Source organism: Podarcis muralis, chromosome 13 (assembly GCF_964188315.1).
Source record: "Podarcis muralis chromosome 13, rPodMur119.hap1.1, whole genome shotgun sequence".
NCBI lineage: Eukaryota > Metazoa > Chordata > Lepidosauria > Squamata > Lacertidae > Podarcis > Podarcis muralis.
Window position 1 is genome coordinate 56,789,636 of NC_135667.1, and position 116,012 is coordinate 56,905,647.

The window sequence follows — 116,012 nt, forward strand, 5'->3', positions numbered from 1 at the left end:
TTGTACGGACTAGAGAGACTGCTGCACAAGTTCTGACCTGTCGGCTCCAATGCTTCCACCTGCATGCACTGTGGCCAGCCTCCTCCATGGAGGCTGAAGAAACAGGCTCTTGCAGGGCTGGCAGGCTAAATTCAGGCACAATTAGCTAAGCAGACATGGTAAAGGCAAAAATGCTCCACATTAGGCTACATTCATAAGAATATCTCTTTATTTAAGTCAATCAAAACATTCCACGGGACCCAAAGTAATGATTGCAGTATAAGATCAGTTTAACATTATTTGAGGGCACACACAGGAGTCCCACCGGGCAGCAGATGGGTGGCATATCGGGCAGGCCTGTTGATCCCCCAGCACTGCAGAAGCAATGCCAGCAGCCTCACAACTGGTGTGGGCTGAACAGCATGAAGCACCTCAGACATGCGTGGCTGCTGCAGCTGGGCATGAGGAAATGTTAACGAATACGAAGAGAGAAAGTACATTAAAAAAGAAATGCATTAATCGGTATGCGCTTGAAATGGTCATTTGGAATATACAGAAGGCATGCCCTTATGAAGTTTTGTTTCTTGACCATTCTTGAAGAAGACAGTCATTCCACAGCCTTGCTTGTTTCCCATTATCTCTTAAAGCTTGGAGTTGTGCCGTCAGAGACAGATACTCTTTCAAAGTTCAATTCTTTTTTTCTCCTTCTTATTGAAAGGATTTTGAGGTTCAGTGGGTACAAGGGTCCGTGACAAAGGCCCCAGATGCGGAAATTCAGATGGTTGCCCATGCTTAGCCAGGTAACTGCAATCACAAGAGGAGACAAGCATCTTTCTCACCTGAATGTGAATTTCAAGGTCACAATCACTACTGACACCAAGAGACAGTGGGTAGAACTTGCTGGTATTCCAAACAACTGTAGACTGTAAGGGGCTGTTGTTTTTCTTTGTTATTATGTTCTATAGTTACAGTGGTACCTTTGGTTGCAAACTTAATTCATTCCGGAACTCCGTTCTTAAGCTGAAACCGTTCTTATCCTGAGGCGCGCTTTCGCTAATGGGGCCTCCCGCTGCGCAAGCACCTCCGGTGCACGATTTGCTTTCATATCCTGGGGCAAAGTTCGCAACCAGGAGCAGCTACTTCTGGGTTAGCGGAGTTTGTAATCCGAAGCATTCGTAAGCAGAGGTACCACTGTATACAGTAAACCTCCCTGTGATCTTTGGACAAAGAATAGAAATTTAATGAGCAATAGCAGTAATTCCCTCTGACCCCTTCTCTCTCCCACTCCTGCAGAGGCATAAGAGCTGCTTCCTCCTGGCGTGATCTTGCACTGCTGTGTCATGCGTCCAAATAAACAGAGGCACCCCGTGTTTGGGGTCAATGGCGTGGCTCTTTCTGCCCCAGTTGTTGCCTGGCTTGAAGGGAAGGCAGTCAGGTGAAAAAGACACACACAACTGACCCAAGCCAGGCGGGTGCACACTAGGCTTGGGTGTTGCACCGATACATTGCCCAGGACTGGTGTGAGGGCCAGAGGGGGGTGGCTGCTTCACCAGTGGAATAGTGCAGGTGAAGCCGCCACTGCCACTCCCAAGTCCCTCTGTCACCACTCTGGGGTAAACTTCTGATGCCTAAAAGTTTAAGGATCACGATATGGAGGGAAGAGTTAACACCCATTCCAAGTTCCATGTTCACAAGCCTGATAGCAGTCATCGAGAAATTTACACTTTAAAACACACACAAATGGCATTAAACTTATGACACATAGGGTGCTTCCAGAGTATAAATTATTATTATTATTATTATTATTATTATTATTATTATTATTATTATTACCCCACCCATCTGGCTGGGTTTCCCCACTCACTCTGGGCAGCTCCAAACAGAATATTAAAAACACGATAAAACATGAAACATTAAAAGCTTCCCTGAACAGCCTTCAGATGTCTTCTAAAAGTCAGATAGTTGTTTATTTCCTTGACATCTGATGGGATGGCATTCCACAGGGCAGGCGCCACTCCCGAGAAGGCCCTTTGCCTGGTTCCCTGTAACCTCACTTCTCGCAGTGAGGGAACCGCCAGAAGGCTCTCGGAGCTGGACCTCAGTGTCTGGGCTGAACGATGGGGGTGGAGATGCTCTTTCAGGCAGACTGGCAGTCTATTGTGGGAGGACTTCATGTACATACCAGAATTTTAGTTTTTGGCAATTAAAGTGAATTAAAGGGCTTTGTTGCTTCAGCCCAACTAATCCATTTTAAAAACACGCAACTTATTGTGGTTAGGAAGTAATAGGAAAATGCATTGAAAAGTGTGGTATGAAGGAATAATTCCTAGGAAGACAGATAAACAGCCTGCAAGCAAATGAAGATGACTGCTCGTTGTTGTATAACCCCCACTGCTCACAAACACATCAGAATGAATGTTCAGCTGAGCTCTGTGAAAACTCTGAGCTAGCAAGGCAGGATGATGGCTCAATAAATAGATCATCTGGAGAAGCCCAGTTTTGCCCTCCATGCTTTAGAATTCTTTCCCCCTCTCTCTCTGTTTTCAAAGGAAAAGAATACAAATTTCAAAGGAAATACAAAGGAATCTGAAAACTACAGCAGATGTCAAATAAACTTGAAAGCTATTCTTATGGGTTTTGACTCCAAATTTTTCAAAACCAAAGAAATGTTGTGCTTTATATTTAATTGTTCTTTAATGAAATAACCATAATTAGAATTCTAATGTATCTGAGCAAATTAAGTAATGTGCCTCACACTTACCAATACATTCGTGAAATTATTGATGGTGATGTTGGTGGAAGATTAGAATTTGCTGGTTGGGTGGCTGACCAATGAACCTTGCCAGTGTATCCAAAGGTGTTTGGAGAGCTAAGGGTAAAAGTTAAAGGGAGAAAAGGAATTGATTAAATGGGCACAGGCTTGAAATAATGACTTCTTGATAGCTCTAATTAAGGCAAAAGCTTTTGTTGTTGCATCTGAGGTGGGTGGGGAGAGAAAAGATGATGCAGCAGGAAAATACCAGGCTACTTCCTAAATGAAAATTGTTATTCCACTCATCTTCATAAAACTCAATCACTTTAGATGAGGATCTTGTTGACATTTAATATACTTTTATACCACTTTTCAGTCTAACCTCACAAAGTAATTTACATTAAAATATAAAAACAATTAACTATCAGTTAAACAAAAACAGTCAAGGAAAGCTACAAGGGTGGGGAGTGAAGGGTTTTTTGAAAGCCAGATCTCTCCTCTATGCAGGGCAAAATGGTCAAGTAGCCGCTGGTGGCAGATGGAAGAGGGAACAGGCCACCTCAGCTGGGAGCTAGATGGCAGGCCCTATCCTGCACAGATACAGAATGATGCAAAATTCCACATATTTGTATTTTACACCCCAATATCAGATTTCTCACTTTTTTCCATGGGCAACATTTTGCACCAATGGAATACCATCTGATTCTAGAAGAACTGATATTAGATACTGCCACATACTCTTGGCAGCTGTATTTTCATGGATATGGAATTTTGCCCTAAAACCAAATTTCACACATAGAGCTCTAAAGCATAAAATGACAGCACAAGGCCCATTTGCAAAATAAAGAAGCAAAGAATCTTATGTACCAATGTACAAATTAGATTCAAGCAACAGAACTACATACAAGTAGAATGAATTTGTGCATACAAATTGTCTAGTCTGTGGGCAAAAAATAAATTTCAGGTTCAGTTTATTTGGCCATAAACATAAAATACAGTGGAGAATTATCAAAACAACAACAGGTGGGCAGAAAGATAATATATAAATACATAATGAGAAATAGATAAAAATACAGACAATTAATAATTGTTTCGATTGCATCTAAAGCATTGGAAACTGCCACTAAAATTGAAACATCAAATTAATCTCTGTCTCCCAAACTGACGGGCAAATACCTAGCAAATTGATAATCACTACTAGATTGTTGTTCAAGTTACAGTGGTGAGCAAGCCCCGTTTGCCGGAGCTAATGAATTTTGCAAATTAAGACCCAGAGCTCTGTCTAGTATAAACGGTTGCCTTTTCTAGCTCAAGTGGCAGAAGTTGGGAGGCAGAAGCCAACAGGGAACCTGCCAGCTGGGAGGCCCAACAACCAAAGACCACATTGGATCCAGGCTGGGGAGGCGTCACTCACCTGCAACGCTGCCACACCAGGAAGGCTAAGTGGACTTGTGTATCTCTCCCCCCTTTCCATATCTAGGATTTCTCAGTGTATGATGTGATAAATTCCTGATTGCTGTTGTGATACATTGCTCGATAATCAGCATCCAGTCACATGAGAGAGAGGCTGGGAAACTTGTTGTGTATCCCCAGCATGGAAATATAAAACAGGGAGCTGTTTTTGGTAGCAATCCTGTATTTCTAAGAACATTTACTTTCAGGTTCAGCTGGTCCTCAAGTGTACTGTGATGCAATGCATGCCCACCCATGAGGCGAGGTGAGGCAACTGCCTCCAGTGGCAGGATCCACTGGGGCAGCAGATCCCAATAGAGATATTTATTTTGTCCTTGTTCCTGATGTACATCTTCACTCACTCCTTCTGCCCTGACAGAGAGGGGGGCGCCATTTTGTGGTTTGCCTTGGGTGTCAAAATGTCTTGGGCCAGCCCTGCCACGGTGCAACATAGATAAATTTAATGATATGCATTCATGCACCAGGCCTAGAGAGCAAGGCACTTGAGATTTGCTAGCACTGAGCATTGTCACACAAAGCAATGATGTGTTAGCAGCACTAGTAATGAAAAGGAATTTGTAGTTGTTGATATGACATTTGGCTAAGAATTGCATGGCCCTCCATCTTCCTTCCCATGAATGTTCCACAGGAAAACCCCATCTTTAGTGGCATTTCTTCCCCATTGACTTAGAACACCTGCAGAACAAAGTTTCTTGAGTGCTGTAACCTCAGCGCAGCATTGTGGTGAGGGGGAGCAGAAAAAAGGATAAGATACAGCTAAATGAAGCTGAGAAATGTGCCAAATATCAAGTCTGTGCAATTATGTTTATGTGTGTGAATCATTTGTTGTTTGCCAATGAAAAATTAATAGTATGTTTTTTTCTGTTTAATGTATAAGGAACAGAGGGGTTCAGATTACCAGATACAACTTCCTGTACAATAGAGGTTTCTGCTTACTGTATGGCCTTGCAGATGTTTCTGAACTCCAATGCCCATCAGCCTCAGCCCAGCTTGATCACTGATCAGTGATGATGGGAACATAGTCCAGCAACTCCTCTACAAAATCCATTCATTGGGAGAGTATCTAGGGCAGGCATAGGCAAACTTGGCCCTCCATCTGTTTTGGGACTACAACTCCCATCATCCCTGACCACTGGTCCTGTTAGCTAGGGATGATAGAGTTGTTGTCCCAAAACATCTGGAGGGCCATGTTTGTCTATGCCTGATCTAGGGTATCTAGGTAGCAGCACACAGGTGCAGAAGACAACAGGGTTCCCATGCCTTAAATTGTTGTGTAAAAAGAGAATTTTGCAGATGCAGCTTCTCATCACGCTCATGACAAGTTGCACCAATCAAGCTAAAAAAGGAGACCCTGCTAGTTTGAAAACTAGGCATGAGATTGAGAGCAGCAGTTGTTTAAAGTTAGAAGAAAAGTTGGGTATTATGGTAGACCCAGTGAAAAGCACTGGATTTGAATAAATTAAGATCATTGGTTTCAGTAGCTTCAGGTATGCTTAGTACTGGAAGAATATAACTATATAACTAAGGAAAAATATAAATAGAAAATAAATTGGGGGGGAAACCAGAAACTCTACTAGGGTAAATGTAGACAGCAGCACCTATGTTTTGAACTTTTACTACAAGAAACCAATACTATTTTGAGATATACAGCATAAGCAGATATAAGCATTATATCCACATAAAATGTCAAACCGCACCATAGGTGGGAAGAAGGGTTTCTACCGCTATTTATATTTTGGGGTTTCTCTGACATTCATCATGAGGACTATTCTTAAAGGCAGCATCTCCCAACTGCTGTTACAAGCCATTAAGGGCACATGAAAAGCATTGTATCCCAGGCCCTGCCCATCCTGCACTTCCATAGCAAGGCCACAGCCTTGACAGGAGCACTGGCCATGTCAACAAGGAAATCTCCCTGAGCATTCAGGGATGCATCAGATTCCATTAATCCATAACAATCCATGCCGGGGGACACCGCCAGTCCGCCAAAATCTCACCGGGGAATGATCTGTCCATAACATTGGCCTCCCCAAGCCCTCCTAACACTGGATCTGTGCCAGCCAACTCTGCAGACCAAACACCTGCCCTGCCACATCTATGTATCAGTCAGGCCTGTGACATAGTGAGATAGCTCCATGGTTGTCATAGAGACCATGAAATCATGAGCTAGCCCATGACAAGGCCACCACAGCACAAATGTTAGGCATGAAATCGCCTCTAAGCTATGGAGCTGAGGGCGCTGCGGTGCATTTGGGTGGGCTACACACCAACATCATCTTGGGCCCAACAACCCCTTGAAATCAGTCAGAGCAAGCTGGCCTCCTGGTGAGAGCAATGGAAATGTTATGGATGACAGTGACTTGCACCCTGCCCCACTGGGCTGGGTTGGTGTTGCACCAAGTACCTGGGGGGACAGTGCTGAGTCAGCACAGCCCCCTCACGCCAAGTCAGCCCACTCACCCATGATCAGATCATGAATGACAGATCACTTGTTTTGGACCACCCTGGAAGTTAGTGGCATCACCAGAAGGGGATTGGTTGGCACGCTCTACCAAATCATGACAAGTGCAGAAGGAATGATTGATTAAAAGCTCTCTCACTCCTTTATCTGTACCCCACTGTCATACCAGCCCCATGCTTGTCACTACAAAAATGGAATCCCTCTGCCCCGGACCCCCGGACCTAGCCCAGGCGCACAGCGCCATCTCCTCTCAATCAAGCAACAGTCAACAAATGCAGTAATGAACAACCCTGTGTAAAACTGGCTAAATACCAAGCAGCAATGGAGTGCAGATATAGCAGAAATAAAAGTATCTAATAACAGAAAAGAAGGACCATGTTCCAAGTGCAAGAGACCTCACCTTTAGGGATAGGCAATATCTGTTTTTCAACATTGTGATATATCACCAGCTAACCATGGTGATAATGTGATCTATCACGATGCCGGAAATAATGCTGAAAAAGCAGCTGGGCTGGGGAGGGAGGGAGAAGCGACCGGGAGGAAGAGAAGGAGGCTGCTGCTGACTCAGGTGAAGGAGCTCCTGCCTGATCCCTCCCTCCGCAGCCCAGCCTCAGCCAAGGGAGCCTAAGAAGGTGCTCTCCCATCTGCTTGCCTGCCTGCCTGCCTGCACACTTGCCTTCGCCTGAGCAAGTGGGCTGCCTCTTTCCTCTCCGTTGGTCGCAGGAGTGACAGACCAAGACTGCCTTTGTCCAGTGACACGCACACCCCTCTCTAACTTCCAACGAAAGGAACAGGCACATCGAAGCCATGCAGAAACAACTGGTGCCAAGCAGGGCTAATGAGCTAATGGGCTAACCCTGGGGAGAATTTTGAGGGTCCGACAGAGAGGCCTGCAGGGCTGTATTTGGCTCCTGGGCCAGAGGTTCCCCACCCAACTTAAACTGTGATGCTGCAAAACAAAACAAAACAAAACCAGCCTGCAGCACCATCAGCTTTAATGGTCATTAAGGGATGGGCAACGATTTTCTGCAATAGGCGTCCAGTGCTCGGTATAGCAGTCCCCTCCTCCAGTGGCCTCCCGTCTCTCACCCTGGAAATATACCACCACACCAAAGCTAATCCTGTCCAGGCTCTCACCTCAGGAGTCACAGATATCTGGTGCCCAGAGACCCAGCCAACTCCAATCCCTGTGCCAAACCAACGTGTGTGTGTGTGTGTGTATGCCTCCCCTTATTGCAGGGGGTTGGACTAGGTTCCTCTTGGTGTCCCTTCCAACTCTACAATTCTGTGATCTCCCCTTTGGTGTTGCTTTGACTGACAGTGTTCTGTTATCTATGGCAAGACTTGCTCCTTTCAACAGCTGGGCCCTGGGATTGGCCCCGTGGTGTCCCTGGCACCTCCCACTGCTCTTGCAACCAGCAAGCCCTGCAAGCCCTGTCCTTGCCACCTTCCACTCTGCTGCAGATGGGAAGCTGTCATAGAGGGAAGCTTGCAAGCCATAACTGATCTCCTCATTCAGGAATCCCTAAGAGGCTTCCAAGGAGCAGCAGAATTCCCCACACGGTTTAAAAATGATTATTTGGCAGTAGCACAATATTCCTCTTCTGGTTTCTTGTTCCTTTTGGCATGCTCCACTACTAAGATTCTCTAGTTCATATAAGACTATCTTTCAGAAATGGCTTGCGGCAGAAGCACGATTAGCAGCTGTGTGAAAAGTTAAAGGAACCAACATTTTTACAGCAGTAAACCTTTAGCATCTTCAGGTGACCTCTAGTGGCCAAATGTCCTCTCCACACCTAAAGTACATGGAGGTACTTTGCTTGGGCAGAGAGTATATTTCAAATAACCCCATGTTTTCTTCTTGTGTTCTTAATGGTGAAGAATCATAGAACTGTTGGAAGGGACCCAAAGGGTATTCTGCCTAGCCCAGCCCCCGGAAATACAGGGTTGTGTTTCTCTGGAAAATTCTTAGTTTTGAAAGTGTACCTGACAATTTTATAATTGAAATGAATATATATTTAGTTACATTTCAGTACACACATATAACTTGCCTTTCAAATGAGACAGTAAATTGGGATTTCCCATTGTGCACCATGCATAGCAAACAATTAAAGTCTCCTGTGAGCCCAAAGTCATTGGGAGTGGAATTCCTCACACCAGCTTTGGGGTGGCTGTAAATTTCCACAGTCTGCCTGGGAGTGGCTGGGAAATGAAGGGGTGTAGGCTTGGCAAATGTGTGTATTCTGCCAGCATTGTTTTCCATCAGGATTCTTCCATGGGCACCTATGTCATGCTGGTGGCATCTTCCAAGACCCACAGATGTGGCTGAGCTCCCCACTCTGTCACCTTCCTAAAGCCATCAGATATCTGAGCATTACACCTTAAAAGTTTTTTTTAAAAAAGACTTTAAGCATGAAGGCTGTGTACACACTCTGGTTTACTCTGTATCCAGGGGATTCCCATGGATAGTTTGTGAAGCTGTGTGCTCATGATATTAGACTCAATGCTTATCCATCCTGTAGTTTGAGAAACACTGCATGTTCAAACCAGTTTTGAACTGATTTGAAAACAGAACCCTTTGGAAGACCTCCATGCCCCCTCTCCACCCACTGGTGTGGACAGGCAGTGTGCAACTGAAAACGCATCCATCCATACTGATGTGTACAATGACATGCAACATGCAATTAGAGGGTAAAGGGCCTCTGGATGGTTAAGTCCAGTCAAAATCGACTATGGGGTGTGGCACTCATCTCCACTTTCAGGCCAAGGGAGCTGGCATTTGTCTGCAGACAATTTTTCCGGGTCATGTGGCCAGCATAACTAAACCACTTCTGATGCAACGGGACACTGTGACAGAAGCCAAAGCACAAGGAAATGCTGTTTACCTTCCCGCTACAGTGGTACCTATTTATCTACTCATGCTAGGTTGGCAGGAGCTGGGACAGAGCAACGGGAGTTCACCCCATCACACAGATTCGAACTGCCGACCTTGCAATCAGCAAGCCCAAGAGGCTCAGTGGTTTAGACCATAGCGCCACCTGTATCCCATATATTCAATTAGAAGTGCGAGGTGTGGGGATGGGGAAACAATGACCTTGCTGAGTTTTAAGTAGGTAGTGAGTACACTGCTGAAGAGGGCCTCCATTTTCAATCTTTAAAAAAGCATGCCTCAGGGAGCTTGGGAAAGATCCATTGAAACAAATAAAGAGAAATTCCTCCATACTTATTATTAAATTTATACCCTGCCTTTTTTTCCCCCTGGCAGGGACTCAAGGCAGCTTACAGACAGAAATAACTGCTAAAAACATGGGGGGAATAATTAAACAATTAAACATAGATTGAATTAAAACCAGTGCAATTTTTCAAGAAAAAGAGGTGCCTGAACTCAGCATGAACATCTCCCTTGTTTTAATATAATGGCAATGGTCTGAGAGGTGCCAGAACTGAGTTTCGGCTTTAAAAACACCCTGATTATATGTGTGTATCTATCAATCTATTATCAATTAAAACAAACAAATAATTACAACAGAAACAGCATAGCACCAGCTGTCCTTAAAAGCAGTCAGTCTCCCAAAGTCTTCACCTGCTGGCAGGAAGACAAGGAGGGAGCCTGTCTAGCTTCTCCACGGAGGGAGTTCCAAAGGTGTCTGGGAGCAGCCACTGAGACAACCAAGATGGAATTGCTCCCTATTAGTGTGTCAGACTATATGAACTATTCATATACTGCGTTTAGTATCCAAAAGGCATTTGGATGTCCCTATTCTCTTTACCCTGAGGTCCAGCAGCGAGGGCCTTCTAGCGGTTCCCTCATTGCGAGAAGTGAGGTTACAGGGAACCAGGCAGAGGGCCTTCTTGGTAGTGGCACCCGCCCTGTGGAATGCCCTCCCTTCGGATGTGAAGGAAATAAGCAGCTATCTTATCTTTAAAAGGTATCTGAAGGCAGCCCTGTTTAGGGAAGTTTCTAATATTTAATGCTGTATTGTTTTTAACACTTGATTGGAAGCCACCCAGAGTAGCTGGGGAAACTCATCCAGATGGGCGGGGTATAAATAATAATAATAATAATAATAATAATAATAATAATAATAATAATAATAATAATAATATATTATTATTATTATTATTATTATTATTATTATTATTATTATTATTATTATTATTTACCCTTGCAGTAATTCTGAGATATGTCACTATCTGCTCCTTTTAAGAGCTGATGCTTAACGAGTAAGTTAAAATAGCTGCACCCAAAGGCTAGCTGCAGCTAAAAACTGAGCTATACAACCATATTGAGCACACAAATAATATCTTACATATTCTTGACAGACAATAGCATTACAGATTGCAGATGTGTGTCAAAGCCTTCCCTGTCTGACTGCTCTTACCTATGAAAATGCTTCCTGTACATAGAAAACTAGCATATGATTGCAGGTGATTTTATCCCAGGCCTCCTGATATGAGGCTGGTCTATATGCTTATGAGAGAGCATGCCAGCCAGTGATCCCTGCCAACAGTGTGAAGAGGTACTTCAGCAGTAACTGGACAAAGTTGACTCTCTTTGTGTAGCTTGGCTCTTAGTCCCACTGAAATCCATGGAATTAAAAAGCACAATACAACACCATCTTGGCTGTGAGTCCTGGAAGTCCTGCTCCCTGACTTGCAGGTCTTTTCCACCTGCCTTATATCATATGATTGATGTGGAAATAGTTCAATTTGGTTGTGTAGCTTTTGATGTCATATTTATTGTTTATGAGTCATAAGCATAATTACTTTTAGTTATGTTTGTAATATATTTTTTTTCATGTTGTAAGCCACGTTGAGCATGGTTTAACAATGGAAAGGTAGCATACAAATAAAATGATGTGTGGATGTATGTAATACATAAATTCCATTGGAATCACACAGTGCATGAACTGATTTGCCATAATATCCCAGAAGGGATGCGGGCGGCGCTGTGGTCTAAACCACTGAGCCTAGGGCTTGCCAATCAGAAGGTCGGCAGTTCAAATTCCCGCGACGGGGTGAGCTCCCATTGTTCGGTCCCTGCTCCTGCCAACCTAGCAGTTCGAAAGCACGTCAAAGTGCAAGTAGATAAACAGGCACCGCTACAGCGGGAAGGCCACTTCTGCCTTAAGGAGGGAGTGGTATTGCGAGCTCTCACAACCCCTCCACGTGTGCAGGGGGTGGGTGGCCAGGGGGTGGGGGGTTTCCCGGCTGTGTCACTGGCTGGGCCGGCCAATCCAGTCGGTCTGGGGGTGTGGCCTGCCCGTTAAGGGCAGGACGCAGCTGGGAGATCTCTCTCTTTTGGCTTCCAGTGCTCCAGTTTACCCACCCTCCCGCCCTTTAAGATTTTTGTCCCTTTTGACCTTGCTATGGACTTGCTATGGTTGGTTGCCATTGAGGGGCCTGGTAGGAATTTTTCCACTTGGCAAATTGGCAGCAGCCACTTGGTTTTTGCCTACCTCGTAGCAAATTGTCACAACTTTTGTGGTATGGCAGTTAGGCATTGGAATAATTCTGGAGAAGAGATGAGGGGAGGTATCTGCCATCACCTGCCCCACATATTGAAGGGTATTCCGTTAAAGGATTCTGGGGTGTGTGGCCCTGTCCGAAGCCTAGGGAGGTGAGGGCCCAAGGCACGACCCCCATTGATGACCCCCGGGGGACCTCCTAGTTGATGTGCATCAGCAGGACTCCCCCTACTGGTGGTTAACCCTTTCCCTTTTCTCCCAGCAGACGGGCTGGAGTCAGATATAGTTGGTTAGATCCAATGCCTAAGCTGATACCGCTCATCATCTGTAACCAATAAAGTTGTGGCCTTTTTTAGCCCATTAACCTTAATTATTTGAGTCTTGTGTCTTTATCCAACAAAGGGGGGGTGGGGTCGAGACCTAGCCACACAAGGTACACAGCGTTTCTGTGCGCTGCTCTGGTTCGCCAGAAGCGGCTAAGTCATGCTGGCCACATGACCCAGAAGCTGTCTGTGGACAAATGCCGGCTCCCTCGGCCTATAGAGCGAGATGAGCATGCAACCCCTGAGTCGTTCACGGCTGGACCTAATGGTCAGGGGTACCTTTACTATCCCAGAAGTCTGTAGTTGAGTCACTCGCATCCAGTCCCATATGCTCTGGTTCCAAATAAACTTAAATCCTGCTTGGCAGCATGATATGGAGTCTCTCAGGTTCTCAATCAGTAATTACTATACAAGAAAGGAAACTTGAGGTTTACATACTAAGAAGATTTCACATATTGTGGTTCTGCATTTCGAACTCTGCTGTGAACAATTACATCTACGTAGGGATTGTCCAGGTCATCAGGATTCTCTGCACCAACACAGCCTCTGTTTGGATGAAAAGGGGGAATGAATCAAAAGGCAAATATGTATTATTTATAACACAGCTGGCTGAGGCCACTGAAGCTCCAAGTTTTTCATTATTTATTTAAAAGGTGCACAAAAACATACACAGAGATTTGTGCAGTCACGTACCAAAATACACATAAAACTAGGCAGTGTGCTTGTAGGAAAAAATGGATGACAACGTTTTACCACGTAGGTGGAATAAGCTAATTTGGGGAAACTGTAAACAATGTGAGAAAGAAATGGAGTCATCATTGCTTCCACTGCCTTTTGTATTCAGCCCCAAGAAACTGGTATAGCTCATTTTTTTGGTAACAGTTTCATTAGTTTCTTCTATATTTCTATATCCAGTACACAAAAAACCAACCATAATAATAGTACTAGGAAATAGCAGAGCAATGTCTCAGAAGCCATGATTTCTGACCCACAATGCTGAATGTAGCCCATTACTCTCATGTTGTGATCTGCTACATGCTTGATAATCCCCCTCATGCTTTTGCCATTCCAAGCAAGTGGCAAAAAAGAGGAGGTTTCTCAAGCCCCTGGGCAAGGCAGTGGATGTGGCTGGCGGGCTGTGCTTGGCTTGCTGGATCACAGGTTGTGCAGGCCTGGGGCAAATAAATATGCAGGGGCCACAAATTTCAGTTGGCCTCAGTAACCAGACATGGATGGTGTTTCTTGTTGAGCCCTAATACACGCTTGCATCCTAACATGGACAGCGGGTGTAGAGGAGGAGCACAGTATCATCTCTGACCTTCTGCTGCATTTTGGAGACAAAATGCCTTGGTATATCCAGAATGGTCCACAAAAGGTGCTTATCACCATTTCTGTAGTGCCTTGTTCCTATCCCTTTTGACAAGCACCTCTTCTCTCATGTCTGATTCAACACTATGCTTTGGAGACACGATTTCTTAAACACAAGGACCCTGCCCAGGGATGTAGGAGCTAATAAGACCCTCTTAAATCCTCCAGTGGGGCTTCCTTATTGCACATTTCAAACCTATTCAGTGCTGGTATTTAGAACTGCCTGGCCTCACCTCCAAGTGAAACACCCCCCTCCCCAAAAAACACCTCCTGTTTTTTGCCTCTTGCTTAGAATGGCAAAACTCATGTGGCAAGTGCCAACAGGACTGGAGCCAAAAAGGGACACTGGGAAACAGGGGAGTGGATATACTAAAAACCACTGGTAGATGTGGGGACCTCTCCTGCATAGCCCAATGAGAACTGAGTGTGCTCAGTAGCCATAGCCGGTTGAGTGTTACTTGGAAAAGAACAATGAAAAGCAGAAAGGAGAGAAGGGTGGGGTGGTCTGCTGGAGCCCCCTATGCCTTCTACCTTATAATATGGTGCTTGGGGGGGAGGATTCACTGCAACATTTTGTCATAGGTCTGACTTGTCCCAGCTGGCTGTTCAACTGTCCACAAGGACCACAACTGCTAGAGCAACTTCTCAAGTCAGTTTCCAAGCTGTTCATAGATGATTTATGAAATCACACAGCCATAGGATAGGTTTTGCAGCAGGTAATAGCCTGAATTGCATGCCTATTCTATTTATCAGACCTCTTAATATGAAGTCAAGCATGAGAATGAGTTCATTTCAACTGACAATCTTCTAAAATCAATTCTATACATTGAGATAATCACAATGTAGGGAAAATATGTATATTAAAATGGTGGAGGGGTGGTACAAAGTTGCTTTTTCTGCCGTGAACTGCCATAAACTGAGAAGAAGCATATAAGAGTATAAGAAACTATAAATTTTGACCAAACTCTATTAATTTTGACCAAACATCCAGTGAGACTAGAAGTGACCAGTTAGATAGGAAGCTCATATGAAGTCAACATTGTTTATCTCCAGCATACATAAGCACACTGCCTTTGAAAGGGAAAGTTCTGTTTAGCTGTCATGGCTGATATTTAGTAAAAAAAAATTCTCTATAGTCTGTCCAGTCCTTTAAATATCAGGCTAATCTAGTGGCCACAACATACTGTATATTTTGTGGCAATGAATTTAATATGCTAATTATGTACTGTGTTTCCTCGTGGACTCTACTGGAAGATCAGCAACATTTGGCTTATCTCTTCCTTTAAATCTTTCCATTTCAGCTGGCCATTACATTCTGTAACTTAAGAAATGGTGCTAAAGGGCTCATCCAGACTTCCTTTTGTGCCGCATTCTAGGCACGGGTCCAGGCTTTAACTCTGTGTCTGAGTGGTTTCCTTTTCTCCCTGGCACTTTCCCCAGGAAAACCCACATTTTACTACTGAATCAGAGCAAATGCCAATGGGGCTTTCTGCAGATTGCTGCCTTGCTCTGATTCAATTGTAAAATGCAGGTTTTCCCAGGGAAAATGCCACAACAAAAACAAAACACAATAACTGCTCGGACATGGAGTTTTAAAGCATGGACCTGTGCCTCGGAAGTGCAGCGCAAAAGAAAGTTTTGATGAGTCCTGATTTTGCTTTTTCCTCCTCCTTCCCAATCCCTTTTCTTTCTGTCATGTATTTTGAGACAGGAAGCCTAAAGACAAGGATTTTCTTATCAATGACATTTGTAAGCTATTCTGAAAACATTTTATGGCTAGGGTGACTAGATGCAAAAGATGCACGCTTGTGTAGAAGAAATTTCAGTAGCTATACATGTAATAACAAGCTATGCCTGCTGAAATTTTCTCCCCTAAACCGCCATTAAAAGTGCAAGAGTCCTGCATTCTTTTGTGTCTGACCACCTTATTTCTGGTTGTAGAGTGGGTTAAAAATGCTTTAAATAAATACATGTATTTTTCTTCTGTCCTCCTGCCAATTAATTTATCTGGTGATTCTGAATTCTAGTATTATGAACTCACACAACATCCATTTTCTCATTATAGAAGACTGCAGTCCTACACGTACCTGGGAGTAGACCCATCAAGCTCAACTGGGCTTACTTCTGGGGCAGAGTCCTGCTATCTCCTCAGCTCAGATTCATGACATTACTCCTCATATTGTTGAATCTCCACCTCACTTTTGGAATCTCTTTCTGTGATCCGTTGCCTACTGCTCTTGGCTCAGTGGCTCAGGCTTAAGTGCTCCTTGGTCCTCTGGATGCCATTGTAAATCAGAAGACAGGAGTCAACGGCATCCATAGGACCAAGGGGCACTTATGCAAACAGACTGCGTCTCTTTTTGTCTCTTTTTGAATGAACAAATTCCCTGCTTAAGAGAAAAGATATATATTCACATAACAACTTTTACTTACGTGTATAAAGGGAGATGTTGAGTTCGAGAGCAAGGACTAACACTGTTAAAGATGAAAGGCACATTAAATTGGTTAACTTACTTCCTACTAATGTACAATCAATATTTGGTATGTTATCAGATGTGACAACTTTCCGACAATTTACAATGGCGTGTGTATTTTTAAGAGCACATAGTGGACGCAGGGTCCTAGTTCAGCCTTGGTAGGTAGTAAAAACTTTAATTCTGGGTTTCCAACACTTAGGATGTTACCATTGCCTGACTGGCTAGGCCTTGCAGATTCTAGCCTTGCCACCTGGTTCCTTTTGCACCACCAGCTTGCCCTGGATCACCAGACTTCATTTAAAGTGTGCATGCGCGTGCGCGCGCGCGCACACACACACACACACACACACACACACACAGCAAGTCTTTTTACTCCTTGAAGAGCTTCCATTGTGATGCTTGCTCCTTAGAATGCAGCTCTGCAAAGGGTCAGGCAATGAGGTAATGAGGAAAGAGGGAGAGTCAGTTAAGGAAGGGCAGTTGGTAAAGGAGAGAAGCAGACTGAAGAAACTGGAGATAGAGATCTGAGGAAGAAAGGAGAGAACAAGGAGGAAAGCAAACTCTGGTGGCCTGAAAGACCTGGGACAGAAGGACCAGGGACACAGACTGTCACATGACTATAGCAGCAGCCAACTGCCACTATTCATCTGCTCAACAAACTTGCTGTTGCCAAGTTCCATGTGGGCAGGGCCAGCTCACCCATGAGGCAGACTGAGGCAGCTCCTCAGGCGGCAGAATTGCACACTTTGGGAGAAGCAGTGGCAGTGGCTGGGGGTGAAATCTTGCAATGAATTACAGAACTCTTGTGAGATCTTGCCAGAAGCCTGGTAGGTGAAGCTTCGGGGGCAGTGAAGGAGGCAACAATTTGCCATTTCGCCTCAGATGGTGAAACAGGACAGGCTGCCCCTGCCTGCAGGGTTTGGGATTGGTTAGGGTGGGCATTGCGATTGCTAATCGCTCTTAAGTTTATGTGCTAAAGAAACATGGTTACACCTATTTGACTCCCATGTGTTTGTTTGTTTGTTTGTTTGTTTGTTTGTTTGTTTGTTTGTTTGTTTGTCAGTCTGTCCCTCCTCCTCATCACAGAACTCTGAGAAGAAATACCATTCTTCTTAGTCAATGAGAAGAGTCATAGCTGTGGCTGGCGTTTAAGGAACTCATGCCGCCCGGGGAGAACTTAAGCTGCCTAGAGTAGGGACAGAGGATTTAATTCAGCTTGCGCATAAAGGGAATCAACCTGATTTGCACCTTCCGAAACTAAAAACCAACTGTTACAGAAATGTAGAGAACTGAATTTAAGATTAGGAAAAAAGAGAAACAGAGAGAGGCAGAAATGGGCAAGATTCACCAACCTCCTGTACTAGGCAAGTTGACAGCTGGGGTGGAGTTAGTCCACACAATCCTGTGTGTGCGTGCATTCTTCAAATGTGCAAGTATTATCTGAACTGTCCTTTTGCAGAAGCAGTACTGGGAGAGAATTTTCTCCTTTCCCAGGTGGTGCTGGGGAGCAGATGGATTCTTGCGAGGAAGGGTAACGGGGATAGCAAAATCAGGCAGAGTGGAAAGTACCTCTGCTGCAACCAGCATTTCAGGCCCTTGTACTCGGCATTCCCCTTTAAAAAAACCCCAAACACAAACCCTAAAATAGTTTGGCCTTCAAGGTCGCTGGCAGCAAATGTTGCAGTATAAATTATTCCCACCTCAGCTGGCCACTCTCTGTCAGGGGCTAATAGAGAGTGACCCAGCCCCTGACAGAGCTCCCTGCCACCACCCTGCTCCACCTTACAAACACAGAAATGCACTTCTGGTCATAGCAAAGATCTGTCTAGCTCAACTGCACTCTCTCTCTCTCTCTCCCAGCCCAAATTCAGGGCCACCAAAACAACTGTACAGCAAAAATCTTGCTTCGTGTCACTTTAAAATTCCCATGATGTGAAACCATAAAAGAAAGTACAGATAATTTTTAAAAATCTACAAACATTTTCAAACTATAGAAATCAATGAAGCTCACAAATTAATTGGCTTGTCCGGTGATATGAAGGCTCTTCTTTGAAATCTGTCCCAGAGGCTTCCAACAACCTGGAACAATAAGAATGTTTTTGGGATCACCACCTGTGCGAATAACACCGTTACTGCTAATAATCACAGTAACAATAAGACTAATCACATTCTCCACAGGAATTTTCAGTACTGTACTGAAAAGTGTCTGGCACATTGTAGCTGGTTATTCTCTCTCAGGCAGACAAGAAGAACTGGAAGTTTATGTACATGGGATGCGGATGTTGGGACATGCCTGGGTCACAATTTCAGCACACATTTCTGCACAGGAAGAGTAGAAAGTATCACAAGAAGCTCGCTCAGTGTCACATAAAGACAACAGAGGCACGAGTTCTCATGATTATTATTTGTTCATTTAGATATTTGCTTATATACCAAGATGGCTTCTGGAGAGTGGTGAGGTTATGACACCTACCTTCACTTCACCCATGCCATAGCAGGTCTTTGCTGTAGCCAGTGAGCATGGTGGGAATAATATGGATGAGAAGAATGGAACAAAACTTGTTTTGGCACTGAGGTAGTTTGATCTGCCATGGGACAGGGTGCCTTTAATTGTGACATAAAGGCTACTTAAATGACTATAGCTCCTCTCATCCAAGTCCTACATGAAGGCTTCCCCCACGGAGCAGCTATTAAGAGCAGACAAACGTCAACTTCATGTGGATACCTGTCTGGGCAGCACATATGGATTTATGTTTTTTAATTAATGTAGATGGATGGGATGGTTATTGTATGTATAATGTGAACTTATGGGTTTTCTCTCACACACTTCCCCTTCTTTCTCTCTTTCTCTCTCTCTCTCTCTCTCTCTCTCTCTCTCTCTCTCTCTCTCTCTCACACACACACACACACACACACACACTTTCCCTTTTCCCTTCCTTTCTTAGTTCTCTGTTAAATTTGTTAAAAATAAAAGAGTAAACTAAAAATTCCACATGGAAAAATCCTGTCCCAGTCCCCAATTTCTTGCCTGGTTAACTCATTCCTCACTTTTCAGCACTAAAAATGAGCCCCAAGGCAACTTAGCTAAATACTTACAAAAAACATAATGAAAAGAGACAGCATTTAAACAGAGCCAGCAACCCACAATCAAGCAGGAGGGAAATGCAGAGCAGTTCAGCAACTATGGTTGGAACTATGGCTCTCCTACATTACACGTGAACTTACCTGATACTTAGTCAGAGCGTCCATCTAGCCTCATACTGTTCATTCCTGGCTAGCAGCAGCTCTGGGGGGTCTCCAGTAGAGTGCTTGCCCAGCTCTGCTACTTGAGATCCTTTTAACTGGAGAGCCAGGGGATTAAACATGGGGGGCACCTGTATGAAAAGTGTGTGTTCTACCACTGATCTAGGACTATGATTTAAACAACAAACAACAACAACAACCCATAAACAAGCTAAAATGAAGTTCACTGACTTGGCTTGTTTCTGCTTCTGGTTCATACTGCTTCATTGAAAAACGCTGCGAGACTCTATCAGCCCTTGGCTCTAATGTCGTATCTGGAGGCTTGACTTTGGGGGGCAACATTCTATCCCAGGGAATGTCTTCATTTGCTCTTCATTAAAAAGATGGGAAAGAGGTTTTACAGCAGTGGTTATGGCTAGACAGTGAAATAAATAACACAGATTTCCACCCCCCCCCCCAAAGGTGGACGGATTTTGTAATGCTGGTTCCATAAGAGCCATTGACTATGCATATAAGGGGGGGGACACAGAGGGGGTTTGGTTATGTTATACGTTCACAGAAAGTGTCTAAGATGGAAGAGCTTATTTCATGAAAAAGAAATCTGGCTGTATTATGAAGCACAGAATATAATATGCATACTCCATAATTATGATAAAATTATACATGGAGAGAGCCAGGACAGAAGCATGTGAGTTCTTGGCTTTTTACATCTAATATTCAAAACTATTAACTTTATTTCATAACAAAGGTTCCCATTCCATCACAGAACAAGCTAAGCCACACATAGATGAAATGCTCAGCGACTCCTCCGCTGCCTCTTCACAGCCAAAGTATAATTTAGGATGGGCTGCAGCTTGGAGGGTGTAAATGCATCTTTGCTGATTGAACACTAGGAGCTGAGTGCCCAGGCATCAAAAGCTGACCCAATAATGGGCACAGACTTAATGTTTATCAATATATCCCAATATATCAATATATCTAAACTGAACTGAAGAAGGCATATGAAACGAAGACCATACCCAGGGTGTTTCGTCAACTGGAGTCCCTCGTGTACACAGTCTTATCTAGATTTACGCCAGAGTTGAACTATTGAACTCAGTGATATTGCATAGCAATTTGCATGCCTGCATATGTATATTTTCAAGTTCTTTGTTACTGTACATACCTTGTGTGGATATTATTTTGAGTCATAATACCTATTGCATTGGGACATTCAGTGCATATTATACTTCCGGTGCATACAGAGTTGTGTTTTCATTGAACACAACTTTCATTTACATGGGTGTTTAAGTGTCTATTTGCCTTAATGTTAACACACAGAATGATGTGTTACAACTTGGTTGTAGGGGGCTTTGGGTCACCTTGCACAAGATAAAGCAACTAACAATTTTTTAATAATATTTTTAGTGATTTTCATTATAATAAACATCACATTAAAACAAACATTTTAAAAATTCACAATGCTGTTTATACATTCAATAAAACATCCAGATGTGGGATTTCTCAAATCCCTTGACTTCCCTCTTGTATACAATATCAACTTGTATACAATGCTCTGATATATATGCAATAAAGATTTCCCATTCATTTCAAAATGTTATTGTCTTGATTTCTAAGTTTCTCTGTTAATTTAGCCATTTCTGCATATTCCATTAACTTAATTTGCCAGTCTTTTTTTGTGGGGATCTTTTCCTCTTTCCAAGATTGGGCTATCAATATTCATGCCGCTGTAGTCACATACATAAAAAGATTTCCTGTACTGTAATTCCTAATAAAAAGGCTTCAGGCTTTTTAAGAAAGGTTATTTTAAACATTTTTTTCCAGTTCATTATACATCATTTCCCATTTTTTTAATAACTTTACATTGCCACCACATATGATAAAACATACCTTCTAGCTCTTTACATTTCCAACATTTGTATTCTCTTGATTTATACATTTTTGCTAATTTAACTGGTGTTAGATACCACCTGTCTGGGACGCGGGTGGCGCTGTGGGTAAAACCTCAGCGCCTAGGAATTGCCGATCGCATGGTCGGCGGTTCGAATCCCCACGGCGGGGTGCGCTCCCGTTGCTCGGTCCCAGCGCCTGCCAACCTAGCAGTTCGAAAGCACCCCCGGGTGCAAGTAGATAAATAGGGACCGCTTACTAGCGGGAAGGTAAACGGCATTTCCGTGTGCGGCTCTGGCTCGCCAGATGCAGCTTTGTCACGCTGGCCACGTGACCCGGAAGTGTCTGCGGACCGCGCTGGCTCCCGGCCTCTAAAGTGAGATGAGCGCACAACCCTAGAGTCTGTCAAGACTGGCCCGTACGGGCAGGGGTACCTTTACCTTTAGCTAGATACCACCTGTACATCATTTTCATATAATTTTATTTAATTAGTGTACAAGCTGTAAATTTCAAATCATTTTTCCAAAGTTTTTCTCATTCTGACATTTGAATGTTATGTCTAACAAATTTAATAAATGATAACCATCATCTTATACCTTCAGATCAATGACATGGCCATGTGTACCTGAATGGCTCTAAAACATCCCAACAGGTCGTTGTTTTAGGCCTAATATTCACTGAGGTGGTAAACCTGTGTCTGGCTTGCATCACTCCAGACCGCAGGTCTCGGCACTCAAAAGCAAAACCCAAATCCTTCCACATAGGAAACTAGCATGTCATGAAGAAATTTCGGCAAAAATTATTGTCCCTGACCTCCAACTTCTTATGTGCAGGCAGGGTCAGCCCAGCCATGAGGTGGAATGAGACAACTGCCTCAAGCAGTGGGCAAAGGGGAAGGGTGAACTGGCATGCCCCCCGGCCCCCCATCTCTCCCTGCTGCGGGCACAGTCACCTGTTCACCCCCCTACCTGTGGAAGGGATGGTTTCTGCTGCCCCGTTCTCTTCTTCTTCCTACGTTGCTTTGAGGAAGGGTGCGGGTGCTGGCAGAGTTTACTGCAGCAGAAAGGGCTATTTTATTCCACCCCTCTAAGTCCAAACAGCCTTCCTTTGCCCGCCCCATCCAGAATGGTTGGCTCCGAGGAAAGATCCCGCCCTGCGTTACTGAGGCACTGGAGAAACTACGAGTGCTGTTGTTGGCAATGTGGCAGTGGTGGCATGAAAAGTAATAAGGGGGGAGGAAAGTGGGGCACAACAGTGGGGGGAAAGGAAGGGAAACAGGATGCAGTCCCATGTGCTTACCCTGTGTGAAGGGTTTTTTATTTTAAAAAAATACATGGAAGAACATTGAGTCATATGTATCCCCACTTGTAATCTGAAATGCTACAGCTGGGAAATTCAGGGAAATGCTTCTTCAGCTCCCACTTCCAAGCTCTCCCCTCCCTGATGGCTAATCTTTGGAAAAGAAGTATGTCAACTTGTATTATTATTATTTACCCTCACTTGACTCTAATGTTCCAGGGCAGGTTATATCATTGAAATGTAATATTAAAAACAGTTTAAAACAACTTACAATCACGGAAACAAAGTGAGACCTAAAGGAGGGGTTCAACCGAAAGCTCCTACGTACCATCCTGTATTCCAGGGCCCTTTTTTGCAGGTAACAATGTGCACTGATATTTGTAAGCATTTGTAACAAGAGAAAAACCACATCTTGCATGAAGCAGACAGTCATATGCCATTGAGGTGAACACCAACTGTTTAAAGAATCCTTCCTTACCAGAAACAGAAGCTCACCTTTGAGCCACTGAGGTATACATATACTTCCGCGCTTTCTCATCTCTGAAGGCTTCAGAGGAAGGATCACTTGACTTCGTAAGAAACCATTATGAAGAGAAATCATAAAAGATATTGCAGGGATTAGTCCTTTAATTGAATAGTTTTCCAAGCTGTGTAATGTCTCAAGCACACAAGCATAAGATTGCATAGGCGCCGACTCCATGGGGCTTGAGGGGGCCCGAGCCCCCTCAAAAATTCGTTTGGGGGGGCTCCGCCCCCCCAATAATCTCCGGCGCCCCTCCAGCAGAGCGCCATCGCCGCCCCTCCCCCAGCCCAAAATGCACAGGGAGGGGCGGGCTGCATGCCTCCTGCCCTCCCTCCCGAGCAAAAGCTCCACCCAATTTCCTTTGGAGCTGATTAATAGGCGCAGCACGCTCTCCCCTATTCGCTCACGAGGAGGCGGCGCCACTTTATTTGCATATTCATGAGCTTATTTATTATTCATGAGCTTTCCCGGGCCCCCCCAATATTTTTTATAAGTCCGCGTCCCTGTAAGATTGCTACCCCTTTTCCTACTCCTGCACCTTCAGAGCAGCCTAAAATGTTCAGAGTGGCTTATTCAATAGAGCATGAGACTCTTAATATCAGGAGCATGGGTTTGAGCCCCACGCTGGGCTAAAGATTCCTGCATTGCAGAGGTGCCAGGTTGCCCCTATGATTGAGGGGGCCCATCGCGTGCCACATGTGAATGACGCCCCACACAGATAACCGCACATTGTCTGGAGGAGGCTGAGCACTCTGGAGGAGCCAGCTGCTGAAGCTGCAACACACCCTCTCAACACGGAGGAGGCCCAGCCCCTTTCTAACAAATAGAGAGGGGGCTGAAGACACCTCGGCCCCCTAGATTTAAGATGCCTGTTGGACTAGTATTAATTTGAAAATATGCTCCAGGTTTATACCAACAACAAAATCAATAGCAGGAAACAAAAATACCTTAATGTCTGGGTCCACATGAAATGCAAATGTATGAGGTGAAAAATTTTCTTTGACTTTAGGTGGAGCAGGTATAACTTTTACTGGACTTGTCCATCCTGAAAAAAATGTTGAATTTCTTGTGTTATGCAGCCTACTACAGTATTAAAGATTACAACTAAGTTAAATAACTCTTATATTGCTATGTTAACTAACTTAAATGATTTTATGATGACTTATGGTGGTTACTGTGGTGGAAACAATGAAGTCTATGGCAATAATTTGCCAAACTAATGTTATACCATGAAATGCTTGCAAACATACTTTCTAATGAGGGATGATATCAACAACTGAATGGTTGCCGCAGTCCACTTCAATAAGTCGAAGTGAATTTTGAGTTTGGCTGAGAAAATACCACAGAAAACCCTGAAGGAGCACTATAGGTCAAAAAGAGAGAGTGAAATCAATGGCTAGCAGACACAGTGAGAAAGTGGTCCCAAGATGCCGGGGAACCTAAGAGACAGGTAACAAGGAGGCAGAGCAATTGAAGGAAGGGGCAGAGCAGGTACTGAGAAGCCAGAACCTGAAGGAAGGGCAGATGGAGGAGAAACAAAGGGCTTGACAAAATGAGCACTTAATAATGTGCGTGAGCTGCGGAGACGCACAAGGGAAGATATGGTGGGCAGAGTTCAGGAAGAGCCATCAAGGAATAAAGATCCAAGGAAATGGGGCAGTGGGTGCAGGCTTGAAGAAAAAAGGGGTTAAGAAGGAAGTTTGTTTGGCATCTAGAGAGCTAGACAGTGCCTTAACTGGGGGGGGGGGGGGGTAAGCTGGGTTTTTTGCCCTGGGTGAAGCCTCCAGAGCAGCACCATTGAGGCTCCCAGCCTGGGTGGGTGGGTGTGTACACAAATGCGAGTGGGTGGGTGAGCCAAACTGGGTCTTTTTCCCGGTTAAAATAAAGCCTAGTTTCGTCCCTGGATCTAGAGACAAAAGAGACAGTGAGCTGCTGTCAGGAAGCAGACAGGAGGCTGGAGGTTGTGACCCAGAGAGCCAATTGCTTATATGTTTACCAGGCCCAATAGGGTGCCATTTTCTTTACTGCTGCTCCCCCTTTTAATATAATTTATATAACATTTTACATTTGATATTTTACAGTTTTTACTGTGTTTGTTCTTCAAACGCTCCCATGAAGTACATATTGTTCCTTTTTATTTCCCTCCCACAGATATAGGTTACATCCACACCACACATTTAAAGAACTCTTATACCCTCCCTTCAGCTTCCCACAAAGAATCCTGGGAACTGTAGTTTGTAACAAGTGCTAAGCCTTGTTAGGACCTTAAACTAGTTCCCATGATCCTTTGGGGGAAGCAATGACAGAGTCCTTTCAATGTGTGGTGTGGATGTGACTTGAGGCCGGGGTGCGGTGATTTACCCAAGGCCACATAGTGAATCCATGGCAGAGGTGGGACTTGAAATTAAATTTAGCCTCTTAGGTTAAAAATGAACCACCAGCTCTTTTCTGCTTTAGATTAGTGAGCCTTTGGAACACCACAACGTAAACTTTAGCAAACAGTTACATGAGCTGAGTTGTTTGGACAGGCAAGCTATATCTCATCTTATACAGTGGTGCCCCGCAAGACGAACGCCTCGCAAGACGGAAAACCCGCTAGACGAAAGGGTTTTCTGTCGCGGAGGCGCTTCGCAAAACGAATTTCCCTATGGGCTTGCTTCGCAAGACGAAAGCCCATAGGGAAATCTCCGGGACAGCGGGGAAGCGCTGTCCTCGGACCTCCTCCGAAGGCTGGCAGCGGGGCGGAGAGACCTCCTCCCGCCACCAGGCTTCGGAAGGCTGCTCCGAAGCCTGGCGGGGGGAGGAGGTCTCTCCGCCCCTCCGCCAGGCTTCAGAAGGATGCTCCGAAGCCAGGCGGCGGGAGGAGGTCTATCCGCCCCCCCGCCAGGCATCGGAAGGCTTCGCTGCCGCCCGCCAGCATTTTAAAATCGCCCCGGACAGCGGAGAAGTCCCCCGTTGTCCCGGGGTTTTTTAAAATGCTGGGGGTGGGAAGAAAAGCCCCCCCCCCAGCCTTCAGAAGAGGTCGGGGGACAGACTGTCCCTGGACCTGGTCTGAAGGTGGTTTCCATAGGAACGCATTGATTGATTTTCAATGCATTCCTATGGAAAACCGTGCTTCGCAAGACGAAAAAATCGCAAGATGACAAAACTTGCGGAACGAATTAATTTCGTCTTGCGAGGCACCACTGTATATTCTTATGTTATAGCTAACAAACCACCTATCAATATTTAAATTTATTTGTTTTAAAAACTTAGATTTCTACCTACTTTCTTTATAAAATAAGTCAAGGTAGCTTACAACCACAAAATATCAAACAATATAAAAACAAATCAGGAAATAAAAATTGCAGCAACAGAAGCAGGAGGGGGGAGGGGGAAATGTGCCTGTATGCGGGTGGCGCTGAGGGTAAAACCTCAGCGCCTAGGACTTGCCAATCGCATGGTCAGCGGTTCGAATCCCTGTGGCGGGTAGATAAATAGGGACCGCTTACTAGCGGGAAGGTAAACGGCGTTTCCGTGTGTGGCTCTGGCTCGCCAGAGTAGCTTCGTCACGCTGGCCACGTGACCCGGGAGTGTCTGCGGACAGCGCTGGCTCCCGGCCTCTAGAGTGAGATGGGCGCACAACCCTAGAGTCTGTCAAGACTGGCCCGTACGGGCAGGGGTACCTTTATTGCAGCGACAACTTGTTGTCTCTGTCAGTGGAGGATAGGTTATTCAGGATCAGGAGAGGGATGTGTGCATTTGCTCTCCATAGAACAGTGTCCTCAAATGCAGTACTTCACTTTTCCCCTTTGAAGTGCATGACAGCATTTACTCATACTGCATGGAAGAAACCAAAAGGGTGCACCCAGAACCGTGTCTGAGTGAGGGTTAACTCCGCCCTCTACATTTGATAAGCCCAGTACTGCAGGGAGGAAACAGATTTTGCCCCTGCAAACGCCCTGCCAACTGAACTTAAGTAGAACCATGGTCAGCAGGGAAAAGGTTAAACAACCCATTCCCCTCACCTGTTCTCCGTCAGCACTGCAACTTTTTCATTCACTAGGGGGAAAGTTAAATAAAACTCTGCATAGCATGCATTTTGGCACTTTAAGGGACATCATTTATGTACCAAAGCTGCACCTTGCGTCCTTTCATCAGACAATATAGTGAATACAATGAGAACAGTAAAAGATAGCACCATGTACCTCCAAGTTTGGACCTGAGAGAAATATCTGGCACTGCTCTTGAGTTCCACTGCTGGTCCTGCTTTATCTCTTCCAGTATCGAGAGTCTTCTGTTTGCAGGCTGGGCCGACGGTGGAGGCTGCACATCTTTACCATTCCCCAGGGGTTCCTTGTTTTTGCTATACATGATTTGGTTAGCTTCAGCTGCACCTCCTGGGCTCACAAATCCTGAACAAGGGTTAATTATTGGCAGATCATCCCGATGTGGAGCTAAAAGGTAGGATTTATCTTCAGGTCGAATGAATGGATTGGATTTGAGAAAAGCATTACTGCATTTGTTGTGGAAACTGGTAAAAAAGTGTCTGTCTTCAGGTCCTCTCACAAAAGGCATATACATTCTCTTTAAGAGACCTTCATGCTGCTTCTGGTGCATCTTGTGAGAATTGAAGTGGCTGAACTGCCTTGCAGTGGCTTCAGAAGCCATAATTATTTTTGTATTGTTTCCAGGTATTAGAGTCTTGATTGTTTTCTAATCCTGTCCAGGAACTCACACGGAAACTAACAGCACACAGACACAACCTAAAACTTTTCCAACTTATGGAAGAAAACACTACTTTAAAACCAAAGTAAAAGGAGATAGAAACCCGGAAGGGAACAGAGCTGTCAAATGAGAAGAGTCTCTTTGTTGCTTAGTGACAGTAGAACATGAGCACACAATGGAAGTTGTAGTGATGCATTTCATAGGAACCTGGATCCAGGAGAAAATGCAGTGATCTTTCTGATCTATGAATGAAACAATCGTTTTCTCTGCTTCACACACAAATTATATGCTTTTTTCTTCCCTACTGCAATGCTTTAAAATGTATTAAAGATTTAGATTGTCAAACATCAAAGTTCAAAATAATCACCTTATATAGCGTTATAGATTTAGGGTAAGCCCTAGAAATTAATAAATGCTAGGGTTTGGGTTGTTTGTGATATGATGGGAGAATGCAAGCTGCAAAGGAATTCCTGAGCTACAGTGATCAAGGAATAATTGAGGGACAAGAACAATACAAGGGAACTCCTTCCACCAGGTGTGAACAGAGACTGGGGATTTGGGAGGTTGCCGGGGTAACTGCTCTGATGGAGGACAAGGGGTTTCTGGGAAGAAGAAGGGGGAAGAGGAGCAGATTCATCTTTGGAGGAGGCTGGCTGCAGGCAGCCTGCGCTGCTACCTCTTGAAATGACTATGCCAGAAGATCTGGACTCCCTCCATGCAGACTGAATAAACCATATTTCTTAAAGCCAGTCTCCGCCGTGTCTTCTGTTCTCCAAAGGGACACAGACCCCATGGGCTCTTGCCACCACTTGGCAGAGAGAGGGGCAGGCTTGTAACAAGAGGGGCTTTTGTAACAATATTATAGTTTGGCCTTCCTCATCTTCCTGAGTGGTAATGTTTGGGGGTCACCTTTTATAAGGTCAGCGAAGAAAGTGTACTAGAGCCCTCTAGTGCTTTGGGAATATTTGTTTATCTCTTTTCAAAAGATTACTGTGAAGATAAATGAAAAATGAATTGCAAAGCTTCCCCTCTTTCTAACCCAGCACCACATTTAGTATGCTAATACTAGACTCATAGACTCATTTTTTCAAGTGCCTATCCTTACGTAGTAAAAAAAAAATGGTAACACACACACGGGTGCTTGGGAAGCCCAAGATTTGCAGAAGTACAAAATAAAAACTTTAGAAAAAATCCTAACAGAACCCCTTCAAAATAGCCCAATGAGACTTTGGTTCAGTGTGCATGGACTGCTGAATGTGTGTGGGGTAGACAGAAAACTAGGGAGAAGAGAGTCTCCTGAACAGAAGCACTCTACACAACAACATTTTATTGCAGGTCCATCTTGTAGATGCGAGCTTACATTGCCAAAACAACAATATCCTCATACAAGAGGAAGGTACCAGTGGATGTGGAGGGAATGTCAAGGTTTGCAAAAGTCCAAAGAAACTTTAGAGGACAATATTCTAAAGGAGGAACCCCCTTCCACCCCCACAAAAGAGCCCAGGCATAACTGAGTGCACTCCATGACCTATGACCACAGTATGTTGTGACTGACTCTTGGGGCATGAAATGGAAAAAGGTGGGTAAAGGATTATAGTACAGTAGAGGACAGGGCAGACCTGATTAGAAGAGTGAACAAGAACATTCCACAGTACTATAGTGTTCTGTTGCTGGATCCACCTGTTCCTCTCCAATTTCACTTTCCTACACAATCTTTTAAAATGAAATTTTTTTTAATTAAAAAAAAAAGCTGACCAAATTCCTTTATACTGCTCCCAAATTTACTGTGAAATACATCTTTACCTAAGTTTGATAACAGATTTAATAAAAAAGCTAAAAGGAGATTAATATTACTTGCACCGCCCCTCAAAAAAACCCGTGTGCTTAAAAAAATATATTGTACAGTGGTACCTCAAGTTACAGATGCTTCAGGTTACACACTCCACTAACCCAGAAATAATACCTCGGGTTAAGAACTTTGCTTCAGGATGAGAACAGAAGTCATGCTCCAGCAGCGGGAGGCCCCATTAGCTAAAGTGGTGCTTCAGGTTAAGAACAGTTTCAGGTTAAGAACGGACCTCCAGAATGAATTAAGTACGTAACCAGAGGTACCACTGTATACTCTTTTTAATAATATAAGAAGAGATCTAATGGATCAGGCGAAAGGCCCACCTAGTTCAGCATCCTATTTTCAGTGGCCAACCAGATGTCTATGGAAGCCTGCAAGCAGGACCTTCTCTTTTAAAAAAGATAATAAATTTTATTTAATTAACATATAGACAAGACAATTTAAAAAGAATATAATATGACAGCAGATGACTAGTACATCTGTTTATAACATCCTGGCGATTAACATTTGACTGGTAAGTTGTTTTTACGGCATTGTTCAGTATCTAAACCAATATTCCATTTCCTTCCGTTTCTGATTATGGATGGCAGAACTGTTAGGTGGTGAGTGCAGCGACTATCCTCATTAGAGCAGTATCTGGGTATGGGGAACTTTTGTTGTCCCCTACCCACCCCAACTCCAACTACCGCACGATTGCACTAATTTCACACGCTAGCAAGGTTATGCTTAAAATTCTACAAGGAAGGCTCAAGCAGTATATGGACCGAGAACTCCCAGAAGTGCAAGCTGGATTTAGAAGAGGCAGAGGAACCAGAGACCAAATTGCAAACATGCGCTGGATTATGGAGAAAGCTAGAGAGTTCCAGAAAGACATCTACTTTTGCTTCATTGACTATGCAAAAGCCTTTGACTGTGTCAACCACAGCAAACTATGGCAAGTTCTTAAAGAAATGGGAGTGCCTGATCACCTCATCTGTCTCCTGAGAAATCTCTATGTGGGACAAGAAGCTACAGTTAGAACTGGATATGGAACAACTGATTGGTTCAAAATTGGGAAAGGAGTACGGCAAGGCTGTATATTGTCTCCCTGCTTATTTAACTTATATGCAGAATTCATCATGCGAAAGGCTGGGCTGGATGAATCCCAAGCCGGAATTAAGATTGCCGGAAGAAATATCAACAACCTCAGATATGCAGATGACACAACCTTGATGGCAGAAAGTGAGGAGGAATTAAAGAACCTTTTAATGAGGGTGAAAGAGGAGAGCGCAAAATATGGTCTGAAGCTCAACATCAAAAAAACGAAGATCAAGGGGGTGGGGGCACTAGGCAGAAAGCCCTTGTGCGGACTTTGGCTCTCCTGGACGCTGTCTCTGATTCGCACCACTAGCTGCAGCAACTTCAAAAGAAACAATTAGGATGAAGCAAATGCACATATTTCAAGGAAGAATGGGGAGTAAAGACTGCTAATTGAAGGGATCTCTGAGAAAGAAGACGGGTCGGATAAACAGGAATATATCATGAGAAGACACACCAAGGCTTGGTATGTCAGCAACGGGGGGGACGGGGGCTTTCCTTTCTTTCTTCTATGTGATTAACCAATAATCCCCCCCCACACAAGTCAGAAATGCCGCTTAAATGACCTAAGCAGGATGATTTAAGACTGTGTGAAGATAATTTTTAACCAAAAGCATGTTTTAAGGAGATTGTGGAAAGTACAAGAGCTTTGGGATGACGCAGTAAAAAACAGCGTCGCCATTTTGGCAAGTTCTGTCAAAAGATTTATATCTGGGAGGAGGAATGCATCCGTTTTCATACTGCGGGCGAACCTCATCAGAGGACTAAAGAAGGCGACAGATTTGTGAAGATTAATGATGGAAAGAGTGGTTTTATTTATGGAACTGATGATATATGGAAACCATCTCGATATGGTTATTGGACGAACGGAAAAACTCACACAGGATTACAATTTGTGTTTACCTGCTTAAGGAGATTATCAGAAGAGATCACAAAGAAAAAAGAAAAATATATGAAAATAACAAGATGAGATGTGGGAACAGCAAGATAGGACTGGATAGAATAGTGAATATTATTTGGACAGATTTGTGGACATTAATGCAGCAGCAAGAAGATGATTGGAATCCTCTTCGGAACTTGAAATATGGGTACCCCCAACAAAAACTTAAAATTCGGCTTTGTAATTCGGAATTTATGTGATGTGATTTGATTTGATTGGTTGGTTAATAAAAATTATTTTTTTAAAAAACAAAAAACCGAAGATCATGGCCACTGGGCCCATCACCTCCTGGCAAATAGAAGGGGAAGAAATGGAGGCAGTGATAGATTTTACTTTCGTGGGCTCCATGATCACTGCAGATGGTGACAGCAGTCACGGAATTAAAAGACACCTGCTCCTTGGGAGAAAGGCGATGGCAAACCTAGACAGCATCTTAAAAAGCAGAGACATCACCTTGCCAACAAAGGTCCATATAGTTAAAGCCATGGTTTTCCCAGTAGTGATGTATGGAAGTGAGAGCTGGACCATAAAGAAGGCTGATCGCCGAAGAATTGATGCTTTTGAATTCTGGTGCTGGAGGAGACTTTTGAGAGTGCCATGGACTGCAAGAAGATCAAACCTATCCATTCTTAAGGAAATCAGCCCTGAGTGCTCACTGGAAGGACAGATCGTGAAGCTGAGGCTCCAATACTTTGGCCACCTCATGAGAAGAGAAGGCTCCCTGGAAAAGACCCTGATGTTGGGAAAGATGGAGGGCACAAGGAGAAGGGGACGACAGAGGATGAGATGGTTGGACAGTGTTCTCGAAGCTACAAACATGAGTCTGACCAAACTGCGGGAGACAGTGGAAGACAGAAGTGCCTGGCGTGCTCTGGTCCATGGGGTCACGAAGAGTCGGACACGACTAAACAACAAACCCACCCCACTGTGGGACTGCAATTCATCCCTGGTCATTGGCCACACAGGCTGAGGCGGACAGCTGACATAGCTCAGCATCATCCAAAGGGTCCAAAGTCCCCTGCTCCTGCTTGCCCACACCTCCATTTGCCCTGTGCTTTCTAGGCATTGGTCTGAGAGGTTTACTGCTCACTGCATCATTTTCCCTGGGAAAAACTGTTTACTGATTGATGTTTGCTGTGTTTCAACAGTAAACAGTGGGTTTTCTGGGGGAAAGCAGCGGCACAAGTGGTGGAGAACACAGGACCAGTGGAAGTGTGGGTGAGCCCTCAGTTGCCCCTGGCATATCTGGATGAAAGAGAAAGTCTTGAAGGACAGAGGACTTAACTTTCAGGCAGGCTTTTAAGCTCAGGCACTTAGCAAAATAAGGTTACATGGATGATTGTTTAAAAGCTAATGAATTCCTTCTTTCCAAGAAGGCTTCTTACACACTCTGCCTGCAGCTGCTACACTCTACCAAACTGCTGGTTCTGCCACAGGGTCATTTGCTCAAGCCACTGGCTTGGCCGTTGCTCTATTGTCTCAAGCTGCTCAAGGAGTGTTGCTATTCCTCCCTCCATCTTGATTCGGGCACACTTTGCTCACAGGCCCTCCTCCAGAAAACATGGACCCCACTTCTAACCCCCGTGTTGCACGCCACTCCAAATCTCTGAGCAGTGTGAGGTTACAGGCACGCATCCAGTTTGTGTTTCCTTTTGTACAGCAGACACGGTGGTGTCTTTATGACATAAGTCTTATTTATGCATATACAGCCATATCTCGGGTTACAGATGCTTCAGGTTGCGTGTTTTTGGGTTATTCACCGCGCCAAACCCAGAAGTACCGGAACAGGTTACTTTCAGGTTTTGGCGCTCGTGCACAAGCAGAAGTGCTAAATCGCGCTTTGCGGGTGCACAGAAGCACTGAATCGCAACCTGCGCGTGTGCAGACGTGGCGCTGCGGGTTACGAACGTGCCTCCCGCACGGATCACATTCGCAACCCAAGTGTCCACTGAGTCTATGATGGAGGGGCTGACAGCATTAATACCCCCAAAGAGTCTTGCTTCCCCGATAGCTGCAGCCTGGGATTCCAGCAGACAGCCGTCGTGGCTCCCTCACTTCTGCTCTACGGCTTCCCAGCCTGCAGTTTCCCTCTTCTAGTTCACTCTCCTCTGCCCTTTCTTCTTCTTTTTGTCCTTTTTAACTAACAGTTGAGGGAGGGTATCTGCCAAGAGCCCCTTCCTTTCTTCCCTTAATGGCCCATCACCTCAACGCTGCAAGGCAACCTGGCTTATATTTTAACACTTGCTGGATCCAGGGTCGCTACCCCCCAATATCCTCCTCCTCCTCCTCCGTTCAGTTTACATGCTGCCCTTCATGGAAGACGGCAGGGCCTTTGCTTCGGGCGCAGCCGCCTGAGGCCAGAGGAGAACCTTCTGAGGCGCCTCTGCAGCCCTTCCTCCAACCCCCCCCCCCCCGCCGGAGCCGACCAATCAAAGGCGAGCGCGTGCGCGCGCTCAAGTCTTGGCGCGTGAAAAACGACGGCGCTAAGAAGGGCGAGAAAGAGGGCGGGGCGCGAGGCGAAAAGCCCGCCAATGCTCTGCGGCTGCGCAGTGGCGGCGAGAACCCCGAGGCGCGAGGCGCTGGTTCTTCTCCTTGGGCGGCGCCTCCCGCGGCCATTGTGACGAGGGGAGTCGAAGGCGGGCGGTTAACGACCTCGCTGCGCTCCCGCCCTGGCTGGGGAAGGAGCGCGAGCAGCGGCAGGAGGCGCCTTTTCCGGCGGGGGAAATGCGGCGCCTGCGGCGGAGGAGGCTCGCGCCGCCGCCTCGCACCTTCCTCTGCGCGCCGCTGCTGGTGGTGGCGCTCTCGGTGCTGCAGGGCCTCGCCTCAGGTGAGGGGGCGCGGCGGGGAGGCCCTGGATGGAGCTCGGGAGGCGCTTCCGTCTGGCCCAGAGGGGCTGCAGGCAAAGCCAGCCCTCCTATATTGACGCGCGCTCCTTGCGTATCAGGTTCCCCTCAAAGTGCGCATCGTGCGCCCCGATCCTGAGATTGCCAACCTTTTCTTTTTTTTTTTTTTGAATTAAGGTTTCTGGCATTTATAACTATAGGAAGCGAGCGCGCAGGCATTTACTCGCGTTTGTTTAGTGCAAAACGTAACTGCTCCCATATGTATTTCCCCAACTTCCTCCCAAAAATACTCCCGCAGTTGTTCATGATAGTAAGGAGGATGCCATGAGAGAGAAAACGGGGACTTGGGGATTCTGAACAGTGAAATGGTGGAAGTGTGGCTGCAAACTATTTAAAAAGAGAGGAGGATCTCTCAAGAAGTCAAGGCTTAAAAAAGAGCAATATATTATTGATTAATTAAATTAATATACCACCCTTCATCTGAAAATCTCAGAGCAGTATATAATTGAAAGTGGTGGGCCAGATAACAAAGAATGGGTACAATAAGCCTACCAAGACCTGATTCTTGTTAGAAATGCTAAGAAAGCACTATACTGTATTTGGAGCAATAACAAGAAAGGAAGGTGATTTATTAAATTTTTATACCACCCTATACCCACAAGTCTCAGAAACCCAAAAACAAACCTTGGCTTTACATTGTGGTTTGGAGAGAAACAAACCACAAACACTGATTTGGATATCCGGCTAAGCCAAGTTCATGGTTGTGTTGCTCTTGGGTGGACAAATAGAGGAATGCTAGAGCTTGTGTTTAAACATATCACACCTTGATTTAGCATTATGTAAATGAAGACAGTGTGTGTCTTAGCTAATCATAAGCTAAAGCATGACTTGAAAAACTTGGTATCTGAAGAAGTGTGCATGCACACGGAAGCTCATACCAACAATAAACTTAGTTGGTCTCTAAGGTGCTACTGGAAGCAATTTTTTTATTTTGTTTCGACTATGGCAGACCAACACGGCTACCTACCTGTAACTTGAAAAACTTATATTGCATTAATTGGCAGATTGTGGCCAAATCATAATAGTTGCACTCCATTTATGCTAGTCGGGTTGCTTCTGGAGAACTGTGTCTAGTTTTGGATGCCACATTTTAAGGACATTTACCCAACTGGAGCTGTCCAGAGAAGGGTGATCAGGATGGGGGTGGGGGGCTGGAAACCAAGACCTATGAGAAACAGCTGACATGTTTAGCATCGACAAGAGAAATGTAAGCAGGAACATGATAGCAGTCCTCAAATCTCTCAAGGGCTATTACAACAGAAGATTGAAAATATTTGTTTTCTGTTGCTTCAAAGGACAGGAATATAATGTTGTTATTGTTTAGTCGTGTCCGACTCTTCGTGACCCCATGGACCAGAGCACGCCAGGCACTCCTGTCTTCCACTGCCTCCCGCAGTTTGGTCAAACTCATGCTGGCAGCTTCAAGAACACTGTCCAACCGTCTCATCCTCTGTCATCCCCTTCTCCTTGTGTGCCCTCCATCTTTCCCAACAGGGTCTTTCCCAGGGAGTCTCCTCTTCTTATGAGGTAGCCAAAGTATTGGAGCCTCAGCTTCTAGATCTGTCCTTCCAGTGAGCACTCAGGGCTGATTTCCTTCAGAATGGAGAGGTTTGATCTTCTTGCAGTCCATGGGACTCTCAAGAGTCTCCTCCAGCACCATAATTCAAAAGCATCAATTCTTCAGCGATCAGCCTTCTTTATGGTCCAGCTCTCACTTCCATACATCACTACTGGGGAAAACATAGCTTTAACTATATGGACCTTTGTTGGCAAGGTGATGTCTCTGCTTTTTAAGATGCTGTCTATGTTTGTCATTTCCCTTCTCTCAAGAAGCAGGCATCTTTTAATTTCATGACTGCTGTCACCATCTGCAGTGATCATGGAGCCCAAGAAAGTAAAATCTCTCACTGCCTCCATTTCTTCCCCTTCTATTTGCCAGGAGGTGATGGGACCAGTGGCCATGACCTTCGTTTTTTTGATGTTGAGCTTCAGGCCATATTTTGCGCTCTCCTCTTTCACCCTCATTAAAAGGTTCTTTGATTCCTCACTTTCTGTCAACAAGGTTGTGTCATCTGAGGTTGTTGATATTTCTTCCGGCAATCTTAATTCCGGTTTGGGATCCATCCAGATCAGCCTTTCACATGATGAATTCTGCATATAAGTTAAAAAAGCAGGGAGACAATATACAGCCTTGTACTCCTTTCCCAATTTTGAACCAATCCGTTGTTCCATATCCAGTTCTAACTGTAGCTTCTTGTCCCACATAGAGATTTCTCAGGAGGTGATCAGGCACTCCCATTTCTTTAAGAACTTGCCATAGTTTGCTGTGGTCGACACAGTCAAAGGCTTTTGCATAGGAATAGAATAGAATAGGTGGAAATTGCAGGGAAGTAGATTTTGGCTAAAGATTAGAAGGAACTTAAAGGTAAGAGCTGCTTGACAGTGAAACTGCTGCATGAGGTGGTTACCTCTCCTGAAAGTTTTAAAATATTTGAACAGAGATTCAACAGGCTTCTGTCAGGCTTCGGCAACCCAGTCATATGGACAAGTAAAATAATAATAATAATGCAATCTTGGATTGCATATCCTGCACTGATAGCGGGTTGGACTAGTAGGTGACTCCCAACTCATTAATTCTGTGATTTCCTTGCCTGGTTTATGGTTATCAGGACAAGTAGACTGCTGCCTTTTTGTAAATAGTTGCCTAAGAGCTCATCCCCCCCCCCACATACCGTATTTTTCTGTGTATAAGATGAACCTTATTTTTTTTAACCCGAAATTAAGTTGTTTAGCTTTGGGGGTGGTGGGGGAGGTCACTTCTGCCAATTGTTCACCTGCCTGCCTGCCACTGCTGATCGCTTGCCACTCCCGATTGCACACCTCGCCGCAGCAACCAATTGCCCGCTTGCCGCCACCAACAGCCCACCTGCCGCAGCTGCCAATCGCCTGCCCACTTCGCCACAGCTGCCAATCGCCTGCCCAATTGCCACAACCAATTGCCAGCAGGCCTGGCCGCAGCCGCCAATTGCTGCTGCCAATCTCCTGCTTGATGCTGCCATTAATCGCACATCCCTCCCTCTGCATTCACTATTTGTGTATAAGACGACACCCAATTTTTGCCTAATTTTTTAAAGCAAAAAGCATCATCTTACACACGGGGAAAAATGGTATTTCTGTCAGTGGCTGATTAACCTGTGGCCTTCCAGGTGCTGTTGGGCTATAGTATAGCTCCCTTTGCCCTGCCCATTGGTCATGCTGGCTGAGGCTAGTGGGTATTGGGAGCCCAACAACATCTGGAGGACTGCCAGTTAATTCCTCTTGCCCTACATGTAGGGCAAATTTTCCTGCCTACAAACACTGGTCATGCCTGTGCTGCTGCACTCATAGAGCTCACAACCCAGAAAGTCCTACATGTTACGTGGGGTAAAACTTTATTCTAGTAAATAAAACTGTACCAGGTCCTGAGTCAAACATCCTTATGTGCCAGCAATGGGTTTCAGCTATGTCCACAAGGTTCTTCCTGCTGAATAGACGGACAAGGGACATAGTGGGTGTATTTTTATTTTATTTTTTAATTTTACATTTATATCATCCAAAGACTTCGAAGAGACTCTCAATTGGCCTAAACTGGAAGTCCCAAACCAGTGCCTACGGGTGCCATGGCGGAAGCCTTTCAGGGCAACTGGGGGACATCTATCATCACTCAGCTGTTGTTGCCCACCAGCCATGTGGAGCTTCTGGCAGGCACTTCCTCTTCCCCACAAAGGGCCTGTTTTCCACTGGGGGGCAATATAGGGATAGCCTTACTTGCTCAGCATTGTTGCCCACTAGCCATGTGGAGCTTTTGGCAGGTAGTTCCTTTAATCTTTTGATGGACTTTTCTGAAGGGGATGTTGTTCTCTCTTGGGCAGAGCAAAAAAGAGAAGTATGTGTGTGTATTGTCTGTGTATGTACTGTTCACATATGTACAAGAAAGCATGGTGTGGCCACTAGGTATATTTTCCCTTCCTATTATAAGATAACAGCATCATTGTGTGTGGAAAACATCAATAAGGAGTGATCTTGACAATCAGAACCAGCAGGACATAGCTGACTTCTGTTAGCAGTGGGCTGTTGCACTCTTTCTAATGTTGGGACTAGTGTCATGACACTTACTTAAAATGTAAAATGTGCCCGTTTGTCCCCATAGTTTGGAAATCCCTGCATAATCAAATAATGTAATTGTAAATGGGAGGCTTGACTGGTAGGCCTTCATTACATACGAGTATATCTAGAAGCCATGTGAAAATGTTTCTCTATAACCAGGCCTTTGGCTGAATAACATCTTAACAACCATGGGAAGTGGGTTATTGATTTGCTTTTGTTTTATTGTGTATTTCTCATTTTGTTTTTTAATTTATGAACCATCTGTGATCTTCAATTGAAGAGTTGTACACAAATTTAAGTAAATTTATAAATATCCTAACTGACATCTTCATGAACAACATATACATTCAATATATCTTTATGTCAGGTATAACAATTCCCTGTCACATTAACTCTACTTTTCTTCTAAGTAATTGAGCTTACAGAAACTTTTTGCAGATGTTACAAAGTAACTGGGAAACATTGAGCTATAGCTGCTTCCCTTCCCAAACTACCCAAATCAAATCAGTCAGTCCTTGTTTTCCTCTACCTTATATTGCTATATACACTCAAATAAACAAAAACCTATAAGAAATACTTTCTTACACACAGTCACCTGGATTGTTTTAAGTTTAGTTTAAAATCATGCATCAGGTTTGAAACCCCTCTGACAATTACTGCCTTATATCATGTGCTGTACTGTACTGTGGCTCAGTTCACACATAAACTAAGCCAAACCATGACTTCCCACAGACGTACAGGTTCCCAGAGAACAGATTGCAGCCAATGTGTTCCACTAGTCATGCTGTATTGCTGTCAGGTAAGTCATGGTTTGCCTTACCTGTCATCTGAACCCAGGCTCATCATTTATCTCCTCCAGAGAAGCCGCTAGTTGTAAACCATGGTTTATCTTAGCATTACATGTGAGCCAGGTCAGTAAGTGGTATACTGTGGACCGTGAATAAATATAAAAAGCATATTGGTATTTCTAGAGAGAAAGTGTAAGATCTATTCAAAATCTCTGTATATTCAAAGTGGTTTCAAAAACACATTACAACACTTTTCTAATATATTTTTCCTTGAGTATTGTCATAAGAACTTTCTAATTATATTTCTTTTCTCAAGGAAAATGTTCTAAATTTTAAAGAACTGGTTTTGTTTTGGTTTTCAGTCTTTTATACTGTTTCTGAACTTTGATTTGATGATTTTTTAAAAAAGCTTTTTGTAGAATTTAAAAAATAACATAACGTTTAAAAATAAACATATATGCATAATGTTGGTGCATTACCGAGCTTTTTTAACAGTACATTTATAAATAAATAGACGATGCGTACTGAAAACATGCTCAAAGAAGTTTGATGTATACTCTATAAATCAGTTTTTTTATTTATACTACTAGTATTTTGTATTAGCAGTTAAAGTGCTCCATCTTGTGGCTCTAGCTACTGCATGTTTTTTCTGTTCAGAAAATCTGAAACTAAAAACCTAGAAATATTGAACAGATGAGATGAAAGTAGCTTGAATAATAGATCAAGCTCAGGATGCTGGAAAAGCACAGGTATGTTGCTCAAAATAAAAACCCCAAAACCACTTTTCATATTTGGACTGATGTTATTTGTTGTTAATATTATATTATATTATATTATATTATATTATATTATATTATATTATATTATATTATATTATATTATATTATATTATTATATGAGAATATAATATAATCATATGATGTTATTTGTTGTTTATACTTGTTATTATAAGTGCAAGTAGATAAATAGGTACCGCTCCGGCGGGAAGGTAAACGGCGTTTCCGTGCATTGCTCTGGTTCTCCAGAAGCGGCTTAGTCATGCTGGCCACATGACCCGGAAGCTGTACACCGGCTCCCCCGGCCAATAAAGCGAGATGAGCACCGCAACCCCAGAGTCGGCTACGACTGGACCTAATGGTCCCTTTACCTTTACCTATTTGTTGTTTAACAAACACCGCAACCCCAGAGTCGGCTACGACTGGACCTAATGGTCCCTTTACCTTTACCTATTTGTTGTTTAACAAACACTCAATTTTATATGCAATGGATCCAGAAGTTTTAAGGACAAATTAAGTTAATTTTATGGACGCGGGTGGCGCTGTGGGTTAAACCACTGAGCCTAGGACTTGCTGATCAGAAGGTTGGCAGTTCGAATCCCCGCGACGGGGTGAGCTCCCGTTGCTCGGTCCCAGCTCCTGCCAGCCTAGCAGTTCGAAAGCACGTCAAAGCGCAAGTAGATAAATAGGCACCGCTCCGGCGGGAAGGTAAATGGCATTTCTGTGCACTGCTCTGGTTCACTTAGTTATGCTGGCCACATGACCCGGAAGTTGTATGCCGGCTCCCTCGGCCAATAAAGCGAGATGAGTGCCGCAACCCCAGAGTCGGCCATGATTGGACCTAATGGTCAGGGGTCCCTTTACCTTAAGTTAATTTTATCAGATGGGATCACATTGCCTCTGGTAGTAATTAGATTAAAACTTCCAAGATGTAAGAACTTGTTGAAGTTTTGTGGTCCTAGGCTTAGAAGAAATCACTAATCAAATGATAGAGTTCTAAAAGTGTTTTGATGTTTTGCTTGTTTAGCCCCCTGCCCTTTATGGTGCAGTCCCTATAAACACATCTACTCATAAATCCTATTAAGCTCAGTTGGCTTATTCCCATGTAACTAGTTGCTTGTTAAATATATCACTGCTATAATTCTCTCCTGTAAATAACACCCAAGGAAATATACAAATAATTATATTAATTAGATTTAAAATTTCAGTTCCAGAAACATTAATACAAGGGTCTTATTTATTAATCCATTTATTAAAGTTTGCTGTCTCAATAATACGGAATTGTGATTCAGTAAGTGCTGTGAAATCTTAAATGTGTTGAATATTCAGTATCAAAGATCTATTTTAATATAAACACATCAGAGTTTTAGAAAAAAGAAATAAAGAAGTAGCTTTCACATTAATATATTAACTAGTAGATAAACCATGACAAACCAATGATTAGTCTGGGGTTAACACATAGTTAAGCACACAAGCCTATTGTGCCAAAGGCCATATGGGATTTCCTGTTAATTTCAGAGTTTATCCATAATTGCAAACCTTTTCTTTAGCTAGATCAGATCTCTTCATGTTTGACGCTTGTAAAATCAGGAGCTTTGGTAGTTTTGCTGAGAGCACCTTGCACTTTGCAATATGAAATTTATTTACTGAGGAGGGCCACTAGGGGTGCATTGGAAGATGGCTGACAATAACATCTCTCCGACCCACACGAGGTAATTAAGAGGCTGTGATGGGAGTAAACAGCCTCCCGCCCCCCCCCCAGGTGGGTGGGTGGGACTGCCCTTGCCTGCTGTGCCCTATACCACCCCCGAATTTGAGGGCGTGGGGCACTAGGCAGAAAGCCCTTGTGTGGACTTCGGCGCTCCTGGATGCTGTCTCTGATCCGCGCCACTAGCTGCAGCAACTTCAAAAGAAACAATTAGGAGGAAGCTAATGCACAACGCGGGTGGCGCTGTGGGTAAAAGCCTCAGCGCCTAGGGCTTGCCGATCGAAAGATCGGTGGTTTGAATCCCCGTGGCGGGGTGCGCTCCCGTTGCTCGGTCCCAGCGCCTGCCAACCTAGCAGTTCGAAAGCACCCCTGGGTGCAAGTAGATAAATAGGGACCGCTTACTGGCGGGAAGGTAAACGGCGTTTCCGTGTGCTGCGCTGGCTCGCCAGATGCAGCTTTGTCACGCTGGCGGTCCGTATTTATCTACTTGCACCCGGGGGTACTTTCAAACTGCTAGGTTGGCAGGCGCTGGGACCGAGCAGCGGGAGCACACCCCACCGCGGGGATTCGAACTGCCGACCATGCGATCGGCAAGTCCTAGGCGCTGAGGTTTTACCCACAGCACCACCCACATCCCTTTACCGAATATAGAATATGTTTAAAGTACAGTTGCACATTGCTTTTCAAATGGAATCTGTTTGGGAAATCCATTCAACTTCTGAAAATGTTCAAAAACAAAGGTGCAGCTTCTGATTGGCTGCAGGAGCTTCCTGCACTCAAGCGGAAGCTGTGTTCGATGTTCGGGTTCCAAAGAACATTCACAAACTGGAACACTCACTTCCAGGTTTGTGGCGTTCGGGAGCCAAAACATTGAGTCGGAAGGCGTTCAACAATCAAGGTACAACTGTACTTTTTAAAAGAAGATCCATCCTCTTTCCAAATGCAGATAAAGAAAGGAATAAAAGGGAGGTTACCATAGAATGATATTTTATCTTTATCATTGTTATGTGTTTGCCATCTACAGCAGCTCTTCTAGTAAATCTCTCAGACTTTTAAAAATTGTTCTTGTATGCTGCCCTTCCAAGGAGCTCAAACGGCTTTTCATGGGAATCATTACATTGCATTCTGTAAGGTTACTTAGTCTGAAAGTGAATGAGTGACCCCAAAAGTGTGTGAATTTGATCCCAGCAGTAGCATCCACATCTGAAATTCTATCCACAGCACTGCACTGAGGCTGTGTTGGAGTTTTGATGTGATGGGTAGCTCTGGCATAATTCAAGGTCGGTTCTTCTCCAAAGCCAGCAAGTGACAGGTGGGAAGGGAGGGGGATGGGCCACCATGGTCCTTGACCACTGCTTCATAACCTATGATTTATTATCATGTCTCTTGTTACAGTCACTGCCTAATTATACCGTATTTTTCTCCCCATAGGACGCACTTTTCCCCCTCCAGGCTTTGCGCAGATCTCCGCAAGCCGTGGGAGCCCGCGCTGGGCTCCCGCGGCTTGCGGAGAGTTGCCTGTTCTGGGGGCTGGGGTCGGGATAACCCCCCCCCCAAAAAAAAACTAGGTGTGCCTTATGGGACGGTGCGTCCTATAGGGCGAAAAATACGGTACTTGCTCAAGTTCATTGATTTTGTTATGATCAATCGTCATTTTTTTTATTCCTAAGAAGCTTGAATTTTTCTGCTAACTTTTAATAATTCTGTTTTTACAGTTCATACTTCGGCCAGTACAGATTCTAGTACATTGAAAGTTGTAGGATCAACCAATTTACCAGGTATAAAGTAAATATTTTTAATTCATTCATGTTAATCTTTTGAAGTCTTTTGAACAATGAAAATGTTATGGCTGGATTTTAAAATACTGTTTTCTTTAAGGTCAGTTATACTATTTATATGATTATTCTGTGACACTAAGACTGCAATCCTAAACATCTAACTTGGGAGGAAGCCCATTGAACTCAGTGGGACTCATGTCTGAGTAGACATGCATAAGATTGCCATGTTAGAGTGGTATTGACTATTGCAGAATAATATACTTGCCAAAAATAATTCTAAATTTTTAAAAATAGCATTTAACTACATTAAAACTTAGAATGAGGGAGCGTCAAAAACATATTCTTGAACAGTGCTGCTTTCATTTGATAGGTGGCCAAAGCAGTATGGAATGATATAAAAAGGTGTTTGAAGTTGTACACGTGACTTCGTATTTTGACAGAACAATTACCAGATTTTCCCTGTTTCCCCTTTAACGTGTACACATTTTTTTCCTGCTACTTGTGTCTAGTATGGTTTAGAAAGTCTTGGTTTTATCTTTGTTGAGGGTATGTAGGCCTGGATCCAGTTGGCTTTTTAGCATGTGCCATTAAGCATGTTCAAACAGTTCTTTTTTTATATATATATATATATATATATATATATATTATTAAGGATTTTCTTGTTTTACAGAAGTGTAGTGCCTCGTATTTTTTTTCTTCTTCCATGTAACATTTTTACAAATCAGTTTCATTTGTTGAGGCATTAGGGGGAGAAGAAAAAAGAAAGAAAAAAGAAAGGGGGGGTGGAGAGAGGGAAGATGGGTGGGGGTGGGGACGGGTGGCGGTGTTTCTATTATGCTTAATGTATGTAGAGTTTGGTGTCAGCGTTGCTTGTGTTGTTCACTTGTGTTCCTTTGGTGGTGAGAGAGGTTGGGGTTGGCCTAGGGTGTGATTGTTTGCTTGTGATTGGCTGTGGTGATCTTTGTTTTCGTGTGTGAGTGAGGTGGGTGGGTGTTTTGGATCAGGTTAGCCATATTGATTTGTATGCTGTTGGTGGATTATTGTCATTGTCCTGTTGGGCTGTGTATGTGATAAAGGGGAGCCATACCGGGGTGAAGGTGTCTTCTTCTGTTTGTCCCCGTGTCAGTTTCAGTTTATTAGTTAATTTTTCTAGTAGGGCTGTTTCCCATACTATTTGGTACCATTGGTCCATGCTTACTCCTGACAGGTCTCTCCAGTGTCTGGTTATGGTGTTTCTGGCTGCTGAGAGCAGGTGGGTTATGAGTTCTTTGTGGTGTAAATGGGCATTGTTGTCTTGGAAGATGTTTAGTAGGGCCAATTCTGGGGTGATGTCTATTACTTGCTTAGTTATTTTACATATTTCTTGTATGGCTGTTGTCCAGAATAGTTGAATTTTGGGACACTCCCACCACATGTGGAGGTATGTGCCTGTGGAGGTGCACCTCTCCAGCATTTTGGTGAGGTTCCTGGGTGTATTAGCGCTAGTTTCCTTGGTGTTAGGTACCACCTGTAGGTGAGTTTCAGTGTAAGTTCTTTTCTTTTCGTTGATATGGATTTAAAGGGGGGTTTAGACCACATTCTGGTCCATTGAGTGGGGTTAATCTCATAGCCTATGTCATTCTCCCATTGTTTTTTGATTGCGTCTAGGGGATTTGCGGGATTTTGGAGTAGTATTTTGTATATTTCGGGTACCGTCCGAGCTGCCTATGTGTTTGTATCTTAAGTGCCAGGAGGATACATGAGCCATGAGTGGAAGGGAACAGATGCTAGAAGAGGGGAAAGGACAAGACCAGGAAGGTAGAAATAAAATAGACAAGCTGCAATTAGAACCAGAAAGGAAAGAGACTGATTCTGGGAGTAAGGGAATATTGCAGAATAGCATGGGCTGGTGAATGGAACTACTATGCTATGGACATTTAGATGTGGGTGCAGGGAGAAAAGCCATACACCTAGGAAATAAAAACAAAAAAGGGTTCTTGTGAGAAAAAGTCATCTCCTAGCCCTTGGAGTAAGGGTTTCACCAGGCAGTCTCTGAGGTCAAAAAAAGACTATTTGAGGTTCTAGGGATCCTGGGGACCTGGCAAAAAAAAAAAAAAAAAAAAGGACACCAGGGTTGGCACCTTCTAAATATGGAGCAGAATGCACAAGAAAAGGTGAAGATGCAACGTATGGCTTGAGAATTAATCTTGCAATCAAAATACTTTTCTGTTTAAAGCATAGCCTTGTTTTTATTAGTAGAATTCCATTGAACTTTTGATGTACTTTGCTTTGCCTTCAATTGATGATTAAATTATACTGTATTTTCAGTCAAAGTATACGTCAGGTTGAATCATAACAGTCCACGTATTCTATGTGTAACAAAGCGTCTGAGAAATTCAGAATTGATCGATCCAATATTTCAGTGGCATGGACCTGGAGGTGACCTGGTTACAGGTAAGGTTACTTACCCTTTTAAGTCCAGCTGGCTGCATTTGGATGTTGTACTAAACTGTTTAGTGAGATGTGACTGAGCTACTCTGTATCCAAACCTCTCTAATTGCTTAGAATTGAGGTAAAATGACACCACACCCACCCACACCCACCCTGCCCCCGCTTGGAAAAAGAACTCAGTGTTTCAGTAATCCCCCCCCCCGAAAAGAGATAAATTCTGGTTAAAATGTTTTTTTACATATATGAGCCAGTTTTGCCCTGCCCTTAAAGACTTTGTTGGTAAATCCATGGCATAGCTTTTGTCTGGGGTCTAACGGTGAATTTTAGGGGTAGATTCCAAACTTGAGGTGGTTCTGTCAATTTTGTTGTTTTTGCTTGAAAGGTTTGCTGCTCCCAAGCGCACACCTTTAGCTGCTTCTTCTAGGCAAGGCTTGGCATCTGGCTAGCAGCTTCTACATAATTGATGGGGGTGCTAGTTGGGTTTTTTTTTTCATCTTGTGTACATTCTTACCAATGAAAAGTGAATTATTCTTTGCATTTTTCCATTGTATGAAATCAAATACAATGTTTTGGAATTTGAAGGTCTGCAGACTATTAATAAACTTAAACTGACCTACTTCAGAGGGAAGACTGAATTGGATTCTTCTGCCCTTAGCAATGGAGTTGCATAAGTGAATTGTATTGGCTGAGCTGGATTGGCAAGGCAGCTATAGCAGTGGTTCGCTTCTCCGAAAGGGTATGGGAAAATGTGATGCTAATGTTCAATACTAAGATGAAGGTCTACCAGGCTTTATCAAGGTGTTGAGCCCATTGCTTTATGGAAGTGAGTTGTGGACAACTTAAAACTTTCGGGAGTGATGCCTCAATGCCTTCCACATGCGCTGCGTCAGGAGGATTTTGGGTGTCACAAGGCAGGACAGAATTCCAAACAAAGATGTGCTTTCCCAAACCCAAATTCTGAGCATGTTTACACTCCTGTCTCAGTGACATCTACGCTGGCTTGGTCATGTCCACAGGATGGAAGATGGCAGGATCCCCCAAGGACATGCTTTTGGTGAGCTGGCCCCAGGCCCATTGGCAAACCAACTCTGAGTTACAGGGATGTCTGCAAACTTGGCATGAAGGCTGGCAACATCAATCCTGCCATGTGGAAATCCCTTGCAGAGGACCGCAGTACCCGTAGACGGTCAAGTTGTTATCCATAGCAGTGACCAGAGGAGAAATGAGCATTGGTGGAGCATAGAGAGAAGAAATGCCATGGTGCATCTGCAGCAGCACAACTGGATGCCTTCCTCTACCCCAGCTGCAGCAAAACATGTCTTTCCTGCATCAGTCTCTACAGCCACAGCAGGTGCTGCAATCTCCCAACAGCTTGACCTCACCTGCAAAGGTGCACTCCTCCCCAGACAGATGGATACCAACAACATGACAGTTTCATTTGCTTGAGATTTATTTGAAAATAAAAAAACCCAGTAGCCAATAATGGCAGTGAATTGGTGTACAAAAAGTTTTATTTAGTAATTTGGACTCTCAAAAGCCTTTCTTGTACAGAATATGTGCAATCCTAATGGTGGAATTGCAAAAGCAATTTTTAAATATGCTTTAGTTGCATCTGGAATTTCAAGGTGGAGGCTTTGCTTATTCTTGGATTTTCCTTCTCCCAAGAGACTAAGAGGCCTAAGGCAACCTTAATGTGTCTGAGATCATGACTGTATTCACATGGATTAAAAAAATAATTATTGTACAATAGTTTTGACTGATCTTTCTTTAAGCTTGTCCTTGAACTTATTTTCTGCTCTCCCTTTAGGCCAAACAGAACCTTCTTGATATTCCAATAATTACTACTAAAAGTTTTGCAACTAAAATAGCTTGTTTGTTTGTTTGTTTGTTTGTTGTCCTTTGTCCCATACTTCCTCCTGAAAGACCTGTGCTCAAATGTTCATTGCAATCTGCAGCTGCATAGTACTGACTTAGATTCCTCATAGGAATTAAATGGTCATGTCAGAATGTCTTGATTTCCATGCTAAGTTGTGCCCACCCCAGTCCCATATAATGGGATTAAAGTGGCTGTGACTCTTGTTGGATCAACATCTCTGCTTGCTTAGCCATGGGGTGTATGTGCTGGACCTTCAAATTCTACTTTGCCTATGTATTGTACCAATTTGAATATTGAAGGTTTTAGTAGAAATTGTAATCTGAGTTTGAGTTCTTTCAGTTCTTCATCCAGTGGGATACAGGACAGTTTGAACCTACACTTCCTTGAGAGGGGTTATCAATGTTCTAATAATATAGGATTGTCCAATAAATCGGAACAATGATACTTTCTGGGCAGAAATCTCAGCTCAGTATTCTTGGAGAGGCATCCTGGGAGAATGTCATGAGTGAAAGGATGCCTATTAGCTCTATTGTGTTTATTTGAACATGATAACTTACTGTCTACCTATTGTGTCCCCAGCAATTCATTTTTTTATCTTTATTTTTTATTTAACATTTTATTAAGATAATTTCAATTATAAAAAGATAGAGTGAGAAAAAAGAAAGAAAAAAGTGAGAATGGAAAAAAAGAAATAATACTCTTACATTAGTAAAAGGTAAAGGTACCCCTGCCCGTACGGGCCAGTCTTGACAGACTCTGGGGTTGTGCGGCCATCTCACTCAAGAGGCCGGGGGCCAGCGTTGTCCGCAGACACTTCCAGGTCACGTGGCCAGCGTGACAAGCTGCATCTGGCGAGCCAGCGCAGCACACGGAAACGCCGTTTACCTTCCCGCTAGTAAGCGGTCCCTATTTATCCACTTGCACCCGGGGATGCTTTCGAACTGCTAGGTTGGCAGGCGCTGGGACCGAGCGACAGGAGCGCACCCCGCCACGGGGATTCGAACTGCCGACCTTTCGATCGGCAAGTCCTAGGCGCTGAGGCTTTAACCCACAGCGCCACCCGCGTCCCCTACTCTTACATTACCATACATTAATATTCAGATGTGTATATTCTTATTATCCTAATGTACATAGAATTGTCAGTAACCTAATATATTCTGTGTAAACTCATTCCAGATATCATTGTATTTATCCAAAGAAAGTCTCTGTCTATAAGCTGCCTGTTCATATGTTGCCAATGTTGTCATGTTGTCAAGTCATTGATTAAGGGGAATCATATTCTTTCATTTCATCAGTACCAGTCTCTTGGCCACCATTAGGGTGCGTAGGATCGATTTTTGCTGTTCTGATGTCAATTTCAATACAATGGGTATATAAGAGCACCTCTGAAAATCTTACATTTTCCCATAGTGTCTTGTTTATATAGTCCAGCACTTTCTCCCAAAACTTAGTAAGTGTGGGACATAGTAAAAGCATATGTTTCAAAGAAACATTTGATAGGCCTTTCTTATACAAGTGTCAGGGTGTTCAGTAGATTCTATGTAGTAGTTTATGTTGTGTAAATCTTAATTTAAGACCCACTGATACCAAAGCCAAGTCATTTTCCCATTGTCTAGGTAATAGTGAACATTCCAATTCTTAATTTCAATCATTTCTTAAGCTCTGCGTATGAAACATATTTGTTGATAATTAATATCTCTAAAAAGTAATCACTGACTTTTTAGTTTCAAATGAATTATCCATTTGCACCAAAAATTCAGGTGTCTCAGATGCTGTGAAGGCTGCTGGACCAAACAAAGTTACTAAAAGATGTTGTAGCTGCAAGTATTGCCATTGGGCCACCTCTGGCTGATGGTGTTTTTCTCTCAGAGCATTGTACGTACAAAATTCGTCTTCCTCATCTATCAGTTGGTCCAGGGTCAATACACCTGCTATCATCCAGTTTTTCCACATTACCATCTTTCTTCCAATTATTAAAATAGGATTTTCTCACAGAGTAGGTTTAGCATGTGCAAATGAATCAAATTTATTTTTATTAGCGAATATATTCCATATCTTTCCAACTGGCTTAATTGTTTCAAGATTTGTTGGAACTTTCAAATATTTTGATTGTAATATTGTCCACCCAACTAAAGGTGTTATATATTTATACTCCAACCTTGCCCAATTTAGGAGATTACAACCGTCAGCAGGTCTCCAGTGTTTGATACTTGTCAATAAATAAGCATGATGGTATAATTCCAAATTTGGAATTCCAAATCCACCTTCCTTAATTTGTAATTGCATTTTCTTCAACAATATTCTCGGTGTGTTTTCTGGGTATCCCTAGAAAAATGGTGTATGTGTGTTAAGCTGTTGTGGAAATACCTTTTTGGGTGGGTATGAGGTATAGCCTCACTGAGTTAGGAATGTGTGTGGCCAGTTTAATCTTTATTCTTGAAAACTAATGAGTCCCATAGAAAAAGCAATATTCACAGAAATCTATACATATTTGTGAGATATTGGGACCTTAAAGTGTAATCACTTGTTCATGCATAATTTTACTATCCATGAGGTACTGAGATGTAGTTAGCCTTGGAATAAATATGGAAAGGTTGCAGTATGAAGCAACAGTTGGGTGATGGCAATTTCTTTTTTAGTAAAACTAAATTTGTTACATTTTTTGAAATAGAAAATCAGACTGTGAAAATAACACCAACAGGAACTTTGCTATTCCGACACTTCAAAAATGAGTTCAGTGGAGTCTACACATGTTCTCTTGTTTTTAAGCCAACCATTGAACAAGATGAAAAAAGCTATTTAATCAAATATATCATTTATGGTAAGAAATTCACCTTCATTTCTGAACCATTTTTTCCTTTTAAAAATATTAGTGGATTTTTTGGAATTATGAGGGGAAATCAGTGCATAGTTAAAAATCCCAGTTGAGTTTGGTGATGGGCTTCATTGTCTTCTGCATTTCACCCTTAATGAGCAAAATCAAAACCATTTACATTTGATTCTCATTGATAAGACAACACGTGGTATATCCCAAACAGATTTTCTTTAGTCTTCTCAATCAGAAGTTCTAGACTGGGGGTTACCAACCTGGTGCCCATGGGCGTCATGGTGTCTGCAAAGGCCTTTGTTGGTGTCCCCAGGAAGCACTCTCTGACTTTTGAGTTGACAGGGAGCATATTCCAGATACCTGAATTCCTAGTTTTCCTAACTTTTAAGCAACTGAAATAAAGTTCATGTTTTATTGATTAGGAATGCACCGGGGGGTGAGGGGCTTTTTTCCTTTGCTGTGGACTCCCAGCTCCCATTTGCGCAAGCCAACTTAGCCATTGATCAGGGATGACGGGAGTTCTGTTGGGGTCCCCATCCCTGCTGTAGTCAGCACTTCCTAGAGAGCTGGTTATTTTCTTGAATTAAAGTTTTGCTGCTTCCTTCTAAACTTATTATTTCATACTTTTCTAGGAATTGGAGTGAAAGGAATTGAATTGGGCAGATCTTATATTATTGTGGCTCTCTATAGCAGCCGAGCAGCCCTGTGGTGCAATTGGCAACTGACCCAGAGCTTGCATAGGTGTAGATGCCACCCGTCAGCAGAAATCTGAGCACGGTGGAACATTTCTGATCTGCTGTGCTCATGAGAAACACAGCTTAGAACCAACCCCTGTAATCATGGGCATGCTGAGTCAGGCATTATATCCATTGCACTGTGTCTGTTGGACTGCTCAGTACAGAGGTATTTTCAAAAGGTTGTTGAAATTACAATTACAGTTCCAATAAAACATTCTAAACAGATGCATCTGACTGTTTCTGTTTCACTCTTTTTTGTTTTGTGAAACCAATCATTCTTTTGTATTCTCTTCGTTTTTAAAACAAGTTGTCTCTGAGATATTCTTATGTACCATTTCCCTACCATTATCATTACATTTAGATCCTCCCCTTCCACCAAGGGAATTGAAGTGACATACTTTCCTGGTCCTTCCCCCCAACAACCCTGTGAGGGAGATTAGGTTGACAGGTCATAACTGACTCTAGGTCATCCAGTGTACTTTGTAATTGAACAGGGATTTCGGCTTTCCACTTCTAGTCCCAAACTCTCTTGACTTATCAAAACAGATTGGGAGATTGAGTTGTAATGTAGGCCTGGATAGGAAGAACTGCATGAACCCTGGATGATGAAGAAATCTTTGGATTTGTGTTTCTTGAAGAGCGGCCTTTATGCTGCTGCTAAACTTCTTTTGAAACTAGGGGAAGTTTCAAAAGCAATTTGATGTAAGATATACTGTTCATAAGAAAAATAATAACCCACACGGCCTAACCTCTTGGTTCTGCCTGTTGTAGTTTGGATCTTTGGTGTAATCTTTTGCTTGGATGGCATTTTCCAAGCCTCCGTGAAAACCAAATGGTGTATAATAAAAGCATGTGTTCGTTAATCAACAGTTCAAAATGTAACTCAAATAATTTTATAATACCATCAATAGAAGGGGAAAGCTGAAATGTTAATCTTGTGTTTTTCTTCTGCAGCTTACTCTGACCCTAACTTTTACTATGAGTTTACAGCACGATATCATGCAGCTCCCTGCAACAGTATCTATAACACTTCATTTGAGAAGAAGTTGCTTCAGATACTGACCAAGCTTGTCGTTGAGCTATCCTGTGAGGTTGCATTACGCAAATCAGAATGCCATCATGTAAAAATGCAGAGAGCTGGAATGCAAAATGAAATCTTCTTCACTTTTACAGGTAAAATTTGTTGCCTTTTGAAGAATTGCTTGAATAAAAAATGTTGTGATACATGTATTAAAAAAGTTTTACTGCCATCAGCCAGATACAAGGAAAGGCACTATTTGTACAAATGCTGTCTGAAAAGTGTATATAATAAGTAACTTATTTGAATTCACAGTTGATACTGCATTTTTGGTAACTTTCCCATTTTGTTAATTGATTGGATTATTTTAAAATATTTTGTGAATCAGAACATTCTGTTTGAGATTTCAGTTGTTTCTTTGGAACAAATTTTTTAATCAGCTTTTAAAAAACCACTTTCTCATTTATTGACCCATAATGGCCTGCTTCTCAAGGCAAACTATTCCAAACAGTGGCTTAGTGTGTCCACACATACCCAGAAAGGAGCTTGCAGCCACATTGCTCCTCAGTCCTACTTGTTACACCACATGGAACTGTTTTCTGATTTGGGGCTCATGGGTAAGTTCTCTTCTCGCTAACCATGAGCTATAATCAAGGTTTGTTCCTGGTTACAGCTTGTGTTTAGCAAGGAAAGAGCGCAAGAAAAAGAACAGCTGCAAATTCCTCTCCAGGAGCCTACACACGTTTTGCTCAACCAGGGCTTAGCTAAGGTTGGTTAGGGTGAACCAAACTAAACCTTTGGCTACTAAAATAATAGTGATCTACTTGCCCTTCAAAATGTAGACTTTTTAGTAGCAGAATATTGCAGCTTGTGTCACAGACCATTTTGTTTAGTCGTTTAGTCGTGTCCGACTCTTCGTGACCCCATGGACCAGAGCACGCCAGGCACCTCTGTCCTCCACTACTTCCCGCAGTTTGGTCAGACTCATGCTGGTAACCTCGAAAACACTATCCAACCATCTCGTTCTCTGTCGCCCCCTTCTCCTTGTGCCCTCCATCTTTCCCAGCATCAGTGTCTTCTCCAGGGAGTCTTCTCTTCTCATGAGGTGGCCAAAGTACTGGAGCCTCAGCTTCACGATCTGTCCTTCCAGTGAGCACTCTGGGCTGATTTCCTTAAGAATGGATGCGTTTGATCTTCTTGCAGTCCATGGGACTCTCAAGAGTCTTCTCCAGCACCATAATTCAAAAGCATCAATTCTTCGGCGATCAGCCTTCTTGATGGTCCAGCTCTCACTTCCATACATCACTACTGGGAAAACCATGGCTTTAACTATACGGACCTTTGTTGGCAAGGTGACGTCTCTACTTCTCAAGATGCTGTCTAGGCCTGTCATTGCCCTTCTCCCAAGAAGAAGGCGTCTTTTAATTTCGTGGCTGCTGTCCCCATCTGCAGTGATCATGGAGCCCAAGAAAGTAAAATCTCTCACTGCCTCCATTTCTTCCCCTTCTATTTGCCAGGAGGTGATGGGACCAGTGGCCATGATCTTCGTTTTTTTGATGTTGAGCTTCAGACCATATTTTGCGCTCTCCTCTTTCACCCTCATTAAAAGGTTCTTTAATTCCTCCTCACTTTCTGCCATCAAGGTTGTGTCATCTGCATATCTGAGGTTGTTGATATTTCTTCCGGCAATCTTAATTCCAGCTTGGGATTCATCCAGCCCAGCCTTTCGCATGATGTATTCTGCATATAAATTAAATAAGCAGGGAGACAAAATACAGCCTTGTCGTACTCCTTTCCCAATTTTGAACCAATCAGTTGTTCCATATCCAGTTCTAACTGTAGCTTCTTGTCCCACATAGAGATTTCTCAGGAGACAGATGAGGTGATCAGGCACTCCCATTTCTTTAAGAACTTGCCATAGTTTGCTGTGGTCGACACAGTCAAAGGCTTTTGCATAGTCAATGAAGCAGAAGTAGATGTCTTTCTGGAACTCTCTAGCTTTCTCGATAATCCAGCGCATGTTTGCAATTTGGTCTCTGGTTCCTCTGCCTCTTCTAAATCCAGCTTGCACTTCTGGGAGTTCTCGATCCACATACTGCTTAAGCCTTCCTTGTAGAATTTTAAGCATAACCTTGCTAGCGTGTGAAATGAGCGTGCCCTTCGCCACGGCAAGGCAGTGATCCATGAAGGGGGGTCACAGACCATAATGGATGCCAATCTTGAAACTATTCCAAGACTCAAACGTTAAAAATATGTGTCTGTGTTGTCACTGAAAATAGTTGGGTGCTCTTTCAATTTTCTGAATATACCGGAAATCTTTCACTCAAATAAGGTACAAATAGAGTTGCAAATTGAGTTGTTGCTGAAGGTCAGAGAAACAGAGAATGATGTTACTGACATGATACTGAAGAGTAATGTTAAGGTGTCGTTTTTATTGTATGGCATCATTTTAGTTCTTAGTAGCAATAACACAGGGTGGTGGTATCAATGCACTAAATGCATTGATTTCAGTGGGTCTATTCTGAGTATGACTGTTGGATATCACCCACAGTTTTTCCACATTTTTAAGCCATTGCAGGATTCGTGTATGGCTTTCAATTGATTTATTTTTTACGATAGCACTATCTTGATTTCGTAGCAAGATCCATCTCCACAGTTTTGCATTATCGCTGCTTTTAACATTCTAAGCTCTATGTCTGGGCTAGAGCAGAGTTAACCTATTTAACATCAGAATGGGCTTAGTCCTAATCAAAAGTATGTGGAAGGAAATGTATGACTATGTATATGTATTTCTTAAAAACAATGAAGATGAGAGTTAAGGGACTTAGAAATGTGCAAAAACACATTGAAGTTGTAAGTTAAGGTGTTAACTTTTGTGCAAAATGTTTTCCAGCAGGCATGGGAAACTACCCTGTGGGTCATACATGGCCCTCCAGGCTGCTTTCTCACAACCATGCTCACCTGCCCCATACCTGGTGGCTGCAGAAAATAGGCTTGTACATCAGTCCAGTATCCTCCCCCACCTCCAACTTTGATAGGTGGGCAAGAATACCCACCTCTCAATTACCTGGTGGCGATATGATGCCAGATGATTGACAGGTGGGTGGTCTCACTCACCTATCATAGTTTCCCACTAGGGGAACTAGTGTCTCCCACTAGGGTGGGAGAGAGAAAGAACTTGCCTGTCGGGCCCAAACATTTCTCCACTCTTGAAAAAGCAACATCCTTTGTCAGTTGTATGGGTATAAGAATATAATTGTAAAATTCCTAACAGTTGGTGACCCTTGAATAAGAAATAGGGCTGGTTTTTTAAAACAATCAAGTGGTATATAAATAAATAAACAACAAAGATTTTTTAACTTCATAAAATTCCTGAGATTTATTAAGAAATGTGGCTTAAAGGTTTGCATTTAAATGGATGCACTTAATGCCCTTGGAAAACATGAATGCTTTATGTTGTGCAATGTGTGTTGCTTCCCTTGTAAAGCAGAACATTATTTTACAGTTGCTTCTTTAGATACAGAGAAAGGCAAAAGTGTGTGTCAGAAAAGTGCATGCGACGTCACAAGAAGATTACGAAAGGTAGTGTAGATCCACCTTAAAGGAAATAAAAGTCAGCAGAAGTTTACCATTGTTTCTAACTCTTCATCATTTAAAAAGGGATTGGAATGTTTAAAAAATTTTCCCACCATAAGTAATGATTAGGTAAGTAGATAGGCGATTAGATAAGGGAATAGGTGAGTAGGGGATTTCCATGGTTGAAATGGTGAGGTAAGGGGCAGCTGCAGAAAAAAAGGGACAGGTCATATAATGGATCAGTGTTAAAGAACAGGAAACATAAGTGATCTGTATTATATTTTGTTCATAAATGACCTGGCATCAGAGTAAGGTAGCCAAATTTGCAGATAACCTGTTTGTTTAGGGTGGTAAAAACACAAATTGACTGAATTGCTTCAAAAAGATCTATTCAAACTGGTTGAATGGGCAACAGAATGGCAAACAAGGTTTGTAATTAACTGCAAAGTAATAAATAATGGGATACAAAACAGCATTTATCACATTTACATTGATATTTCCTGAACTGGTGGTTACTAGCCAGGAAAGAGAGCTTAGGGTTGTGGGGGATACCTTAGTGAAAACATGAACGCAGTCTGAGGTAGCATTGTAAAAGGCAGATTCCATGGTATAAATTATTAGGAAAGAGACTGAAAATAAGGCAGCCACTATTGTAATGTATTTATATACATCTGTGGTCAGTGTTTGAAATTCCCTGTATTTTGCTATTGTCATGGGTCCAACTGCAACTATGGAGATTTCTGACCGCCAAGTTGGCAACTGACATCTCCATCAAGCCAGCTGACTTGTGCGCTGCAAAAGACTAACGTCTTGGGCTTTCTGGGCATCTTAGTTCTCCATCATCACATCAAAGATAGTGCAGGGCTGAGTACAAATAGATTTGACTGTACTTCACCCTTTCCACTGGCCACCCTTAGTCCATGGTTAATACCATTTCCATGTCTTTCTTGCATACTGGGACACGCGAATTGTAAGAGCACACTACAGTCAGGCAATGTAGTTGAGGTAATAGAATCGTAGAATTGTTTTGGAAGGAACCCCAAAGGTTTGCTAAGCCCAACTCCCTGGTGAATAGATATTCCGTTGTGACCGCAACCTAGTTTCCAAGGTGCCATTTGGTGCCTAGCTTATATATCTGAACTTCTGACACTGCCTGTGGTTTATCTGCAATTGCAATGTTGTGTACAGTTCTGGTTGTCCCATCTCAGAAAGGATATTGTAAAGTTAGAAAATATGTACAGAGAGGCAACTGAAATTATTAAAAGGAGCAAAGCATCTTCCATTTGAATAAACATAGCATTTGGGATATTTTTATTTAGAAGAGACACAACTAATGGAGATCATGATAATGAAGATTCATACAGTTGTGCATTGTGTGGAGGAGAAAGTGGAGAGAAACTTGTTTTCTCCCTGTTCCACAATACTAGAACATATAGTCACCCAATGAAATTTTAGAGCAGTGGATTCAGGATGGTTAAAAGAAATTACTACTTTATGCAACTCATTGCTACAAGGTAATAATGATGACCGCTGGCTTTGATGACTTTAAAGGGGGATGGGATGCATTCATGGAGGATAGCTTTGTCAACAACTGTTAGCTATGTGGAGCCTCTGGGTTAAAAGGCAGTAGACCTCTGAATACAAGTTTCTGGGAACTGTGGTGTTTAGTCTTTGTATTCTGTTTATAAGATTTCCCAAGGTACCTAGTCAGGCACTGTAAAAAAACAGGGTGCTGGACTAGATAGATGTTGGCTGCGCTGTTGCATTGTAAGGTTATGAGAAGATGGTTCAAAATTTCCTAATAAGTCCTTGCACCCCCCCAAAAATAGTTTTAGAAGCCAGTTGTTGACACACATTATACGGTAGCATCACACAATGGATTTGAATGCATAATGGAAGCATGTTCGTGGAAGGAGGAAGAAATTGCTTGCAGCATGTTGAGTTCCCCGTGGCTTTTATTGTGCAATAGTGGGTAAACTGAATGAGCTACAAAGCTGAGAGAGGGCAGAATTTGCTTCAAGCTGAAAAGACTACAGGATGTCAGATTTTGCTCCAATGAAATGGTGGTTCTGACTGAAATCCTTTGCTTTTTCCCATAAAGGTGAATGACCACCATTCATCCATATGGAGAAATACAAAGCACTGAATAAGAAACAGCATAGCAAAAGCTATCCATCACTACAATTTTATCTGGCAGAGGTTCCCCAGCATACAGTCTTTCCACAAATATCCTGCCGGTCATAATGATGGACTTCTCACTATTTAGAATTTGTAGTAATATTACTGGCTATTGCTACTAATGAGGTATTTTTTCATGATATTTTCTAATATTAACTTGAGAGTATTAGAAAAACATTGGGAACCCAGAAGCTGTATCCACATACACAGATTAATTAAACAAAGAATAAGATAAATAACTTATTCTGTCACACACAATGGCTATGATCAAGAAGACTCTGACCAGTGGTTTTCCATCTTACTTAGGGAAAGGCAAAAGTCATCTCTCACATAGTACTTTGCATTTCAAAAAGAGAAATTTGTGAACTTGCAGGTTTTCTGTACTCCAAACAGCAATCCTTGTCTTGAAAAGGGCTTCCATCTGCAGATCAGTCTTCCCAATGTGAGCCTACCCATAAGGAACTCTGTATTGAGCACTAGTGGGTGGAAACATATCACTCCTACAGTTATAGCTACATTTTCACACAGGTGATTAGCGCTGTCTCCCACTGCTGGTTGCCTGTTGTGGGGCTGTGGGTGGAGGGAAGAGAAGAGTTGCAGGCGTTGCAAATGGCACCCAGCCACCACCCTTCATGCGGAATGCAAGATTGGCACCTACAGCTGTGCATTAGGATCGCTAAACAGGGCCCATGTATAAATAAGCTTCAGTTAGGTGCTGGGCTATGAACTAAACTCTTCCTGTAAGCTATGGTTATCTCAAAAGGTTGCTCTGTGTGTGATCGCACAGAAACATAGACAAGAATTGTTCAATCCCAGCTATTCAAGACCATCCCCACTTCCTTTGTGTGGAGAAGGTAAATTTGCTGGACTGAGTCCAACTTTACATGATTAACCAAACTGAACACCAGTGCTACATTTTGTTGCCTTGAGTTTTACACGTGTGTGTACGCACGCTACTCATTATCCATGTCAGTCATGGCTAATAATTTTACTAAGGTTATAGGCTATTTAAGAAATAAAGTACTTTGTTTAAATACCCAATTTAAATAACCATATTTAGATATAGATAGTTTTGGTGTAATATATGCAGAGGACAGACTAAAGCTGTGCCTCCATGACCATTTTTATGCTCAAGTTAAATGCAAAAAAGATTCCCCCCCCCCCCCAAATCACTTACTATCTTCAAAATATCAGTGATACCTCTCAAATGATATCAATATATTCTGGATCTCTTCTGATCAATTGGCGCACTTGGAATCTTTATGGACAAAATGTGTGAAATGTATATTATGTATTTTAGGCTATTTTTTATGCAAGTAAGATGTTTGGTATTTTTCAGTGGAAACTCAATAAAAATGGCTAAACATTTTGTCAGTATACTTGTAGGCTATTGAGCAAACTGTCTCATTTAGCATTCAGAATGGTACCAACAACCTCTTGTGGCCTATAGTTCTAATAACGCCTGAATGGGACTTATGGTTTACCATAGAAGAGGGAACGAAAGGAAATTCTTACCATGAATTTCTATTCCCAGAGACTCCTGGAGGACAGCCTTTATGCTGGGATGGCTCCTCTCCTCTGACTGGACAGGCAGGGTCACATAAAGATCCTTGCTGGGGGAGGAGTCATTCCATGGTCCCCAGACCAGCTGATCAAACAGGAAAGAACCCCCCCCCCCATACATTGCCACATTGCAGGTACTTTATTTGCTGTCCCCCACTTTGGTTGGCATCTTTCGTGACGTTCATGTCCACCTCAAGTTCAAGAGTTTGGTTTTATCCCCAGCCATGTGTGACACTCCCAGAGTGGTGGGTGCTGTCCTCCAGGAGTCTCTGGGAATAGAAATTAATGGTAAGAATTTCCTTTCATTCCCCAGAGGCTCCTGGAGGACAGCCTTTATGCTGGGACTACCTGAGCTTCGCTAACTAGAGGCATTATGGCTGTACCACCTTTTGCAGCACCTTCCTACTGAAGGCTGCGTCAGTGGATGCTCATTTGTCCAGTTTGTAGTGTCTTGTGCTCTGCATATGTCCAAGGCCTATATACCATATTTTTCCGTGTATAAGACAATACTTCTTGCTAATGAATGAATGAATGAATGGATGAATAAATAAATGTGTCTTCTTAAACACATATGGTGAATGCAGGGGGAGGACATGTGACTAATGGCAGTGGCAAGCAGGAGATTGGCAGCGGCAATTGGGCAGGTAATTGGTGGCTGCAGCAAGGCCTGCTGGCGAGTGGCTGTGGCAAAGCGGGCAGGCGTTGATGGCTGCGGCAAGTGGGCAGGTGGGCTGTTTGGCAGCAAGTGGGCAGACAATTGGTGGCTGCGGCGAGGTGTGCAATCAGCAGTGGCGGACAGGTGGGTGAGCGATTGGTGGAAATGACCTCCCTGACCCCAAAAAGCTAAACAGCTTAATTTCTTAATTTTGGGTTAAAAATAATAGGGGTCGTCTTATACATAGAGGGTCTTATACATGGGAAAATACTGTGTGTGTGTGTGTGTGTGTGTGTGTGTGTGTGTGTGTGCGCGCGCGCGCGTGCGCGCAGCAGCTGATTTATTGCAGCCCATTATTATATGCCGTTTCAGGAGCGCCTCATAATTAACACCAATATTCCGAATTAGAGAGGAACTGATCACAGAACATTCCGGAGACAGAGGTTTGTCCATGGCAGGGACACACTTCCCAGGTCGCACTCATTCTGCCTTTCAAGTTGGCAGATATGGGCTTAAGTGACACTGCAGGATGCAGTAAACTCCCCAGAACCTCCTGAGGAGCCTTGCCAGGAATTTACCTCATAAATCCTGTCTTTCCCCTGCCCAAACAGCTCCACCGCCACGGAGGGCAGCAGAGCACGATCATCATAAATTGTGATGTCAGCTGGAAACATCCATAGCCCCATTGAATGCTGTTGGTGCCCCCCCCCCCCGCCTTGGAATGTGCTGTCTGCCCTCCCAGGGGTGTTTTTTCCCACTGTCTGGTACAACACTGAGATGGCTTCCTGGAGCTATCTGGAGATTGAGGAGGTGAAAACTTTACGCCCCTGATTATCTCCACACTTGAATGAGACCAATAGGGCTTCAGATTTCTAAAGACTGCCTCTTGTGGTACTTGTTGTGATACTGCCAGGGAGACGGAGGCATCAGGCAGGCCCCCAGTTGTCTCCGGACGATCACTGGTCTCCCGTGGAACAGCATCAGTCAGTTAGCGACACGAGCCTCAGAGACATTCCAAGATCTATGCACACCCTTTCAGCAGAGTCTCCACAACAAAAGATTCAGACAGGAGAGCATATTTACAGCTTTATTTAACGTAGTTCAGAACCAAGGAAAAACATGACTGCTTGCCTCCGTGTCCAGGAAAACAGCCAGAGCAAAAGCAAAAGTTCCCAGCAGACAGTGCTGGACGTAAAAAGGCATGAGATACACAACAATCATGCCTGAGTCTTTTAAGGTGGAACAGAACTATCCTAACAGTACTACCTCTTGTGCCCTGTGGAATAGGGAATTAACCTTAGGAATGAAGGGTCTAGCTGTAAGACCACCTTGTCCTGGTGGAAGATGCATAGCTGGGTGTCCGAGGATTGGGCTCCTATCTGAAACTCCTCACTGATGTGATCACAACCAGAAACACCGTCTTTAGGGTTAGTAGACAGGTATCTGTTGTTGCCAGGGGCTCAAAGGGTGAGCCTGTTAAGGCTGTTAGCAGCAAGTTCAAATTCTAATAGGGGAGTCTATGCACTACTGGTGGGTTTTTCTGGTTCACCCCCTTTAGAAACCTACGGAGCAGAGGGTGGGTGTGAAGACAGAAAACTCCCTTTTGCATCGCAGGATGCTGCTCAGGGCCGCTGCTTGCCTCTTCACAGTATTGGTGCTGAACCCTTTATCCAGTCTCACCTGGAGTAATTCTAGGATGTCAAAGACATCCTTAGCTGTAGGGTCCTTTTTACTCTGACCATGCTACTCTAGGCAGACCTTCCACATAGAGCTATATGTTCTATAAGTTGAGGCCTTGTGTGAAGCCAGACTCTTAGTCTTCAAGCAGTTAGGTGGAAAGGCTCTGGGTCGGAATGGAGTGGTCCTTGCCTGAGTAGATGTCTCCTGTTTGGTAGTTACCACAGAGCTGGTCTGGAAAGATGCAAGAGTTCTGGGAACCATGGCCTCCTCGACCAGTGTTGGGTGATGAGGATCATCTCTGTTGCTTGATCTTCTGGATCATTCTTGGCAGGAGACTGAATGGTGGGAATGCATATAGGAGACCCATTGGCTGCTCTGTCACTAGTGTCCATGCCCTGTGTTCCCTGAACATTGTAATGTGACATAAACATTGCTGTCTGGGCGTTTTGTCCATGGCTGGTTATCCAAAGAGCTGTGCTAGCTGCTGGAATACCTGAGGGTGTGTCAGTCTGTTTCTGATGGTTTGATGGTTGAGCTAGCCTGCCTTTGTTTTCCACCCCAGTGACATGTTTCGCCTTCAGAGACAGGATGTTCCCTTCTGCCTATTTGACCAGTCTTTTGGCCTCTTCCATCAGATCCCCCCAATAGTTCAAATATGCCTTGGCGGAAATATTGTCTGAATGTATCAGCAAGTGTATCAGCATCCCCTGATCATAGTTCTGAACTGCAGTATTGCCAAGTGTACTTCTCTCAGGGCCAGCCAATTTACGCTCATGTTCACTTCTGCTGTGGATCAAGTTCCCTGAGCTGTGTGGCATTGCATGTGAGCTCCCCAGCCTGATATGCTGGCGTTGGTGGTTGTGACTTTCCATTGAGCATTCTGTAGGCTGACTCCCTTCATTAGTTTGGGACCAGCTACCATTTCAGTTCTTCACACATAGACTTTGGAATTGCTATCTGCAAATGGTGTGCTGATGTGATGTGGTCCTGAAATGGTAGAAGGATCTGAAGAATCCACCAATCCTTTGCATGAGACCATCATGCCTTGAAGTTGGGCCAGGTGCATGATGTCTGCCTCTTCTGCCTCACGTCTCTGTTGACTTAAAGATCTGAGCTTCTAGATTTGTTCCTCTGTGAGGTGAAGACGGTATTTTTTTTGGAGGCTATCTGCACTCCCAGGTGAATTATGTTTTGTGTGGGATTCAACGAGCTCTTCTCCATGTTTAGCATGAAGCTGTGTCTTCCAAGTGTGTCCAGCATACTCTCAATATCCCTCTGACATCTGTCTCTTGTCAGGGCCCAGATCAGAATGTTGTATAGGTATGGAGGTAAGCCCCTAATGCCGCCAAGACCTTGCTGAATACTCTTGGCATGGGCATGAGGCCAAAAGATAATGCCCGGTATTGCAAAGGTAGATTTCTGTAGCAGAATCTGAGGTGTTTCCTTTAGCTCTTGTGTATGCGGTGTGTGGGTCTGTCTCTGATAGAGCTATGGAGGCTGTCCAGTCCTCCCACTCTATCGCCTCTGAAATGGAGTTCAGTGTCTCCATCTAGCCTAATGCATTAGCCATCCACCTGCTACTCAAGCTGCTTTTTACTATGGCTTTGTCACTGCATGACCTGCAGTTTATCTGCCTAGGCTGCTTGTTCCTGTGCGACCTTCTTCCAGTACTGGGACTGAGGATGAGAGGGACTCCCTTGATACTGAGCAGGTTGGTGATAGTAATGGTGAAAGAGATGAGTATGGGCTGAAAGGAGATGCCCTCTGTTGCCTCCTTCTTGAGCTATGGGTTTTCCTTGTGCCTTATTCCCCTTCCCCTTCTCTCCTGCTGGTTTGGGGTGGGAATTAGTTGGGGAGGGTGTGGTGAGTTTGGCTGTGCTGGAGTGGAGGTTTGGGTAGCTGATGCCAGTTGAGCCACTACTATCCCCTGAGCCCCCTGCGTCATCATTCCTCTTACCCAGGATATGAATCTAGGAAGCTTCTCCCCTGGCTATGTGGATGCTGCCCCATTGGGTCCTAGGGAACATTCCCCTTCTGATGGCTGCCTCAGTGGTGCCTGGTACTTGTTTGAGTGACCTTGGTAGCAGCTGGATCCTGTCTCCTCTCCACTGCTATATCCACCAGCCTCCTCTGAGAGGGCACCCTCTGATGGTGGAGATTGGGTGCTGGGCAACGCCTCTTACCCTGTTCTCTGGCCTATGGTGAGGAGGGAAGTGCATTGAGTTGGGTCCTTGTGGGCAAGGTAGGCCCAAGATGGTGCCTGCAGCTGTGTTGGCCAATAAGGTGATGGACATGGGCCACACTGCTCTCCTGCCCCTTGCTAGCCTCCAGATCTGCAGTTGGCTTGCAGGCGGAAGAAGACTCTCAGGTTAAAAAGCAGTCCTTTGGTTTTGTCAATGATAGAGACTACGGCGCAGGCTAAACATGCACACGGGAGCTCCCTGTGCTAAACAAAACAGCTGAGAGGTGGGAGACACATTTTCAGTGGAGCTGGTGTGCGTCTCTCCTGATCGCTCTGTCCTACTTTCCTCAGTCCCTCTTGACCCAGAACGCTTCTGCTACTCAGAGAGAGGTAGAGCTCTCCCTTGCTCTTGCAGGCAGTCTGAGGCATGGAAAAGGGGAACGTTCCAAAATTCCCCTGAGTCTGCTCTAGTGCCATCTCTGCGGCATTGAATTGAGGCAGTTGAAAAAGGGAAGCTAAAGGAACAAAGCCTTGGAGGAGCCAGGAGGACTGTAAAAGTAAATTAAATTCAGGTAGAATCCAAAGAAAACCCTCCAAAAGGAAAAATAACTCCATAGAAAGGCAAAATTAAATCCAAGCAAAGAAGAAAGGAAGTTTTTAGGGTCGCTGAATTGTTCAGCACTGGAGGAAAAAACCCCATCTGCCCATCTCGAAAGGCAGGGCCAGCCTGGGGACCGTGGGATGACTCCTCCCCCAGCAAGGATCTTCCTGAGACCCTGCCTGCCTGTCCAGACAGAGGAGAGGAGTCGTCCCAGCGTAAAGGCTGTCCTCCAGGAGCCTCTGGGAAATCATGAGTGCGCAAGGGTGGAAAGGAATGGATGAGCCTTGGACTTGTTTATGCAATGTCAAACGGTAGAGCTACCCATAACTAAAATCAGTATTGTTTCAGTTAGTCATATAACACATTTATTTTTCCATGTGTGAAATTAATACATAAAAACAGGAAGGATAAATTTCAGATAAAATTTAGTTACAGTTAGAAGGTTATTTATTGCTGCCCCTTATGCTTTTCAGAGTAAGACTGAAACCATTGTAACTTTACCTTTAACAAATTATGTGTTATCTCAGACTATAGGAACTCATTGCACTGAATATGATAACTTGCTAGAATATCCGTACAGTACAGAATATCAATGTATTCTGTATTCTTATCTAGTTAGATAAGAAAAGTATTGCTTTTTATTTTCTCCCTCCCCAAGAAAACCATTTCTGTTTACTTCAGGCAAAAGACCTAATAGAGAAATTTTTTAGCCAGCAAGTTGAAGTTCTTGGGAAACGGACAGCACCGCTGCCTGAGATCTACTATATTGAAGGCACTCTGCAAATGGTGTGGGTTAATCGTTGTACTCCAGGTTATGGAATAAATCCTCTACTACATCCAGATTGTCCTAACTGTTGTGGTAGGTAGAAAGTATAACAATCTCCCAGGTTATAAATCTTAATTTTTAAGAAATACTTTTTATTTCAATGGAATTAGCAGTTGTCCTTTCATCATTTCAGGTAATGTAGTTCATAGGCATATGCTGGAGGTATTGAAAAATACTAATTAATTGCAAATATATGTTAATTACTAATTGGTTAATATGGTGCATTAGAATGTTGATAGCCACTTAAGATGTGTCTGCAATTGCTGGCCTGTCTACAAAGTACATACAAATACATGGAATAACTATGCGAATGAGTGTGCAAACTTCAACCTCAAGTGAGATGTATAGATGTAGCCATTTAACTTGCTACATTCATACCCTTTTGAGTAGTGTTAGAATGATGCTTGATGCTGAAGAGATTGCCTGTCTCTGCCAAGGGATCTTGCATTATGCAAAATTCATTGTAACTGAATGCAAGTTTGGCTAGGAGATCTAAAATAAACCATTGTGCTGATAGATGGTATTTGAAGTGCAAATTTAAAAATACAGCAGTGGTTGTGTTGTGCTTATTTTATTGTATTTTATTTTAAAAGCCTTGATATAAGGCTATGAATTATGTCATCAGTATTGTGGTGAATTCCATCTGAATCTGCCCTTGAGTATCTCATGTTCTGTTGGAGGTCTGCAGTATGGGTACATTTCTGTCACATTTTAGCCAGTATAGACAGACTTTTAGGCTGAAGGTGCAGTCATCCAGATCTAAGTCTGTGGACTGAAGCATGATCTTTTATTATGAAAGAGCCTTTGAAATATGCTTCCAGAGTTGTATAATTTCACAGGGAAAAGGGGGATTATTTCAAAGGGGAACATATGTTTAACTACCAAGTTCAGCTCTTTGTCTATCTAGCTCAGTGTTGTTTGCACCCCAAGAGCTCTGCAGGGTTTCATGCAAGAGTCTTTTCTAGCCCTACCTGGATATACCAAGGATTGAATCTGGGACCTTTTGCATGCAAAGCATATGTCTTGCCACTGAGCTAGGACTCTGCATAATATAGTGTATAATGTAATCTGCATTGTATTTGCTATAAATCAAATAGAAAATGTCACTTAGAACAATTTAACATGTTCAGTGCACTAAAATATTTGCAAGGTGTGAAACGGCACAATAGGCCATAAAATAAATCAAGTAGAATATACTTGTCGGGTTGAAACAGCACCATGGAAGCTGATGTCCCCTAAAGACAACTTAGGTGTAGTTTATTTATTGTGTAGATAAATGCTATTTACTTTCTCAGCGGTGATCTAAATAAGTGCCAGATCACCCATTCAAGTTCCCCTTGCTTGCCTTCTAAGAGACAGAAATTATGCTGTGTTCAAAAATGCAAGTCTTTGCAGATCTAGATCTTTCTCCCATTGATTGTGCTTAAGAATCTTATGAAATCTTATGTGAACTCTTGGGGCCAGTTAGGAAATAACAATCTTGGCTTAATAAATGAAGTTCATGAAGCAGAGAGTGATCATTGTACCTTTGTGCTCCTCCTTGCATTGCAATTAAACCCCTTTCCTGTATTAATGTAAGTAGAAATTAACAAACCCTAGAAGTCTTCAATTCTAGCCTGTGAAGAAACCATAATACTAGTTCTTGGCTTTATTTAAGCTGAGTCTTATGTCTTGCTATTAAGCTGAAAAAGGAGTAGAGAGTAGAAGTTAATCTTACTGGTTGATGTAGAGCTAAGTTTGCTCTGACATATTAAAGGATTATTTCCTCCGTTAAAAAACAACTTGAAATTATCTAAGACTATGAGTTATGTCATCAGTATTGTATTACTGTACTGTATTACTTCCATTTGAATCTGTCCTTGAGTGTATTACAGTGGCACCTCTGTTTAAGAACAGTCCGGTTTAAGAACGATTTGGTTTACACTATTTCCGCAAAACCGGAAATAGTGTCTTGGTTTGAGAACTTTACCCCGGTCTAAGAACAGAATCTGAATGGTGGAAGGGCACCGGCGGCAGGAAGCCTCATCAGGGAAAGCACGCCTCGGTTTAAGAATGGTTTTGGTTTAAGACCAGACTTCCTGAATAGATTAAGTTCGTAAACCGAGGTACCACTGTACTAGATTCCTAGTGTATGCTTTGGTGTGTTATTCTAAAGTATTGCAACTTTAGTTGTACCAAAATAGCATTTATGGTTTGCTTTTGAGTTTTGTTGTTGCTGTTGAAAAGCACTTAAAGCATGTTGTTATATGTAAAAGGGACACTGTTGACGTTTTTGTTGAATTGATTGAGGAACTTTTTTGAGCTGTGCCCTGTGTGGTTGTACATGGACTGTACAACTGTACACTGAAGCCTTGAAGGAAATCATTTTAGGTCTTTTCACAGCTCTGGGCTGGGCTCCAAGATTCAGGGCTTAGCCACACTTGCCTTTGCCCTAGACTTTCTAGGCACCCATCTGTGCTTTAAAGCTCCCTGCCCAAGCTCTTCTTTTTTCCCTTTTTCTTTGTCCCACCATTCCCCCCAGGAATCGGAACCTGCTTCTTTACCGCTGAATTGGAACAAACAGCAATTCAGGGTTTCCACGGGGAACATGGAGCTTTAAAGCGTAGGCCTGTGCCTAGAAACGCAGCACGGAAGGAAGTCTGAATGAGACTAGACCAAAGGAAGAGAAACCTCTCCAGTTCTCATCTCATCTTAAGCATTTGAAAGGTTCTCCTCTTCCATACCATCCTTGGCGCTGTATGGAGCAGAAATATTCAGGCAACTAAATCATAGAATGGGAGAATTCTTTGTTCGTGTTTAGTGTGTTAGCTCATATGACTCACTAAAGCCACACAACAGATTCCACAAGCACACTAGTTTGCCTGAACCCGAGTCTGCCTTGGGTGCTGATGGGGGTGTTGTGTCAGTGCGGGAGCTGAACCTGCTTCTTGCTTTCCTGTCCCTTCTTTTTAATCTTAAACCCTGCCCTTCTAAATAGACTGTATAGCTTCATAGAGCTATAACTGTTAAACCAATTTAAAGGACTGTTAGTTTAGACAGCAGCCTGGGGGGTCTGTTTTCACATCTAATTTGACTATTAAACTGCTTGAACAGTCTCCTGGTGGAAGGGCCTTGGCAATTAAAAGTGGTATTAAACATTGTGTAACTAGGGTTTAAACGAGCTACAAGGGTCAAGATAGGGTGAAACTAAGCCCCCCTCCTATTATATGGCTGGGGGAGCCCTGCTGTGGATACTCTAAATACTTCATTATGCAGATGCTGTTTGAAGAAATTCATATAGTGGATGCTGAGCAAATTCATCCCCTGCTTATTTAGAGCAACTGATGATTATGTTATGCTCAAAGGAGGACATGGACCCCACGAATGTTATACTTCTTAAAACTGAAGTAGCCCATGATGAATGCCTATTTATTTGACTCTATGCCAAATAAGCTAACATAGGCAAATGTTCTTGCAAAAAAATAGTAGTAGTGATATTTATTTACTTAATTTCTAATCTACCCACCCTTTCACTGACAGGTGATTCCAGGGCAGTTATTACTTAATGAAAACAAATGCTTATACCATAGTTCAATTAAATTGATTGATATAATATTAAATTTTCATTAAAATACTATTCAAATACTGTTTGGCAATGCTTAGTTCTAACTGGCCTGCAATATTTTGATCACTAGGTGGAGCTAATGCTATTTAATAAAAATCTACAATATGAAAAGCAAGAGGATAAGGCAGTGTATTCCTCTGAATACTTCAAATAACAGCCTGGGAATCTCATGGAGAAAGTGCTTTTTCCCTCAGCTCCAGCTTGCAGGCTTCCCATTAGTATCTGGTTGGTCCCTGTGAAGACAGGGTACTGCATTTAGATGGGCCTTTGTTGTGATCCAGCCAGGCTCTTATGCTCTTTTCTTAATGGATAGTGTATGTAATGTAACATTGTCCATTTCCTAGGAGTTATTTCCATACCAGCATCCAGCATTATGTCTGCACAGGTGTTAGTTTGCAAATTCTGGTTATGTTCTCATGTCCTAAAAATCACATACACTGAATATGGAACACATACGGGTAATGTGTTTTTGTTGGCATGAATGAAACTAGTAGATCTTGGTAACCTGCTGTTCACTTTTTGGGACAACTGATCAGTAGGAGGAAATGTCACAATATTGAATACATAACACACAGGTTCTTGCTTGTCTTTTATAGACATTGCTGTTTCAGTATATTGAGAAATCCATGAGAATAATAGAAACCAGAATGAAGAGAACTCATAGCATCCGTTGGGGCTATATGGTTCCAAAAGAGTAATTCATGGAATTTGGCCTTCATTATCTCTCTGTAGCATGTGTTCATGCCTTCAGAAAATCTGTATATGGAAACTTGTTTACACAAATCAATTCAGTTTTCCAGTCATGAAGCTATGACTGCAGCTTCTTAAAAATGAAATTGTTTGCCTAAAAGTAATTCAGAATATAAGGCAGGGATGGGGAGCTTGACATGGCATCCTCATACGCCACATTTGGCGGGTGGGTGAGGCCATCCAGTTGTCAGTTGCTTGATGTCACAATGGCATCAGGTGATGATTGTAAGGTCCCTGCAAAGTGCTTTGGAGCACTGCTGATCAGCAGGTTTGAAGTCATGGCCCATCAGCTGTTGGACTATGACTTTATACTTGCTTTCTATAAGGATTGGGTGCTCAGTTGATTTCCTCATGAAGAGCTCAGTCACACAGTTGGTCCAGATATGTCTGTCTGCCACCCACTGATTGTCCCATATGATGTCAAGTGGGCCTGCTTTGGGGGAAACAAATTTGAAGGCTCAGTTGGGACCCCTGCCAAGCCACAATTGACCCACAAGCTGGAGCCTCCTCACTCACCCCTGATACAAGGAGTTAACTTGGTGGCCATTTTGACCAGGATAATTTACTCCGACTGGCAGCATCTCTTTCCCAGCCTTGTTACTGGAGATCCTTTCTAGACTGGCAGAATTTGAAATTTATATGAAGAATTAAAGCAGAATGAATTTCAGAGTTTAAAAATCCTAACAAATACTCTATAAATGATTTTTTTAAAATGGTTGTTCAATGTGTTTGTTTACAGTGGTTTGCAGTCCAGGATCCTATAACCCTCGTGAAGGAACTCACTGCCTTCCATGCAACAAAAGTTTGGAATATGGAGCAACACATTGTTAACAGAATACCAGCATAGACCTTGTGCTATATTTAGTAGCACTGATGTACTTGATTTATAATATCTTTGTAATGCAAATAAAATGATTTTTTTAACTCCAATTTAATTGGTATTAAATTTGCGTTTGGTTGAATGAAAAATAGTATGAGATTGCTGCCAGAAAAACTACACCCTGTTTTGATGCCTCTGGTAGTTTCACATATTTCACATATTCTTAAGGGCAAAGGGATATGTTATTTTTACCAAGTTCTCTTATCTTAAGTCCTTTATCAGACCTGTGTCTGATGTAGTAGATGATCCAACTGAGTGCATCCATATGGACTGAACAGAACTGGATCTGCTCATCCCTTATGCTTACCTTGGGCCATTCACTAGCACTCACCCTGATGAGCTTGAGAGTTACAAAAAGGCAGGATCTGAATCAGGCATAGGCAAACTTGGCCCTCCAGATATTTTGGGACTACAATTCCCATCATCCCTGTTAGCTAGGGATCATGGGAGTTGTAGGCCAAAAACACTGGGAGGGCCGAGTTTGCCTGTGCCTGATCTAAATGCTGTCCATAAAGAAATAAATATGAGGGGGAAATATGCTAGCAATGCATGTTCCCTAAGTTCTTTTGGAGGGATATAAATAGGGTGCAGATGTGGCAAGTAAGTGATATTTTCAGATATGGAGCCAAGGCTATTTTTCGTGTTGTGAAACTCTTGCTATGTACTAAAATTATGAAAGAAAGTTAGCAACCCTTCTGAAATTAGCTTAATGTAATTGTTGAACAATACAATTCATCTGTTCGCCGCAATCGATGTATTCTGGGCTATAGGGCTCTGAAGTGTGCCGGTTCATCCTGCTATTTAAGTCATAATATGAAATGGCTTTTGCAAACTCTGTAAAAGGTCACTAAATAAATTCATGTGGAAATTATAGGCTCCTTCCATTGAAATAGAGATTCTTGTACATGCAAAAAACCAGTGAGTATATATGAACACAGAGATCTCTATCGGAAGCAGTTTTATGAAAGCTAGTTAAACCCAAAGATTGTTACTGATCTGTGTTGCTGGCATAGAAGACAGTGGAGGATTGTGCCTTTGGGGGTGAGGTCAAACTGTTGGGTGGTTAACGCAGACCTGGTCAACAGCCTAGTGCATGAGGCCAGCTCTCCATAGAGCACGTCCTTGGGGTTCCTGCCATCCTCCATTCTGCGGACATGACCAAGCCAGCCAATCGAATGTCTCTTCACATTCAAAAGCTGCTACTTCCTGTGACAAGATGACCTTGCTAGGAGTTGCTAGCAGCTAGGAAGGGCTACCAAGATCTACTAACAATGGCACCATGCAAGAGGGACAAGAGGTGCCTTTTCAAGGTAAGCACTGGGTTCTCTTCCTCATCACAGTGGTAAGACTGAGAAGAGGCTTAAATCTGTGCTGTGACCGGGCAGTTTGAATCTCCATCCCCCTCTATGCATGTGTGCAAGTAGGTCCTTTGGCCGTGCTGATTACTAGCATGCGGCTCTTGGAAAGCTGGCCAGCTTTGAATATGAACCTCAGGCCAATAAAAGGTTAGCCACTCCTGCTCTGAGAACTGAAGCTCTCAAAATGGATGAATAATTTTATGTATAAATATATAAATAAAAACCAATGTGTCTTTGTAGCAGGAAGACAGATGTCTAGTTTAATAAGAACAGTGTTGAATAAAGTAGATATAAGAAGAAACAAACTGAAAGCTGGTATAGTAGCATTGGATATTTTTAAGGCTTTTGACTGTGTAGAATGGCCAGCATTAAAAATGATTATAGAAAGTTTAGGATTTGGAGAACGATTTAAGGGATTAATAAATCAATTGTATTTGAGGAACAAGGCATTTGTTGTAGTGAATGATGGGATAACAGAACCAATAACACTAGCCTGAGGTACAAAACAAGGGTGCCCCCTTTCCCCAATTTTATTTGTATTGGTCATTGAAACTCTGGCCAATGTAATTAGAGAAGATGGAAATATAAAAGGCATAAGCAGTAATGGAAAATAGAAAATAAGTTTATTTGCAGATGGCACCTTGCTAACCTATCAAAAATCCATGGGAAAATATGCAAGTAATAAGAGACACATTTGAATTTTTTTGGAGAAATAACAGGGTTGCGAATTAATTGGTTGAAATCAGAGAAGATATTTAACTGATGAAGATGAAAAATGAACATTTTTGAAGGAAATAAAAATAGATACAATTAAGAAATGTAATAAATTAATTGGGAATAAATGTATCAAGAAATTCAGAAAATTTAGACCAAGGGAATCTTAAAAAGGGAAATTAAGGAAAAGCTGGAGGAATATAAGAAAATTAAGCTTTTATGGTTTGGAAGAATAGCTATAATTAAAATGAAATAAAATTGTCTAGAACAATTTTTTTATTTAGATTGTTACCAATTAAGCTATCGGAGACAGAGATAAAGGGTTGGCAAAGTATGATTAATAAATTTTGTAATGGGAATAAGAAACCTAGAATTAGAAGATGGTATAAACTCCAGAAAAGGAGTGGACTGGTAGCTCAACAACATCAAGTTATATAGCAAATATATAGTTTTGCTATATAACTTGATGTTATAAATAAACTCCGTAGCCAAGACTCTCATCTCCAGAACCAAACGCCTGGCTGACAAAAACCACTTGACAACTGAGTTACAGAATCTCTCAAATGTGTTAATTGCCAATGGATACCAGCAAAACAGGGTTACGAAGCTAATCCAAAAAGAAACACCCCCCAAAAACCAAGACACAGAAGAAAACAATGGCATGGCCCTCCTTCCTTATATCAAGGGCACTACAGATAAAATTAGCAAAATCCTCCATAAACACAATATCAAAACAGCCTTTTGCACCAACCAAAAAATAGCCAATATCCTCAGAAACCCCAAGGATAAAATCCAGTTGGAAAACCAAGGGGTCTATGAAATACCCTGCAAAGTCTGCCCAGCCACGTACATTGGACAAACTAACAGACGAATAAATGCACGTATCGCAGAACACAAGAATGCCGTCAAAAAAGAAGAAAAAACTTCCTCTCTTTTCCAACACATGAAAGAAACAGGACACGAAATTAATTTTGCAGATTCCAAATTGCTCTTTAACATGGAACATCACCACAAGAGAATAATCATGGAAGCCATCGAGATAGAGAAACACCCTCACAACATGAACAAGCGTGACGACACATCCCGCTTGCCAGACATCTGGAAATTAGCCCTCCCCACAAAAACTGACACCAGAGCCAGAGGCACACAGAACGCCATCACCAATCAACCACACCAGACCCAAACCCAGACCCTCTCCACAGATGAATTACAGATACCATCCAGTAGCCAAACCATGGTGGCACCTCCGGATGCTGCACCCCCCTGCAATCCCTACACAGATCTGGCTGGCACAGACCACAAAACCACAGCTCGCCCCTATACACGAAGCCAAGCCAGAGCACAACAAAATGCAGTACAACCATCTTCCCAGAAAAACTCTTCACAAAGTTCAAGAGGTCAAGACACAAAGGCTTTAGCAACTAATCCACACCTAATGACCCACCTAAGTGGTACTCAGGATACAACTCAAGAAATCACTCAAGATATCCCTCAAGTAATTAAGAAACAAAAGAAGAAAAGGCACACTAGCCTGGGAACTTCCTCTCTGCCCAAGAACATTAGAGGCCACACCTCCTCAACAGTATTTATAGGAACTCAAACACTGAGATCCTGCTCTGTTCCAGTAACAAGAAGCCGAAAGCACCAGCCTGAAGATGACGAGTGAGACCTCGTCGAAACGTCGCCTAGACACCCCAACTTTTACACGGGAAGACACCCGAGGACACCAAAACCTGCATTCCTGTACCCGTGAAAATCTACGAAAGCATATATATATATATATATATATATATATATATATATATATATATATATATATAGTTATATAGTTATATAGTTATATAGTTAAAATAAATCATAGATGGGAATACAGAACAAGGTGAGTTAGAATGGTTAGAGAGTGGTACACAAGAAATGAAGAAGTTGAGTATATTTTTTTTATCAAACCAAATAGGCAATGGTGACAGAATATTGAAAATACAGTGGTGCCTCGCAAGACGAAATTAATTCGTTTTCTTCTTGCGAGTTTTTCGTCTTGCGATGCACGGTTTCCCATAGGAATGCATTGAAAATCAATTAATGTGTTCCTAGGGAAACCGACTTCAGACCAGGTCCGGGGACAGTCTGTCCCCCGACCTCTTCTGAAGGCTGGGGGGGGGGGGACAAGGGCTTTTCTTCCCACCCCCAGCATTTTAAAAAACCCCGGGACAGCGGAGGGCTTCTCCGCTGTCCGGGGCGATTTAAAAGCCCCTGGGAAGGCAGGCAGGGGGGACAAAGACTTTTGCCCCCCGCCTGCCTTCAGAAGAGGTCCTGGACCTCTTCTGAAGGCTGGCGGGGGGCGAAAGTCTTTGTCCCCCCCTGCCTGCCTTCAAAAGCTGTCAGGCCAAGGCTTCACGGACCTCTCCGCAAGCAGCGGCAGCGCTGCCGCTGCTTGCGGAGAGTTGCCGGCATGCCGAAGCCTGGGCGCGCTGAGATCAGTGCGCCCAGGCTTCGCGGACCTCTCCTGCCTTCAAAAGCCGTCCGGGATAGCGGGAAGCGCTTCCCTGCTATCCCGGACTGCTTTTAAAATGCTGGCGGTGGGGAGCAAAGCCTTTCGGCCCCCGCCAGCCTTCCTGGACCTCTTCTGAAGGCCGGAGGGGGGGGGGAGGCTTTGCTCCCTACCGCCAGCATTTAAAAGAGGTCCCCGGAGATTTCCCTATGGGCTTTCGTCTTGCGAAGCAAGCCCATAGGGAAATTCGTTTTGCGAAGCGCCTCCAAAACGGGAAACCCTTTCGTCTAGCGGGTTTTCCGTCTTGCGAGGCATTTGTCTTGCGGGGTACCACTGTACCTTATTAAGAAACATCATTGAGATATGGGCAAAATATAAAGGAAAATTGATACCAGCAAATTCCCTACGAACTCTGGTGGTGATGATGGAAGACTTCCCAGTAAATTTTAAAAAGGAAATTGAAAAAGTGAAAGAAGAAAATACTTAAAGGCGTGGGTGGAGAAAATGAGAAGCCCCACCCAGCATGGCCAGTGATCAGGGATGGTGGGAGCTGAAGTCTCAGCAACATCTAAACGGGCATCTCACTGGGTACCCTTGTACTAGTCCATCTGAAACATGAGCTCTTGAGATGAATGAGAGCATATTGAACTTGCCATCGCATGGCAGATATAGCGACTTGAAAAGGGAAACTATCTGAAAGCCATCTTAAATCATCCATATTTTGCTGCTGTTTGTACCGTTCTCTTCTGGATGGGCTCCCATCTCTCAGCTTAAGTAAATACTTCCTGTGCGGTCTGGGAAACATGCTCCCCTTATCTTCTTCCTTGGTTCCTTCAGCAGCAACTGCAAGCTGTTAACGAGATTCAGTTTCTAGATAAAAAGAGCCCCCCTGGGTCAGGTCACTGGTCCATCATAATCCAGCAGGACCTGAGTGCAACAGCGCTGTCTTCTCTTACAATTCCCAGAGGCAGACTGTCCCTTCCAGTGGAGATAGTACATAACTACCATGACTGGCAGCCATTGAAAGGCTTACCCTCTATACATTTGTCTAGCCATCCAAGTTGGCTGCCATGATTTTCTTTGGGGAGGAAATTTCATTGTTCAATTGCACTGTGTGAAGTACTTCATTTTGTCTTTCTGAATCTGCCAACATTTTGCTTTATTGAACAGTCCTGGGCTCTAGAATCAGAGAGAAAAAATGTACTTGCACCATGTGTAACTGAATGCATAATTTTATTGCTCTCTATCATGTTGTGCTGTACTTTCTTTTTTTCTAAACTAAACCCCAAATGCATCAATCTCTCTTCACAGAGTCATGGCTGCCCCTTTTGGAACCTCTCTGATTATGAAACCTGCGCGATTTCTTCTGTTTTTTACCTCCAAGTAATTCAAATGTTTTATATAATGAACATTTCTAAGTGATAAGTTCTTCAACCCCCACGTAATGATGAGCTGCAGGGTATGTTTTGGTATTATAAAAAAAAAAAATCTATGCTAAATCTGAAATATATTTCATGAGCTTATGGCTGTAACTTCTCTGTGCCATTTGAAAAAAATATTCTGCTTCCTTGTGGTCTTATACATTGTCTGATTTTCTGATTCACACAAAGGAACAGCACACCAACCTGTCTTCAAACAGCAAATGCCCTATTAAACTATTCCTAGCTCAGAAGCTTTCCCTTCTGTTGAAAAGGCCACTGGGAAATGGCTGATCATGGAGAGCGGATAAAAATGTTTTTTGTTGCACTCACTTTTTTCACTCTGACCCCCAAAAAATCACCTTTGGGCATTTTCAGTTTCTATGTTCCTTCTAGGCTTTTGCCTTGCTGTTGGCAATGCCAGTCCAGTTGCTCCCTGGAGCTGTTTGTTTTGCTGAAGTCTGCCTACTACGGAAATTCTTTAGTCTGTCGGCTAATTTCACACTGAACAGCCATCAAATGCTACGGTCTCTTGCTAGCTACAATGGAGGCTAGAATTGAGTCCAGTGACCTAGATGTGAAAGACTTCAATGCCCATTATGAATCCCCTGAGACATCTTGTCATTGCTGCTACTGTGATGTAACCACATCAAAAAGCAGAAGGGCATCCTTGCTCCACATTGCAGCGATGGTCATGCAAAGATCTAGGTGTGGGTAAGAAGAAATTCTATATAAAAAGCTAGAGTTCAATAAAAACATTTTATCTTCAGCACCGTGACATGAAAAGCTTATCAATTTATAATTTTAAAAAGAACATCCTACTGAGGTCATTGCCACAACAGTGTTAGGAAAAGTGGGTATGTACACATGTTAACATGTTTTAGCAGATATTCTGCAACACGTGCATGTAAGACTAGCTGACTGCTCAATCCAGTGAACTCTCACACTTCCACATGAAGTTCTATTGAATATACATTTTTTCCATGGAACACCATGACTTGCCCTACAATGCTCTCGTGTGCCCCAAATTGTGTGCTCAACATAGCAAGCTTATCTTGTGCCATTCTGATGCTTTTGCTACACTCTGCACTCAATGATTTGAAGAATAAATTTTTTATTTACCTATTAAATGCTTGTTTTGGCTTACTACACATTTTAAAATTGATGTCTAAAAATGCAAACCTCAGTTGCATTTCAAAGGCTTTATTAACGTCAGTGGGACAGCAGTGTCACCCTAGGCATTCCTACTCAAAACTAAGTTTTGAGTTTAATGGAACTTAGACCCAGGTAACTGCATAGGACTGCAACATAAGATACAGATAAGCAGGTACAAGATGGCAGCTTAAATGGCTGACAACAAATATCTTACAATATATTACAGCTCTGCACCCCAATTCTTTTTCAAAAACATAATTGCAAGAGAGTATTTTTTTAAAAAAAAACATGCTATAGTCTAAAGTTAGGGATAATGTATGATACTTCCAAATAGCAAACTTACCTCCCATTAGCTTTGGTGATATGGTTTTATTTGTGGCAAATAAATACTTCATTATTTGCTCTCAAGAGTGCTGGTTCCTACATGATGATCTAGCGTGTTTTCCAAAAGTATTGTAAAACGATGTTGGCATAGACTGCTATTGCTACACATTTCAACACATTTATTCACATTTCTGTTACTTGGATTTGGGGGGCCATGAAGAGATTTGAGGTGTAACACATTCCCTGGGGACAAGTGGGCTGTGATAGCTACAAAAATATAATATGCTTCCTATGCTCACTATCAGAGCATGTTTTTTTCAAAAAGGAATTTTGTGTATTAGAATTCCTTCTGGAGGTCTAGAAATATATAAAGACAATCCTCTAATTAGTTTTTTACACTGATGCAATTATTTGTATATTACCATGAACATTTTTGGTAAAGGCTAACAGTACAATTCTGTACATGTCTAGTACCGTACTTTTCGCTCTATAACACACACCAGACCATAACACGCACGTCGTTTTTAGAGGAGGAAAACAAGAAAAAAAATATTCTAAACAAAATAGTGGATATATGATTTTTGTGGTTCATGCTGTGGCCACAGACATGTGATCTGACAGTGAGTTTGGAGTAGCCCAATGCAAAAATCCTGAGGATCCATGTGGATCCATGCTTTGTAACCACGGAGGAGGGAAGGAAGGGGAACCATGGATCCTCTGCTCACGACTGCAGCAGATCCCCCCGCCACCCGCAGACATTCGCTCCATAACACGCACAGACATTTCCCCTTACTTTCTAGGAGGAAAAAAGTGAGTGTTATGGTGCAAAAAATACGGTAAGTCCTATTTTCATGTGGGTTTACTCTCAAGAAAGTGTGTAAAGACTAATATAGGTAGAATTTGTCAAGATATCAAGCCAGGTCACAGAGTAACCCAATTTTGGCCAGCCAGAATATATTACTGCTAGTGTAATCAATATTGTCCCACATCCAAGAAAAGAAAACCTGGCTCACATTTTGCACACACATACACTCATAAACTCACTGAAGTCAGCAACAAAAACCCCAGAGGCTAGGACTGAACCTGTTGTAAACTTTTCAGAGTAGACCTCCGTCAAGTTCTTATCATTTTCAGATTTATCATTTCCCTGCCTTTTTGTCCTCCCCCCACAAAAACAGCTTCTATCGCAAAGTAATGTTTTATTTTAGTCAAGACCAGGTATGCAAGAAGACAATCATTTATCTCTCCCAACATTTATTTAATCTCTCAACTATATAAAACATTTATTTTAAACTCTATAATAGGGTTATAGAAATAATATAATCTTTTAATGTAATTTACAGTACTCACCTTGGAAATATAACACATTTAATAAGATGTGAACAATCAAGTCCAAACCTTCTTTTGCTCAAATACTGTTCTACTGTGGAAAAAGAAAATGCCAGCAGGGTCCTTTGTCCTCAAGCAAAACAATAGTTCTTTTGAAGATGTTTCTCGGTTCACTCAAATATCGTTTGGAGCATGGAAGTATTTTTATAAAAACATCTCGAGGCATTGGGCTTGTGGATCTAGATCTGCTTGCAGTCATGTCTGGTACACATCGCCTGCCGTTCAATTCGCCAAGTCACTTCTTCATAGGTACAGTGGCATATAGTGCAGTCGTCCGTCTTTACCTCTCGACCTGCAGGGATGACTGTGGTCTCTGCAAAGCAGTTGGGCCCTGGAACAGAAGGGGGGGCACTGAGTGAAGCTGCTTCACAACTGCCAGGTGGACAGAACACGGGTTGGATGTGGAGACGGCCTGAAATCCTCTCTCTGACTCACAGTGTGGACTCAAGCAAATCACAGCCTTAGAGCCCACAAACGCGTCACACGTCAGTATGGTAAGAACGGCAAAGCTTTTAGTGTATTCCAAAGTGTTATTGCAGTTATTTTTAGTAATGACTCTTAGATAATCTCCAAATGCATTCTGAAGCAGAGTTTATTTTATTTATTAATTTCCTAAAATTAATAAATTCCTAAAACAACCTCAAAGTGATTTACAAAAGAAAAAATATCAAGAAAAAAAATCACAATCATACTTTAAAACATAGAAAAGTTAAAATACTAAAACAGATTAAAATTACCTCATCTTTCTAAGCATCTGGGTAGGCTTGTCTAAACGAGAATGTGTTTAGCAGGTGCTGAAAAGAGGACAGTGAAGGTTCCTGCCTGATGTCAATAGACAGGGACTTCCAAAGTGCATGTACTGCCACACTAATCGTGTTCTGTAGTGCCAATTCTGCCAATCAAAGTGCTCCCAAGCTTTTGTGGCGCAATCAAATGCTTCACCAAGAATGCATGAAGACTGGAGACTTAAGTATTCTTACTAAAACAACATTAAAGTTTTAAGGGCCTATGAAGTGAGGGAGGTGCTGGTCTTGAGCAGCAACCAATGGGCAGGGCCTTCCCTCCCTTTACCAACAGGTAAGGATGTGCGCTCATATCCCGCTATCTAAACACCCATTGTTTGAGAATTCACTTATCCAAACATGAGGAATCTGTGCCCAACTCACTATACACACTGCAGATTCAGATACCCAAACAGCTGGACCTGTGTGTGGTACTTTAAACAAATAAGCAGCCTTAAACAAGTCTTCCTTTTTGTGTTTTGCTGGTTCACAGCAGTCATTTCACCAGAAACCATGGGGGGAGGCAGGGAGAAAATGGGAGATATCAGACAAATGAGCATTTTGCCCTTCCTTGTTTGCTTTTTGCAAAGTTTCAGTGGATTTTCCTGGGTTTCCCCCATCACTTTGGGGGTCAAAATTCCATGGTCGGGAACACATTAGAAATTTCCCCATGGGAATTAATAGAAATCATTGACTAGTTATGTGAGCACCCAGCTAACAAATGATTTCTTGAGGTCGCATTGCGTTCAGAGAATGAGACCTGTGCATCCTTATCTCTGAGCCACTGCACCCGCTGCTGGTTGGGCTGCTCCACATGCTGCTCTTGCTCCACCATCCTCTTCTCCATCATGTTGAACTGCTCAAGGAGTCCTGCTATCCCTCCCTCCATTTTCAATTTCAGGAGAACGCTGCTCCTAGGCCTTCTCTCCAGGAAACACAGATCCCACTGAGAACACCAGGGTTACAATAGTTGGGTGCCACACCCCACTCCATCAAGCGATAGCAAGATCCCAGGGGGTTCCAGGCTCTTACCCAAGGTTGTGTGTTCCTTTGGAGAATTGAGACACGGCAGAGACTGTCTTAGCTTTAAGAAATATAGTTTATTGACCTATTTACACCTTCGGTCTGCATGGAGGGAGTCCAGACCTTACGGCATGATCATTTCAAGAGGGGCTTGTCCCCACAGCAGCACAACCCTGGAGTCCAAGGCATTTCTCCCAGTCATCTCTGCAGCCAGCCTGCCCAAGATGGATGACTCCCCAGAACGCCCAGTATTATAGATTTGGATGGGGGACCCCCTAAGCCCTAGAAATTAATAAATGGTAAGAATTTCATTATTTGGTCATGTGAAGGGAGAAATACAAGCTGCAAGGAATTCCTGGGTTAGCCTAGGCAAAACAACCTGGCCAAGCTAGGGCCATTAAGAAACAAGAGAGGGCCATTGAGAGCCCTTGGCAATGCAAGAGAGCTGTCCTCCCCCCTTGCCCCGAGGTGTGAACAGAGACTGGGGGGTTGGAAGGATGCCAGGGTAACTGGGTGGGAGGTGACAGGAAAAGTTATGAACACTAGAAGATTCTATGGAATCAGGAAGAACTTTCTGACAGCAAGAGTGAACTCCTTCTGGAGGTGGTGGACTCGTCTTCCTTAGAGGTTTTCAAGCAGGGAATGGATGGGCATCTGTCAGGGAGAATCTAGTTGAGATTCCTGGATTGCAGGGGGTTGGACTAGATGACCCTTGGGGTCCCTTCCAACTCTTCAATTCTATGATTCTATGAAAATCTGAAAGCTCTAATCAGCTAAATAATCATATTGATAAATATAGATTTCAGGTTTTAAACATTCATGGTGTAGTGAGGCATTTTCCCTGAGGCATCAAGCCTCAGCAAATAAAACAACCCTATACCTGTAATTACAAGACTCATTTTTGACTAATTATGACCTATTTATTCGTACTAAATAAAACTGTGTTGGCAGATTGTGACTAAATGCAGACACCAACTGTCAGGAAAGAGGCAAAACCTTAAAATAGAACAGAATGTTTGCTCTGGCTGACAGGGACAGCAGAATCCCACCTTTTCTAGTGTGACATCTGCCACTCAGGAGCCCCTCACAGGCAAGTACTATTTTGCGTTTGGCTGACTTAGCCCCAAGTGGGGCTGGAAAGAGGAGAAGGGAGGGGCAAAATGTGTAAGATATTGGAAAGGATTGAAGGCTGGCTCACTGAGAGAAAAGGGGGCTGAACAATCCCTCCACTGATCTCCGACAGCCCCATTCTGCTGCTAAGCTTTAGGCATTAATTTAATGAATAATAACAATAAACTGATATTAGAAGATGCTAGAAGAAATCAGGCAGTAGTAGCTCAACACTGTTTCTGGCTACTATTCAAGGCTTTAAGGGTGAAACCTCAAAGGTTCAGAAAGTATACCCGTAAAATTTAAAACTGATCACAGGAGGGTAAGTGCACAGCACCCAGCCCACCATCTCACACTGATACCACCTGGAGCAAAGGACTATGGCAGATAATCACTCAGCATAGTAGGAACGTTCTCTGCTAAAAGAACAGGTGCCAACATTTGGGCTCCTGCAAAACCAGTATTGTCACTGAACTAATAAAAATCCTCATGACAGTGGAATTGGCCCATGGGCCTCTCGCAGTGGAAGAGGTTCAGAAAGGAGGCATCTGACCCAGCCCAAGTGATGCGGAACCCATAAAACAGCTTAAAGCACAAAAACCCCTGAAAGAAGAAGAAGCTGCGCTTGGGATGGTGTCACGCATATCAAAGTTCATTCCAAGATTCACGGAAATCACAGCTTGCTAAAGAGGCCTGAAGAAAAAAGGCACTGAATGGTACTGAAACAACAAGACACTTCAAAACACAAAAGAAGTTATCACCCAACTGAAGTATTGTGTTGAAACAAAGGAATTAACAACTATGTGCTTCACAGGCAACAGTTGTGGCTGCGTTGTTGAAGGAAGGGCACCTTGTGGCAGATGCTTCAAGAGCATCAGCATCTACTCAGCAGAATTATGCTCAAGTTGAAAATGAAGTACTTGCTATTGTCTCTGGGTGTACACTTGAGGGCACTTTGCAACAGTGGAAACTGATCACAACCTCTTGCAAACATACTAGAGAAACCTCTAACCTCTGCTCCACCAAGACTTCGGCTCTGATCCTGAAACAAATTCAAAAGTAACATACAAGCCCGGAAAGACAAGCCTGCAGCTGATCTGCTCTCACACAACTGGGCAGAAGGAAAAAAGGCCACAGAGAAGGACTGGGAAGAGCAGGGGCCTGTGATATTGCAACACCTCCCTGCAACCACAAACTGGAAGAAATCAGGCAGAACAGAGAGAGGCGAGGGAAAGGAAAACAAAAACCTAAGTGCAGAATGTCTTACCTGCAAGCATCAAGTTACATTGGCCAGAAGAGAATTCTGGAATGATTAAGGCAAAACTCACAGGAGAAAATTGTCTGATTTTTGAAGGGGAGTAGGTAGTAATCCCAAAGGGAGGAGTATTTTAGTATTTTAACTTCTTGTATATTTTAATGCACTGTAAGTTTTTCCTGATTTTATAGTTTTATCTTCTTATAAACCACTTTGGGGTGGTTTTCTTTTCTTTTTTTTTACAGTCAAGTGGTATATAAATTTTATGAAATCAAACGATCAATAAGAGATACCCTCTCCTGGTCTAGCATGGCAATGCCTCTCTCATTCTTCCACTATTGTTGCCAGCTCATGGAGGTGAAATCTACACACAATATAAAAAAAAAGTTCTGCAAATGCTTTTTTAAAAACGTTTCTAAAAATACACTGAATTTTCCTTAAGGCTCACTATCACCGTCTAGTGTCACATTGTATATTGTACTTAAAGCACACTTGAAACATTTTATTTGCAGCTGTATAGCTGAGTCCGGAGTCTTCAGAAAACTGATTGCTTGCCTACCTACCCCTCTGCAGGAAAAAACTCTGTGATGCATGCTCATGGCATATGAGTTGCCTATGTGATAAAAACTGTAGCAATAATTTAAGCTCAATGACACTTCCAAAGAAGAGATTTAACCAGCAGTTACATCATAGGTTCCTAGCATAGGAAGGAACAATAGCTAGCTGCATATTATTCCCCAGTCTGCACTCCCTTCCAGATTGCATTGGGTATTTTCTTCAGAGGCAAGAGTCATCTCCACAATCACCGGGATTATTCCTCTCTGATACTTCCATTTATTTCTAGAGATCTCCCATAAAGTCGAATCCGAGAGCATTTGTAGTTCTAATAAATCCACAATATGAATGGGAGACCTTGCATGCTACCTGTTTCAGCAGGGAACACTAGAAAAAGCTCCTAACAGTTGAAATATGCAGGGCTGGCCCACCCATGAGGCAAGGGGAGGCAACCACCTCAGGCGGCGGCAGATCCCAATGGAGATCTTTATTCTCCCCTTGCTCCTGATGCAGAACTTCACTCACCCCTTCTTCCCTGGTGGGGAGGGGGGCACCTCAGATGCCCATATGTCTTGGGCCAGTCATGGTCAATGCACTTAGAAGTTAATAGAAATAGCACCCAACTATTCAACAGAACCTTCCAGTTGAGCCAAAATAGCATTTTCTTCAGTGCAAAAGTAAAATGTCTAGTTGAATCTGAAATCAATGGGACTTCAAACTATTTTACTTTAGAACTACACTCAATGTTTGTTTGTTTTTTAACCAAACTTTTAGACTTCTTAAAAGACTGAAATTAAAGTATTAGTAATTTAGAACACTTCAAAGCTTTGTCCTCAAGGTGGTAGCTGAATACAGTAATGTGACACATTAAAATGCAAAGAAGGGGGGGGGGATACCTCACAGGTATCCAAACGTCTAATTTATAAATATTAATCAGGCTGAAATTTTATTAAAGGACTCTTTGTCAATATAACTTACAGAGCGAGGCCTTGTTAATTTCCATGAGGTTTTACTGTGTTTGAAAGCTGGAATCATTAATTCAAAACCCATAACAAATTCTACAGGATACGCCTGTTACTAAGTCCTAAAAATAATTGGATCATCATCATTAAAACATGCTTGTTAGAAAGTGCTTGAGTGGTTGATAGACGATATACAGTGGTACCTTGGTACTTGAATGGCTTGGCTCCCAAACAAATCGGCTCCCAAACGCCACAAACCCGGAAGTAAGTGTTCCAGTTTGCGAACGTTTTTTGGAAGCAAACGTCCAACGCAGCTTCCGCTTGAGTGCAGGAAGCTCCTGCAGCCAATCGGAAGCTGCGCCTTGATTTTCAAATTGTTTCAGGAGTCAGACAGACTCCCAGAATGAATTAAGTTTGAGAACCAAGGTACCACTGTATAAAATGAAGATTTTAAGATCATTTTAAATTCTGTGTGATGTAAAGTTCCAAGTTATCAAATGCTGAACTATTATTAAAATTGACTTTCCATTTTAACGGTCATTCAATTTCCTATTTCATTCCACTCCCTATTTCCCATTCTGCCCTATATTTATCTCTGTTTGTTTTGAAATTATATTTTACAAGTGAGGCAAAGATGGATTTGACATTCTGAACCTAGTTTTGCTGGAGGCCAGAATTTCAGCAAATAAAAATTTCAGCTCAAATGAAAGGTAATATCGTGAATGCTAATAAAAAGAATTTATTTCATAAAGCTAGGTTAACATAAACCTATATATCAACTTCTATTTGTGTCAATAACCTAAAGATTAGCTAAATTTGCACAGAAGATGGAAGATGATCCTGGAGTGGGTTTCTGCCGCTAAGCATTTATTACACTTTAATCTCTCTGTTTGTTGATGGAATTCCAGACCTCTTCAGCCTCACACTTCAGTATATAGTGCAATATATTTTAATGTCTATGTCTGAGGTAATCTTTCACTACTATACTCAGTATATAAAAAGAGGGAAGTAGATTTCACATGAAACAGTCCTGTTTTGAGGTTTCTAAGAGGTGATCTATATCTCATGGATGCCAAGAAAAAGGATGGGTTCTTTATGTTTTTGTCAATGAGGTTAACACATCTGTGCTTGGCAAGAACTATTGAAATGTATAGTTTGAGGTGGCCCTCCCATGAGTTTTTGCCTTAATGGTCTTTGACAACAGAAAGCATTGACATTGGTTCAAAAAGAAAGAAACAAGGAATTAATGGTCTTATGTTTTTATGTGTTATGTCTGTTTTTAGCCTGAAACAGATTTTCTTTTAGATACTTGATTAGAACAGTGGGGGCGCTATGGGAACATGAGACGGCCATTTGCAGCACTGTCAGAGACCAGGCTGAGGAGAGCTATTCTGACGAGGAATGGTGGGGGCCTCCCCTGACCCCTGCTCCTGAACAGGATCCTGAAGCTGCCCAGGAGCAGTGGAGCAGTATAGATTTGGAGCAGTGGTTTACAGAGGGATATAGTCTGGAAGACAACAGCTGGGCAGAACTGAGTGGGGAACAGCTAGGAGAAGAAGAACAGGGAGAGAGAGAATTAACAGATTCCCTTTCACTGGAAAGTGTCCAAGTGCTCAGTCCAAGGTCAAGGAGAGCAGAAAAGGTAGCTACACAGAAGGCCAAATGGATGCGAGATCAGGTTTCCAGACAAGTAAGGGACAAGGGTGGCTCGGGGGGGAAGTGGGTGGAAACCTTAATTGGGAGCACCTTTCCTCTGAGATGGAGTCTTTGTTCTTTCGCTGTGAACAGTAAATTTTCTTTAACTGGTAAGAGACTATTTTCGCTTTGTTCTGCTTATCCACAGCCAAAGGGAGGGAGGGAGGGAGCCGCTTCCCCGAAGCCTGACAAGCACCAAGACAAGTCACCAGACACATTGGCATTAAACAGTTTCATCCTGTTCAGATCTGTCTGGTGCCAGCGTCTGATGGAGCTCATGGTTCCCTACAGCACATTGCCATCAGACCTCACTCTCAGCAGGATGGTGGCGTCCTTCCTATGCCAGGCAGCCAGAGAAAGTGTGTTGGTGCAGCTACAGAGGGCAGTAGCACAGGCTGCACCTTTACTTTTTAATATTTGGAGAAGCCAGGGTGGAGAGCCATTCCTACCAGTGGGCACTGGTGGAAGCTGTGGGGATAGGAGCAGCCAGCACTTGTGGGACTAGTCAGGGTCCTATTTCAGGGAGAGGTGACAGACCAGTGCCACATGGAAATTGTCGTGTTCATAAGACGCATGCTGGCCAGAGCAAGCTAGTGAAGGGAGTCTGCTTCATGAGCTCCAGGGAGCCCCAGCTCACAAAGCATCAAAGCGAGCTCAGCAGAGAGGCATGTTCAGCAGCAGGGCAAAGAGGCCAGGGAACACCATTGCACCCCTCCTTTCCTTGTCCTAAAGGAAATCCAAGCTCTCCGTGCAGAAACTCAGTAAGCTACATGGACAATTATGCACATAGTGTGCCAGCCAGGGAATGGAGACTTCCCGGTGTCTGTCACATGTACAACTATCTGCCTATTGTGAAGGGGACCCTAGTGTGATTAACAGGGCCCATTCAAAACTTAATGCAGAAGCTGAGGTGCATGAACAGGGAGGGTCACTAATTCGCTCCCCAGATATCATGCCCAGTAACACTGAACTGCATAGGCCAGATGGAATTCGCCTCACAGATTTCTGTCTCATTTCTGGTGGTTAGGTACGAGAAGGAAAAGAGTTAAGTTTTAGCCAAGTGACCCCCTGAGGCACCTTTCCTGGTAATGGCCTGGCCTCCAGGCTTGTTCTCTAGGTTATGGGGCCTTGGAGTGGGATATGAGCCACCTTTGAGCCCCACCTGCCTCATCTGCCCCGGGAGTGGGGGATGCAGCAAGGCCTATCTACTCTCCCTTCATGGTGTGGCCTGGGGAAAGGCAGTCCTGCTTCCATTTACCAAAGGCATGAGCTCCATCACACAGGCGGCTGCGGTTTGGCCTTACGTTACAGTTAGCTCCTGCGCCAATAGTTGTTACCCTCTGCATCCGTTGTTTACTGATTTAAACTTAAGTAAAGTAGTCCTAGTTCATACAACTCTGGGTGCTGGACTCTTTATTTGGCCATCAGGTAACAAATACCATTCCCTGCAAGAAAGGCACATACTTGTCGAAACTGCACTTTTGTTACTGTTGTAGGGATAGTATTTTAAATAGCTGAAGCTTTGAGCCAACTGTAGCTTGAATTTGTTGCTTACCATTTTTGCAGATAGGACAGCACTGATCTGGCTCATATACGGGATCCACGCAGTCCGTCTGAGGGCATGCAGACACTGTACACACAACTTCACCATTGCCTTCACAGCGGCATTTTTCACAAGGTGAAACCTGAAAACAAAACAAACTATGTTTTAGCTTGGGGGCTGTCAGATTTCAAGTTTGAGGTCTACTTTGTTTTTACTAGAATCCAAATTGGCACCAAGCAGAGTCAGGTACAAAGTAGTTCCTTGGGGAAGGAGGGATGCTATTGAGCTACATGCAAAATGGTAGCTCAGGGGACAGAGCCCCACTGGGCTTATTACCAGCTTCTATAAATGTGCCCATGTTATAGATGGGTGTTATATATGGATTGGAGAGTGGTACATTCACAAAATACAAAACAAGAATTACGAAGAGAAAAAAAGGCATCTGAATTACTATTGGTCAAGGTTCAAACAGCCAAATTTCATGCAGGGGAAACTTTTTGGTGTTGCTGTTAACAAGTATTGAACTGTAAACTCCTGGTACTTCAGACCACCCGACATATACCAATAGATCCTCATCTATCTTCTGCACACCCTTGTTTTAGTCAGTATATTTCAGCAGGATAGGCTCTAAGAGTTTGATTTCATGTTGTAACTTCCTCTTCATAGTAATTTGAACAAGGAAATAGCATGAGCTCATGTGAACATGCTGGTGCCAGGTGCCCCCCTGAAAAATCCCTAGAGCAGCCAGAAAATCCTTAGATCTGCCAAATCCAAACTCTCTCATCTCATCTCAGTTCAGATTGTGCTGTAAATGAATTTGAACAACCACAAACAGAGTTAAGGATAAACATGTGCAAAAAAGGAGGGGGGAAGCATGACAGTACAATAAAATTACTCATTCAGACTCCTTACCAGCATTACAAATGTTAAATAGGAAAAGTGAGTTTACAGCTCTGCAATTCCAGTCCCTGCACTCTGCTACAGCTGAAGGACGCCACTGGTGGATTCTGCAGGAGGCGAGTGCATCCAGGAGGGGCGATGTGCCTGACGACTGATCCCACTGCTTACTTGTTTGCCTCATTTATAAGGCCTTAAGAGCAGTCTTGTTCAAAGACTTAAATATCTCAGCTGACAGATCAATTGAGTGCTTGGTTAACTTTCGATTAGGAGACCCGTTCTCTGACATTTCTGAAAAGGCAGGTTGTTTTGCCTTCAGAGCAGCAATTTTAAGGAGAAACGTTTGTGAGGGTGGTAAGTTAAATTCTTCAGTGGTGCAAATTTCTATTTGGCAGAATGCCTATTTTAAATTGTTATTTTAACTGCACAACATATTTTGTTTGTGTGTTTCTTGTTTTGGCTTCAGCTACACAAATGAATAAACAATGACAATAAAATACCCGCAAGAGGCCAAATCATAACCATATATGACAACATAAGACAAACGCATTTCAACAGAGAAGTCCTTATAAGTAGCCCAATATAGTAACAGAAACTTGAGCAGAACAATTATGTAAGAAATAAAAACAGTGATTGGAACAGCACTTCCAGAATTAAAAATAATCACATATTTAAGAAACTCACAAGTTGCAAACTAAGACTCACCAACTGGCTTTGGCTCTCGTATGTGAGACTTCAAAGAAGGAGGGCAAGACCTGGAAATAGACTGGGAACCAGTGCAGATTAAAAAGTGCAGACTTAATATGGTCAAGCTGTTCATTGCAATTAATCATCTTGTGGCAGTTTCCAGACTGTTTTTTAAAGAAAACACCACACATAACACATTGCAATATGTTACGGTCTCATTCTCCCATGCCAACCTGCCCATGCATTAAGATCAGCAGATTAGGGCTCCCTGGTGCGATACAAGATGTGAGGTCCCATGGAAGGGCCTTTTCAGTAGTGGCTCCATGTCTGTGGAATGACCACTCCACTGAAGGGTGTCTGTCTAGCACCAGCTTTGGTATTTTTTATAGAAACTTTTAAACTTTTTTGTTATGTTTATGAAGTTTCTAGTTATCTAATAAGTGTATTTAATAAGCATTGTTTTTGATGCTCTTGCATATTACATTTTAGATCACCTTATATTTCTGTAAACTGCCCTGTGAGCATGTTTGGCTAATAATAAATACATTTCTAAGTCAAGCTGTCTCCATTCAAGGAAGGGCAAAGCTGGTGAACCAGCTGAAGCTCTTCAAAGGGGCTTTGGCCACAGAGTCAGCTGAGCCTCAATAAACAGTGCTGGATCAATAAGCATGCCCAGACTGGGGACCTGGTTTGGGGGAAGTGCAGTCCAGAATATTCCCCTGAGTGGATGAATCAATAATCAGCAGTAGCTCCATCTTGTCTGGGCTAAGACTCCATTTATGCATAGAATCATAGAATGGCAGAGTTGGAAGGGACCCCAAGGGTCATCTAGTCCAACCCCCTGCAATGGAAGAACAGAATCATCTCAACTAAAGCACACCTGACAGGTGGTCATCAATCTGTCCCTTCTGAGGGAGTCCATTCCACTGTCAAACAGTTCTTATTGTCAGAAAGTTCTCCCTGGTGTTTAGTCAGAATCTCCTTTCTTGTAACCTGTATCCATTGGTCCCACCCTCTGGAGCAGGAGAAAAGAAGCTTGCTCCATCCTCCATGTGACAGGCCTATCATGTCTTCTGTCAGTCTCCTCTTTACCAGGCTAAATGTACCCAACTCCCTCCAGTGTTCCTCATAAGGCTTGGTTTCCATCTCATCCAGGCCATCACTGGTCAAGGACAAGCACAGTCTAATGAAAAAATAGAGATAAAGCCTGATGTCATATACTACAGTAAATACTAGCTAAACCCTGGGCCAAATTTCTGGATGAATGTTCAACAACACAAGAAAAAGACTAGATATCTGTGGAGCTCCCCCAAAATTACTGCCAATGGTCAAGCAGTAATCTTCCAGCCCACTTTCTGGAAACATCCATCCTAAGAAAGAGGGGAATTTCAGCCACTTAGCCTGGACAACATATCCAGAAGGATACTGTGATTCATAGTATCAAAGTACTGATACTTTTTTCTCAAAGGGACTTTGGGAGACAAGTACCTTATATAGTTCTGCTGTGTGTTCTCCAACATGGTACTTTAATTCCACCTTGCTCACTTAAAATACCACTCTGTAACCATTAGCGATTCTCTCTTACAATATTTTCAATTAAATGTGGACATTGGTCTGGCATACCCAGTAGTTTAGGATGCTATGACGGTGGTCCTTTGTGGAGCCCCTGCAGGCAAATCTGTTAAATAAATTAAAAAAAACTCATCCTGTATCAAAACCCAATTAACCACCGATATCCTGGGATTGGAATGGAAACATAAGGACACCAGTTCTCCAAGGGACCTCAAATATTGTTAATCTAAGCGGTGCATACTTGAAGCTTTAGAATTCAATGATTGCTAAGTCTTTTATTTAGGTTAATAAAAAATACTACAAATTTTAGAAACAAGAATTCCAAATTATTGGCTAATGTGTTTAAAAGGTAGAACTACACGCAAGATCTTATCAGTGAATGATCTTTCTGGATCTCAGGTTTAGGAAAGTATTTGTGAATTGTTGTTGTTGTTGTTTTATTGTTTGTACCCCGCCCATCTGACTGGGTTGTCCCAGCCACTCTGGGGGGCAGCTTCCAACATGTATAAAAACATAATAAAGCACCACACATTAAAAAGCTTCCCTATAGCCTTCAGATGTCTTCTGTAAGTTATATAGGTACTCATCTCCTTAACATAGGAGGGCGTTCTACAGGGTGGGCATCACCACCAAGAAGGCCCTCTTCCTGGTTCCCTGAAGCCTCACTTCTCGCACTGAGGGAACTGCTACAAGGCCCTCAGAGCAAAACCTCAGTGTCTGGGCTGGACGATTGGGGTGGAGATACTCCATCAGGTATACAGGGCCAAGGCCATTTAGTGCTTTAAAGGTCGGCACCAACAAATCTGAAGTATTATGAACATATATACTTCCCCACCAATCCAGATGTTGTACAAATTACAATATCTTTTTGGACTCACTCTGTCCCTATTTTGTACCTTTCAATCTCTTCAGGGAAGTTCTTTCTCAAATAATTTCTAAGAAGGAAACAGGCCATAATTAGAAGCTTAAAAGTCGCAAATCAACAGGCCCAGATGGGACTTCTGGGTGATCCAAACAAGCGTTTGAAGGATGTCTTTTGTCTTGCAGTTGTCTGTTCTTGTTAATAACATTATGCAAGGAGATGCCATTCCTGACTCCTAGTTGGGGAAGTGGATGATTCTGATACTTAAACCTGGGAGAGCCTTCCCTTGCTGGAGTCTTATTGCCCCATCTTCCTCGTTCAGCAGGACCAAAAAATATTCACAGCTGTACTTGTGGCATGCATTTCATCTGAACCAAGTAGGGTTTATTTCAAGTAGAAAGATGGTTTCCTCCATCCACAGGGTATTAAATATACGTCACAGCTGACGAAACAGAAATCCCCTGGTTTGTACCCTTTAAAGGCCTTTGACTGCACTGAGTGGCCTTTTTCAATACTTTTCTTCACAAATACCACTTTGGAGATGGCCCTGGTATGTGTTATATCTAGATTATATAGCCCCACACTGGTAGAAGTGGATTTTGACCCATTCTTTGTCCACACTCTGCCTGCCCTTCATCAACAGATTGAAGTTTAAGGGGCTGGCAGGATGGGGGTGAGGATTAACTATGATAAACTGGAGTCCATGTTCTGGAAAATTGGTTCTAAAGATTATCTTTGTGTTTGTTGAAAAATGAATATTAAAGGTTGCCCTTGTGGTGTCTAGTTGTGTATCTCCTTGGGAGTTAACGGAATTATTTGCTCTCAGTAATCTTCCAGCTCTTTCTCACATTAAACCTGATTTTAAATCCTTTGTGGCTCTGTATTAGAACTGCAGGAAAAGTGAGCTAGCAGTAGCTCAAATTTTGTGAATAAACACCCTGATATGGAGGTGCAATGGCCGGGTGTTTCCCCTGCACAGTTCACTCTTGACAACTGCAGAGCAAATGCACTGCGATGCATAAAGGACACATATGAAGGAGCATGGCTTAGAAGGATAACAGAATGCTGGCACTAATTAATAAAGACATGGTTATAACTTTACGTGAACAAAAAGGCCTTCTTGCATAAATGTTCATAAATATGCCGCACAGTCTAGTCATACGTGGCCTAGATTTTCATCACTTTTCAAACAGTTCTTGACAGTAACACTTTTGGGGAATAAATTGTAACTGAAGGTAAAGCGATACTAAAGCAACATTAACTCTGCCCCTTGAGGACTACCCAAGGCAATCTTACATGAGTGTTCCTTGACCAAATGCCAGTGAATTTCTTCTTTCCCCTAAAAGCTACAGGGGAAAAGAATCATTCATTTTCTCATGCTAAATAATAGGAGATGTTTTTATGTCGTTTGATTTTATTGATGACACAAATGATGAAGCACATGGATGAGAGATGCCTACAGTTCTTATCTGCTTTCTTGTTTTTCCCATATGTTCTTTATTTTATATTGGAAAACAGATGTAAGGGGTCTGTAACTAATGGATATAACTAATGGTGCACAAATGTAATTGTTATTGGTAACAACCAAGTATTACTTCTCTGTTTAACTGGTATAACCTACCTTTCTGTATTGCCAAAATTGTCAATATTACCATGTCCTCTCGGAATCCAGTTTAAATTTTCTGTTCTGTTTTGTTTATATGAAACAAAATGTTTTGTGCTTGACTCTGTGTATCTTGGCTTTATGGAAAACCAATAAAAATTGAAATTAAAAAAGGGAAAGGAACCAAACTCTTTTATGCACATGTGTATTGCCTGCAGGGAACAGAATGGCAGGTTTCAAAAAGTGAAGGCACTGCTGTCCCACTGCTTTATCAACGCTGCAAAAAGCTCAGCACTTCTGGTCATCATAACCATTTTCTAATGGCCTTCTGAACAAGTCTTGCTTGTAGGAAGGCTGAAAATAGGTGTCTAGGAGATGTCTAGGAGAGAATCTCTCAAGAGTTCATATCCAAAGTGTAGTGTTCCAACTAAGAATAGAACAATTTAGTGAGGAAAAGAAGCTGAGGACTACAGTTCTATACCTCAGTCATGGACACTTTAGCTTGAAAATAAGTATTGTTGACTAGAACTGAATAGAACATAATTTCTAAACTATGCTTAGGAATGAAATAGCAACATTGCACAGGGTCAAGCAGCATTTGAAATTAGTCAGGCACCAGGCGCATTTTGCAACGGGACTGTCAGAATGCAAGCATTTCGAGAAATCTTGTCACCATGTATGGCAACTGAGGCTCAAGAATAAATTTGCCGCTGCTGGCACTGATGGCACGGGAGGAGAAATGCCCCCATGCCCACCTCCACAGTAGGAGAGATCACTGTGGCTTCTGTGGGAAATGCCACTTCCCCCAATGCAAGAGGAGTAACTCTTGTGAAAAGGAGAAAATGGCAACTAGACTTTCTGTTTTTGCGCCCATGATGTAGATTCCAGGAGCCGTGCGACAGAAAGCTCTCCTCTCCTAGTTTCTAGCACTGGAGTCAAGCATTACTGCTCTGTCCCCAGAGCCAGCCCCACCTTTAACAATGGCTTTTAGTAGTAACGTGAGGGGGAAACACACATGCAGGAGCATCCTAAGGACAGTCAAAGTACTTCTGTCCAGCAGCCCAATGTAATACTGGCAAAAAAAAAGTATAACAAGGGTTTAGAGAGGTTTTATAACTTTGGTCCACTTTCTTGCATAGGATGCCAATTTAGCTGTTGCAAATGACAGAGTTCTCTGCTTGGTCCACGTCAGCTAAAAGAAGGAGGGAAATGGCAGTAGGCTACTTGCGATTCGCCTTGCCTTGGCTACATAATACCGTATTGGCCCAAATATAAGCCGCACTTGAATATAAGCCACACCTTTAAAATTCAAAGGGAAAATATAAAAAGACAATACATGAATATAAGCTGCTGCCTTAAAATTCCGCAGGCACTCACACCCGTTCTGTTTTACTGTTTCAGCAGTAATGTCGTAAAAACCAATTTTTGTAAGGTCGCAAATTTAAGCCACACTTTAACTTTTCACGGTTGGAATTTGGGGAACAAGTGAGGCTTATATTCAGGCCAATACAGTATATAGAAATTTTCTATTGTATAAAGCAATTTAATGTTAGCATGAAGAGGATACTTTTTTAAAAGTAATACTGCAAATACTAATGACACCCCACTATGATCCTTGCTATTTCAGACAGAGAAATCCTGACTATAGGAAACTGGTGCAACTTACCTGACGGTAAGCTGCCCTATCCTAAACTCTGTTGAGAAGCCCCTGGGAGGGGGCCAGTGCTGGCTGAGTGGGCAGGTGAGTGTCGGCCTGAGTTTAGAGGATTGGGTCCTAGGTCCCATGACCAAGCTGAGCAGGATTCAGAATAGGTGCAAGACTCTCCTTGCCCCATCCTCCTCCTGCCACTCCCCCAGAGCCCCCCTTGGAGGGACTTAAGTGGGCACAGCTTCCACCGGCTGAAGTGGGGTGAAGGATTTATGCCAGCATCGCCACAACTCAGCTGGGATATCCTGGTGGATTTTGCATTTGGGTTGCACTAATTGCTTCTCAACCTATTTGTTTCACCAGTAAGCTACACAATTAACTCCTGTTCCTGAAATTATGTGTCGTTAAGATGCTCTGGGCAACTTTCCAAATTCAAATTTGTTACTAGTTCACCATGAATATTCTCCAAATAAGAGAGTGGGTATGCACCAAAGACTAGGGGGAGAAATCTGTTCCGGTCCAAAGCTCAAACAGAAGTTCTGCTGCACTTCACACATGTGCCATGTGAGCACAAAGTGCCTTTACGACATCATTAACAGGAAAAGATCACTTTCGACATTGGTTTTATTTTATTCCTTTTATGCTAACTTCTCTGGCTGTTTGTCACACTGGTACTGTGGCAAATTCAGTCAATGGAATGAGAAGAATAATGTTGGTTAGAAGTCTGATGCCTGAAGCAAAAACTCTGAACACACTGAATGTGTGCAGGGCTCCAACCATAATTGTAATGAGCGAAGCTGGAACATAAAGGTGAATGAAAGTTTCACAGTATAGATTTCTTGAGGTTTTAGGAATCATTATTATTGTTTATATACTGTTCAGTGCCAAAATAGGCTTCTAATGGTTCAACATGAAAACCAACTATACAAATGCTAAAATACAAATATTCATAATTAGAATACACAATAAAACAGGAGGTAAGTGCATAGGACCTACTAACCAGAATTATAAGAGCATGCAATCATGTACATGTTTACTCAGAAGTAATTGTGTTCAGCTGGATTTACTCCCAGGTGAGCCTACACAGGGTTGCAGTCCAATTCCACCCCCCTCCCTTTCTACTGGTCCTCACCACATTACTGTTCACAACACATACTAAAACCTGGGGGTGGGGGGGGGGGGGTCAGCTCTAGGTATAATTACTTCATTTAACAAACTCCCAAACAAGATATGCTTTGGAACCATAACCAGTCTTTAGTAAAGACTATGTCCTTTGACATCAGCATAAAAAACATGCGATCATGAAGCTTGCTGTGTGACCTTGTGATGGTTTAAAAACTGAAGCCTGCCACACAACCTCTCAGGGTTGTTTGTGAACCAGGTGTTGATGGCTGCAATTCAAACATTGAACAATATATTTAGGAAAATCACAAAAACAGAACAAAACCATTCACCAGGGTGCTGCTGTGAATAATAATAAATCTGGAGTAAATTTTCCACATGCCCTTTTTGGCATCACCTCAAACTTATGAGGATCAACCGTTGCAATATACTTAAAAATAATACCGTTCGGATGAGCAAGCCTCATCACATCTCCATCATCACAGGGTGGGGGAGTGGGGTGAGGAGCACAGCCATGTTGTTTGTATTCTTTCATCATTCACGTCCTATACCAGAGGCTTTCAACCTTTTTAAGTCCATGGCTCCCTTGACCAACTACATTCTTTCTGCGGCTCCCCTACAGGGAAATGCGCTCTAAGCCTCAGTAACACAGCCCTTGAATGCAGAGCCAGCAGCCCCCCACCCCTTTTCGAACACCCTCCCTTGTGGAGTGTTCCCTCAGCCTCCTCCTTGGGAGTCCTCCAGGCAACCACCACAGCTGCCCCTGCTCTCTGAGCTGCGCCTGCCCACCCCAAACAGAGGAACCTGCCCCCCACGGGCCTGGGAAGAGGATGCCCCCAGCCTTCACGGCCCATCAGAGACTGGCCAAAGGTGAACGTCAGGCCAGCACCTTACTCACCTTGGGAGGCACCAGTGGTAGCAGTGGGCACCCACTGGACCTGCATGGCAGAAAGGCTCCCCTTCGGTACTGGGCACTCAGCTCCCAGGCAGGCATTGCACAAAGCAAGCAAAAAAAAAAGGCCAATGCAGCACCTGCCTGCCTGCCCAGCCTCCCACTTGTCTGTCCATTCCCAACAGCAAGGGCTGGGAACCATCTGGGCTCCCTCACCTGCTTACCTGCTTACTCCGAGGCCGCCTCAGTTCCTGCCAACTGGCACCTCCTGGCCAGACCCAGAGGCACCATTCGAATGTGGAGCTTGTAGCTAGGGCTGCTGCAACAAACAGCCATGCATGTCTTGGGGAGGCAGAGACGCGAGGGGGCACCAGAGGAGGGGTGGAAGGAAAGAGGGATTCAGGCTAGTGCTGCCCATGGGCATAGCCAGGATTTTTGCTGGGGGCAGGCTTTCGTTGGGGCAGCAGAACCTCATATTTCTATTGGTTTTTATTGATGGGGGGCAGCTGGCCTCTGCTCCCCTGGCTACGCCCATGCCTGACCATCATTCAAGGCACACTGGATGAAAACCCCTGTCCTAGACAGCCAATAACCCTGAAGGCAGATGGCTACCTAACAGGCAATTAGATGGGTCATTGATTTGTGAATAGAAACATATGGAGAAAACAGCAGCTGTACTGGAAGTTGTGTAAGATATCTATGTAAGGGGCAGCAGTAACATTAGATTTGGCCACTATAACTTGGTAGGACAGTAAAGATCTATTTTGGGGGACTGCAAACACCCACAGAAACTGTCTGTTGGATAACACCTGAAATGAAAACATATGGCATACAACTTCCTTCCAAAGAACATGACGCACTGCTTACTCTTTTGGCTTTTGTAATGAGGGGTGCTTGTCTGCTTTTGGCACTGTTTATTTCTATGAATCATGCCATCAGTGCAGTTAGAATGAGTTTAATACAAAAATACATTTCATCAATTATCTGTGACCCAGGTACAAGCTCCTATCTAAGACCTAGCTTGGAAGGTACAAGCAACCATCTTGACCCTTAATGCTTACAGAAAGGATCAGCATAATAATCTGGTGTTGACCGGGAAACTTAATTAACACCCTTATGTAAGAAGGAAACAGACTTTGTACAGACAATGAAGTTCCTTTCAAGATGCCATTCTTATTCAGGAACTGTATGGTCATATGGTATTCCCAAATTAAAGACCACGTCCCCTCAGCTTCAAAATACATTAGTAAACAGAATAGTAAACTAGCACATATAACCAATGGTTGAAACAACTCACTAAGGAAACGCTCTTTCTTCTCCATAGAGTACGGTTGGCCCCAAACTGTACTTAAACCCCAGATTTTCAAAGCTTGGGTTGCTCACAATCTCCACTGGTATCTTCTTTTTGTTATACATTCTCAAGGACCAACCTTACGCTTTGATGGATCATAAGCAAAGGTACAGGTGATAAACCTGTTGCTTTCCTGGCACAGGATTCTGAAGGGGGAGCCTAACTCTCACAGGAGGTACAGATCTCTGATCCTTCTGGGCCTGCTTCTAGATCTGGATCCCTCCCCATCTTCTCTTTTAATGTGAGTCTGTGGCACATTGTTGCACTCACTCTTCAGGCTTAGGTACTTAGAGACTCTCTTTGCACTCTATAATTAAGGTGTATAAATGCTTAGTGACTGTATTTATTGCCCGCAAATTTTGCTCCCTGAAGCAACATCTATATACTCTGTCTCTTTTAGTTTCATGTAATAAACCAATCTTTCTTCATTCCTTTGGCGTATTCCTTTATTGAGCATAAGGTGAAGGGTAATCACGCTTTCGTAGTGGATGCATATACTGACTCTCTGCAAAAGAGTACACCTGAGTGGGTGGGGGGTTCAGAGTGTTTGCAAGCTATTCGCAAAATGTGGAGACAGGCAGTATAAAACTTCTAGTTTATAGCTTTCTGTGAGTTTTCCCTTAACTGCCAATTGAGAAAGAGCAAGAGCGAGAGAGTGTGTGTGTCATGTGTCTAAAGTTTTAGGGCTTTCAAGCCAAACCACATTGATTTAAAGGTTGAGGGCTTTGAAGCTGAAACCAACACAATTTAATGTCAGAGTTGTTGACCTGTGGACACCTAAATTTATGTAACACTTGCACCCATCCCCACTTTCCATGCAAATACTTTGAATATTCTTTCTTTTGAGGTTAATCATCTCATGGGAGGGTTTGTACTTAAAAGGCAGGTGCTGGTTTTGCAAATGTCTAGGGTCTTTGTGGAAGACTCAGTGGAATCCCTAATTGTTCATGTTCCATTAAAATTTAGGTAATTTTCTTTCTGCAGTTGCCTTGGAAACACTTATCGACCATTGGCCAGACTTAATACCATAGACAGAAGAACACAAAGGAGTGTCTCAATTTTTTCCTTCAATACATATTGTATTTTGGAACATTTTATGTAGTTCTAAAATATATTAGGTGAGATTAACATGGGTCTCAATATAGTTTATTTCTGCTTTTGAAGGCTTGGGTGGTCTCACTTTCATAGAGTGCCCTGGAACACAACTCCTGACCACAGCTGCATCTGGGACAAAAGCCAGTTTTAGAAGGAGAAAGCATATTCTGAGTGTGACATAAGCAACAAGTAAAACTTTTTCACGATTGCAGAAAAATCTTTAAACCTTGCCAGAACAACCGACTGCCACACCAACATGTGCTGTCAAGAGGCTGCTTAGCAAGGAAGGAGCCGTGACATTTCTAGAAAGCCTCCCAGTGAAGTGTTTGTGCATTTGGGAAGATGAATGTTTTAAATCTGACAGGCCACTAAAACAATCAAGTAAGGTGTATGACTTTTTGTAAGGACTGCTAACGTTTAAAATTCAGTTATTTGGGGATTGCTTAATGCTTCCCAATTATATGAGACATATTTCAAATAAGTAACCAGGAGAGAGGTTCTGAGGAGTTAGGAAATGAGAGCAAGTTCATGGGGAATCAGAACAGCAAGTAGTAGCAGTGGAGGAAGAAGCGGAGCAGAAGAGGCTCAAGGACAACGAGACATTCACATCTTCTACTTTTTTAAAAGGAAGCTCGGAATCTGTGCCCCTTGCAGCCCTGCCCTCTGGTGCAATTGTACCACTGGTAATCCAGCCTTGCTTGAACCAAGAACTATGGTTAATGGCTTCCAAGCAAGTCAAAATTCAGAAGTCAACTTTAAGCATAGTTAACTGGTTTGTTCTGCTGACCAAAAAGGTTACTTCAACTCTTTCCACCTTCAGAGGTTTTCTGCTGAAAAAAAGAAGAGCTAAGCAGTTCCTCCCCCATTGGTCCTCCGCTGAAGACTGAACTCTCCCATGGCAGCTTGTGGTTTGTTTGTTTTTAAAAGAAGAAATTGGGAGAAACGCCGCCTCCCTGCATGTCACATATAATTTCAGCCCTAGAAACATGGCTTTCCAAGTGGCATGTCAATAAAGTGCAGTTCTCTACATACTGATAGAAAAGAACTCTTGCAAACAATAAGCCGGCAGCACATCGCCCAGTATTTTTAAAAAAAGTTCCCCTGAAATCAACCATGTCACTGAGCCTAAAGTACAAATCATTACAGTGTTCTGTCAAAGATTAATTACATTTCCCAAGTTAATGAAAATATTGCCTCATTAGAGTGTTTTACCAGATAGAAATGCCAACCCTGATTAAACTAGCCATATCAAGCTCCCTGAAATATGCTCTTAGTGTTAGACTACAGACTAACAGACCTGACAGAAAGATTATATAACTCTGACATCCTCATTTGAAGAGGCAAAAGCAGGAGAAAATGCACAAAACCAAATCAGAAATACTGTGTTCTTAACCACAAATAATATTCCTCCACCTTCCCCCACAAAACCCCTTAATGCTAATGAAATACAGGAACAATAAAATTATTATTCTTAAAATACAATGGACATCCACAGGACATCCCAGCTATTATTAAATTACTTAACTGTGATTATGAGCTTTACAGATGTTTTTAGAAAATTATATAACAACGGAATTGAAGAATGACCCGAACCTCCTTGTTAAAATATTGTGCTTTTGTCTAATGTAAAAGCTTGTATTTTTGGAGGACTATAAAGTGCACGAAAGGAGTGAAAGAAATGTCAAAGAAACCATTCTGTGAACCCGAAAGCCAACAGGAGGGCAACGTCACGAGAACAAGCCCCTTTCTGCTCACCCCCAGCGCCCCTTTCTCCTTACCGTGAATTCTTCCAGTGTTTGGTAGGTTTTGCCCCGGAACTCGCAGTAGTTTTTCCTCTCTTTGCACTGCGGGCAACACTGGCTGGTGTCCACATGAATACAGCGAGGGTGGAGTCCGGGGCACTCAGGCTGAATGCAGAGAGGGCCCTCTTCAGTGCAAAGGCACGGGCATGCAGAGGGACCTGGAGTAAACTTCTCCCCAATCGCATAAACAAAGCCACTCTCGTCCACACAGCCTTTCCCGCGGTAATCTGGATAAGCATATTCCTCTGGCGGCTCAGGGGTACCACCAGCAACATCCAAAAAGGAAGACTCTTCAGCAGCTGGAAACTCCTCCTGAACAACTTCCATTTGCCCTTGGGCTTGGAGACTCCCAAACTTGCCACTTGTTGCTTGGCTACTCAAAGCTTGTTTTTGCTTAGTCCAAGATTCCTTATTGGAATAATTTCTGCTGCCCTTGCTTTTCCAGTCTCTGGTGCCCTCCTCCCTCCCGCTCCTGCCCATTTCGTTCATTTTCCCAGGTCTTGTCTGATTCTGGCTCTCCCGGGCTGACGTGTGATCCCGCTTTTCTTGGCTTGGTCTTATCTCCTGCTTGTCTTGAACTTTTGCCAGTTTTGGGAAAGATGCAGCGGAACTGCAGAGAGCAACCATCAAGCAGCAAGTCACAAGGAGAGAGCCAGAGAGAGCCCCAATTGCCATCGCAGAAGAGCGTGGCATCACCTAAGGCATCCCAGAAGGGCAGGGCACGCTTCATTCACATCCAAGGGAACCACTCTATCAGGCCACAGTCCCTGGAAAGAGAGAAGTTCAGATACCTCAGTTTTCAGCATGCATTTTTTGTTCATTGCAAACAGAATATATACACCTTTATCTGTCATGTATAGAAAGTCAAGGGTTTTGAATTGCAACACAGCCATGGGTTTGTCTGGCATTCTTGAAAAAGACCTGCACAGTTAGCATATTTATTTATTTTTAAAAGATAGGTCAGAGATTTGGTATCTTATCATAGGATCAGGGAAGGAACACTGAGGGTCATCTAGTCCAACCCCCTGCAATGCAGGAATCCTGCCCGTAGCTAACCCTGGGTGGGCTCGAACCACTAACCTTCTGAATAACGCACTGACCCATTGCACCATGGGTTCACCATAAATCATTAGAAAGGATAAATCAATATAATGCGTATGAAAATCCAAAACATCTGGATAAATATATAGTCATACAAAAATAAATGCTATTTATAAAAAGATTACATTTACAGGGGCAGATGCTGAAGACTGGAGAGGGAAGTATTACTGTATTTTAGTACAACGTAGAGCTCCAAATAAGATAAGCTTTGCATAGCCTTAAACCATCTTTCTTTCTTTTTTACACTCTGAAGAGGGAACAAACTTCACAGATGGCTTTGTTTAAACTGGATGTCCATGGAAGGAAATGAACCTCCTCAAATCACAACAGACTACATAACAAGCATCTGTCAAAATATTTCCATATTCTGACTTCATGTGCCAGCATTTTCACTAATTTTTCATTCAGTCTGGGTAGAAGAGTTGCATACCAGGGAATAAAATTATAACCTAGGTTTATGGAAAAAAACCTACACACACACACACACAGAGAGAGAGAGAGAGAGAAAAAGCCTACACAGAGAAAAATCTCACAGTCCAACAAGCTAAGTTCAACAAACTAAAACCAAACTTCCATGTGAATTCCGTCCAACAAAATTTCCTAACTTTTCTTTCTCATATACAGAATGCTTCTCATTAGAGAACTGTGGTGTATAATTTAAAATAAGTAAGAAACAGCAGTCTCGAATAATAAATCCCATGGATTAAAGAAAGGTGACTCTAGATGTGTCATCAATTACCCTCCACATTAATTAGCATGTAAAACATCCAACCTCTTCTGTTGCTTGCCAATGAAAAGAAAATACTTCTTCACACAACTGATAGTAAAACAACTGAACTTGCTCCCACAGAATATAGTGGGGGCCACCGACTTGTATGGCTTTAAAAGAGGACCAGGCAAATTCATGGAGGAGGAAAAGGCAACTGGTGGCTCCTTGTCACATGGCTTTGTTCTCTTATGTCTCTGAGTACCGGCAGATGGGAATCACCAGAGGGAAGAGCGCTCTTGCATTCAGGTCCCCTATGTATTGCTATTATTATTTGTTAAATCTGTATACCACCCTTCATCTGTAGATCTAAGGGCGGTTTGTAAGGTAAAATTACAATATAGGCTTTCCACAGGCCCAGGGTTGATCACTAGGAGAACAGGATGTTGGACTAGATGGGTCTTTAACTTGATTCATACAGTGGTACCTCTAGTTGCAGACACGATCCGTTCCGGGGTGCCGTTCGCACCCCAAAAAGTCTGCAACTAAGGTGGTGCTTCTACACAAGCGCGGAGCGCGATAGAGTGCTTCTGCGCATGTGCAAAGTGCACAGAATGCTTCTGCGCGTGTGGCAAAACCCGGATGTATACACTTCCGGGTTTGCCGCGTTTGCAAGCTGAAAAGACGCAACATGAACCTAATGCAAGACGAGGTATGACTGTATGTTACTATCTATAAATCAATCAATCAATTGGTTAAAGATTGGTTATAAATTAACACTCCCACCATTTCCACTCAGGTCCTCTATTTTTAAACGTAAATACACCTGATCTCACCTTCCAAGCTCACAGCAGAAAGGTTTCGTGTCAGCAGCTGAGTCGCCCTGGGCATGCAAGGGCCCACCAGGGCTCATGCCACTGGCTACAGCATCGCTTCATTCTCATAAATGCAGACACAAACAGTGTATACCTGGCTACAGAAGCTCATTTTATTATATTTAAACATATTATCCTTTTCTACAAGAAAATGCTTATAATTCAAGTACATTCACATCAGGGCAGCAGAGGCAAGTTCCATTTTATTCCTGTAATCATTATAGTGCTACGATTTAAGTAAGAGAGTATAAAATGTGAAAATGACCGTGCTCAGAACTTTGTTTTATTTTTGTCTGGGTTTGCATACTGCTTTTTGTTCATCCACCCCTGCCCAACATCAGGAATGCAGAAGCAATTGTAAAGGATGGAGTGGGGAGGAATGTTTACTAGGTGCTTCACAGATGACTGTGGGGAGGGCCTGCAAGATCATTAAGTCCAAGGACTAAAATGATCTTGGGGAGAATGCAAACTCATATATTCCTATCCACAGATGTTGAGAAGAAGGAAAGGAATGAAAAATAAAATGAAGAACCATCGTGGTGTAATGGATAGTGCTGGATTTGAGACTCCTTAGTTCAAGTTCAAGGGATGCCAGCGGTGCTGTGGGTTAAACCACTGAGCCTAGGACTTGCCGATCAGAAGGTCGGCGGTTTGAATCCCAGCGACAGGGTGATCTCCCGTTGCTCAGTCCCTGCTCCTGCCAACCTAGCAGTTTGAAAGCATGTCAAAGTGCAAGTAGATAAAGAGGTCCCACTCCGGCGGGAAGGTAAACGGCATTTCCGTGCGCTGCTCTGGTTTGCCAGAAGTGGCTTAGTCATGCTGGCCACAGGACCCGGAAGCTGTCTGCAGACAAATGCCGGCTCCCTCGGCCTATAGAGTGAGATGAGCACACAACCCCAGAGTCGTTCATGGCTGGACTTAACAGTCAAGGGTCCCTTTACCTTTACATTCAAGTTCACTTGAACAAGTCAGTTACATTTGCACACCTTAAAGACTAGAGTGTCCTGAGATCTCCTACTTCATCTGTTCAGATGCTTGGAAACAGACACCATTATGAAGGGTCTGCTCCATCTTTTCACATTCACTTCTGGTGATCAAAACATGCAAAAGGCCCCTTAAAGAATGGCAAAAAAACCAATATGTGCAACTGTAGACCATGGAGATCGCTCTCCCAACCAGGGCTCTTTTGTAAGAGAAGGAGGGAGATGCTCCTGCCTCTCTTCCTAGAAAAACAGCTCTGCTCCCAACCCACTTCTAATTCTAGCACTGCTGTTGCTCCTGCCTTTAATTTGGTGAGCATCTTACACCTCAACTCACCTTCAGCCTCAGTTTCCCTATCTGAGAAATAATACCCCAGGTTGGTAAGGAGTATGAAGACTGTAGCGCACTTTTCATGTTTCGAAAGTTCAGGGTTCAGACACTTGGGAACTGCTAAAACCTCTGAGTTGAAAAACAAGGCAAAACATTCCAATACATTAAAAAAAAACCCAGAAATAAAGACTGCATATACGCCTTAACTGTAGTTTGTGAAGAGTGCTGGGAATTGTAGCTCTGTGAGGGGTACACTACATTTCCCAGGATTTGGGGCAGGCAGGTGTAACACGTATGATGCGAATACAGCCCCAGAGTAATGGACTCTCTGAGAATGAGAAATCATCCCCCGGGGATTGTCAGGAGAATGAAGGCTGTAAGGAACATTTCATGTTTCAAGAAGTCCCAAAGAAAATGACAAAACAGTGACAATAATAAAATGAAGAGAACAGCTCAGGGTTCAGGGAGGCTGCACACCACACACATTGGGGGGAAAGAGCCCTCTGGGGGCCGCACAGGGGCCGGTTGGGGTGGCAGCTCTTTGAAGGGTAAACTACAGTTCCCGAGATTCTTTGGAGGGAAAGATGTGCTCTAAAGGCGATGGTTTGCAAGAGAAACACACAGACAGAGAGACGGACAAACACTCTGACACTGCAATGGCCTTCGTGGAAGACAACCCCGCTCCTTCCGGGGAAACCAAATGCAGGTTGCAGCTCCATCTTCGAGCCCGTTCCAGGTGGGCATGTCGGGAAGGAGCCCAGCAAGCCGCGACTTCCCGGAGCCGCATTGGGGCAGCAGGGCGGGGAGAGCGGCCGAAGGGCAGCGGGCGGGCGGGCGGGCGGCGACGGGGGGACGGGGACCCGGCGGGGCTGCAGCTGCAGGGATCCGGCCCGGGCGGGAGCCGGCTGCCGCAAAAGGCTGGCGGCTCCGTGGCGCTGCCGGGAAAGGCGCCGCGGGGCTCTGGGCTGCAGAGGCTGATCGGGGCTGCCGGCGCCGCGACACACGACCCGCAACTTCCCTGCTCCCCGAACAGGCAAAAGTTCCCCTTCGCGAGGAGGCGGAGGACCCCCCTCGCCCGCCCCCCGCCCGCCGGCGCTTACCTTTGCGCGCATAGCCCGAGCCCAGCAGCTGCCCTGGGCTTCCCGTCAGCGGCGGCTCTCCTGGGGGCTGCCCGCCCTCCTGGGCTCCGCCGCCGCCGCCCTGGCCTCTCCTCCTCCGCCCGGCCGCGGGCTCCTCGCTTGCCCGGCTCCGGCCGCTCCCTCAGCCGCCCTCCTTCGCGCCGCTGCCTCCGCCTCAGACGCGCTGCGAGCGGCTGACGCGGCGGGCGGGGCGGGGGCGCTGGTGTCGCGCAAGGCGAGCGGCGGCCGAGGGAGGCTGAGGGAGACGGCGGAGCGGCCAGCGGGTCGGGAGGGCGCCTGAGGCGAAGCCCGCCCAGGGAAGGGCCCCGTCGGGATCCCCGGGGGCGGCTGGGCGGGCAGCAGCTCCGACTCCCTGGCGCCCCGCAGGACGACCACCCTTCGGAGAGACAGCGCGACGGCTCTCCCTTCATTTGCCCCCGGCTTGTTTCTGCGGACGGGGCTCAAGGGAGAGGCAAAGAAGAGCAGCTCAAAAGGCACAAGGGGAAGGAGGGGAACCAAGAATTTGAAAACCATTCAACATTAATAGGAAAAAAGACTCCTTGTATATTAAAAGATCTATTACAAGCCTACAGTGTTATTAATATCGGTTGCTTGATGGCATCCGTCCGTCTCAAGAGACAATGGAGTGTGCCTCCAGGGGTGATGTAAAGCCAATCTTTGCAGCACCCAAGTGCCCTTCCTGGACACGGAGGTCCTGGGCTGCCAGGGGACAACCTCGCTGAGGTGCTCCAAAGGAGAGACGTTTGGCCCCAGCTTGGCCGCAGGAGCTGACAGAAGGAGGTGTGCAAGGTGCCACCCAGCTGCCTTATGGACTCTACTCCAGATTTGTGGAGGGTTTACTCCTGAGCCTTTTCTTCTCCTGAAGAGATCCTGGAAGCCAGCAGAGTTTCCCTTCTTCCCAGGTGGACGAGCCCCATCTTGCCCCCACATGCAGAAACTGCCTTCTTGACCACTGGACCCACTCTGGGTCTCCTTGGCCTGTCTCTGCATGCAGGGGAAGTCCTTAACTCACCAAGGGGTCATGAAGAGCCATCAGCCAACCTCACCTGGCCTAGCCATGCAGTCAAAGCCGATCCCATAAAAACCCCAATAGGTCAACTGGTCAGCACTTCTGAATAAAAAAACCCACATGAAAAACCTCAAGGAGCATATAAAGCTTGAGAGGAAGCTGACAAAAAAGAAAATCATTTCCAGTCTCCAGTGGAAAGTGAATAGTAAGAGAACCCATACAAGTAATGCTGACACAACCCCTCACACACACACAGAATAACAGAAGCATAACCACCCAACCCAACCCCACTCACCCCTTCCCTCTTTCTTTTCTTTTCTTTTCTTTTCTTTTCTTCTTCCTAATTGTTTAAACCAATTCATAAGCCAAGACCATATACATTGACCACTAATAATGAAACATGTTGTAGATATTTTTCCAAATTTATTATGCTATTTTGGTGATAATACAAATGACATGAGAAAACTTGGTATACTTGTTAGTATAACATTCTTGTTTATAAAACCCAATTTTAAAAAAATCACAAAAAATCTCCAGTATAATAAAGAAACCCTGAAACATTTTCAGAATGTATACCGTATTTTTCGCTCTATAACACGCACCCGACCATAACACGCACATAGTTTTTAGAGGAGGAAAATCCGTAGGCATGCCACCCGTAGGCATTTCCTCCATAACACGCACAGAAATTTCCCCTTACTTTCTAGGAGGAAAAAAGTGAGTGTTATGATGCAAAAAATACGGTAAGTTGAATTCATTGGTATGTGAAAGTTTGTATTGATAGCCATGTTGACTGATAATAATTTGGTAAATCTTGAGAAGCTTAGTTTTGAAGTTTGGGATTTGTGAAGGCAGATGTTCATGTGATTTTAACTTGTGATTGTTGAAATGTTGATGCATTTAGCGATGTCAAAAGCACTGAAATTTCAAGGATGTTGATACGGGTGCTGCAGGGGGCCTCTCCCATTAAATAACTAGCTGGGGGTCATGGAAGAAGTAAACAGAGCGGTAAATGCACCCTTGTTGAAGAAGTCGCCTTCGAGTGCTCCCATCTTGGGCACTTGCAAATCAGTTTCATATTTATTTACTTAGCAAGATGTTTTAGCAGATGGTGGCTGGATAACTCCAGTCTCTTGCATGAAGCTGATTATCTGGTAATATTTCAGCCTGATCTCAGGCCTAGTTTTGTCACTGATATCCCATTGATCACAACCTACACTAGGAAAGAGAGATAAGAGCGGAACCTTGTCAATTCCCTTGAGATCCCTTTAATCCCTCTTTCTCTTTCCTGGATTGGGGGTGGAGCAAGGCAGCGCTATACACTGGAGCCTATATTCATGGTTTGGCCTCATATGGGGCTTGGCTCTTTTTGAATGGTAAGTTGGGTGTTTCTCCCTGTGCTGTCTAACATCTACACAAAGCCACTGGGGAGGCAGTTGTCTGTGGTATTGTGTCATAATATACTGATGACACCCAACTCTGTGTCTCATTTTCATAGAATCTGGGAGAGGCAGTGGCGGAGGAACCCTCTCCGGCACCCGGGGCAGGACGCCGAGAGGTGGGGGGAACCACCTGGTGACGCACGCGCAATGTCCGTACGGACTGTGCATGTGCGGCATCCCGTACAGAGTGCGCACACACGGCGACCATACGGGCTGCCACACATGCGGCATCCCCATACAGAGTGTGCATGTGTGGCATCCCGTATGGACTGTGCATGGGTGGCATCCCATACGGAGTGTGCACATGCGACGACCATACGGGCTGCCATGCATGCACCCTCCGTATGGGCTGCCACTTGCACAGCGACCGTACGGGCTGCTGCACAAGCTGCATCCCATTCAGAGTGCGCACGGGCGGCAGCCCATACGGTCACCGTGCAAGAGGTGGTCCGTATGGACGGGGCGTGCAGCAGCCTGTACAGATGCCGTGTGCTGACTGCGCATGCCCTCAGCCACTCTACAGCTGGAGGGAGGCAGGGGCCATCTTGTGAGGGGGGAAAACCCAGAGTGCCACCCGGGGCGGCCCCCCCCGCCCCCCACTTCGTATGCCCCTGCGGAGAGGGTCCCTGAATGCGTGTCTGCAATCTGTTATGGACTGGGTGAGAGTGAATAAATTTAAACTTGATCTGCCTAAGACAAGGTTTGATAATAATGGGGAATAGTGGGCCTGTTATATTTTTCAATCATTTGTTTGAATCACTTTTACCCTGCTCCTCAATTGCTTCTATATTGTACTGTTGTTCATAACTGTATTTTCATTCAGTTAGTTGCTTTTAAATGTTGCATTTTAAATTGTAAAACTACTTTGAAATTGTTTGGAAAAAAATATAAGTTCATAGTCCATATTTTGGAGGGGGGCAAAATGTGAACTTTATATTTCTAAATGTTAAATAGAAACGGCACATTATAGCTTCTTTCAGTTCAAAGCAGGTGTTTTGTTAGGGGAAATCATGAGCTAACCAGGAAGAATGGGTTGGAAGAAATGCAGTTCCCTGATGAGTCATTAAAATGCAGGACATTTCATCCTCGAGCATGTACTTTTTGACATTTACCCATATAAGAAATGTCAGAGAAATAATGTGCTGAACTGCATAGATTGGATGAAAGGGTTATGCATCTGAGGCTTTCATTACGACCCTTGGTTACAATCCAGACCAATTCAGACCAAAACATCTGGAGTTGAAGCTTTGGGGTTGGAGGACATGCAGGAAACAGCTGCTGCCCAACTGCACAGCTGAAACAAAGCACCACTGCCCCACTGTCTCTCCCTCCACCCTCACGGATGTCATCTTCAGGATCCAGGATTTGAAGTTCTCTCGCCAGTTTCCACAGATCAGAATAAACAGTATTATGATTAAGCAAAACACAATGCTATCACTAAAATCAATCACTTCCAGTTAATGCTCATCAGGCATCTGTAAAGATAGCAAGAAAGAAAGAACTTCCATATTGGACAGGTAGAATCGGAAAGATATAGACCATTTCCCCAACCCTGTATTTCTTTCTTGGTATATGGGAGCACCAATGCAGAGGCAAAGCTCTGCAGGCAGGAGCTCATTCATTCCACGTTTGGAAGCTTGGTCACATTTTTTTCTGAGTAGAGGTTCTTTTGTGAGCGAATGTTTTCCCTCCATTGAAATGAATGAGGCAGTTCACAGGCCTGAAAACCTGGTGTCTATATTAACACACACATGGGGCTGGGGCTTGGTGTGTGTCTCATCCTAGACTCCCATCAAGAACTCCATCTCAATCTTCAGGCTATACTTCTAAGGTGTCCTGCCATTTAAAATCAAGCGAAGCATTTAAATTCGTACCCATGCATTAGATAATTTGCATTTTTTTAAAGAGCATAAAGTGTGATTTGTAGGCTATTGAAAATGTCATGTTCTGCATATTCCCCTGGTATTCTCTCTTTTATCTCTAATTACTGGAACTGATTACAGTTAAAAGATTATTATTTTTCAGCTGGGAGGGATACAGATACATCTTCTTAAATTTATTCCTTAGGCCATTTCAACATGAAAACTGGTGAATAGGTGCTGTACTAGCTCTGGGCAAGCTTCTTCTCTGCTGACATGGATCAGCATGTTAAGTGAGTGTGGAGGCGCCTAATAAACTGCTTTTACCTGGAGGCAAGCAAAGTGCAAGCTGGCTGGGATTTAGGCAGCAAATCCTTGGAGTTCATGAAACGGTTTTGCAGCTTCTGTTTCAGCTTTATGACTAGTGTGAACATTTATAAATTGTCAAAAAAGAGTTAGTGTATGACCAAGAAAGAGGTCAAAGGAGGACAATGATTTGCATACAATTTGAATATTTTAATTTACATGTGTAAAAGGTAAAGGTAAAGGTACCCCTGCCCGTACGGGCCAGTCTTGACAGACTCTAGGGTTGTGCGCCCATCTCACTCAAGAGGCCGGGGGGCCAGCGCTGTCCGGAGACACTTCCGGGTCACGTGGCCAGCATGACATCGCTGCTCTGGCGAGCCAGAGCCGCACACGGAAACGCCGTTTACCTTCCCGCTAGTAAGCGGTCCCTATTTATCTACTTGCACCCGGGGGTGCTTTCGAACTGCTAGGTTGGCAGGCGCTGGGACCGAGCAACGGGAGCGCACCCCGCCGCGGGGATTCGAACTGCCAACCTTTCGATCGGCAAGCCCTAGGCACTGAGGTTTTACCCACAGCGCCACCCGCGTCCCTTAATTTACATGTGTAGATATATGTAAATTTAGAAATAATTACTATAATTTAAATAGAAATACAATGCCTAGTACTCATAGTGGGGAAGACTGTAGCCAGGTGACCTGTGTGCCTGTTCAGTTTGCTCTCCAGGTGCTAAATGCCCCTGGGCAACTTCAAGATTCCTGCTCTTCCATCTTAGAGTTCTTTACATTTAAACCAGCCTTGGATTACACAGCCCTTCAGACAGAGGACTGTCTGCTGTAGAATAGGACACACTGCCAAACTACTTTGAAGATTCGGTCCTTATTAGTGAAACATCTTCATTACTGTTGCTTCTGCATATACCAACATTCCATGCACATGGAAAACTATCATGTCAGGAACACTCAGCACTCTCCCTGGCATACTAATTGTCTATGTCCAGGGTTTAAAAAGGGGGGAGGAGAGACTTCAGTCAATCCAGGGGGTCACAGCAGAATGTGGTCTGACAGTTTGAATCCAACATGGCAGCCATGGAAGAGATGGGACCTCCCTGGAGTGCAAAACTGGAATCTCCCTCCCATCCAAGGAACTCAGGATAGCTCAGTCGGTCGAGCATGAGAATCTTAATCTCAGGGTTGTGGGTTCACGCCCAACGTTGTGCAATAAATTCTTGCATTGCAGGAAGCTGGACTTGATTATCCTCATGGTCCCTTCCAACTCTACAATCCTAGGTTGTATATGTGTGTAAATAAACTATCTATCATAAAGACACCACAGTTTCCCCTGTGCCTCATTGTTCAAAAGGAAACAGACCCTTGGTATCCCTGGAATTTTGCACCACTCGGACATTGAGGTGGCATGTAACAATATCATGTTAATTAGATGGGGAAATGCTACAAGCGGCAGTGCGCCGGCCTTCTGTTGAAAGAAATGAGCAACTGAATAGAAAAAAGAAAACCAGGCTTACCTGGAAATGTCAAGAATTGAACCTGGGATCCTTCAGCAGGCTGAGCATGTGCTGTGCAACTGAGCCATTCTCTCCACATTGGCCAGAAAGCATGGCCCAAATCCTGGGCCCTAAAGAAATCAGTCCTGAGTGCTCACTGGAAGGACAGATCGTGAAGCTGAGGCTCCAAGACTTTGGCCACCTCATGAGAAGAGAAGACTCCGTGGAAAAGACCCTGATGTTGGAAAAGATGGAGGGCACAAGGAGAAGGGGACGGCAGAGGACGAGATGGTTGGACAGTGTTCTCGAAGCTACCAACAACAATTGACTAGGCAAAGAAGAAGGCAAAAGCTGTTCATGAACACACACATGCACACACACACACTTTTCATTCTAATTTGAAATGCAGAGTTAAAAAAAATAATTTGACCCTCTTTTGAATAATGAGTGGGCAAAATCAATAGGAGATGCTCTCTTTTATGTTTTCAAACTGCGATGCAGATGGTGAAGTATCCATTTTAAATAACTTCCTACTCTTTCAGATGTGGCAATCTCATTTGGGGAAAAATACAACATTTGGAAATTTTATTGTCCTATAAGACAGCTCAGGGAAGTCACTGTGTAAGGTAATTTTTTAAAAAAATCAAATAGTGACTAACTTGATACAACCCTCAGCAACTGGACAAGGGCAAAGTTCAAATGCCATTTGCTTTGGGGGGCTCGGAGCATGCAGTGACATAGGCTTTTAGAAATGGGGCAATTGGATGAGCGGTTGCGCACTGGCGGAGAAAGAGGAGTGCGATCTCGGTGGGGTGCCATCGCGGCTGCTCCCCACTCGGGCTGGGCACCACACCCCTGCAGGCGGCATGCCACACCCCCAGGACACACACCAGCCCCTCCCAAACCTGCTCTCTGCTCCCCCCCCCCCCCCAGTGCCGGAGCATGAAGCTCCGCCACTGGGGTTGCGATTCAGTTCATGGTTCAGAACAGCTGACTAAGTAGCACTGGCAGATATTTTTGTGTTCCTGCACCATCCTCTCTGAATAAAATGTAAAGGTACCCCTGACCGTTAGGTCCAGTCGCGGACGACTCTGGGGTTGCAGCACTCATCTCCCTTTACTGGCTGAGGGAGCCGATGTTTGTCCGTAGACAGTTTTTCTGGGTCATGTGGCCAGCATGACTAAACCGCTTCTGGCGAAACCAGAGCAGCGCACGGAAATGCCGTTTACCTTCCCGCTGGAGCAGTACCTATTTATCTACTTGCACTTCGTCCTTTCGAACTGCTAGGTTGGCAGGAGCAGGGACCCAATAATCGGAGCTCACCCCGTCGAGGGGATTTGAACTGCCGACCTTCTGATCGGCAAGCCCAAGAGGCTCTGTGGTTTAGACCACAGCACCACCCGCGTCCCTCCTCTCTGGATACCTGATCTTAATTAGCTGCTAAAGATAGATAAGATAAACAGAAGTAAAGAATAATTTTGCCATGCCCTCTAGCTTTTTCAGCCCATGCGGGGAGCCCTCAGAATTCTCAGATCAGATCCTCATTCACATGTGGATGAGAGGAATGTGCAGCCAAATTCTCAAGAGTAAGGCTGCAAGTGTGGAAGAATTGCGAGATGCAGCTTTCCATAGGAAGTGCTGTCACTGTGGCCTCCAGGTGGAGAAATTTTTCTTGCTTGAAATGCTCCCACATGGAAAAAGAACAAGTTCTACACATAGCAAACTTGCTAATCAGAATGAATGAATGAATGAATGAATGAATGAATGAATGAATGAATAAATAATAACACAAGCTTACATCAGGCCACTGAAATTCTAGAAAGTAACTCTGGCATTTTGTCTTTGTCTCTCAGGGAAGGAGGGGCTCATACCCTTCTGCTGTTCAGCGCAGAGTAACTGCTTCGCTAAACTGCCCCTTGGTTTGCGTAACGATTGTGCCAGTCTCAAGCTCTATTCTCCTGAGGACCCGCACTCAGCGAGGGACCACCAGGCCACGGTTTAACTCCCCAAACCTTGATTAATTCTAACTTTTATTAGACCCAGGAATTTAGGGTGTCTTGCACCCAACAAACCCTTAACAATATTTTCAGGTATTCATCCAGACTTACTATAAACATTAATGAATCAAGAATATGCCAGGCACACAAACT

At 43.5% G+C, this 116,012-nt stretch overlaps 3 protein-coding genes across 9 annotated transcripts; 1 reads left to right on the top strand and 2 right to left on the bottom strand.

Annotated features, from left to right (window-relative positions):
- Positions 1–218: 218 nt before the first annotated feature.
- Positions 219–29,428, bottom strand: SPMIP7 (sperm microtubule inner protein 7). The gene is made up of 9 exons (XM_028703750.2): positions 27,444–29,428; positions 24,204–24,301; positions 23,229–23,302; positions 19,776–19,914; positions 18,313–18,380; positions 16,258–16,299; positions 12,895–13,002; positions 2,741–2,848; positions 219–783 (listed from the first exon to the last, which is right to left on the bottom strand). The coding sequence occupies exons 1-9, from the start codon at positions 27,904–27,906 to the stop codon at positions 660–662; spliced, it is 1,224 nt and encodes a 407-aa protein (XP_028559583.2). The 5' UTR covers positions 27,907–29,428; the 3' UTR covers positions 219–659.
- Positions 29,429–34,340: 4,912 nt separating this feature from the next.
- Positions 34,341–71,361, top strand: ZPBP (zona pellucida binding protein). 6 transcript variants are annotated; one of them, XM_028702490.2, is made up of 8 exons: positions 34,341–34,656; positions 43,866–43,928; positions 46,236–46,361; positions 50,906–51,055; positions 52,753–52,971; positions 56,322–56,398; positions 65,933–66,110; positions 71,171–71,361. In XM_028702490.2, the coding sequence occupies exons 1-8, from the start codon at positions 34,554–34,556 to the stop codon at positions 71,260–71,262; spliced, it is 1,008 nt and encodes a 335-aa protein (XP_028558323.1). In that variant the 5' UTR covers positions 34,341–34,553; the 3' UTR covers positions 71,263–71,361. The 6 variants fall into 6 exon arrangements, with proteins under 6 accessions (XP_028558323.1, XP_028558319.1, XP_028558322.1 ...); XM_028702483.2 differs by having other exon boundaries at positions 34,351–34,656; positions 52,789–52,971; XM_028702486.2 differs by lacking the exon at positions 50,906–51,055 and having other exon boundaries at positions 34,346–34,656; positions 52,789–52,971.
- An 8,644-nt stretch (positions 71,362–80,005) lies between these two features.
- Positions 80,006–108,045, bottom strand: VWC2 (von Willebrand factor C domain containing 2). 2 transcript variants are annotated; one of them, XR_013390508.1, is made up of 5 exons: positions 107,707–108,045; positions 102,590–103,380; positions 90,685–90,745; positions 89,095–89,224; positions 80,355–80,488 (listed from the first exon to the last, which is right to left on the bottom strand). XR_013390508.1 is itself a non-coding variant. In XM_028702693.2 (4 exons), exons 2-4 carry the CDS (start codon positions 103,304–103,306, stop codon positions 80,337–80,339), a joined length of 999 nt encoding a protein of 332 aa, XP_028558526.2. In that variant the 5' UTR covers positions 103,307–103,380; positions 107,707–108,032; the 3' UTR covers positions 80,006–80,336. The 2 variants fall into 2 exon arrangements, 1 of the variants encoding a protein (XP_028558526.2); XM_028702693.2 differs by lacking the exon at positions 90,685–90,745 and having other exon boundaries at positions 80,006–80,488; positions 107,707–108,032.
- Positions 108,046–116,012: the final 7,967 nt, after the last annotated feature.

What these genes read in the sequence shown, in the direction of transcription:
- SPMIP7 (XM_028703750.2), bottom strand. Translation starts at nt 27,906, where the DNA reads ATGGCTTCTGAAGCCACTGCAAGGCAGTTCAGCCACTTCAATTCTCAC. An exon ending in ATGTGGACCCAGACATTAAG is followed by an intron (nt 23,303 to 24,203) that starts GTATTTTTGTTT and finishes TTTCTTACGAAG; the next exon opens with TCAAGTGATCCTTCCTCTGA. An exon ending in CCGGACAAGCCAATTAATTT is followed by an intron (nt 16,300 to 18,312) that starts GTGAGCTTCATT and finishes CATCTTTAACAG; the next exon opens with TGTTAGTCCTTGCTCTCGAA.
- ZPBP (XM_028702490.2), top strand. Translation starts at nt 34,554, where the DNA reads ATGCGGCGCCTGCGGCGGAGGAGGCTCGCGCCGCCGCCTCGCACCTTC. An exon ending in AGGATCAACCAATTTACCAG is followed by an intron (nt 43,929 to 46,235) that starts GTATAAAGTAAA and finishes CTGTATTTTCAG; the next exon opens with TCAAAGTATACGTCAGGTTG. An exon ending in AATCTTCTTCACTTTTACAG is followed by an intron (nt 52,972 to 56,321) that starts GTAAAATTTGTT and finishes ATTATTTTACAG; the next exon opens with TTGCTTCTTTAGATACAGAG.
- VWC2 (XM_028702693.2), bottom strand. Translation starts at nt 103,306, where the DNA reads ATGCCACGCTCTTCTGCGATGGCAATTGGGGCTCTCTCTGGCTCTCTC. An exon ending in AAACACTGGAAGAATTCACG is followed by an intron (nt 89,225 to 102,589) that starts GTAAGGAGAAAG and finishes TTTTGTTTTCAG; the next exon opens with GTTTCACCTTGTGAAAAATG. An exon ending in CTGTCCTATCTGCAAAAATG is followed by an intron (nt 80,489 to 89,094) that starts GTAAGCAACAAA and finishes CTTCTGTTCCAG; the next exon opens with GGCCCAACTGCTTTGCAGAG.